Source organism: Xiphophorus couchianus, chromosome 18 (assembly GCF_001444195.1).
Source record: "Xiphophorus couchianus chromosome 18, X_couchianus-1.0, whole genome shotgun sequence".
Taxonomy (NCBI): domain Eukaryota; kingdom Metazoa; phylum Chordata; class Actinopteri; order Cyprinodontiformes; family Poeciliidae; genus Xiphophorus; species Xiphophorus couchianus.
In genome coordinates, this window is record NC_040245.1 from 3,646,504 (window position 1) to 3,789,986 (window position 143,483).

At 38.3% G+C, this 143,483-nt stretch overlaps 6 protein-coding genes across 15 annotated transcripts in view; 3 read left to right on the forward strand and 3 right to left on the reverse strand.

The window, feature by feature from the left end:
* The first annotated feature begins 2,938 nt into the window (after positions 1-2,938).
* On the forward strand, positions 2,939-61,550 carry mark4b (MAP/microtubule affinity-regulating kinase 4b). Of its 4 annotated transcripts, none has more exons than XM_027999449.1 (18): positions 2,939-3,843; positions 23,380-23,577; positions 24,857-24,910; positions 36,606-36,654; positions 36,731-36,796; positions 37,457-37,527; positions 38,254-38,310; positions 38,906-39,142; positions 39,223-39,342; positions 40,371-40,470; positions 40,802-40,911; positions 42,119-42,308; positions 43,144-43,364; positions 44,196-44,299; positions 48,162-48,434; positions 50,753-50,835; positions 55,396-55,432; positions 56,868-61,550. In XM_027999449.1, the coding sequence occupies exons 1-18, from the start codon at positions 3,796-3,798 to the stop codon at positions 57,214-57,216; spliced, it is 2,367 nt and encodes a 788-aa protein (XP_027855250.1). In that variant the 5' UTR covers positions 2,939-3,795; the 3' UTR covers positions 57,217-61,550. The 4 variants fall into 4 exon arrangements, with proteins under 4 accessions (XP_027855250.1, XP_027855253.1, XP_027855251.1 ...); XM_027999452.1 differs by having other exon boundaries at positions 55,388-55,432; positions 56,868-57,057; XM_027999450.1 differs by lacking the exon at positions 50,753-50,835 and having other exon boundaries at positions 2,940-3,843; positions 55,388-55,432.
* Positions 61,181-69,500, reverse strand: ckmb (creatine kinase, muscle b). The gene is made up of 9 exons (XM_027999509.1): positions 69,370-69,500; positions 68,004-68,113; positions 67,807-67,903; positions 67,500-67,654; positions 66,330-66,462; positions 66,084-66,255; positions 64,839-64,962; positions 63,337-63,526; positions 61,181-61,743 (listed from the first exon to the last, which is right to left on the reverse strand). Exons 2-9 carry the CDS (start codon positions 68,100-68,102, stop codon positions 61,565-61,567), a joined length of 1,149 nt encoding a protein of 382 aa, XP_027855310.1. The 5' UTR covers positions 68,103-68,113; positions 69,370-69,500; the 3' UTR covers positions 61,181-61,564.
* An 8,969-nt stretch (positions 69,501-78,469) lies between these two features.
* On the forward strand, positions 78,470-106,079 carry klc3 (kinesin light chain 3). Of its 2 annotated transcripts, XM_027999495.1 has the most exons (14): positions 78,470-78,698; positions 84,159-84,419; positions 92,462-92,527; positions 93,736-93,900; positions 94,153-94,228; positions 95,165-95,310; positions 95,386-95,468; positions 96,262-96,349; positions 96,589-96,690; positions 97,729-97,902; positions 98,009-98,108; positions 98,613-98,784; positions 98,912-98,978; positions 105,719-106,079. In XM_027999495.1, the coding sequence occupies exons 2-14, from the start codon at positions 84,198-84,200 to the stop codon at positions 105,800-105,802; spliced, it is 1,545 nt and encodes a 514-aa protein (XP_027855296.1). In that variant the 5' UTR covers positions 78,470-78,698; positions 84,159-84,197; the 3' UTR covers positions 105,803-106,079. The 2 variants fall into 2 exon arrangements, with proteins under 2 accessions (XP_027855296.1, XP_027855297.1); XM_027999496.1 differs by lacking the exons at positions 98,912-98,978; positions 105,719-106,079 and having other exon boundaries at positions 98,587-98,710.
* Positions 90,224-92,225, reverse strand: LOC114133525 (uncharacterized). Its single transcript, XM_027999514.1, has 2 exons — positions 91,426-92,225; positions 90,224-91,395 (listed from the first exon to the last, which is right to left on the reverse strand). Exons 1-2 carry the CDS (start codon positions 92,191-92,193, stop codon positions 91,171-91,173), a joined length of 993 nt encoding a protein of 330 aa, XP_027855315.1. The 5' UTR covers positions 92,194-92,225; the 3' UTR covers positions 90,224-91,170.
* A 9,955-nt stretch (positions 106,080-116,034) lies between the features above and the next one.
* Positions 116,035-123,692, forward strand: LOC114133492 (scavenger receptor cysteine-rich type 1 protein M160-like). Of its 4 annotated transcripts, none has more exons than XM_027999464.1 (8): positions 116,035-116,495; positions 118,637-118,846; positions 120,129-120,437; positions 120,514-120,813; positions 121,510-121,818; positions 121,895-122,194; positions 122,891-123,199; positions 123,276-123,692. In XM_027999464.1, the coding sequence occupies exons 1-8, from the start codon at positions 116,450-116,452 to the stop codon at positions 123,662-123,664; spliced, it is 2,172 nt and encodes a 723-aa protein (XP_027855265.1). In that variant the 5' UTR covers positions 116,035-116,449; the 3' UTR covers positions 123,665-123,692. The 4 variants fall into 4 exon arrangements, with proteins under 4 accessions (XP_027855265.1, XP_027855266.1, XP_027855268.1 ...); XM_027999465.1 differs by having other exon boundaries at positions 123,282-123,692; XM_027999467.1 differs by having other exon boundaries at positions 121,901-122,194.
* Positions 123,693-128,564: 4,872 nt separating this feature from the next.
* The window catches only part of ercc2 (excision repair cross-complementation group 2), a 15,845-nt gene continuing 926 nt past the window's right edge, over positions 128,565-143,483 (reverse strand). The window contains exons 3-23 of one of the 3 annotated variants that reach the window (XM_027999459.1): positions 143,009-143,086; positions 142,862-142,924; positions 142,622-142,735; positions 141,778-141,894; positions 140,687-140,803; positions 139,414-139,537; positions 139,245-139,341; positions 138,344-138,477; positions 136,390-136,558; positions 134,975-135,093; positions 134,802-134,871; positions 134,612-134,681; positions 133,350-133,451; positions 133,210-133,273; positions 131,968-132,089; positions 131,794-131,886; positions 131,631-131,703; positions 131,477-131,547; positions 130,917-131,060; positions 130,157-130,300; positions 128,565-129,013 (exon numbers count right to left, since the gene is read on the reverse strand). In XM_027999459.1, the coding sequence (XP_027855260.1) occupies positions 128,921-129,013; positions 130,157-130,300; positions 130,917-131,060; positions 131,477-131,547; positions 131,631-131,703; positions 131,794-131,886; positions 131,968-132,089; positions 133,210-133,273; positions 133,350-133,451; positions 134,612-134,681; positions 134,802-134,871; positions 134,975-135,093; positions 136,390-136,558; positions 138,344-138,477; positions 139,245-139,341; positions 139,414-139,537; positions 140,687-140,803; positions 141,778-141,894; positions 142,622-142,735; positions 142,862-142,924; positions 143,009-143,086 (2,178 nt within the window). In that variant the 3' untranslated portion in view covers positions 128,565-128,920. Of the gene's footprint in view, positions 129,014-130,156; positions 130,301-130,916; positions 131,061-131,476; positions 131,548-131,630; positions 131,704-131,793; positions 131,887-131,967; positions 132,090-133,209; positions 133,274-133,349; positions 133,452-134,611; positions 134,682-134,801; positions 134,872-134,974; positions 135,094-136,389; positions 136,559-138,343; positions 138,478-139,244; positions 139,342-139,413; positions 139,538-140,686; positions 140,804-141,777; positions 141,895-142,621; positions 142,736-142,861; positions 142,925-143,008; positions 143,115-143,483 lie in introns of those variants that run through there. The other 2 variants (XM_027999460.1, XR_003593189.1) reach the window with 2 other exon arrangements.

The window sequence follows — 143,483 nt, forward strand, 5'->3', positions numbered from 1 at the left end:
ATGTTAATACTGTTTTGTCATTAGTTTGACATCACTTTTTATTTTCTTGCTACTAAACATGACATATTTTGTTGTTGTTGATGTTTTTGTGTTCGCTCACACATTAACCCTGGATGTAGAGCAACAGAAACGGACCACAGCCTCTCCTCCATCAACACGTATTGACCCGCCGCGCTGTGACGTGTTCAGACTGATCAGCTGATCGATTCTGCAGGGCGCCGCGCCGCCGCGTGTCGCCGCCTCAGTCTGTGGGACTCCCGGGAAGAACCAGGATGAGGCCCTGGATTCGCTCCAGCAGGCTCAGATCAGTCCAGGTAAATGAACTCAAGCTTGACCTTTTCCTGTAATTATTTATTTGATCTCAAAATAAATGATTAAATCAGGCATTAAGTCCTGGTTAGAGGTTAGTAGCATGGATGTTATTTATCTTCTTTATTGTTTTAATAAACTACCCTCTTTCCTACTATATAACATGATTTTGACTATTTTTTAAAAATAGAAAGTAAAGTTTGAATTAATTGTAAATATTGTAAAATCTGGGTAGTAACCAGTTACATTTATTCAATTACATTTACTTTAGTAACTCTTTTGAAAAATACTTTCAGGAGTATTTCTTTTACTTCAGTAATTTTATTATGAAGTATTTCTTCTCTTGAGTAAAGTTTCTGGATTTTGCACCCACTGAATAAAAACAAACATATTTTAGCCAGAAATTCACCATAAACAGACACACACCTGCTGTTTCTGATAAAGTTTGATTTGTTTTTTAATTGAAAGAAACTGATTTGGAAAAAGTAATTTTGCCTGATTTTGTCATTATTTGTTATTTATATGAATAATTGTCATTTTGATCCTTAAAATACCAGAATTTCCATTTGATTTTATATTTTAGTTTTTTTAATGATTTAATTTTTAAACATGAAATGATTGGTAAGTTGAGCTGTTACTCAGTACTTCAGTAGATTTTTTTACCAAATACTTTTTTACTTAATTTTTGGTTATTCTACCCACCTCTGATTTTTTAAACTTTTGGGTTAATTTTCTTGATATTTACTTTTGATCATTGCTGGAATTGGTAGAGTTTATGTTTACGGGTATAAACCTGCTGCTGCTGATTCATGTTCATTATAACTGAGCTCTGATGCTTCATGTTTGCCTGTTTTATTCACTGTTTTAGGATCATTATCCTGTCAAAACTCACAAAATATTCCAACCTTTATAGCTTGAATATTATGTTATCTGAAAGACAAAATAAAACTGATGAAACCATTTCTGCTGTTTAAAGTTGGCAGACATTATAAGATCACTAACTAAATCAACAGTAATGGCAAGAAAATATTTATTTTTGCATAGTTTATTATGCTGTGAGTTTATCTTCTGAGTAAATAATGTGCTCTGAATTAGGCTCCACATTGTGGAAATTGTTTAAAATGTTTAATTTTTACCTCTTTGATCATATTTTTCCCACTTCCCAGTATCAGTTGGCATAAATTACTTCAAAGTGTGTCGGGTGAGCATTTATTATATCGTTTATCATTTATTGGGATACAATTTTTATCATAAGAATGTTTTTTATTATTGTTGTTACAATAAATTCCAATTAATGATGTTCAAACCCCCAAAACATAAATATTAGATGCTGCTGTTGTGTGTAGTTAAATGATTGAAAACACACTTTTTTATCTGACTAAAGGAGTGTATTGCAAATCAAGAGCAGTATTTGTGTTTGTGGTTCTATTATTGCTCTGTCCTGCAGCCATAGTTACCTAAAAAGAAGCAATAAGTAGCTCTCAGGTTCACTTTTATTGTTATTATTACAATACTGCAAAATATGGTGATAAAACTTTAATTCCCGACCTAAAACTTGCTTGTATTTACGATATGCATAATCAGTTAAGGAGGTACCGATGTGAAAAGCTGGGCCAATACCGATATGCGATTTTACAATACCGATATCTGATATTAACATTGCTGTTATAGCTAATAGCCAATATTTACCAATCATCAGCATAGAAATGCAAAATGGCCTCCTACTGCCCCACTACCTTTCCCTCCACTTTTATTCACTGAATTTTATTTTGGAGAGATGTAGCTCCAAATTATTAATAATTTGCTTCTTCTTTTGTAGCACATCCCAAATGTCCTAACGTAAAATTAGCTTAGAGAGCTAAGACGGTTTCCACTGTCTATTAATGCATATTAAGGTATATTTGATGTTTGAATAGCTAAAATAAGTATTTTTAGAGGGAGTCTAAGGCATTCATAAATTTTATCTTTTCACGGTAAGTTATGGCCCCAGTTTAGCTCCATATTTCTATGCTATTTATTTATTTGTACTTTTTTAAAATTAATTTTGGTCTTTAAAATACTAGAATACTAAATATTCAGGTTACCTTAAGTTACTAGTAAAATGGTCACTTTGTTTCTTCTTTCATCGGTAGTTTCCAGATGACTTGTTCCAGAGTCGGAATTAAACAACACGTATGTTTAAAACTAACTAAATAAGATGCTAATACGATCAGGATGGGCATGTGTGTATGTTTGAATAAAACTGTTATTGGTAAATTAAAAAAAAGTTTTTTTTTAAAAATGGCAGATCACTGTTGTCTTGCAAATGTGGTGCTGTAGTTACAGCTGCTAATGTGTTAGCATACACCTCAGAAAGTACATAGCTATAGCCTTGACTCTACATGCTAGTTTTTAAATTTATTTTTTAACATGTTCCGTTAATGTTTGGGTCAATAAGACAAATTATCTTCCCACAATCGAGTTGTGACTTTCAGAATAAATCTAACGCAGCATTGCCGTTGCTATTTTCGTCTTTGAACTCGGAAAATTGGACGTCCGAGCATAAAGGAAACGCAGCATCAGCCTTGAACGTGTTTTTTCTGATTTTCTTGCGCAACACCTGAAGGCAGCAGCCCAGCCTGTTCTTGCTGACGTCCCTCCCTCCCTTATTGTCACCGAGGCTGAACGCAGCGAGGTTCTGTTTTTTCTCCTCCTTTTTTAAAATAAAAAAAATCTTCTAACCTCTGAGAAACACAAATTATTTCGTTTTTGACACGCAGAGAACCGGTTCCGGTGAGTTTCCTTCCCACCGCGACAATGAGAGGAGCTAAAGGGCGGACTGGACCGAGGAGAAGAGCCGGGGGGACGGACTGACTCGGAGGCGGCCGCTTTCCTTTCACACACCCGCAGTTGGTCATTGATTTACATCCCGAGGCCGAGGCTTTCCACAGGCGTCCACAAACGCATCCTCAGCCGGTTCTGGTTCTCTTTAATTGATCGGATTCGTGATTTTTGCCACGTTAGCCGGCTAACAGGAGGCATAAACTCCCGGTTTCCCCCCAGAATCAGCCCCGGGTTCCTCCTGGATGTTGTGCTCGTTTTCGTCACCCCGGGATGATGCAGCTGAATGGAAACCGATGATCTGGGTTTGTTTTAAAGGTCCGGCCCGGTTCTAGGGAGATGATCCGGTAGAGGTTGTGAGGTGGGGGTTTAGGGTGGGGGGTGGGTGGGTGAGCTAATCTAGAGGAGGGGTATTTCTGCTAGAGACATCATGAGGTGAAGGTTACCGGTTTGTTTTTAACGGATCACCTTAATCTGGATCACCGTCTGGGTGACCTGTGCTGCCTTCACGGACTGTAAGAAATGAGGATTGTAAAGACTTTCTCCTCCTTCTCCTAACCCTGGATTTTTTTTTGGTTTCGTTTGGAACAAAGTGTGAATAAAAGGAAAAACTGATTTCTCAGTTATTTTTATTTATTGCCTGGAGGACTCGCTCAGGGAAGAACAATGTCTTTACGGACGGCACTGCCTGGGAACGAGCGGAACCAGGACCATGTAAGTAAATTTGAAAACACAGACATTCTGAGTATGATTACCACTAAGTACGGGCTGGTAGACTTTTACCATGCAACGGTAAAAGTCTAAACAGTTCATGTCCAGCATGTGTGGGATCTGCAGAGAGGCTAAAAGTCTAAATTGTTCATGTCCAGCATGTGTGGGATCTGCATAGATGTTAGCTTCCATTTTTCTGACCACAGCCCTGAATGGCCATTTTGATCATATCTGGAGACCTAATTGTTTGTTACTTAGTTTTATTCATTTAAAATGTTCTGCTAATGAAAAATTCAGCTTCTCTGAAATTATACTTCATGAGACAAATAGAGCAGTTTTTTTTTACAGTCTGTGGGCCAAAATCATCAATTCAAAAATACTCGCAGGCCAAAAAATATTATTTTTAAAACCTAAAGTGACCAAAAATGTATTTTTACTTTTTTCCATTGTAATTTTACCTAATCAACAATAAACAAAGCATTAACTAATTTAACTAAACAAAGTAAACAGATATTTTTGTAGGAATGAGACCGTAGATTCAAAACCTCAAATGGTTTTTGCATGTTTTCCTTGTTAATTGAAAGGCCACCAGTTTGCTTATTATTTAGAAAAAGTATTTAGTTTATTCTCAGCGATAGAAACAGGATCTAGGTCAGTCTTCATTTGGAAACACTTGCTGTGTTTAGCCAAGTTCTAATACTGAAATAAAAGCAGACTTGGATGTAACGTCTTTAGAGAATAAGTCAATAAGTAGATTTGTTCCTATATGATCATTTTGTGTTGCATTTAACATTTTGTTCAGTAGATTTTATTAAAATATTTTACGTTTGTCTTAATTTATTTAATTTATTCTTGAGTTGTGGTCTGGTGTCCACACAAAATCAGTCCAGGGGCCACTAATGGCCCCCGGCCCTTGCTTTGAACACCTTTGGTCTAGGTAAATAAAACTCTTTCAGAGTAGCAAATGTTGCATCTACTGTAGGTCATTTGTTGTCATTTCATTTCTATTTTTAAAAACGTAACACTTTTGCAAGCAATCTAGAGATATTAATGGAAAGTTTAGTGGAAGGATAAAGTGTGGTTAAGAAAAAAAATGGTTGAGAGGATTATGAAGCAAAGTAAATTCAGGTGGCTGGATTGAAGGCAGCTATCAAAGCAATCTCGGCTTCCTGATCCTCATCGTATCCAAAACCCGATCTCCTCCATTTCACGCCGCATTGATGCAGTAATTCATGCAAAAGGAGCCCCAACCAAGTATTGAGCGCATAGAAATGAAAATACTTTACAAAATCCTGGTCAATTGTTTAAAAGTATAAATTTTTTGTTGTACAGAATAAATTTATTACTTGAATTACTGGGATAAAAGTAATTTTTTAAATGTATTGTGAAGCACCTATATATATATAGGTGATATATTATTAAAATAACATTTAAAAGGCGCATAGCTTGTGTGTTGCCATTTAAATAGTTGCTCATTTTCAACTTTATTGAGTTATTTTTTAAAAATAGTCTTCTTTTAATGCTTTGAGTAAATGTCAATGTATTAGCTTGTAATTGTGCTTTTATTCAGCCAAAATTAATGTTATTTATTATAGAACATTTTTCCCCATTGAAAATCATTGCAGACAATATTAAACATTGAAACAAAAATACTTTTTTTATATTGCTTAACTGCTGAAATTACCTTTTTTTATTTTTGATTAAATATGTCTAAGCATAAAATCTGTTGATTTTTGGTTGAAAGCATAAACTAGAAAACTTTCTGGTTGATTAAAAAGAATAAATAAACTTATGTTCAGGTAAAATTAAACACAACGTTTTACTTTATTTTTGGAAATTCTCATCATTGCAACTGGGTAGTTACATACCAACTTATATATGTGTATTTATGTAAAACTAAAATTAATTTTACAATAGAAAGAAACAAATTTGAGTGACCTTTATGGCGCTAATAGTGAGCTAGCATGTACATTTGATGTTTCTAACAACAAAGATTGTCTTTGGATGGTCAGTGGGCCCCTTTAGGAGCCCTCTGGATGCGGCCCTGTCATCCATTGAGCTCAGAAACGGGTCTTTGTGATGCTCCTGAAGAATCCGTCTGCCGTGTGTAAAGAGCAGCTGCTAATCTCCGGCTCATTAAGGACGGTTTGATTTGAGCAGAGGCGAGGCGTGAACTGATCCCTAAACGGGATAACAGGGTGCCCGCCAAAGTAAAACGCATGATTTAATCATCAATTTGTTTAAAAAAAAAAAACAACAACCCAGAAACATTGCAGACTTTTTACCTCCTCTCTCAGCTGATCAATAATTAATCCATTTGATGCGAGCCCACCCAGCTCCTCCCCACCCATCGTGTTGAACCTGCAGCTCTGCTAAATGTGCTTCGTCAGGCTAGCGCGCTGCGTCCTCCTCTGCCTCTGAGCGCGCTACGTTTGGATTTGAACGCGTCTTTACTGGGTCTGCAAGCAAGACGACACCAACTGTGATCAGAAAGTAGAAATTAGCATTACCCTAAAACACCAGAGAGGCTCCGATTAGACAAGCAAGAGGTCACAACAAGCATTGCAGATATTAAAAGAACAGATTAAAAACAACAAATCTGTCTGTTGTCGAGCTCATGTGTCTGTTCATTGAATAATTTAGCAGCAAAAATGTTTATTTCAGTAAAACTGTTGCTCATTTTGAGGAGCTGGAGTCTGTTGAAAGCATCCCCACCTCCAGCTCAGGGACACTCCGACCTAAAATAGTTTGAGTTTGAATTTTTAACAAAAGGCCTTCTTCCTGCTGGATCCCAGGCCTGCAGCCGGCAGAGTACAGGACGCTTCCTCTCCTATCTGTAAAGGATATTCTGGGCGTATGTCATCACCATTTTTAATTACTTTAAATTTTGGTTTATTCCAGTTTGTTTTCCATTTAATAGAAGTTGGGAAACTACAAAAGAAGGAGCTGCATTTCCCAGTCAGTCAAACTCCGTCCGGGTTTTTATTGTCTTCAGCCCACACCAGACTCCATTAACGCTCAGATATGAAGCAGATGAAGAGAGGTATTTTAATACTTACACGGACCTGTTGTATCTGGATTGAACCTTTGCTGTTAAACCACACCCAAGCTGATAGTAACCAGAAGTAACATTACATAATTATTTCTATCTGTAAAGTTGGAAGCGAATCGTTTTTGCTTCCTTTTGTTGAAGGTTTTCACTCAGTTTTTGCTCAAGAATGCAGAAAATGAGGATTTTAACCAGTAAGATAGGCAGTTTTTTTCTGTGTTACGTCACCATGGCAACAAGGGGCTGGTCCTCGTTAATCCATTTGATCGGTACGTTTACTGATGTCTGCCTTTTTTTGAACAGAAGGCCTCAGGGTTGGCCGTTTTTCAGCTGATTCATCAGAATCAGGCCTACAGGGAGACATGGAGGCTGACGGAGAAAAACAGTCCTGCTCAATAAGCATTTAACACGACGCACTGATAAAAATACATTTCTGCCTCGTTAAGCTAACTAAACGTAGCGTTTCGATTAGATTAGGTTCTTAAGAGCTGTAGAGTTAGGAAAGCGGGAAGTACACGCCGTGTCAGTTTTAGACTTTACCAATTACTAAAATTAATTAAATTTAAGTTGTTTGAAAACACACAACAGAAACGCAACAAAGGTGAAGACAAAATGGAAATGAAACTGAGTTAAAACTACGTACACCCTTCCTGCTTCCAAATCCTGATTAGAGCTGGAATGATTAATCATGATTAATCAATTATTGAAACTAATTCAGTAATCAATTAGTCACCAACCTTCGTATATTTCAGTACTTGATTTATCATGATTAATCGTTTCAGTCCTGCTTGGGTACGGTGGAGAATCTGTGATGCTGTGGGCCCATTTCTCTTCTTTAGACCAAGAAAGTGGCCTATTTGGAAAAGGTTGAATGAGAATACTGGATCAGGTGTTAGGCTCAACAAACGTCCTGTTAAACACGGCAGTGGAAGCGTGATGCTTGGGGCCTGTTTTGCAGGTGAGCATCGGTGGGGCCCCATGTGGGAGACACTTCAAGTTATTGCTTCTAAATATTTTTTCCTTCCACACAGTTTTCCCTATCTGGCTTCATGTGTGTTTATGTAAATAATGACTGAATATTTGCGTTTTTGTACCTGGAAGTGAAGGATTTTGCGGTTCCCGTGGCTGAATGAGTTGGAGCTAGCGCTCGTCTTCAGTCAGAGGTATTTTTGCAAACGTTGTTGCCTGCGTTCAGTTATGACTCAGTCACATTTCTCATGAAATAGCAGCTAGCTCTTTCACAACAACCCACACAGTCTGAATGCTTGTTCTGTCTGTAGCTTAATCTTAAAACCCTTCATTGCTTAGTCTGGCCAATCCTGAAGTTAACGGTGTCGTCTCTGGATCGTGAGACTAAATGTTGTACGTTATGATGCACCATATTTACACATTGTTGGATTCTCCACCGCAGTCATTGGATCTGGCTCAGTCTGACTGCTGGAGATTAAGAAGCACTGATGTCAAAATTTACATCGGTTTCCGATATTGATAGTGATATTATGGCTGGTAATTGATATTTACTGATCATCTGCACGTCTCCAAACAAATGACCAATCTCCTCCCAAATCACGAAACCGAGAAAAGAATGAAACAATTATTTTTAATATCGGCCCAGTTTTACTTTTGGAACCGATACAGATGTATTAAAAATGCTTAATTTTGGTATGATTGGTTCAGAATCTATCCATAACTTGATATCAGATTCAGATAATTTCTCTTTTGTTTGTTATGCTTGCTGGTTGTTAGCTGTTGTAGTGACTGATTTAAAAATATCAACCTGAAACATTTACTGCCTCCAAAATAAATTCAGTTTTAATTTAGTCTTTATCATCATTATAATGACTGAAAAAGTTTTTCTAAACCAATCAATATTAGATTGGTTGGAATTAAGATTGGATCGATAAGAAATTTTGGGCCGATATTGATATCTGATATTAATATTGCTGTTAAGGCTGATAACCATTAATTGACCAATGGAAATTGCTTCATTATGACTTGAGAATAAAGCAAAAGATGAGTTTTATTCAAACAAAGTGACTGGATAGCAGAGCTAAAATTCAAACACCGAATTTTAAACCCTAATGTTTTGTTATGGTGGAGAATTTGGGTTGTTTTCTCACTTGTAGCTAAATAAAAGATGATTTCTTTCCTCTAAAACCAGAAACCGGATGCAGGACTAATGGCATGGCTGCATATGGGTTATATTGGAGTTTTAAAGATGGCTTGCTTTGTTTGCTCTGGTTTCGAGCAGGAGTGAAAGTTTGAATATCAACTTTGTAATCAGAAAATTTAAATCGCTAAAATTTAGCGATATTGGCTAAATCATTAGCCAGTATGTTGACAATCTGATATTTGGAAAAATTCTTAACAGATTAAAAGCTTTAATTGCCGTTAATCTGTGCCATTTTAGTTAGATTTTTAAAATAATTTCTTGAGAGAGGAAATAAGATAAATCTAAGACACTTGTAGTTTTATTTGTTGACTTTCTAAATCTTGTTGGCTTTTATTTGTCTTGCTAAATAAATGTCGTATTTTATCTTGTGCGTCACTGAGGGTGGTTTTCTATGAGTTTTCACCATTTTATTTCTAGTTTTGTTGTTTGCAACCTCAGTTAAAAACCTGCATTTGTGTTAAGGCATCAACATCTTTTTCTGTTTATTTTATTTAGCTTTGAAAATATGCGGGGGTTTTTTCTTGCTTTGTGTTTTTACTACTTTCAGGAATCCGGTTTTTGTTCATGCATGACTTTCTTTTGGTGGTTGCACTGATGATGCACCTAAATTTTTAAGTCGTTCTTTAACGACTCTTAAAATAAATCTGTATAAAAATGCTGTTTTCTGACTTCGCCCAAGTCTGAGCTGCTCCTTTCGCCAACAACAAACTGATTTATGGGTTTCATCTCCATCCTGGATCCAGACCGCGACCTTTAGTCATGTTCTGCTGCCGCTTTCAGAGCCAGCAGCTCACACTGCGGCGCTTTCTTCCCTCTCAGGGCCGTGCTGCAATCGATTTCTCTGTGTGTGTTGCTAGATATGATGAAGAGTTGCTGTTACTTCTATAAAAACAGGGATCACAAATGGGGGTCCTGTTGCGTGACTGCGGTCCAGCCAGCTGATGTTGGCTCTCGGCTGAAAACTAACTGGACTGTCACGGCGCTAATGTTTATGGGGGCATCTGAAGGTCTAAAGCTATGGGATTCTCCAGCAGAAAACTTTATTGCACGTTTGGATTTATAAGTTCTTGCTTTCTAACAATAAACACAGCGTGGTGCAACTGTTCTCTACATTTTTAACTAGATAGGTATTTCATGTTTTTATTATTATTCAGCAGAAGTAAAACAAAAAATTTATCAAAAGCCTGCCTATCTTTAGGCATCTGCCATACTCGAATGAAATGTTTTCTCGTCTTTCCGACTTTGAAGAATCTGTCGGACCATATTTATGTCCCAGGAAATTAGATGTTTACAAGAGGCTGGAAAGTAGAAGATGAAATGCTTTGATTGTATTTATTTTAATGCTAAGAGTCTCGGAATAAGTATTTTTTTTAGAGTTAGCACTAGAATGTCAACATGAAAGTTGCAACAAACATGTTTGCTGTTGCATAGCTTTGGGAACAGACGTACTGTTTTGCCCGGGGCTCGTCATGAGTGTGTGTGTGTGTGTGTGTGTGTGTGTGTGTGTGTGTGTGTGTGTGTGTGTGTGTGTGTGTGAGACAGAATAAAAAGGAAGTCATATAGTGGGTGTGGGTGATTGCTTGTGAGCACATGTACAGCTGTGCGCTCTCTGAAAATGACCAACATGTCCGCTTGGAGGCCTTTTGTTGTTCCCTAGACTACCGTAGGATCGGTGAACTCGTTGTCCCGACGCGTCGGCCAGCCGAGCGCGCCGTCCGTTTCACCTAGAAACGCACCAGACAGTCATGAGCAGCTCCGGGCTCTGCTGAGGCCATCTCAGCCGTGCATGATTGGTATAAAATGAGGCAGGCTGCTATTAGGTAACCTATATTTGTCACAACGCCTTGCTGATGTGCTGCACCATATCTGAAATGGTTTGTGTGCAACTGGAGCTCAAAGGTCAGGGAAGTGGGACAGTGGTCTCTGTGTTGGACAGGCCGGCCAGGGTGCCTATGAGCAAGTCACGTACCCTCCAGCTGATATATTTACTCTGATTAGTGGGTTGCAGTTGTAAACTGCGGTAGCTGATTCAGCTGGGAAAGTATGAAACGGTGAGCAAAGAGCTGAGCAGCATTAGAGAAAGGGCTTAAGAGCTTACCGGACCTTTCTGTAGCCGGGCTTTTGAAGAATGTTTCAGAGACACGTTTTACAGGAATATTCACGATTTACTTTCCTCCCTCAGATTTATATTACTGCTAAAAGCTGCGTGTCACATTCAGTCTGTTGTTCTGCATCACATTTTTAGAGATGGTTTCACTTGTTGTGTCACTTTGGTATCGTCTTCCTGAAGGAGAAGACGAACAGAAACTGCTTACAGACTTTTTTTTTTATGTCACCGTGCAGCTAAAAAGCTTTTCTGGGGTTGTGATGCATAAATATATCAGTCAGAAAAGAAAAATGGCCAATTTTCTGATCAATTGCAGGTCTGATCCTGAACATCTGATTTGTTTCCTGTTAATTGAATGCATCGGAACCAAGCAATGACATTTCTCACAGTCTGTGAATGCATCAGTTGAGTTTGGGAAAGATCAGATAGAGGTTAGAGCTGGATCCGGGTTTGTTTCCTTTGAAAAAATAAAAAAATTGGAGATGCACGATATATCAGCATTTACATTGGTATCGGTCAATTTTTAACATATCGGTATTGGTTCAATAAGTAAAGCCGATATTAACAACTAATGTTAATTTCCACCTTGTTGTGGCTTTTATTTATGAGTGGGAAAGGAGCGGAAATGTTTGGTCATGTGATAGTGATGCAGCAAAGGATTGTGGGGAATTTAACTGAATCACGGAGCTGTGTCAGCGGTGTGCTTGTTTTTATTACCTGGTTATTGGCCAAAACAGCAATATCCATCCATTGGTCCATCGTCTCCAGCGGCCATTGGGCGGTTGGTGCAGCGCACTCTGGACAGACCCCCAGTTTATCATAACGAGCAATATTAATATTGGTTATCAATATTGGCCAAATTGTTGCGTCAAATATCTATAGTGGTGAAGCATTTTCTTGACAATTTATTGTTGTTTATGTTTCTTAAGTGTCAAATTTAGAAAATTATATCCTTATATAGGAGCTTTTAATTTTGCCTTCTTATTTAGGTTTTCTGACATGTTGAAATTTTAAACATAAAATGTCACAAGCAGCACAGGCGATCTTTTTATAATTGTGCTTTTGATATTTTATTTCATCGTAAACAGGAGCTAAAATCTGCAGCAACTTTTACTCAAAAGCAGATAAAGTTTCACCCAAATCTGCATTTCACTGATTTATTAAACTTGGCTAAATACAGGAAACTTTTAAAGAATGAATAAACAATATATCCATCTTTGCTGCTCAGAATAGACAAGACAATAAAAATCAGTTGCAAGCACTTTTAACTCAATGCAGCAAGAAGTTTCGACACTGTTGCTTTAACTGGAGGGTGAAACTGGCCGCATCTTTGATATGAAATTTCTGGTGGATGGCACCATGTGGTTCCTGAAACGGTAAACAAAAAAAGGTATTTAAAAGTAAAAAATTTTAGAAATAAAACCTTATTTTGAAGACAAAGTTCAGCTAAGCCAGGAGATATTTTCATCTTCCACTTCATGATGTTACTTAAAAATTTATAAGTTACAAGCTGGAATCCTGTATTAGCATTTTCCACTTACGATATGCTTGCTGAAGACTTTGTAGGTTACAAGATGGAACCCTGTACAATTCAAAAGCAAATTGTTTGAACAAATTCAGGCCAAATTGTGAGTTTTTTCCTACTTTTCTACTCGCCCTGTGGTCATTTTATCTCAGAAATATTTGACGGCTGTTGCGCAGGTGGCGACCAACCTGCTGGATGAAGAACGAACACCATTCACATAACACACGGTGTTACTGCCATGCAGACACACACACAGCTCCCTGCAGACACACCTATTGTCAGAAGCTCCTCGCGACAAAAAGAGCCAGCAGAAAAGACACTGTGATGGTTATAGTTGATGCACACAGTCAGTCTGTTGTGCTCATTGTGCGAAGGGCCTCGGCTCCTCAGGTGTACGGTTTCCCCTCAGGCCCAAGCTGCTGCAGTTTAACCTACTCACATATCCAGTGTCCTAAACGGGCTTAAATCTGTAGAATCTCCTGACTTTTAGAGACTAATGAGATTTTTCTGCTCCAACTGCCGAGAAATTTCAGTTGCCTTATAATTAATGTGAATAATCTTGATAATTTCTGCTTATTGCAATCTTTGGGTTCACATAAAGGCAGTTTTGGGTGATTTTTGAAAGTTTAATCAACTACAGGTTGTGATTTGAGGCTTACACTGCAAAAACACAAAATTTTACCAAGTATTTTTGATCTAGTTTCTAATGCAGGTGTTATAGCGCACTTGAAAAAAGGCAAAATAAACTGACAAGTAACGTTTCAGCAAACTATAGGAACTTGTTTTGAGTTAATGATATTAGTTTGAAAACATTTTTCAAATCGAGTCTATTTTGTTTGTGTCTTAAGGTATTTCATTGTGTCTGTTTTGTAACGACGATTTTGTTGTAATGTTTGTGGTTTGGACCCCAGGAACCAACTACAAACATGTGGTAGAGACTAATTGGGATCCTTAAATAAATAAACAAACTAATTAATTTATGAAAAAGTTAAAACAAGCTCATATATTTCAGCAAAGTTACCTGTAAGTTAGTTTTGTCTTCAAGTGTACTAAGATATTTACACTGGAAACTAAAACACTTGTTAAGGTGTGATAGCTGACTGAAGCATTATTAGGAAGTGACGATGGTTTATCTGCTTGCTCTTCGCATTACTTCCTTATCTTTGAGGTTTCTGTAGCTTCCTTGAGCAAACAGTAAAGAAATGCTTCCTGTCAGAGACCGAACTTTAAGATTATTTAACAAAATTACTTAAATGTGTTTCTTTTCATGCTTCCTCAGCATTTATAACTGCTGTGCAAACATGGAAGTGTTTTTGTTTTGGAGGTTTCAGTGTTTCCTAAAGATAAACGATCTGATTCAGCCTGGCAGAAGTTTTCACACCCCTCCAGCTGTTTCTCGCTCTGTTACTACAATCCTCAATTATTGTATTTGGGATTTTATGTGACAGAACAGATTAAATTGGTGCACAATTGGGAAATGGAAGGAAATATAAAGGATGTTTATCCAAGTTCTGCATGGAGAGAAATCTGGAAAGTGTGGCATGCATTTATATTCACTCAAGTCAAACCTTAATCAGATGTTCTGCCTTTTCTGTTTTGCAACATCTCTATATATTTTTGTAGCAGTTTAGGGCTGCAACTAACAATTCTGACTATTAATCAGATGAAACAATTGGCACATTCTGCAGATTTTTCATTTAACCACCTAAGCCTTTTTAATACAATATTCAAAATACATTAATAAAGACAAGTAAACCAACAATTCAATTCATTTTTTCAAGAAGAAAATAAACATTTTATTAACACTCTTTTAGTGAATTTGAACCAGGTTCAGCTAAAACTATTCCCATTGAGGAGTTCTAGATAAAACGTATTTACAGATAAAATAAATATGTTTTTATTGTAAGTGCAACCTGTATATACTTTTTCTTTCTACAGTTTTGGCCTCATTTCAGTTCTGGATATGTTGTTTTTGTTCAACAAATGTCCTTTTCCAAGTCTGTTTATTCCAGTAACATGTAATCAAAAGTAGATGATGATTATTTCAATAAGTAACTCGTCATGATTAATCTGATTAATCGTTTAACCCTAGTACAGTTTTGGATTAACTACTGTATTGAATATGTTGTTGTTTTCAGCAAACTGCCTTTTCTGATTCACACACTCCAGTTGAAGATTAATCGATTGCTGAATTAGTTGACAGTTATTTTGATAATTAATTCATCATGATTAATCTGATTAATCGTTTCAGCCCTAGTCCAGTTCTTCCAACAAATGGCCTTTTTGAGTCTGTGTACTCCAGTTAATGATTAATAAATTGCTAAATTCAAATTTGTTGAATTAGTAAATGAATTGACAGTTATTTCCATTAATCGTTTCATTCCTAGGTGCATTAGCACACGCCGGCACAGGTAGGAGACGTGTCTGAAACATGTTTGATACTCTTGATCTAGAACATAAATTATTGTCTGCAGGATTCATACGTGAAGCCTGTGGATGCATCCGACTGAAAACTCAGGATTAAACACATTTTTGTCTCTTAAAAACCCTCTGAGGAAAAAAAAACAACAACCCATATTTAGGGAAACAAATCAATTACAGCGAGAGAGGAGAAATCCATCTGTGTTGAAAGGAGCGAACTCCGGCCCAGCCAAGAAATGACTCAGCATTTAATCCGCTGCTGCTGGTCCAAACAGAATAAATGTGACCACTTACTCAGCTAAGGCGGATCATCGCAGTGCGCTGGAGAATGATATGCCGAGTAACGTGGCGCGGCTCCAGGTTGCTGCATGCTTGCAGCTACACGTTATCCAGTTACATTTGCATTAACTGGACCTGTGGCTGGAAGTGATGGGGAAACTGGTGCCATTGGGGCATGTTAGTATTAAGATATGCAACAACAGTATGATGCCATTACCAATTAGCACCAGAATGACGACTTTTGAGAAAAATGATAAATTATGCAAATGGAAATTATTGAGCTCATTTTAATTTATCATGCGATTAACTGATTCTCCGGCTCTCTGCATTCTCCGGTGTTTATGAGAAACTTTTGTTTTTAAGAAAATGAAACGTCTGTGGCGTTCAGTAGTTCTTAAGTAGCTTTGTTTGCTGCTCGGAAGGTGAGTAGCTCCAGCAGAAACAAGCGTCTGCCTGGTTCCCCTGGGGACATAATCTGTGTCAGAGAAAAACCGCTTTGCAGCCAAACGAGTCTGACCCGGATTAAAGCTTTGATTCCCAGGAATTTGAATCGTTGGCAGAAGCCAAACATGTCTGTCAGCTGCTCTGATGCTTCAGCTGCTTTCAGTGAAAACAGAGGGACTCATCATTGTTTCTAATGATGTGTACTTTCTGCGTGGTTGGGAGGATTTCTGTCACTCATTTCCACTGAAAGAGAAATCAATTGAAGCCTTTTACTTTTTTTTTATTATTCAATAACGATGGACAAGTTTGAGAGTTGCAGGGCAAACTTTAATTTACAATCACTTTCCTTTTTAACCCCTTCATGGGAAGGCAACTTTTGGAGAAATCTGCTTGAAAATGCAATGCCTATAATGAATTGTATTGTAGAATACAAGGTTTATATGAAAGACTTTGGTATCAAAAAAAATGTAGGACTCCAGAGAGTACTCTAGAGGTCTAAAAATCTGCACTAATATTACTGAGGGAGAGTAAATGAACATGTTACTCAGCAGAGCTGTGCCAAAAAATCAACTTTAAGAATTGCAATATAAAATGTCTCAAAATTGATATTAAAGAATAAAACAAATTTGCTGCCTGTCAACCTCCATTATTTAAAATTTACAGGAGATTCTGACGTTGCCATGCAGCTGGTTGTGGAACATAAACATGCGCAAGAAGCAAAACAATAAAGAGGAAACTAGAAAAATACATACATAGCTAAATAACTTCTATTTTACTGTCATTCCTGCACTTTATATTTTATATTTATATTTACATTTATATTTTATATTGTATTTTATTTTATTCTGGAGTAACCTCATAACATTGGAACCTCAAACATTGTTCTGAGCCGTATGCAACGAAATTTCGTTCTGTATACACCCTGTGCATGCAAAATGACAATAAAGTCAGTCTAAGTCTAAGTCTAAATGAAAGAGAGACATTCAACCAGCTCCATCTTCATTGCAGAGAAACATTTGGACTCTTTGACTTTTACTGAATTCTTTGGAGACCGAAGGTGTCAGATGAAGATTGAGCACTTCAGGAACACCATGGATACGCCGAACCCAGAAGTTTACATCTGTGTTTCATGCAGAAATGCTGTCAGGCAGCAGTGTTGACATTTCACTTAAGTTAAAGTGGTCTGCTTCCACTGTCTGGTTTTTACAATGTATCATCCAGCAAATGTCGTAATGACAGGCCTAAACATGGGCCCAAAAATCAGATTTTGACCGTGAGCTAGTCAAAGACTCCAACCCCTAGATTGTGATGCTTCTAGCTGTGCCACTTGGCTAGCGTCTTCGTTAGCTTGGAACGAAGCTAACGGCTGATCTAGCTTCATTTCAATGTGTCCAACAGACTGATTATGGGCTAACGTTGCTCCATAATGATTGCACAAGATAGCTGGTTTTCTAAAGAAAACTTCTTGATTGTTATCTTTGGCTTTTTAAAAAAATATGATCTCTGGCTATCTGTACTGGATGCAGCTGCTCTCTCCAAAGCACTCTGATTTATGCTTCAGAGCGCTTTGTGTGTTGATTTTCGCCCTTTTTATGATTATTTTACCCATTTTGCTACAACTGAGTACGGTGGATCTGCAGTTTTTTTCCCTTCCATTAAATCTTGACCAGTGATCAGCCCTCAGCTCACCGCCATCAGACCTGTCTGTCAGAGATACCAGCTGGTTTTTTCTGCAGCCGTCTCTTCCTCGTGTTGTTCTACCAGGAAGGAGCGTCGCAATGCAGCATGTGACACGGCTGCTGTCATCGTTGTGACATCTCCGTTTCCAGGACGAGATCTGACGCTGGGTGACGTTTCTGAAACGTCCCCTCTGCTCTTGTCACACAGAAAGATCCTGAACCCTGCAGGATACATTTCCAGATTCCTGCAGAGAGGCTCAGGAAGCCTCTGTTAGAGGGAAGCTTTTGAGAACTTTAAAAAAACATTTTGCAAACAACAACTTTACTAGAAAGACGACGATACATGGAAACCATTGTGGAAATGCTGATTGCTGTAGAAATACCAGAGATCTGAAAACTATTAATTTTGTTTTTATTTTCTTGCTAAATGTGCAATTTCTCTCTTAAAATCTTTGGAAATCTCTGGTATTTTCTGTTGAAACCCGAAACAATTCAACTATTTATTCATCAGTACTTAATATTAATGCACTGAGTGACATGTTTTGAGTCTGTGAGCCGCTGGACAGGAAGCGGAAGCTGCCACCATGTATATTTTTAAGAGTTTGAGGACGGAGGATTACACCACACCTCTGCAGGCCACTGACATCACACATCCTGTCTTTGCTCAATACTCTCACATCAATTCATGCACTACTTGCGTAGCTGCTGCACATTCAGATCGCCTCCATCAGGGTGTGGGCTAGTGCTTGAAAACTTGTTTGTGCTCGTCACAGGTAGCGTTCTTAAATAGCATTGCAGTTCCTGCACATAAGCGTAGAAAAACAGATTTGCATTTCTTTGGCTGCAGTGACCTGAGTAGTTGTTTATGAGTCGGACTGCAAAAGAGGAAATGATGTAATAATCATCTCACATTCTTAAAGTTATTTGAAGCTGATAGTTCATATCAACAATGGAAAACCTGAGTCGATTCCTGAGTTTCCCTTCATCCTGTTTTATTCAGTTTCACGCTCACACAGACAGCAGAGAGCTTCGCAACACATGCAGGTCTGCATTCCACAACAATGCAGCTGCATATTTGAGTTGATGGCTTTTGTTAGGCAGGATGACTTTGAAAGGAATGTTATGTAATTCGTTGCTAACAAAGACGACTGAAACCTGATTCTGTATTTTAATAAACTGAAATATTTAATCTCCTCTATTAAGGCTGGACAATAAATCAATAACAGTTTATATCGCGATAGAATATTCATTGAACTCCGATCCACAACCGCACAGCATTCTGGGGATTGTAGGCAGAGGACTATTTCACTTAAATAACAAAACATTTTTCCGATACTGTAAGCGAAATGTTGGATTCAAATTCCAAAACATCTTGTCTTTTTTTTTCCTGCTGATTTAAGATCAAGCTTAGAGTTCAAAAGTTCAGAGAAGAAGAAGAGGCGGGGCCGGCCGTCTGTCAACAACTCACTTTTATTGTTGTTGAAATGACGTGTGGATGTTTTTCCACCGTCACACAGGAATTTCACTAAACCCTGATGTGGAGCCGCGGTCACTGTTACCCCTCTAACAAGTTTAACTAAACTTTTAATGGTTTAGATGACAGGTTTTTACAGAAAACTTGACTATTAAAGGCAAACTGTTTTGCTTACTTGAACAGGTTGGGATAGGTCTATGGCACATGTGTCAAATTCGAGGCACGGGGGCCAAATCTGGCCCACCGTAGCGTTTAATGTGGCCCTCAAGACTCCAAGTTACATTAATAATTCCCTCCAATTTTTCCACACAAACAGATTCCCATAATTTTTCAGATTTTTTCTAAAAATTGTCGAAAAACATTGGTTTTAACAAAGACTGCTGCCTCAGGCTTACTTAATGTCACGTTATAGTCCGTAACCAATATAGTGATTAATAAAAAGTCACATATCATCAGACATTAGTGCAAATATAATAAAAATTACTCACAAATATTTCCAAATTAGTCCCACAAAATCTGTGATATTTATTACAAAAAACAAAACAAAAAAAGAGTCACAAAATCCTGGATCATTGTGAAAAGATGTTTCAATATTTAATTAAAAAAAAAAAGAGACGCTTATTGAGTGCTCAAACAAAAAGCTATTTAATGATATTTTAGCAGTTTTATGGGTTTTATCAATAAATTCTGGCACAACCAGAATTTCTTAAAGGGCACAACCCTTTAACAACATTCAGATTTTTGATATGGCCCAAAATGAAAATGAGTTGGACGCCCCTGTTCTATGGGCAAAATAAAACATGCTCATTAAATTTTCTGCACAAAATGATTCTTAAATAACGAGTTTTCAGTCTGCTCAGTTGAACTCCGTCCAGAAGGAGCTGCTTTAGGGCTCTGTCACTTTAAATGAGCTTCTGCTGGCCACGCCCCACAACTCAACGTTCACACTCGCTCTTAAAAATAGATGCAAAAACCTGTACAACCGTACATCTTTGAAAAGGAGAAGTGGAGCCTCCTGCACAACCAGCAAAATTGCAGTGAGTGGTTTCTGAGTGACAAGTCAACAAGAAAACGCCTGCCTCTTCTAGCAGCCATTGTACAGCTGGTTTAACTGCTGTTAAACCAGCTGACCAAACGTGCTGGAGCTCAGCTTGGGTTGCTGGGCAACGGTGTCGTGAATGTTGATTGAGACTTAATATTTGGGAGGCTTTTGAAACGGCTCATTTTCTAAAATAGATCAACTTATTGCTAAAAAGAAAAAAACAGCTTCTTTATAAAAAAAAAATGCTTGGGCTGTTTTTAGAAGCAGTTTAAACCCGAATGGAAGTAGGAAAACATGCAAAATGTGATATTAGCATAATGGAAAATTTAATTAATTAAAAATGTATTTTTAAAATAAAAAATATAATAAATAAAAAAGTAAAATAATAAATAAAACAGCAATAATTTATCTTTAAAATAGTAATCATTACATTATTTGCTGTCTCAACTCTTCCCATCAGCTCCCGCCAACGCCGGCAGGGTGATGTGATCGCTCAGTTTCCAAGGTCAAGGTGTGCAGCAGCAGCAGCAGCAGCTTTGCTGAATGTGCAAATCGCATCCGAACAGCAACCTCCACCTCCACCCCACCCAAACACTTAGCGCCATCCATCTTCTGAACCGAGCGTCCTATCACATTTATAATGATTACTGGGGGGGTTATCCCACAGGCTCACACTCTAATTCGTTTTCTGACTCAGTTCTCCGTCCTCTGAGATGTCGGACCACACCTCCAAGGGAAGAAATTGTATGTTAATCAGAAGGAGTGAATCGATGGAGCCCCGAATTTATGGGAGTTTGCTGAAAATGAAGATAGCAGCTGGAGACAAAAGAAAGGGCGTGTCTGGGCAGAGAAAAGGAGAATGGAGGGAAAGGATGAAAATTGATTTGTCTGGGGGATGGGAAGAGCCAGGGCAGAAAAGGAGAGGGGGGCAGAGGGTAAGGAGGGGTGAAAATGAAGGTGCCTGCTGGATAATATAGACAAAGAACAAAGGCAATCAGTCTCCACATTTCTAATAGTTGTCCTAACAAACACTTTCACTTGCCTAAAGTTTCCCCTGGTCAGTAATTTCCAACATGTTCACTTCAATTTATATAGTTTAACAAGGCTGGTAAATCTGCAGAACAATAAGAATGTTAATATAGAAACAGATTGTCACATTTAACACAGAGTGGATCACAATAACCGGGTAAGACGCAAAAATATTTGGCTCAGAACTGCAAGTATTAAAATGAAGCAATTATTTAGAATATGGAGGACAAATACTGCCAAAATACGGGATAAATGTATAAATAAATGTCTAAATGTGTTATCCAAATAATAGTAAGATATTTCCTAACTCATTTGATTACACAGTGTGACATAATTTAATACTTAAGTGTTAATATACAACTATCAGTATTTAATCTCCTTTTTATTTCTTCATTTAATATTCCGTATTTACTCTTTGCTATTTCTTATCTACTGTCACATTTTATTTCATTATTTATTTTGCATTCCGTACTTATCAAAACAAAAAAAATTTTACGGTAATTTTTTTATTATGCATACATTTTCTGTAATATTTTCTCTTTGCCGTTTTTTTATTTTCCTTATGTTATATTTTAAATCTTTGAAAGAATAAAGAAGAAAAGAAAAATGGGGAGGGAATGGAGAACATTTATTTCTACATTTATTGCCAATTTCGGCAGAATCTGTCCTCCATAGATTTTGGTCTAGAAAAACCTCCAACATTTTTTTATTGTCCTCATGTTTTCCTCTTCTAAATTTTTAGAAGAAATAAAGTTGAAAGGAGGAATGGGGAGGGAATGAATAAATTAAATTAATGTGTTCATATCCAATTTCGGCAGAATGTGTCCTCTGTAGAGTTTAGTCTAGAAAAACCTTCAACATTGAGACGTGAAGGATCTAAAAATAGTGACGCTGCCTGGAAGGAAACTGTAAATCACAATCTGTCAGTGGCCTGAAGTGTTTTATCTGTCAGGAAGTGGCTGAAATGAAATACCATCACTTTGTCATTCCTGTTTGTGAAAGTGAACCGTTCAAACGCCAATAATGGCAGAAGTGTAAAATGTCCTGGTTTACTCAACACATGACCTTTCTGCTTAATTGTTTCAGTAATTATCAGAGACTCTGGTGCTTCCTTTACGTTTTCACTTCCTTGTTAGTCATGTCGTCCCACATCCTACATTTCAGTTCATTTTCTCCTTTCTTGTTTTGTTGCAGATAAAAGCAGGTTTTCTGACCCTTTTAAAAATAATTATTAATGTTACTTCTTGCGATTTAAACTGCATAGGAAGGGGATGTCCCAGATTTCAACAAGAATCAGAGCTTTGTTTGGTGCGTGTGGTTGAGTCAATCGGCATCATCCGGCTGAATGTTGGTGACCTTGCAGCAAGTCATGAATGTGAAGAATGTCAACTATGAACGATCACATGAGATGCACCAAGGTGACCCGGTTATAGTTGGTTCTGGAACCACATGACTGCAGAACCAGAATCTCGAGGTCTTTGACGGTTCTGGTAAAGTGATGCGGTCACATATAATCAGGGAACTTTGGCTGCAACCGAAACAAATCAGAAAATTGGACTCTAAAAATGTCTGCTTGCACGGTTTTAAGGTGAAACTCAGCAAAGTTACATCCATCATATTCATTGCTGTAGATTAATCATTTCAGATTTTGTGTAAATAAATTACTGAGTGGCTCAGCACCACCATACATTAAAGATCTGCTGTTGTCATAGCAACCTTCCAGACCTCTCAGGTCTTCTGGTTCTGGTTCTGTTTCTGCTTTGTGTCCCCAGAACCAGAACCAAACATGGAGACGCAGCGTTCAGCTTCTATGCACCACAAATCTGGAACAAACTTCCAGAAAACTGCAAAACAGTCGAAACACTGAGTTCCTAAAAGTCCAGCTGTTTAGAGTTGATTTTGAAACGTTATAACTGAAATATTGATCAACATTTTGACTTGTAATGATGCCAATTGGTTGAATGTGATGTTTTTTTTATTTTTTATATACACAAATATTTTTTTAATTGATCTACAAAGTAATAACCAGATAATAGAACGAATAGAAGCAATAGAAATTAAATAACCAAACAGAAATAACAAACACAAACCAACGTGTAGCTATACATTAAAAATTGGATGCGTTCAAAACAAAAACAAAACACAGAACATAGTCAATTGGTGTCACAACAAAAATGAAATTGATTAACATGATGTCTGTCACGACTTTGTTTTTCTGTGTTTTGATGATGTAAAGCAACTGCGTTGTTGCTGAAATGTGCTATACAAAACTTGATTGATTGATTGACTGATTGACTGATTCCCCCTCTTGCCGCAGCATGCCTCGCTGTCGGCCAGCCGCTCGGATAAAGGTACCGGCTGGTCGAGCCGCTCGCTCGGCGCCCGCTGTCGAAACTCCATCGCCCTGTGTTCGGACGAGCTGCCGCACATCGGGAACTACCGACTGCTGAAAACCATCGGCAAGGGCAACTTCGCCAAAGTCAAGCTGGCCCGCCACATACTGACCGGCAGAGAGGTGAGCCAAACGAGAACTCGAAAGAAAGCTTTCTTTATTGCTCTGGAGGAAGCTGTGAATTGGTTGGAAGCATTTTAGCCCTGCAGCAGAATTTGCACTCTTTGAACAGGCGAGTCGCCTTTAAACAGACGTCTTTCTTCTCATAAAACCCGCTGACCTACATCGGTTGAACCGACACCTTGAGGCTCAGGAAGCTCCACACGGCTTGATCATGTGAAAAGCTGCAGTTTTCCACCCAAATAAAGCAGAAGTCAGTCATATAGTCACAGTTTACAGCTGAGGGCCTGATGTTGTCGCCACCTCTTATTCAGGGCTACTGGAGTTATTTTTGTTGATTGCAGCTTTTAGCGTCATAAACGTGCTGTAAAACAGTACGTGTTGAACTTTGTCCTCTTTTTATTATTTTGCTTGAGTACTGAATAAGGTAATCTCTTAATGTATAATTCAGGAGCTTAATTTTATATCAGAGTTTAAAAATGTAATCATAAATCCACCAAACTGCAGGAACCACAGTCATTTATAAATTATGTTGAATGTTTTTGTCTGCAGGTGCATGTCAGTAAACCAGAAAATCACAGAAAAGTTAATTTTATTTCAGAAATTAAATTCAGAAGTGAAACTCGCTGTGAATATGTATAAATTACACACAAAGTGACATATTTAGATGTTTATTTTGAATAATATGGCGTACAGCGGATGAAATTTGAGTCTCTCAGAAAACATATATTTAGCTCCAAAATAAACATTTAGTTTGAAGGCTAAATGTTTAGTTTGAGGCTAAATATATAGCTTCAAACTTGATATTTAGCTTGAAGCTAAATACTTAGCTGCTAAATAAATATTTGCTGGCTAAACATTTAGCCTACAAATATTTAGTTTGCAAGCAAAATGTTTAGTTTTAAGCTAAATATATAGCTTCAAAATAAATATTTATTTAGCAAGCTAAATATGTAGGTTGAAATTAAATATGTATTTTGAAGCCACATATTTAATTTGAAGCTAAATATTTAGCTTGGAGTTAAAAATTAAGCTAACTAAAAATTCCGTTCCCGCTTTGGCTTTTCATTGTGTTGATAACCTTTTAGTGTTTGTTGACATTTGGGATTAAAAAATTAAAAATATTTAAAAAGTCACATTATTGACACAATTTAAGAAAAGCAACATTTATGCAAAACTGGGTTAATTAAAAAGATTTAACAAACACGACAATTAAGTACACGTTTTAAGAATGTTACGCATTTTCTGTTCTTGGTTTTTACACTCTGTCACCGTTTTCCAGGTTGCCATAAAGATCATCGATAAAACCCAACTGAACCCAACCAGCCTTCAGAAGGTGAGTGAAACTAACTAACCTTTACTGTGATGCTGTTCGTGAAAAAGATTACCGACGTTTTTTAACATTGCCCGACATTAACCTTGAAATTGTTGCACTTGTCGACTGACCTGCCTTTTTTCGACCGGACATATTTTTCAACGATACATAAGAGAACGTTGTTGCTACGGCAACGCATTCTTTCAGGCATTTTGATTGGTCAAGGCGCAGGAAGCGTTAAGGAAACTGTTGGGCTAATTCAAACGCGAGGAAATATAATTTCTTAACATTTTCAATCAGGTTCAGATGTTTCATTATATTTTCTCTTAATTATTTGATGATTCTTAATCATTTTCAGTCATTTCTGATAATTTTTGTCAGTTCATTATATATTTATAAGCAGAGTTGCAAACATTTTATTTAATTTTTTTTAAAGTATTCCAACAGATCACGTTAGCAATACTTGCAAAAAAGATACTAATTGTACAATTAGTCTAAATCTAATACTTCAATTTTTCCAAAGCATCAAATTGTAAATTATACAACTTAAGTAGATTAAAAAGCTTAAAATCACTGTTTAGTCCACACAGTCAGTGATCCGCTGGCAGAAAGTCCCTGAGCAGAGTGACCTGGATGAAGCTTGATGTGTCCCACGCGTTGATTCCTCATTTAATCCAGAATAATGTGTTCAGCGTGCCATCAGCTCCCCGCTCTGCCGCGTCAGATCCACGCTGTCGGAAAACGAGTCTATTAGTGTGCAGCATTTCAGACAATGATGCAGTTTAAACATTTAACTCAAGTCTGCAGCTGAACTATTTGCACTAAAATCAGTTAAAATACCTTTAAGTGTTGGTTCAAGTTGATTTTCTCTAACACAATAATCAGATATAAAGTTGTTCTCCCTTTCTGTAATCCTGATTTCATCCGTCTCTGTTCACTGGGAAGTTTTTTTTTTATTTGTTATTTGATGTGAAATTACACCAAATCACAAATTAGCTTGCAGTTATTAGCTTGCAGTTTAGCTTAAAAGTGGACATAAAGGCTTAATTTCTCTTACCAATCAGGAATTAAACAGGAAATGCTGCTCCAGCGCAGCCTTGTGTTAAACTCAACAAACTTGTTGGATTCAGACATTTTCAAACTTCTAGTGATTGTTTCTAATCTGTAGTTTTGTACGTAAACTTTGGAAGAAAGATCAAATGTTTTTAAAGAAAGTTAGTAGCTTTGTTTAATTTGAAACAGAATAAACATGACTATTATATAAAAAGTAATTGATAGGATAACAGTGAAGAATAGAAATAAAGTTTATTGCCCCTCAATGGGGAAATTCAGATGAAAAATTTAGGGCTGAAATGATTAATTGTGATTAATCAATTATTAAAATTTAAACTAATTTTGTAAATCGATTAATCACTAACTGGCTGTTTTTCTTTAGTAGACTCAGAAGAAGGCAATTTTGAAAAACAACACTCCTAGAGCAATAATTAAGCCAAATATGTACAAATATACATTTTGCATTTGAGATTAAAAAAAGAAAAAACCTTCCTTGCCTGTAAACCTGTTTTACTTAAAACTCCTCATTTGGCACTTTTAGCTCCACCTGTTTCAAATTATGTAAAAATCCTATTTAGCACCTTTTGCTCTCCAATTATTAACCGATTAATCCAAAAAATAATAAATTAATTAACAAATGATCAAGCGTACTCTAAAGGAATGCTATGTTATTGCATTTTAGGCAATAAATTGTCTATTTTCTCATTTAAAAAAAGGAATTATTTGCATCTTTCAATGAATTTATAATATTTTATTTTAAAAAGGTGTAAGTAGTTAAATGTAAAATCTGCAGAATGTGCCAATTTTTTATCTGATTAATCATCTGAATAATCGATTAGTCGTTCAAACAATCAAATAGTAAAATAGTTGATTGTTGCAGCTATATCGAAACAATAGCTATATCAAAGCAGCTATTTCCAAACAATAAAAACAGAGAGTAGGAATAGTAAACGGTAGAGTAAGGGCAAATTTACAGCAAAATAAAAACATACAACTATTAAAAAGACTGTACTTAAGATCATTTCTCTAGTTAGCCGCTGATCCAGATTAATCTAAACCTGTCTTAAATGTGACACCAAACTCCCATTTGACTTTTCCACACTTTTAATATCCGACTTCTGACTCTTATAAAAATGATTTCTGATGCCGGTTAAGGACTAGAAAACATTTTTTCAGGATTTCAAAGTGAATCTGTTGGGCGTTGAAGCAGCTGTGTTTGTTTGTTGCAATGAAAGCGCCTCTTTTCAGCTGCCCAAGTGTTTAAAGGCTCTTCTTTGAAGTGCTGTAAAGGATTTGTACGTTTTGTGTTCTCAGTGTTGTGTATTCATACATTAAGGCCACGAAGCGGCTCAGTGTGTCTGTGTAACGCCACTATCAGTTGTTCTCTCAGTCCGCTGAAACGAACGGGGCTAAAGGCTCGACGTAATGAGTCTGTGCATGCTTGTCTACTGACATTTAGGCTAATCTTTTAACTACATGTGCTGCATTCATGATTAATGAGCTTAAGTCCTTCGCTGCCTGAACTTGGTCCGTTTGGTTTGCACTTGTTTGAATCTGAGTCTGTTGGCTGAAAATGGTCTTAATAAGACAAAATCAAGATGCACCCTCCCATGTTTGTATATTATTAATTTATAGCTTTTGCGGTTTCCTGCACAGATTTATTTAAAAAGTCAAAGCGTCACGTAGAAGACATGGTTGCTGTTTGTAGTCTTGTTTAATGTCCCCATTGTAAACTTCATGCTTTGAAATCTTGGTAACTTCCAACTAGATCTGTCGCAATAAACAATAAATCAGTTAACTGCATGATAAATTAAAACAAACTCAGTCATTTTAATATCCATTTGAATGATTTATCGTTTTCTCTTTTCTATAGGAAATATACATGTTTTTGAACTTCACTAGCCACCGTAGCTGGGAATTTCGGAGAAATTAGCCATTTGCTGTTGCAAATTCTACTACAAGGGCTGAAACGATTAATCGGATTCATTGTGATTAATCGATTACTAAATTACTTGATGATTATTTAAATAACCAATTAATTGTCAACTATTGTATACAGACTCAAAAAAGGCAGTTTGAACATAGGAACATAATATTCAGAGCAGGAATTAAGACGAAATTGTACAAAAAATATATACATTTTGTATTTAAGATGAAAAGAGGTTTTAGCTTCGCCCGGTTTAAATCATGTAAAACTAAAAAACTCTTATTAATCACCTTTGCTCTCCAATTATTCAGTCAATCAAAAAATAATCACTAGGTCAGTTCTATATTGTACTAATGTTAAGGTCTGAACTTTTCACATGTTGATGTTAGATGGATTATTTTAGTTGCAGATGTATCTTTTGCTACAAATGATCAAGCGTTCACTAAAGGAATGCTGTTATTGCATTTCAGGTGTGATGATGTGTTTTTATTTCAAAAAGTAATTGAATTATGTGTTCATTTGCTATTTTAAATGGATTATTAATATTTTTTAAAGTAAACTTAAGCGGTTAAATGAAAAATCTGTAGAATATTAATCAATTAATCATCAGAATAACTGATCGATTACTAAAATAATTAGTTGCAGCCTTTAGATCATTGCCAGGCAGGGTGTAGCTTTTATGGAGAAAACAAAAACTAAGAGAAAACATAAAGTTACGAGTTGAAATAACAGCAAATAATGCAAATAGGAGAGTAACAGAAGAAGAAATTGAGCTCCAGCGACTGGAGTTCACAGGGAAGCTAGAGCAGGGGAAATATGATCGCTTTTTAATTTTTAGATGTTCTTTTTTTTGGAGTCACTAACCCAGTAAAAATATTAAACCGCAGAAACTCCTGTTGGGACAAAATATCTGTTGCTCCTTATGTGTTTATTTTTCAAGCTCATACATGACTTTCAATTTATTACATCTTTTGGGAGTCTGTGTCAGCGAGTGCCAGGTCTAAAGTAACTTGAATCAATGTCAACATAATCATCCCAATTGGGACATTTTTAGTTTATTTTCAAATGTTTGCCATTTGTTCCTGTTTGAGTTTTAGGAACAGTTCTCACAGTCTAAATAAGCATCTCTTTGTTCTTTAGCAGCCCTGCTGACTAAATGTTAGCCTCGAAGTTTGTTTTACCTTCACCTTTACTGCACAAACACATTAATTTCTGGAAGAATCACAGTCAACCCATTGATAACTTCTTATCTGGTAAATAAAGCGTTCAGAAGAGACTGTGACTCAACTGACGGCACAAAATTGTCTCTGCTTTTAATTACGTTCTGTGTTTCTACCTCACTGTCATCGTTTTACACAAACAGCCATTTATTGACATATACTACCTCTAGCATATGGTGATAATATCACACATAAAGGGAAGAAAAATTATACCAATTTGTGTTTATTTATGAGACGCATCAGCGTCAGTTCCGTTTCTTTTAGAGCAATAAATGTTTTTATTTCTGCCATTTGTGAATGGCTGCATGAGAACATATTTCTATTTTCTATAAAAACTTAGAAAAGCTGTAAAATATTTACTCAAATGTACTTCTAATTGACTTAATGTGGAGACTTAATGAGTTATGTGTGTATTTCCCAACTCTGAGTTTTCTCAGCCACGAGTTTCAGGGCCGTTGAGTTGCAGAGTAAATCCTATTTCCACTAAATAAGATTATAGGATCTTAGTAAATGGGAAAACATTTAAAGAAGTTTAGTTTTCCATCAATAATCTTGGATTTCAGTGCTGCCTAAGTTGCACAGATTTAAATATTACTGGTAATGTTGCTTTCTCCAGGTTGAGAAGAGCTTAACGGTGCTGATTGTTGTTGTTGTTGCCATATTTACAAATAGGCCTGTTGCAATAAGCAATAAATCATTTAATTGCATGATAAATTAAAACAAACTCAATAATTTCCTTTTTCTTGGTTTATCGTTTTTCTCTTTTCTCTCTTTTTGCCAAAAATAATTTTGTTTGTAGAGACTTTATTCTTTACTTGGTTGGTTGTTTCTGTTGTTTTATTTATTTATTTTATATATTTAAAATGTCTTCAAGTTTTAAATGTTCGTTAGAATTTCATGTTTATTGACATCTGAGAATGTGTTTTTGCATTATTATTACTATTACTTGAAAATAGTCTCAAAATAACAATATTATTGTTTATCGCAATAAATTCTGGGACAATTTATCATCCAGCAAAGTTTGTTATTATGACAGGCCTGTTGACCAATATCATTTTTGTGCCGATATTAAAAGCTGGTCCACCACTGATTTTCAAAAATAATATTGTGGTTGTGGTCGATAACTGATATTTAACGTTACATTACATTAAATTATGATGAGTGCCATCATCAGAATCATAAATAGTCATCAGATCTGTTGGTTAATCCATTTACTAAGGTCCAAAAGAAATTCTAAACAGGTGGATTTTTAGCCTTGATTTAAACTAACTTAGTTTTTCAATTGTTTTGCAGTTTTCTGGAAGTTTGTTCCAGATTTGTGGTGCGTAGAAGCTGAATGCTGCAAAATGCAAGATGGGAATTATCATTGGTTGCTAATATTAGCTTAGTTTTACTTATTGGACCAATACTGATACGTTAAAAAAATGACTAAATTTGGCCAATACCGATGTCAGTTTTGTGTCTGTTTTCTTTTTTTTTTCCAGACGTATGAAGTTTCACTCTTGTTTTTATTTTGTCAGTGTCACTCAGCCACTCCTTTCCTTCACCGCTCCACTCTTCCCTTTCTTTTTTTACCTTTTGTTTATGAACTTTGTTTTTACAGTAGTTTTATGTCCTGCTTTCTTCCCAGACATTTTGTTGCCACAGGAGCTCCACTGTAATCACAGCTGTAAGCTTTGTTGTTCAGAGCGCCAAAGTTCACTCCACAAAAATGTGAAGCGGCTTTGGGAGCCGAGGGACTGTCAAGCTGCGGTCTCGGACTGTGTCTGTGCTCCTGACGTTGCACATTGTCAGTGATGTTGAAATGCTGTGTTGGGAAATGTCCCAGAGCGACACATTCGTTGTTATTACAGGCTACATTGAGTAAACAATAATGCAGATTTTTTTCTACCAAATTAACGTCATTCTCGGCTTAAAGGTTCTTTAGAATTGGCGTCGTTTAACATGTGGTCCAAAGGAGAAAATTGAGTTTGAGAAAATTCTATATTTTCATGAATTTCTTCCGCTTCCAATTTCTATAAAAACTTAATGATACAAAATTACTGTTGGGTTTTTCACATTGTTTTATATAAATTTTGACATGACTTTAACAGTCGTAACAATCAAGACAAATCTGGAATTTGATTTGTTTTCTGTCTGTGGTGCTGCAGCATGGTTAGCATTCAGATGCTAATTTAGGCTAACGCCAATTAGCATAATTTGGACACAACAATAGTGAATAATCAAAACGATTTTTGTGGAAATTAACCCAGTGGGCAAAGAGTAGCGGCTTTGATATATCGGTGTTGTTAATGGAGATCGCTTGTGCATCAGCTTTACGGTCGTACCAGAAACAATAATATAAAGGTTCCGACTTGGGACTTTATGTAAAAAAAAAACATAATAATAAATTAATGAGTGTGGTAAAAAGAAAAAATGTATTAATTCCCTTTGTCACTTAATGCTGATTGCAACTTTGCATGTTCTAGAGCCTGTTTACTCCAGTCAATTATTAATTGATTAATAAAATAGTTGTTTAGTTTAATCATTGATTAATCATTGATTAATCATTGATTAATCATTGATTAATCCGATTAATCGGTTCAGCTTTAGTCAGTAATTAGAAACATTAAAAGGAACAACTGTTGGTTTTTTGGGTGCCTGCATGTTTTTGTCTTATATCTTAAATCTTTGTGGCTATAAAGGGATCGTGTTTCCACTCTGTATGTTGCTGGATAATCTGGGAGACCTTGGTGAGAATCCTGGTGTTCCTCTGAGATCAGAAGAGTTTTACAGGCAGCCATTTATCTTTGCATTCGTGCACACAAGTGAAGTGTGTGTGTGTGCAGAGTTTAGGCCGCTATTTAATGCCGTGGAAGTGTGTTTTGTCCCTTGCCCAGGCCCCTTCAGCCAGGAGCTAAATTCCAGACGAGCGAACAAAGGAGGCGGTCGTGTAGGGGATGGGGGGAGGTTTGGGGCACAGCGGCAGGGACCCAAGAAAGACGAGATATAGAGCAGAACCAGAAACCAGGTTTGTCAGTGTTAGGCCTAATAAACACAGAGCAACACACCCTCTCCGGTGTCTTTTTATGTACTTGTAATGCCATTGTGCAGCGTATCTTTCCTTTGTGAGTGTCTAGGCATAACAATATTGTTCTTGCTTGACTCTTTGTTGTTCCTGTTCCAGTTTGAAAAGGAATAATTGGACAATAAAGACACACGACTGCTGACAAAGCACAAGAGGAAGGTTTTCCCACAAGCTCATCTTCAAAGTAGCGCAGACAGCAGGAAAGCAGGAGGAGGCTTCGGTTTTTCTCCTCTGCTTTGTATTTCTCTCTTGTTCAGGTATAAAAGATGCATCAGGATTTTAATTATGCGGGCAGCATAAGACCAGATTAACCTTCGGGACTCCAGTTCCTGCAGAGCTATGAAAGACAAGAAGGACATGTTCATATTCTACATTTATTCTGACAAATGTTAATAACATCTTTTGATTAAATTGATACTAATTTATACAAGCCTACCACGATATAACCATTTCTTATCAGTCAATATCAATGATTATTGATTAGTTAGTTGTTTTAAATATATGAAATACAGCCAAACAACTAGTGTGAGCTTTCCTGTCTTATCGATGATTTTTTAAATTTTTAAGCAGTTACAAGACACAGTGACAAAACCTTAAACTGCTGCTGTGCAAGTTACTCAGCAAGTTGTTGCTAGGTAACCGAATTTGGGGAACTTGAACCTGCTTGTTACTCACTCGCTCTTTGGTTGCTAGGTAACCAAAGAGCGAGTTTGTTGATGACACTTTCATTAATATTCAGTGAATTTTCTATATACTGAACATATAGATGTGTTATCTATTGATATTGATTATGTCTATTGCGATATATATTGTCACTGATTCATTTTCCAGGTCCATTGAAAAAAGCAAAGTGAGGAATTTGAAAACAGAAAAAATTGATTCACCAATTTTAAATTGGTTATCCCAGCATCTTCCTCAGGTCTCTTCCTCTTCTGAAAATATCATCTCATCTTAAAATTCATCCAGCAATTAAATTCAACGAGAAAATTACCCAACACTTAGCTAAGTCGTGTTGTAAACAACTAAAAAATCCATTCAGCTGAACCTTTCTTGGGTTCCTTTCTTTTGCCTTTTCTCTTCCTCTACTTCAAACTGTCGTAGTTTTACTTCACTCCTGAGCGCAGCGCACAGTAGCGAGCTTCACAGCCAGACAGGCAGGAGTCAGAAATGTTTTCTTTTTTTTTTGTAAATAAAGAACATTTTAATGTTTCATGATATTTTTATTAATTTCAAACTGTGATTATGGTTAGTATAAGTGCACAAATGTGGGCTATATATATGTATTTCATATGACTTGCATTGTTTTAGCATTTGTTTGATGTAATTCTGAAGGTGTGGCACTTTTATTTTGTAGTGGCGCTGCTCCACCGTCAAAACATGTAGAGGAAACATTATGATTATAAATGAGGAAGTTTATTTCTAGAGATAAACAGTATCAGGATTTCTAGACCTGTGCCGCTCATGATGGCACAGATCACGAGCGGCATGATTATGATCTTGTTTATTTCTCTTCATTCATATGGAAGAGAAAATAATTTAAAATGTCTGACGCACCGTTCACACATTTTGGAGGTTTTAAAAACTTTTTCTAGACTTTCGGTCATAATTTACGTTGAGTCGTTGCACGTTTGGACAATTATTCCTTTTCTTTCTGGATGCTTGGCAGATTTTTGCTCTTACTTTTATACTTTTGGACTGTTGTGATGGGTAACCATGGCAACAATGTATTATTTTTTACAACTGGCAGCAGCTGATTAGCATCTCAAAAGCTCAAATTAAACCTGAATTGCAATCAGAGAAGTTGAAAAGGAGACTTAATGGACACAGTGAGAGAAGGAGGAAGTCAAAACCATTGCTTTTATTAATTATTTCCGATCATATCCCCTAATCTAGTGTCTCTCAGCCCAAATTTCTAACCATATGGTCAGATATTTAAAAAGAAGCAGCAGAAGCACAGGAGGACTGATTTTAAGGAAAAACAGTAAATGCTCCTAGTCCTGAATGAGGCATTTGAAAGCAGCTTTCCCCCCCCACACATTACTTTCTCGCAGCAGCATGAGCCGAGCATTGATTGGATCAATACCAGTGAGTCAACAGTTTCCTGGCTGCTTGCTAAGCTTCCGAGTTCTGCGTCGGAAACCATTCCCGGTTCCTAATTTCACCCCTAGATCTCCTCCGAGTCTTTAAGCAGCGACCCACAGATTAGATTTCACACTTAATGGACGGAGAATGTGAGAATAAAGAAGTGAAAACGCAGCAGAGGTAAACGAGTGGAGAGGAAGAGGGGTGATAGCGGAGCGATCTCAGTCGATGATTCTTCTTAAAGCTCACGAGCAGCTGATGCACCGTGCACTTAATTCAATTACACTCGTTCCCTGTGGACGTGGGTCTGTGTTTACAGCGGCGACCCATATCAATCTAAAGGCTCTGAGAAGAAAAACGGCCGGAGAATGGAGAGACGACGCAATAAACGTGTGGAGGAGGAGAGTTTCATCTCTCATTCTGGGCTTTTGTTGTAACCAAAATAACACCTGACCTCCTTTAAGTCAGCTATTCATCCATCTATCCATCCATCCATTCATCTGTCCTTCCTTCCTTCCTTCCTGTAAAATCAGCAGAGCTTCATCCAACGTTTAGTGTCACTTGGATAGGAAGCTTAAAGAAAGGTGAGCTCTCTGGACGTGATGTTAGCAAAGCTAGCTGTACAGAGACTCATATGTTGCATCTGCGATGAGAAATAGTTGCCACTCATGATCTGAATTATTGTGTTGAGGTGTTGACTGAGGTGTCGCATATATGGGACAACATTGTGGCCAAAGTCTACAATATAGTGATGTAACATTCACGAACGATCTGGTTCTTCTGGACGGATCTTTACTAAGTCCTATAGGACTGAAGCCTCACTGAGAGCCGTTCTTTGTTCTTGTGATGCTCTGCGTACACTGCAGTCGCTATTATTATTTTATTTAATGAAAATATATATAGATTTATGTAATTTGCAAATAAATAAAACAAGAACGTAAGAATGCAGAGCATGCTCGTTGCTCTTTGATTGTTTTCGTTACCTGTCATGGTGGCAGACAGGGTGAGAACCGTCACGGTCCTTCTGCTTGGCTACTTCTTGCTTTGCGCCTTGGACAGTGTTCATAGTTGAGCGTTGTTTACCGTTACTACATTGTCTTAATTGCTATGTCCAATGGTGCAGACAGTTGTGGTTTCTGACATGGGCGATATGGGCAACCGCCCAGGGCGTTATGTTTCAGGGATGGCAGGAGACCTCTGCGGATTGTGGCACAGAGATGGAAGCAAAGCAGAATGAAGAAGAGTTTGAATTGCTAATAATATTGGATAAATTTATTTCAGCTCTAAGTATTTAATATGTAGGTGGTTTATGGGAATGTGGATCTTTCAGATCAATTTGAGAAGCAATTTTGATAGGTACACTTAATTTTATTGTGTCATGTAGCACGGGGCGCTGGCCTCAGATTAGGTGGTCTGGACTACAACTCTGCTACGTGGCTCCTTGGTTGCATGTCCTCCTCCATCCACCTTCTTTCCATCCCCTTTCTGTTGGATTTCTTTCAAAATAAATGCCTGTAGTGGCAAAAAAAAGAAAAGAAGTGAAGTTCATGCTATGTTAGGACAAGAAATTAGATGTTTCCATCCCTGAAATTATGATGCACAGAATCACATATCTAAGTCTAAACTATGTTACAGAGAGTAAACACAATAAAAACATGCTTTATCTGTGGCGTTGTTCATTAAAATGGTACATTTCTGATGTATTAAAATTAAATACGATAGGTAAACTTAATGATATTGTATTGGTGATTAGGTAATGCATTCAGCAAGCACTTTTACTTTTAATACTTAAGTATTTTTAAAAGCCAGTACTTTTTTTACTTTTACTAGAGTACATTTTTGTCTGTGCATTTGTACTTTTACTAAAGTAAATTTTTTGAGTACTTTTGCCACCACTGCTTCACTGCTTTGTATTCTTGTTTGTTGTGTTTACTATAAATCACAATATTTTTTTACAAGTAAATAAAAAAATAAACTCCTAAATTGTGAAATATGATAGTAGAGGGGGAAACTACAGCCCTAGATTTTGACTGGTTGTCTGCCAGTTCGATTCCCGGTCAAACTGCCCTTGGGCAAGACACGCCCCTGATGATGTCATCAACCTTTGAGTGCATACTATAGAGGAAAACGGCTGCGTATGCAGAGTAAGAGGGGATGAATCAGTGTCAGGGTTGTTTTATTGATCAGGAAGCGGCAAATAAATGCATCCAGTTTGATTAAAGTGAAACAAAACCTGCAGAGAAATTAGTTAGTTTAGACTTTCTGATGTTTTCTTTTACAATTTGATAATAAAATAAGCATTTCACAGTAACCTTTTTGTTATTTAAGGTTTTGTTGTTTATTAATGGTTTCTTGTTTTCCTTTCAGCTGTTTAGAGAGGTACGCATCATGAAAACCCTGAACCATCCCAACATAGGTGGGTTTCTCTTCCAAAACCGATTCCGTTTCCATGGCGACAGTGGTCTTAACCTCTCGTCCTCTTGGTGTTGCAGTCCAGCTTTTCGAGGTGATTGAGACGGAGAAGACTCTTTACCTCGTCATGGAGTACGCCAGCGGAGGTGAACGGACGCTCCACCAACACCGCAATCGCCAGCTATTGAATTCTGCCCGTTAGATTCATCACTTCTCGGCTCTAAAGTCCAATTTGCTAATTAATTGAAGCCGGAAACTCAATTTTCATTAGAGAAAACTCGCCTGTGGGAATAGAATAATGGCCTTGCTGTTATATTTTCTCTGTTATCTTTTGTTTTGCTGATTTGTGAACTGCTAAAGCTGCACCAGCCTGGTTTAGGAGCCTTGTTGTTCTTTGAAAATGCTTTAATTTCATTGGCAAGCTTTGGAAATTGTTTGATTTCTGTACAAAATCCTTGATACTTAAAAGATAGATTGATAGATTAAAAGCCTGAATTTGGAAGACGATATCTACAGTTGAAACTACATATTTAAAGATGATAATATATATATTTCTCAGTGTTTCTGATGTTAAATAAGACCAAACGTTTCTTAGGTTAGTCAGAATTACTACAATTATTTCTGTTTGCTAAATGCAAACAATAATTTATATTTTTAAAAAGTCGCAGATATTTAACAAGAGATTCACCTGGCAAAAACCAGATTACGTTTGTCTTAATTTGCCAAACCCTAGAATTGAATGAGAGTGCACTTTCTTTTTTCTCCACAATGACAGTTTGAATGTTTTGTTTTTAATTTTTCTGCAGGCGAAGTGTTCGACTACCTCGTGGCTCATGGCAGAATGAAAGAGAAAGAGGCCAGAGCCAAATTCAGACAGGTCAGTTAAACAGCAAACCATGGTCTGCATCTTTTTCCTGGCTGGTAACGGAGGAGCTAAACTCTGCATTTCAATGTTCCTGTTGCAGAAAGACAAAAAAAAAAATCAGTTTTCTCCATTTATAAGTCTGGATAACAGAAGATTCAGTGTGGAAAGGTTTTTGATTTTTGCAGACTTTGTTCCTTATTCAGCTCCATGTCTTTGAGGATGGAAGGCCTCCTTACCATCACCCTAATCTTTAGCTCTGATCAGATTTAAGTCGGGCCTTTTGACTTAGTAATACTAACATTACTACTTCCTATCAAAATAATAAACCATTACTATAGTTTTTTTGATTTGGAAATTTTTAAACTCCAAATTTGTTGATGTTTTATATTAAAATTGTGAGAATATTTTAAGTCAGAATCAGTTATATTAGCAAAGTTTCTGCAAACAAGTAAGAAATTTTACTTTGGCTCCACTTTGCTCTCAATGAAGACATTTAAAAGAGAAATATATTTTAAAAATATTTGACTTTTTTTTCTTTCTTGGAAACTTTAATTTTTTTAAAATCAACTGAAGAGTCCAGGAAAATTATATTTTGAACTGGAAAATCTGCAGCAATCCTGTGATATTGAACTAAAATCTAAACTGGAGCTTATTGGTTTTACTTTAATTGTTTTGAAGTTACGTTTTATTGATTTATTAGTGCTAAATGAGCCTCTTGTTTTCTCTGTTTCTCCTCAGATTGTTTCTGCTGTTCACTACTGTCACCAGAAGAATATTGTTCACAGAGACTTGAAGGTCAGTTTAATGTCTTTTGTGATATTTTAGCTTATGTGTGACGGTAATTGGGATTTTTATATATATATATATTTTTTTTTACTTGCTACGTTGGTCATAGTCAATATGACTGCCTCAGCCTTACTTGACACCAGGTAAGGCTGGTGTCTTACTTGGTGCAAAATTAGAGAAATTTTGAAACTTGGTGTCATCAAGTAAGGCTGAGGCAGCAGAAGTAAGAAATAATTCCTGCAGGAAATTGAAAATTTGCATTAAACTCATAACTATACATTAGTTTGAAAAAGGTCAGCAATTTGTTGATTTTGTGTTCATTTCTGAGATTGTGGAATTGTAAAAAACTGGAGAGACTGATTGATGTAATCTGGCATTATACAGATAAAAACTGCTTTAATTTGACTGATAGAATAATAATTAGGCACGCAGCTGTTTCCTTGAAGGCTTTATTTATGTGTCTCTCTAGAGTCTAGAGGACCACGTAAAGCGTTATGATGGGCCAGATTTGGCCCCCTGGCCTTCAGTTTGACACATGTTCTCCAAGTTAGCTGAAGCTGGCAAAGTGACTATTGGGACGTTCCATCTCTGTTGTGTCCTGCAGGCGGAGAACCTGCTGCTCGACGCCGACTCCAACATTAAAATCGCCGACTTCGGCTTCAGCAATGAGTTCACTGAAGGCAACAAGCTGGACACCTTCTGCGGGTCGCCGCCTTACGCCGCGCCGGAGCTTTTCCAGGGGAAGAAGTACGACGGCCCAGAGGTGGACATCTGGAGCCTGGGTGTTATCCTGTACACGCTGGTCAGCGGGTCGCTGCCGTTCGACGGCCAGAACCTAAAGGTACGCCCAAACTTTATCTGAATCTAGAGGATAAACATCTAAATTCATGGAGTCTCATATGTTTGCGTTTTTATGCTCAGGAACTGCGGGAGCGGGTTTTACGAGGGAAGTACCGCGTTCCCTTCTACATGTCCACAGACTGTGAGGGAATCCTGCGCCGCTTCCTGGTCCTGAACCCCGCCAAGCGCTGCTCCCTGGAGGTAAACAGGAAACTTTGATCAACCAATCGAGTTTATTTGAACAGCAACAAGGCAGTTCAAAGTGCTTTACATCATAAAAGCATAAAAATGCAAAGTCATAGAACAAACACACAGTCAACAACTGAAGCATCACAATCAATTTGTAGCAAATTGATCCAGTCAGCAGGAAGAGAGAGGGGTGTACATACTTTAGCTGTCTGTAACTAATTTTTATTATGGGCCATTTCAACATCATTAATGTTCTCAAAGGGCAGCATTATTTATTATTTACGGCTGTCGACATTAACGCGTCAGATCATGCGATTAATACAAAATTTTAACATGTTAAAATTACATAATGCAGATTAATTGAACTACTTATTTTGCCCAAAGAGCCTCTCTCCAGACCAGGGGTAGATAGTTCGCAGCAGATCGTTATGGACAACGAACAGCAGTGGAAGATGAAAGTTTTCCGCAACAAAAGTTGAAAAGTTTTACTATATTTGAGCTTATGTACAACAGTAGTTGTGACTTTCTTTCTTACTCACTATGTTGATCGCCAGTATGACTGCCTCAGCCTTACTTGACGTCAAGTAAGGTTGAGGCAGCAGAAGTAAGAAATACTGCCATCTGCAGGTTGGAGTTAGTCATATGAACCCAGCGTCTCTGCTGTCGTTCAATAGGAAATGAATGAAGAGTTTCTAAATTGAAGTTTAAAACAAAATGGCTTCCTTTAAACCTTCCTGAATATAAAAACCTGGAAAACTGAGAATCTTCAGACATGTTTAGTTTGAGACAATAAAAGATTTTATGAAGGGGCGGGGCAACCAAGAACTATAAAATAAAATGTGTCTGAACAAATTTGCTACTACTTGTACATGTTTAGTGGAGTAAATTTCCCTTAGTTGCTGTTTGGTACTGGGAGGCTACATTACCTGCTTTCTGCTACAAAAACCAGATAATTGGTTGCATTTTAATTGATTGGAGTGGCGTAGAAGGGGGGGCTTAATCTTTTTTAGTAAAACCCTTTTTCTCTGTCTGGCCATCAGCAAATAATGAAAGATAAGTGGATAAATGTTGGTTACGAAGGCGCCGAGCTGAAGCCCCACGTTGAGCCTGAGGAGGACTTCAGCGACAGCGGCCGCATCGGTGAGTTTTACTTCTATTAGCCTTGGTGTCGCAAGGTGATAAAATGGGTTTTTGCACATTTTATCACCTTTCATCACAGCCAGGTTGTTTTTAATGCTTAAACCTTTTAGAAATATATCTCAGTAGATGTTTTTGATTAGAAAACAGCTGAGAAACAAGGAAATTAGAGAAATTTTGAAACAGAAGGTGAGGAATGAACCTGAGACCAAGAAGAAACTTTTGATTTTCATCTTTCGTTCAGTTTTTTTTCGCTGACTGAGAGATTTTGGTTGCAGCTTTAAACGAAGAACTGCATCCTCAGAGATTCATTTCTGTTTCTGATTTCTTGCAGATGTGATTGTGGGGATGGGATTCGACAGAGAGGAGGTTCGAGAGTCTCTGGTTAAATATAAATACAACGAGATCACTGCCATGTACCTGCTGCTGGGACGCAAGACAGAGGTGGAGTGTTTCTCTATTCTTTTTTTTGTCTTCTTTGGCTATTAAAATCAGTAAAATGTATTAATTATGCCATCATGATCACATCTTCTGCAGCATTGTGTTAGTCTAATAGTAGACATGATGGCATTTCTTTAAAAATTTTGTTTGTTTTGGAGGGAAAAGGTATTTAAATCTGCTTGAAACTCGATTGATTTTGTATTTAACTTTTAAAAAAATAGTTTTAAGTTTTATTCTGTGCATTTTATCTACAGTAAATATGTTTGACTACCTACTAGATTCTGTACTGTAAAGTCAATCACAAACATTTATGTTGTTTTTTAACAATTTGAGTAGTTTGTCAAGTGAATTTTTATATTAACAATTATTTTCATCCCTGGTAAAGCAAGAAAAATAAGTAAGCATAATGTAGAAAGCTATAGTGAGATTCAGATTCAGTTTGATTCAGAATTAAATAAACATTGCTATTGTTAATAGTTAATATATACTCCATTAAATAAATAAATGTCCCTATGAAAAAAAAAGAAAAAATACTTTTCTTTTAATGGGGACTTTATTTTTTTAATCAGTTTTATTTATTTCCTAATGGTATTTTATTTTGTGACACTTTTATTTCAAGCATTTTTATTTTATGTTCTTATACTCAAATGAGGGGGAGGAGTTTAACACAAAGTTTGACAAAAGAAATAATGAAATAGATACATAAATACACCATGAAATAATAAATAAATCTTGAAATAAATAAATAAAGCATATTGACAAAAGACATAAAATAATATTATTTATTCATACTTATTTTGTTTTTATTTCATGTAGACATTTATTAGTTTCCATATTTATTACTTATTAATTAATAGCAATTAATAAATTCAACAAAATCAAATTATTTTTTGTGTAAAATTTTTCTGCCAATGTTTTTACACCTCTTCCTCAGGTGGCCAATAAATACAGTGAATAATGTGCATTATAATGCAGTTGATCTCTAATTATTGTGTAGACAATGTTTAGAAATGTCAACATTCTTCATTTTATTATTATTTTGATTGGAGATCATTTGAATTAGAAGAGAGACCCTATCGCTCATCTTCTGTATCTAGAAATGCGACTTTACCGCCTTTAAAGGCAGCGTTTCTATGGTTACATGACCTGGACCTGCTCTAATGTAGTGAAAGAAGATCATCCATGCTCATGTTGTCGTTTTGCCTTTCAGACGGACGGTACCGAGTCTCGGTCGGCCAGCAGCCTGAGTCTCGCTCGCGTCCGGCCCAGCGCCATCACCAACGGGATGAGCAAACACTCCACCTCCTCTTCCTCCTCTGGCGCTCAGTCTTCCTCCTCCAGTCACAAGCCTCAGCGAAGCGCCTCCACGTACCACCGCCAGAGACGACACTCCGACTTCTGTAAGCCTAACAGTTTTTGATTCTTTAAGGCAGGCGTGTCCAACTCATTTTCATTTTGGTGACTTAAAGATCATGAATGTTTTCAAAAACCAATTTGTAAACTGTCTGCATTTGAGGAATATTGAATATCTTGTTACATTGATCAGTCCCCAGATTTTTTGATTGTTTTCGTGATTATTTTTCGCAATCAAAAACAATGTGTGATTGTGGTAATAATTTAAAAATATTCTCAGGAAATGTAGTGATATTTAAACTGTAATTGTGATTCGTTTTTACTTGTCATGTTGGTTGCAGTCAGTATGGCTGCCTCGGTCTTACTTGGTATCAGGAAAGGCGGAGGTACCTGGGTCAAATATAAATATATTTGCAAGAATTATTTTGATATTTGAGCCTCTCTATGATGACAATTGTGTCTTTTTTTTACTCATCATAATGATGAGCAATATGGCAGCAGAAGTAAGAAATACTGCCACCTGCAGGTTGGAGTTGGTCATTTAAACACAATGTCTGAAAATGTTTGCATAAAATTTGCAATAAACTCATAATTATACTTTAGCTTGAAAAAGTGTAGCGATCTGTTGATTTTTGCGTGAATCTCCACGAAAATAAGCAAATGATTGTTACAATTTGGCACCATTTAAATAAAAACTGTTTCTATTTGATTGATAAAATAATATTTAAGGACTCAGCTGTTATCTTGAAGCGTTTATTTACATGTCTCACTGGAGGACAGAGGGACATGTTAAGGCGTCCCGGATTTGGCCCCTGGGCCTTGAGTTTGAATGTGTTTTAAGGTGATATTTGTAGGTAAACTGTTTCGGTTTTCGTCCGTTAGGTGGTCCAGCTGCTCCGGGGTCGGCTCACCCCAAACGAAGCCCCAGCGGCGTGGGCGAGGCCGCGGCCCTCAAAGAAGAGCGGCTCTCTGTACGCAAGCCTAGCGGCTCCACTGTGGGCTCCCGCAGCATCCCAACCCCGTCCAGTCCCATGGTTAGCTCCGCCCACAACCCAAATAAAGCAGAGATCCCCGACAGACGCAAGGAGGTCAATTCGACTGTGGTAAGGCCTCATAATTCAGTTTTCTCAGATTACAGCAGACCAACCGAGGAACAAAACTATTTTAGAGGAGATTTACTCATTTGGAGGTTTATCAATGAATGAATATATATCAGTTTAGCCTGAGATTTACTCCTGGATATTTTGCACAGCAGAGGTTTGCAACCATTACTCTAGAAAGCAGCAGCCTGCAGACTCTCAGATAAACCCTAAGGAGATATTTTCTGGCTTTGCTTAACTGGATTAATCGGATTAATCGATTTGTTATAAAAACCACATGAGCGGATGGGTGAATTTCTTTAGGTATCTGATACTGAAAAGATACATCCTGGTAAGCTCTGCTGATCTCATCAATGTCCATTAGAACTAGAGCTGAAGTGATTAAGCTTGATTAATTGATTATTGAAATAATTGTCAACCAATTTAGTAACTTATTAATTGCTAACTGGAGCATATGGACTCAAAATTAAACCATTTGCTGAGAAAACAACACAATCAGAGCAGTAATTAAATCAAAACTGTACAAAGATATTTTGCACTTAAGATAAAAAAAGCCTTGGGCTTTTTAAAAAAATTTGCTTTACCTTGTTCATATTCTTTTAAAATAAAATCTCCCATTTTGCCTGTTTTGCCACCCAATTATCACAGGTCAACCCTGCACTGTATTGATGTTTGTCCTGCAGAAAGAGCTAAATATTTCTGCCTCAGTGAAAAAATGAAAAAGCTTATTAATTGATTAATCGTCAGAAAAATTGATTACTGAAATAATAGTTAGTTATTGCCGGACCTAACAGGTTCATATTTGTGAAATTTGTTGTTTATACTTTCTTCCAGAATAACATCCCTGCCAGTGCCATGACTCGCAGGAACACGTACGTGTGTACGGACCGATCCAGCGCCGACAGACCATCTCTGCTGCAAAACGGCAAAGAAAACAGGTAAAACCTTCGGCCTCCCGGTGCATTCATTGATTCTCTCTGGGTACTCCAGCTTTTTCCTGCTGTTCAAACATTCAGTGAATTTTGTGAGACTGGATTCGTGGATTCCATTTTGTTTGTTAAACTCTGTTTACGTTTTCTGGCCATTTTGTTCGTCTGTATCCATTCTACAGCCAGCTTGGGATCATTTCTCTTACCGAGACATCCAAGTTCCAACTATTTAGCTCATGGGTGTCCAAAGTACGGCGCAGGGGCTATTTGTGGCCCTTGGACTGATTTTGTGCGGCACCCACCTGCAATTAGTTACAAATTTGACCTGTCCAGTACACATGTTTGATGCCGATGGAGAGTTTGTACTTGTCCTGAGGGTAAAAATCATTAACAACATATTTTTCTTAGAATTAAAACATTTTAAGTACAGCACAAAGTATCTGTATTTTTATAAACAAGCTTTTATAATAAATAGAACCATGTTGATCCAGAGACCTTTACTGAAAAGCCGACTTTGCTGCACCCAAATCAGCTGTTATCCAATTAATTAAACTTGTCTAAATACTGGTAGGAGTTTTGAAAGAAAGTGACCCAGATCCAGTTCTTATTCTGAGAATAAATTTGTTCAATCTAAATACTGTACTGTTTTTTTACTTTTATTCTATCCACTTTCTGTGTTGAGAGCTTAAATATTTGACTTGTTGAACTAATAAAGGATTAACTTATCTTAATTGATTACAAACTCTGCAATTAATTCAGTTAAAAACTTGAATTCAGTCCCTTCGCTATAGTAATGTGACAGAGTTCACCTAATTATATTTATAGCTCATATTTTTAGCTGAATCATTTTCCTCATTGCTGCAATACTGACTGAATTTTGAGTTTAGCTGTAAGATTAGTGTTTATTAGTCATATTTAGAGGAGGATAATCTTCTCTTTCTGATAGCGGTGGGAGGAATGGAAAATCACTTTAAGCCAATAAGAGAGCATGTCTGAGTTTTTCTTTCTGTCTTCCTCCACCACTTGCTGTTGGATTCGGGTATTACACAGAAACCACAGCCTTTTTGTCTTGGTTTTACGATTCATCGGGTGATGTTGGAGGAAGTGTGACAGAAAGAGGAAATGTGAAGGGAAAGGAGTCGAGCAGCAGAGAGCAGCCGGACGTGTCCTAACGTGACCCTGTTGCTGTCCCAGAGACCTCGTCAATGTGACGCCGCGCCACGTGGCGGGTCCATCACGCGCCGCACCGATCGCAAACACATCCTCACTGGCACATTTAGATCGGAGACAGATACTTAGAGACCTAAAAATGTTTGACTATATTTGTGCAGTGGAATAAAACATGTTATTTACAATAAAAACTGCAAATAACAATAGAAATACTGACGATTAATAGATTAATCAGATAAAAACATTCCCATATCCTGCATTCAGTTATCAACTTAAGCATAGTTTATATAACATTAAAAAATAAAAATAATTCAATTCTTTCTTCAAATAAGAAAAATATTTTATTGCCTAAAATTCAACAACAGCATTCTTTAGTGAGCCGTTGGTCATTTTCAGCAAAGGATGCATCAGCTGTTCTTGTCACAATAACAAATTTTGCTGGACAATAAATTGTCCCAGAAGTTTTTACGATAAACGATAATATTGTTTTGAGAGCATTTTGAAGTAATGGCAAAACATTTTCAAAGATGTTGTGCCAATAAACATCTTTAAATTCTAATGAGCATTTAACACTGGAACTTTAAAACATTTTAAATATCCAAAATAAATAAACCAAACAACTAAATGAAGTCTCTGTAAACAAAATTGTCTTTCAGAAAAATGGATAGTTGAGACCAAAACACCAGAGTGAAAACTTCTGTCATCCAGTTTTTGGTAGAAAAATGGAGTGAAATGACTGGATTTGTTTTAATTTATCATGTGATTAATTGATTTAATTTGACAGGCAGATAAAAATAATGTTTCCAATGTCAACATGTGAAAAGCTCCGACCTTTCTGCTTGATTTTACATTAATACAGTGTTGGGCTGATCTGTACGTTATTTTTGGGATTAACAGATTAATAATTGGATAAAAAAGGTGCTTAATAGGAAATTATTTTTAACAGAATTGGGTAAAAGATATTTACAGACAAAGGAGATTTTCCTTCTTATCTGAATATGTTCTTTCAATAAGTGGCCTTTTCTTTGAGTCTGTGGAAGCCAGTTTCTAAATTTGTTGACAATTATTTCAGTAAACAATTAATCACGATTAATCGTTTCATCCCTAACTGAAGCAGAAAAGTTTAGCTCTTTCTGCAGGGCTAAACATGAATTTGGTGTAGGGCTGATCTGTAATAACTGGATGACAAAAAAGGTTCATAATAGGAGATTTTAAACAGAATTTGAACCACGTGAAACCAGGTCACTTGAGGAGTTCTGGGTAGTTACTGGTTAAATGCAAAATATGTATATTTTTATTTGGCATCTGTATACTCCAGTTAACAATTAATCAATTACTAAATTAGTTGATGATTATTTCAATAAATGATTAATCACAATTAATCGTTTCTAGCTCTAATGGTTGCTTATGAAGTCAGCAGGGCTTTCCAGGACATTTCTGTGCAGTGGCAGCTACAAAGAGGAATTTATCCATCAACTCGTGGTTTCCATGACGCCTCAGAGTGATTCCTGTCCGCCTTGGTTCTCTTCATATGCCGGCTCCATGTTGCCTCACATATGTCTCAGACTTTTTGTTGCAGCTGTTCAGATTACGACTAAGCACAACTGAAGGGCAGATTTGGACTCAAAGAAGAGGAAAAGTCAGATTTATGCCTCATGTGATGTCACCAGATGAAGTGAAACTTTTATTTTTTTTTTTTTAGAAAGGATAAACTTCATCACCATTCAGCTTTAATTTCCATTAAAATAGACAAACAAGCTGGAAAACTAGCAGTTGTTATAAGTTAGAAATTATATCAACTTTCAGTTTAGAAGTTGACGCGTCTCCTTTAAATCAGCCGCCCTGCTAGTTTTCTGCAGCTTTATTTTTCTTTTGTGCTTGTTGGTCATCACCAGCCGGCGTTTCATTGACGTTAAACGATTTTGCTCTGCAGCGGCTGCTCTCATTCTTAACTCGTCTAATGGGTCTGCCGCGCTTGCACTGTGTGTGAGGGTGTTATCTAGAGCGTTATGAAAAGCAGCCTGAGGCCACCAATGAGCCACGGAGTGTGTGTTCGTGTGTGTTTGTGTGTGATAAAGTGTTGACTGACAGGAAGGAAATTAGATGTGAATAAACGAGGGGATGCAGGAGCTCTAAAGAAAGAAATTATAAAGGTTACGATTTCTACAAATCTTGTCTTTCATTATTAATAATAGTATTAATGTTTATTTACTTCTCTTTTAACTCAGATACCAGACAGTCAGACTCGATTAGCTCTGCCTTTATGTTCATGCATATCTGAATGTTTTGGGTTTTAATGAGCCTCTTAAAGTGATGACAGCTGCCTTTGTCAATGACTATTGCATATTTCATGACATTTAATTAAATAGTTTGTATTTTTTTAAATTTAAAAATAAAAAACAAAACAGCCCAAAAAATTTTTTATATTAAATCTAGTCTAAAAACTCGCCTCTTTAGAGATGCTTTTGAAACATGATAACTGGAACATTGACCAACATATTTGATGTGTATTTGCTTGATGATTTTGACAAAATGTTATGTTTATTTCTTTTATGTGTAATATTATACAGTCACCAGTTAGTTGTAATGTTAAGTAGAAACTATATGATGCTTTTATGGTGTAAAGCATTTTGAACCGCCTTGTTGCTGAAATGTGCGATACAAACAAACTTGATTCCTCCTGCTCTTGTGTTTCTTGCAGCACCTTATCCCACCGCCTGCCGCCGGCCTCGCCCTCCTCCCACAGCATCGCCGGCGCCTCCGGCGTCTCGTCCGCCACGCTGTCATCCCGTCTCTCCAGAGGATCCACGGTGAGGAGCACTTTCCACGGGGGTCAGATCAGAGACCGCCGGCCTCCGTCTCACGCCCCGCCGGTGTCCCCGACGCTCTCTCACGACGCCAGCCCGCTGCCCCACGTCAGGAGCCGGGCCCCATCCAACCTGCTCAGCAAGATCACCTCCAAGCTGACCCGCAAGTAAGAGGAGATGCTGAGGTTCAAAGTAGAAAACATTAGGTAGAGAGCATCTGATTTTAGAGTCACCCCTTCAGACCTGACGTCCACTGGAATGGACAAGATGTGTGTCAGGGTTTAAATCAATGGAAAAATAGGGATTTCGTCATTTGAATGATTCTAGTTTCTCATTGACCAGTATTGGTCATTGGCATCAGAGAATATATTGCAAAACTATAAAACTGTACCAATTATTTTTGGTCCAGTTTCTAGTGCAAATATTTTAGTTCACTTGAAATAAGACAAAACTAACTTACAAGTAACTTCTCAGCAAGAAATAGGAGTTTGGTTTAAGTCGGGCGTCTTTCATTAGCAGATCATAGCATGAAGTCATGCCACTGACATCCAGCAACATTTTACTCAGAAACCCACTTGGGTTAAAAAATTTTTCTTTTTACTGCTGGAAATGAACCAAAAACAATTTATAGACCAATAAAATAGAAATGAATTGGCTCAAAAAGTTAAATAAATGTAAACATTAAGGCAAATTTCATACAAATGTTGGTTCTGGTAGAAAAGAAAATGTAACTTGTTCACTTGTTCAACGTAGTGTTGTTCAGTTAAAGGAGAAAAAATTCACAGTAATATAATTTGTGTTTATTAATGGAGAGAAAAAAACAAATTTTGGTCCCTGAGAAATTTCATCTTGGGGATTTTGGCTGTCAGTGCAAAAAGTTTGGACACCATTGTGGTAAGTCAGTAATTCATTAATATTGATGAAAAATTACCAGTTCCATTGGAAGATTATTCCACTAAAAACATGGGCAAAATATCTGGTTATAAGTCAAACAATCTGCCAATGGAACTTTTTCATCAATATATAGGAATTATTGACTTAAAGTAATCTGCTATTTCTTACTGAAAAGTTATTTTTGTTAGTTTTGTCTTATTTCAAGTGTACTACAATATTAGCACTAGAAATTAGACTAAAACTACTTGGTAAGATTTTGAGTTTTTGCAGTGTACGAGCATTGATCTGAAACTAGAAAAGAGGAGGAGGAAGTGTCTATTCACCATCAAAAATGTAAGTTTAAGTTCATGGCAGCCTTATGAAATCGCTCTTGTAATTTTAAATACTTAGTGATAGTATTTGAAGTTATTTTGAAAATATTTTTCATCATTACATTTTAGGATTTTTGTCAGTCGAGTGTCCATCTCAGTGGACATCAGGACTGGGGTATATTAGCCAATGTTTAATTATTTAGTGTTATTGTGTAACGAAAAAAGTATCTGCAAGCATTTTACAGTTTGTTTGTGGTTTCAAAATTTATTTATTTTTATTTCACGTTTTATTTTTTATGTTTTTATGAGTAAAAATGCTGACTTTCTTGAACTGCTTGTAATTTTTTACTTTTTTCATGCTCTAGCAGAGTAAAAATTGGTTTTGTTTTTTTGCTCTGTTGATAAAAATGAAGTCTGAAGGGGTTAAAATTAACTTTTTTCAGAATCTTTTATATTTTTAACAGTTGAATTTTGTTCATTATTTCTGCAGTAACAGCACTTTTTATAGGTTGAATTTATTTTTAAACCTCAACACAAAGGTCATACAGCTAACTTGCTGCCTCTTTCAGTCCTTTCCTTAACCAGTACTAACCTACCAGCCTTCCTTTAAACCAGAACAAGTCAAATCCTGCCCACATTAATGCAAGACCTGGGTCTAATAGTAGTATAGCAAATCTTAAATATGTAACCTGCTCAAATTCTCGATTCCATCTTGATCTAAATGCAGAAAAATTTGCTTAGTTGAATTAATTAAATATTAGGATTTAACAGTGTGTAGTAAAATGTGTAAAAACCTTGAATTTAAATAATCTTTACACCTGAAATGGTTTGAAAAATCCTATAAATATTTTTTCCTTGAGAGAAAAACACATTTTTTTCAAACAAGCAAATTTATTTTTGTAATTTCAATTTGCATAATTGTACTGATATCCCATAATTCATGTAAACTGTGACATGGATAGAATTTGATAAAACATTTTTATTTCTATCAGTTGACCCAGGTCTGCAGCTCAGATTGACTTACTGTATGTTTCTTATGGTCTGCTGTTCTTGGCTGCTTATTGTTGCTTTATCTGTTTGATTTCTTTAACAACTTTGGCCTTTTCTTACCAATCACACCTGCCAATCTTCTACCCTTTCTTGGCATTCTGTTTAAATTGTATTCTTCTACCTTTGCTTCCTACTTTGTCATTCTTTTATCCCTTTCACTTTTCTTTTCTTTCTTTCTTTCTGCCTCTAACCTCCCGTTCCTCTCATCTTCTCTTCCTCTTGCCTCGCAGGGTCACTCTTGACCCTTCTAAACGTCCGAGCTCAAACAAGTCCATGTCGGGCTGCACCCTCCCGCAGGGGACAAAAACAGTTAGTAAGTTTTCTTCCTTTCCCATGTTTTCTGGCTGCATCTGTCTGTCTGCCTGCCCCACCCTCCAGTGCCTCCGTCGTCCTCCCCTCTCCCTCCATCAGCTGTCCGTCGCAGCTTGCTGTTCAGCGGTGCAAACCTTGACCTGAGGTAAAGCTGCTTTACATGCAGGAAGTGTAATCCCTGCTTTAGTTCAGCTAAAGCTAGTTCTGGGCGATTGAAATATTTCCAATAATTGAATATTTAATTTTTGGAAAATTAGGGTATTTTTTTCACCATAGTTTCCCAGGGCGGCCATCTTCTTTGACAAGCATAGGGGTGGGCGATATGGACTTATAAATTTACCACAATATTTTGTGTTAATATTGTGATAAGGACAAAAATGATGATGAAAAACAATTGATTACTTCCTTGTTAGGTAACTGTATGGCTGTGACTGCACGGCTCCACAAACATAAATAATGTTTTTGGAAAAACATTCCCATTTGAAATCTGCTTCTTTCGGGCGCCACTTTCTTAAAGAAGTGTGATTTATTTCACTAAACCTCAAAATTTAGCTGCATATTTTCAAGTTTACTGATATTTACTGATGCTCTAGTTTAGCAAACAGTGGAGAAAATAGTAAAAGTAGCATTTACAATGTCAGTTTCTTAAATTTTTTAACATCATGAATTAAATGCTTTTTAAAATACATAATCAGCAGTTATTCTGTGTAGTGTTGTGGTATTTCCAAGCTGTGTTGTCGCTTCTCGATGTCATTTATTCAGTCATGTTTCTTTATGTTGTTAATCTTTGGAAATGTTCATTAATCCCAGTTTATTCACCTTTAATGTGACTCAGTGTTTGAGTTCTTTATTCTGCGTTCAAGGCACGCTCTGACTTTTCATTCCCGTTTTTTTCTGAGAGAACTTGATTTTTAGTTGTTTCTTCTTGTACAACAGCTTCACCTCAGAGGTGTCTGTCTGTCTCTGTGTCTCTCTGTCTGTCTGCGTCTCCGCTGGCTCGGCTTCATGCTGCGCTGAAATGTTGCTTGGGCTGCAGCGCCGCCATCAGCTTACAAGAAAAAAACCTAGGACAGTAATGTTTTCTTTTTTTACATGGGTTAGGCTTTCTTCTGACTAAGTGATGGATCTAAGTGTTGAGTCAGAACAGGCTTAAAGTTGATCAGGAGACAGAAACGACTGAACTGCTCTAGTCTGAGTCAGAAACGGCATAATGTGTTTAGATATTGCCAGGGAAACCAGAGGGACGAGAACCAACTTACCAACTTACTGATGCAGAGAATTTCAAAGTGGAGCTTGATCACAGATAAATTGTGCTGTGATCTTTTTATGTTTTTTCCCCCTATTTTCTCAGTTTTTCCTGTATTTTTCTTATTGTTTTTCATTTCCTTCATTTTTTTTTACCCAATTTTCCTTTTTCCTAATACTCTTTTTCTTTTGTTTCCCTTTTTTCCCCCTTCTCCTCTTTATTTCTTTTGCTCTGTTTTCTTTTATTTTCCCCTTATTTCCCTTTTTCTTTCTTTCTTCTTTTATCCCTTTTTTCTTTATTTTCTCTTTTTTCCATTTTCTTTTACCATTTTTTCTTGTGTTCCCTGATTTTTCTCTTGTTTTCCTTTTTATTCCCCTCTTTTTTCCAAATGTGGCTTCAACTAGATGAATAATCTTTGCAGAGTTTTGGAGTGAACCAGGTCTGTTTGGTTCATATTTCAGGTTTCAGCATATGGTGAATGTTCCAGTGTAGCTTGTAATTTTATGTAGAGATGGTGACTTTTAAAGCACTTTATCCATTCAAGGTGTGATATTTCCTTTATTTATTGGTCCAATATTATGGACTCTCTCTTATTTCCACATGTGTTTAGCATATAGAAAAGCTAATTTCAACTTCATTTAACTTTTTATCTCTTTTATATGTACTTGATTTTTTTGGTTTGATGTTTCTTTGTTAGGCTTCAGATTTTTCTCACTTTAGATTTTATTTTTCAAAAAACCCTAATAACTCCAGAAAGTGACAGTTTTCTGGAGCCTTTAAACATGTGTGCCTCAGTGGGGAAGTTTGGGGAAGTATTTGCATCTGTAGCTCTTCAGCCTTGAACCTGTGACATTTAGAGCGTGCAGCATATGTCTGCGCTCTCTGCAGCAGCAGATGCCTGTAAGAGTCGTCTGAGTCTGTAGCAGTCATCCTGACTTACTGACCCGGCATCACTGCTGCTTTAAATCAGGATTAGTTACATAACCAGGATTTATCCTTCTGTTAAACACGGATCACACACACACACCTCTTCCTTAAGACACATGAGGCTGTCTGGTGACACCATTAGCTTCTCCGTCTCTCTTTTTTTCCTTTTCTACTTTTTTATTTAACTTGTTAGAGGCAACTTTTATTACAACTACTTTGTACTTTCTTTTTAACCACTTAGAAGACTTAGATCTAGCATTTTGTTTTTACTTTTTTAGGATAATAGAGAACATAAATGCATCTTTTCAAATATCAGTTTGAGGAAAAAGCAAGAATCTTCTGATTTCTATCACCTTGATGTTACAAGTTTGTAGAAAATCTTCCCTGTTTATTTGCTGCAGTTATTTAGATTACACAGTTATTGATCATTGATTATTTAGGCAGAGAGTCTTCATGAACACATTGTCTGGGTTTTATTTTGATTTAGTGACACAGTGCAGAGACGAGGCAGTTATTGCTGTTATTAGAAAACAGCAGCTGATTAAAAAGAAAAACCTTTGCGCCAACTAACTTTAAAAAATACAAATTATTTTAAGAAAATTAAGCAAACATTTGCGCCATCTAGTGATCATATATGGAAAATGCAGGCTTGTTTGTAACTTGCTTATTTTCTTCTTTTAATCTGTAAAGTTAACTACACTGGTTACAAAAGAGGATTTTCTAAAGAACTTAAACTTGAAGAAATATTTATATTTACATATTTATATTTTATCATCATAATACAATGGTACATTTTCTTTTATCACACTAACAAACACCAAATTTATTCAGTCTATTTGTCAGATAAAATCTCTTAAGATTTTTACTATTTAGATTCATGGTTGATTAATTTCCAGTCAATATCTTTACTTGCACATTCTCAAGCTTGTATTTCGATCAATATTAGAACTTTGTATTGACCTCAATAGATACTTAATTGTCTGAATTTGGACATTTTGTTCCGGGAGTGACTTATAATATAACAGACAAAACAAAAAATAATCAACATCAAAACACACTTAACCATAGACAAAGTAAAGACAGAAACAACAACTTCCGCTCTAGTTCATTGCTTCTCTGCATGGTATTTAATTATGTGGTAATTTATGAAAATGCAATTGATTAAGATGACTACTATCCATCTTAGTATCTGCATTTATGCCTAACCCTAACCCCACCTGTTACATGTTTATCCCTAACCCAGGGGTCTGCAACCTTCGGCTCTTTGAACTTCCCACAATGACTCTTAATAGCTTTTGTTTAAAAAATGTAACAAAATTAGTCCATATTTTTAAATATACAGAGAACAGCAACTGGAGGTTTTACACAGTTTTTAATTATTTCCACTGGATTTTCACAAAGAATGTTTTCCCACCTGATAGTCCGGTAAGCTTGGTTTGCTTTGGGACCAAAATTGGAACATTTATTACATTTCCAGCTGCTGCTTTTCACACTGTAGTTTGTCAAATGGACTAAACCATTTGAAAAACCTGTTTCCTTCCTCGGCTGTGAGGGCGCTGCACCAAGATCCACTGAAGGAAGTAACACAAAAACCTTTGAAAAAGACACTGAGCGCAACCACCTTCTTGTAAATAAGTGTAAATAAAAATGGAGTAGCATCAGAGCGGTTGTAGGAGTTTTTTTTGTCTTTGGCTAAAGACCCCAAGTAATTTCTCCTGCTAGAACTGGATTAGCTTGTTTGTTTTCGTTGTTTCGTTGTTTACCCAGAATGCCCTGCACTTTAGTCTGCTTTCTGCTTTTGGAGTGGTCTCTGGTCCAATTGGCATCATTTGACATTTGCGGCTCTAAAAGAGATTTATTTGGCTGTTCTCCGAGCAAAATGGCTCTTTTGGTTGCAAAGATTGCAGGCCCCTGGTCTTACCCAACCTTAACCAAAACTTAATTCACATTCTTCCTCTAAACTGAACAAGCGTTCAGTTTAGAACCCTTACAAGCGAAATAGGGGGCTACCACAGTAGCACCAACCTTTGGTCCCCATAGACATAAAGGTCTTCAGGGAGTCGGTGAATGTATTGGGTGGTTGGCCCAATATGTAGCAAAAACAAGTACACACACACACACACACACTAACTTAAAGATGATGTTCCTTTGTTACAGTATAAACTCCATCCCACTCCATCCAAACTTCTCACCTGCTACATGTTGTTGTTTCTCCTTCATCCTGTGTTTCAGAGCAGCGGAGGGCTCTGATAATTCATCTGTGCTTTAAGGGTCCGAGTTGTTCTGTGTTATAAAGGAGGTTTAGAGGACATTGGTATGTGTTGAATTGATAATATTTGGTTGGTTCCTAATGGATCGTTTTGTTCTTCTTCTTCTTGAGGGTCACAGACCAACCTGAGAGAATCAGCAGATCTCCGGTCACAAGGTGAGTGCAGTGAATCTTGTCTGTCTTACAGATAATTGTTAAAATCTTCATGTTTGAAATCGATTTGGGTAAAGTTGGTTTCCAGTTTAAAATCTAACAAGCTGCATTTCCAATGCATATGTACTCAAACCTTTTGTCAGCTTTGCGCTAATTTTGAAAAAACACAATTTCGCAATTGCAGAGTTTCCATTACATGAGAAAAGTAATTAAAATCACATGTGAATAAGTTGCACATGTGAATGATGCATTGAAAAGCATCATCCTCCAACTGCTTCCAGTTTTCTTCTTCGTCTTCTTTGTGTTTTGCACCGGTTGTAACATCCAGTTGTTGATCACGTGACCCGTGATGCACAAAAAGGTGTTGCCACTGCAGTTTTGCAAATTAAACCAATTTCTATATGGCCAAGAAAAACCCACCTCATCCTCATTCCTTTTCCCCTTTTTTACTTTGTTTTTTTACATTTTTTTGCCAGTTTTTGCTTTTTTCCTATTTTTTTCCTTTTTTCTTTTCTTTTGGCAATTTTCTCTTTTCCCACTTTTTTCCATTCTCTACTTTTTTTCTATTCTAGTCTGTTTTCCATTTTTTCCTCTTAATTGTTTTTGTAAGTTTTCACTTTTTTCTCTAATCCCTTTTCTCCTGCTATCCTCCTTTTCTTTTTCCGTTTTCCTTTTTCTGACATTTTCCAGTTTCTTCCTTGTTTCTCCATCTTTGTAATTGAAACATTCATTCCTGTGAGATGCTGCTCACAGGAATCCAGCAGGATTACATCTGTTACATGTTTCCTGTACATCTGTGGCTGGTAGTTTGTAGTTTATCTTACTGAAGCTCTCATTTGCTCCTCTCAGCCTCAGCCTCTCCAGCCCAGTGTCAGGGTAAAAGCAGCAGGTAAAACAGTGGCAGGTCAATGTAATCTATGCAGACTATGAAGTAGAGCGTGTTGTGATAGAACTAAGATAAATGTTTACATCTTATTTGTACCTTAGAAGGGTTTTAAAATGTGTGGGCTTTTTTGTTTTAATATTATTGTAGATGAACTGTTGTAAATTTGCATTTATTTTATCTTGATGTTCTGATGGGTATAAACTGTGATTACATCACATTTAAAGGTCACATTTGTCTATTATAAACTTTTTTTTCAATTTTAAAGTGACAAATATGCAATACAATTTAACTGAGAAGCTATCTGATTTGTCAAAATAGGCAGAACTGAGCAGACTAAAATCTCATTATCTAAGAGTGATTTTGTGCAAAAACATGTTCTGTTTAGAGCTATCTTAACATTTTCAAGGAAGAATAAAAAGCCACCTTTAAATTTAAGATACCCTCCATAGGCAGGTGGACAATCTGATTAAAAATTTTTTTCTCTTCTCTCTTCCCATTTTTTTCAACCACACATTCTTTCCCATCTCTTTAAATTTCATTCCCCTCTACTAGTCGCCATCTATCTGGGCATCAAAAAGCGGCCGAGCCCCGGACCCCCCGATGCGGATGGGATGTGAGGGTCCGGAGCCCCCAGGACCCGGCCGAGGTGGTTCTGGCCCTGCGGGAGGCGGCGCAGGGCTGCGGCTGCCAGGTCCACCTGGCCGGCCCGTTCCTCCTCTCCTGCACCCACGGCGCGGCCGGCGCACGCGTGGCCTTTGAGGCCGAGGTCTGCCAGCTGCCCAACGGGCCAGGTCAGAGCGGCGTGAAGTTCAGGCGCCTGTGGGGGGCGCCGTTGGCCTTCAGAGACATCGCCGCCAAGGTGTCGAAGGAGCTGGAGCTCCGAGGTGAGGCGGGTAGGTGACAGACCGACACTTCCAGAAAAACACCCGCAGCTCCCAGACTCCTCCCACTCACAGCCGGACGGACTAAAGATGGCCCTTTGACCTCCGACCCCCGCTGAGCTCACACATACACAGCTTGAGGCCATAGAGTTGGACTTTCTTTTTTGTTCAGATTTAACTTCAGGTTGCTGAGAAAGACGGAAAACGTCTTGTTGACATTGTTTCTGTCGCTTGTCATCATTCCTTTTTAAAGAGCTGCTATTTAAATGTTTTTTTTAATTATTTTTCTGTGTAATAAGTTCATTTTTTTTGCTTAGTGCTTTTAAAATAGGAGGAAATTGACGACTTTTGTCAATACTGGAAGCAGATGTCACAGAGGAAACCTCCGGCCACTAGGGGGAGACATGCAGAAATGCAGGGACTGCCAACAGACTAAATGGAGCGTAGTTACGTTTCCTCTGTCTGGATACCTGCTGAAAAGTTTGCTCCACCATTTTGTTATGGTAAAAAGTAAGTACACCCTTTTACAGCTATAAAGTTTGCCATATAAGGACATAATGACATTGTTTTGGACTTTAAAATTGTCATTATTTATTCAACAAATATGAAGCCAAGATAAAAAAAAATCTGTGTCATGGAAAAACTAAGTGCACCCTGTGATTTAGTAGCCTGTAGGGCCTCCTTTGGCAACACCTTGTAGTAAACAGTCTGGTAGACTCAGTTCTTTATAGTTGATTAAATGACTAGTCAAACCCACATCATGATCCCTCCACCACCGTGCTTGGCCGTATGTATTAAACCATGTATGCGTGGTTTTCTCTAAAACTTTCTGCTTTGGTGTCATCTGTCCAGAGCTTCTTTCAGATGAAACATTTTTACGTTTTAACAATGAGATCTTTTAATTTTACTACTGCGTTTTGGAGACTTTTTTAGGGCTGCATCGATTGCAGTTTTTTGGCAGATCATCAATTTTTAAAAAGCTTCAATTGACTATTCAGATTTGGCCTCTACCAATTTTGTTTATCTGAAAAGTCACTAAAGATAGCGACAAAGTTGGAGGCAACAGTTGGGGTTTTTCAGACCTCTGCAGAGGTAAAATGTAAGTATTCATAAAAATTGGCAGCCATCTTAAATAATATGAATACTCTTAATGTTTATAGAAAAAAATGTGTGGGTTTGCCAAGGCAGTAAATGTTTTTCACACTGATCTGGATCAGTTAATCAATGAAATTTGATAACTTCCCCTTTAATTGCAAGGGAGCATTTAGTTTTTCCACACACATCTTTCCATTGGGGTTTAATTTAATTCGATATGTGATTACCGTCATTGAATCTTTTGTGTGATTCTCTAAGCTTGAGGTTTTATGCAAATATTTTTTCAATCTAGTAAATATCAAATCACTTTATTTTGTCCTGTTTCTTAAATCTCTAGAATTAAAGGAGGATGTACTTTCTTTTTACCGTAGTTGGGAAGTGAGCAAAACTGCCAAATAATTAAAAAAAAGAATAATAATTAAATATATTGAGCTCCTTCCCAACACTAAGCTTCAGTCAATGATGAACCTGGTTTTTTACATCATTATTATTTACTTTTACGGCACCAATATAATTCAACATGGAAATAATAAACAGGATTTGGTTTACTTTGTGTTATGTTGTAAAAACTAAAGAAAATAAATTCCTTCATTAATCTTTTTAAAAAATCCAACAGCTTTTTCTTCCAACTGCAAAACTAACCTCTCTCCCACATCGACGGTAAACTGGTTCAGAACAAAATGGAGTAGTTGGTGCTTCCCTCACTTTGTTCGGTGCCCAGACTGTCTGACTGTTGATGTTTAGAGAAGAAAAGCGCCACAAAGCCAAGGATCGCATGATTTCGACCCAACTGGACTTCATCTACTTCATCTGGTTACGTTTGATATTTCTGGAATCTTTAAATAGATTTTGCACGTTTTTTCACGTTTTCAGTGGACTGAAACTTAGCCTTTACATGCAACAACTGCAACTCCTGGCAAAAATGTTGAATCATGACACATTGGGAATATTTTGCAATGTAAAGAAAAACATCTGATATGAGGTCGGCAGAGTACACAAAGATTGTACTCGAGTAACAGGAGTTATTAAAAAAAAACACTAAACTGTTTTATTTAGTGTTAGCTTCCACTAAATAAAATGCTCTACCAACATGTTACTTAGTGGAAGCTAACACGAAATACCTATACTAACATACAGTGGAAGCTAATGCTAAATTGTTACACCAGATTTTACCCAAACTAATATCACTCAAGTAAAAAAACTGAAAGTGCAGTACAGTAAAACTACTCTTCAAAGTATTTTTTCCACAAAAAGTTACTCCAATTAAATGTAACAGAGTAAATTTATGGAGTTACTTTCCACCTCTGTGTACGACAGTTGATTATAATTAATGTTTCCTTTTTTTATCTACTCTTTTTTTCTCTCTCTCTGGGGAAATGAAACCATTTTCCATTAATTATAAGGTCATTCATGTTTTTTCAGGTTACAAACATACTTGGGATCTTTTAATAGATTATTAAACATCCACCATGAGCTGTGCTTCCATAATTTTTGCCAAGAGTTGTAAATCTCAGTTGTTTCTTGATTCTTTTCCATACAAGCTGTAGATTTCCCATCACTACTGGTACGACTGTTCCCCCATTGGATTAAAGTTACAGACTGTTAACCAATCAGATTCCTGATTCAAAATGCCAATTTCAAACATCCAAATCCCTGGCATCACTTTGATGCAACAATTAAGATATAACAAATTCTCCATTTTGTTTTATTTTAGGTACTTTTTTGCTCGTCTCTAAGAAAATCTACCAATGTTTGTGGGGTTTTCTGATTACTGGTTTCCGTCTGAAAATGTCAAGCTGTGATTTAGAGGCTAGTTGTTCGACTTTCTGTTTGTTTACTGCTCTGCCTCTTCGCCCCAAAATGTTGTCAGACTAATTCATGCTTCAAGACCACTGATTACTTAAATCCAACTTACCGCCGGCTGAGACACCAGAAACGACCGACTTGCAGTCCTGCATGTCTCCTAGGATATAATGTGTGACACAAAATAAAAACCTTCAACCTCTGATATATTTTTATTCTTTCTTCTTTATGCACATTTGGAGAAGATGCATAAACTTTGTTTTCCTCCCCGTGTAACATTAAATCAGAATAAATAATAATAATTTGGGAATTCATGCAAAGACAGACTAGAGAGTATATTTTAAGGCAGAACCTCATTGTAAAATCTAAATTAACATACCAGGGAGAGAATGGTAGCTCTCCACAAGTCTGGTTCATTCTTGTAACTTACACATAATGTAAGCAGTTTTGCTAATGCTAAAGCTCTTTAACATGGCATTTAGCAGAAGCTAATGCTAACTGATATACCAGCATGGTTTTTAGCGGAAGGTTTTATAAAATTATATACCAAAATGGTATTTAGTGGAAGCTAATGCTAAAATGCTATACTAACAGGGTATTTAGCAGGAGCTAATGCGCTATCCCGACATGGAATTTAGTGGAAACTAATGCTAAAGCACTATACCAACACAGTATTTAATACAAGATAAAGCAAAAGCAGTATATCAGCACAATATTTAGTGGAAGCTAAAGTGCTACACCAATGCACTATTTTGTGGAAGCTAATGCTAAGGCACGAGCTTTCACTAAGTGCCGGTATAGAGCATTTCACAAAATGCTTTATACCGGCACAGTATTTATCAGAAGCTAACGCTAAAGCATTTTACCAACATGGTATTTAATGGAAGGTAATGTTAAGGCATTAAGTGCTATACCAACACAGTATTTAGCTGAAGGTAACGCTAAAGCGCCTTGACTTAAAACAGGAGAATTTGTCTCTTACATCAGGCAATAGGTTGAAAAAAGGTTATGTCTGTTTTTACAGCAGCAGACACAGATTTCAAATGTGTCTTTGGTTTGTATGAAGAAAAACAAAAACAGGATGAGTTGATTGTTACATGGGGCTTTGTTTAATTCTCCAGTTATATTTTACAACCAAAAAAAAAAAATTTGTACACACATAGCCACGACCAGACTATGCATGGGTTGATCCCAGGATGTTACGAAGGAGATGGGAAGATGATTTCAGTTAGAAGAAATTAGATGAATAGGGAGAAAAGGCAGAAAAAGTAAACAGAAGTAAGAAATGAAGGAGCAGAAGGAAAAGTGGAGTGTCTTTGGATGGAAGGAAGTCATCAGCAGGAAGTAGCCGTTTGGCCGAAACCAGTAAAATAACTTTACAACGAGGCTACATGTTCATTGTTTTTTTTTAGAAAATAGAAAAAAAAAACAAACACAGACAGTCATTTCATCATGGGTTGTCTGTCCGCTTTACTTCTGAGCGGGGATCATGCCGTCGATGGACTCGCCCTTCTCCAGCTTCTTCTCCATCTCCACCATGAGCTTCACGCCGTCGACCACCAGCTGCACCTGGTCCACCTCGGAGGAGCCCAGTCGGTCGGCGTTGGAGATGTCGAACACGCCGCCCACTGAGGCTGTGTCCACACCGCCTGGAGGGGAAAACAGAAGAATGAGGCCTAGTCCAAACATCGCCGAGTCTTTTTAAATCCATGCTGGAGAGCAAAAACTGCTCATCGACAATGACTAGCATTGGTTTTAGCTCTCAAGTTCTTAACGCTCTAAATCTTAGAGTTAAATATTATTTCTAAATATATGCATGATACGTTAAAGAAAAACAGACGCAGTGCTTTGCTACTAATTGTCAACACTAGGACAACTAGATAACAAGGTCATGAAAAAGTTTTAATTAAAAACATTTGCCAATAAGAGGGAACTAGCTATGCTAGCTTGACTTTGACAACCTTAACGTGTAGATGTGATGCAGAATTCGGTGCTTAGGTTCACATTTTTAAAAAAAAGGCGACCCATCCACCAACTGATAATCAGGTTTTTACATTAGCTAATCAGCCACTGCTGTGTTAGCTTAGCTAATAGCAGAGACAGCTAATCTACCACAGCAATCACTTATTAATAATCGCAAATTAAACATCAAGCCTAAGAACATAAAACTGTAACGGACTGAATGTTCAGTTCTTGTTGAATCCAGTGGCGTTGTTTTCAGTTGCTGTGGCAACGGGTCTGTGTGTAGCGTAGCCGACACAGAGAGCAAGAAAATGAGAATGGTTTTGAGTTGTTCTTCAATGGTTTTTCTGTGTTATTTTCTCCTTTGCTGTGGCGCACTGCACTGAATTAATAATACCTAAACCTCCAGGTTTGATTATCAGAATTTTCTGGATGAAAACAATAAGGTGTGTACATATAAAATAATCTTTTCCACACCAGATCGGTTTAAGAACAGTATTCATCCACAGCAACCTGCTGAATTACAGCACCCATCGTTGCTTTAAATATGCCGAACACATAGGGGGCAGTGTAGCGCAAAGCAAAAATCTACGTTAGCCAATCAAAATCCTTCATGTTTAATAAGTCGATGTCGACAGGGAATCAGTGGTCAGAAGTAACTTTTTGTTTTGAAGAGGAAGAAGACAATTGGCAGAAGCAGATTAGCTTAAATATTTAGTATTTTACTATATAAGGCTGCAATATCTGAGACCATCTGTTTTTCCACAATAGACCTATTAGTGATCAGAAATCACTTTTTATTATTTGTTCAACTTCAGGTTTAAAAACCCAAAGGACAATTAATTCATTAAGTATATAAAAAAGACAAAAATTAAGAGACAATCAAAGGTTCAAAAGTTTTGGACGATACAATGTAGGACAATGTGGCCATGTATCTTTCTTTATTTTTGTTCTGCATTTGTTTCCCTCCCTACGTTTTTGGCGCAGAATACTCTTTTTCGACGCTCATGTGTGGCAAAGTAGATAGTAAAAACACAACAGCGCCTCCTACGGTCAGAATATACAGCAGTCATAGAATATGATGTAACCAGAGGTGGACAGAGTACCCAAGTAAGAGTAGAAATACTTCATAATAAAATTACTCAAGTAAAAGTAAAAAGCACAGCAAAGTAAAGATGATGCTTTTTCTTTTTTTTTTTAAATAGCTACTCGTTATTAGCTCCCTCTGGGTGTAACACCTGTTCTTCCGCCCAGCAGAATAAAGGAAGCGGTTGCCGCACCTGTGCCGCGTTTCTGCAGACGCAGCCTGGTCAGGATCTCCTCGAACTTGGCGTGCGTGCTGAGCTTGGGCAGCTTGACGTGCACGCCGCCGCGCAGGCCGGTGCCCAGGTTGGAGGGGCAGGTCAGGATGTAGCCCAGATGCTCGTTCCACATGAAGCCGTGGTTGTGCTTCTTGAAGATCTCCTCAATCTGACCAACATGAAGAGAAACTGAAGTAAGGCTTGATTACTGCCTAAACACATACAGCTGGTTTCATTTTTATTAATCCATAAAATAAGTTCACGTTGCTTCCAAGCACAGTGTCCATTTTAAGTGGTGTTGGTTAAGAGTTTTATGAGTTTTCAGTATTTTCCGGATGCTTTCCATCGGTCCAGTCCTTGTACTTGACAACACATTGGGTATCGTTTGTAAAGTTACACAATAAAAACTTAACAGCACTAATTTGGTTTATTAAGCCTGAAAAAAATGTGGCTGTTCATTTCTCAAAGTCATATTTTCACCATTTTATTCATACATTTATAAATGTCAGAATTCTAAACTAAATATTTAGTTTGGTGAATTAAATAGTTATTGACCAAGCTAAATATTTAGTCTGAAAATCACTTGCTTCGTTTGGAAATTAAATGTTTAATTTGGAAAATACATATTTAGTTCTGAACTAATTATATACAGTAGTTTGAAAGCTAAATATTTATTTGTAAATCAAATACTAATTAAATGTTAAATATGTAATGCATATTTAATTTATTAAATATGAAAGATTGATATTGAAACTAAATATTTATGTATTTAGCTTCCTAACTAAATATTTCTTATTAAATATAGTTGTTCTATTGGACTTCTTCCACATATTATTTGTTAATTATTTTACAAACAACAGAAAAAGCAGATTGTTCACATTCAGGATGAATTACTTTAATGTTAAAGTGATGATCTGTGAAATGTTCTGATATTCAGATGTTTATGGTTTGATACTAAATAATAAAGTGATCCTCCATTTGAGAACAGGAGGGACAAATGTTTGTGCCTCTCCACATATATATGCTGTTATTCCTGTAAATGTAACAAGACTTTTTTTTTGTTGCATTTTTTATGCACCCTGATGTGTAATTTCTCCCTCTACAGAAATATTTTGTAAAACAGTCTAGGACTGTAAGGCAGCTAATTTGGGATTAGCAATCTGGTTCGGCTGGCAGTTTCTGGTCTAGGTGTAACTTTTTAATATTTTTTTATATTAAATACATTGCTTACTAGGGGAAATTTTCTTCTGTTGTCAAAAAATGCGTATATCTACATAAATATCAAATATATGTATTAAAAAATGTCCAAAGTGCAATTAAAACTCCAGAAAGCCTCGATCAAGACCACTTTAAGGACTTTCACTTCATCAGTACAGTAGAAGTCTGACTGCTGCAGCAAATCTGATGTATTTTAAGAAGTCAGTTGGATCTGTTATGTGTCTGTTTTTGAGCAGCTCTGAGGTTCATGAGGCGAGTTTCACCTTCTGCAGGCCGACACAGAAGCGTCTGAAAACCTCCTTCATGTTGCCTCCCTTCTGCATGGAGATGACGCGCAGGTGATCCTCCTCGTTCACCCAGACCAGGAAGGTCTTGTTGTCGTTGTGCCTGAAGAATAACAATATTATTCAAATCAAGGTGCAACAGAAAATAGTTGGAGCTTCTACTTTGATAAGGCAATTCAGTCCAAGTGGATCAAGAAGATGCAACAGAAATTTCTTATTTGGTGAACAAAGATGATGTTTGACTACTATAAAGATTTATCAGAGCAGTGGGGCTGAAACGATTAATCGAATCAATCGTGATTAATCGATTATTGAAATAATTGTCAACTAATGTTAGTAATTGATTAATTGTTAACTGGAGTATACAGACTCAACATATATCCATTTGCTGAAAGAACAACACATTTAATGCAATAGTTGAACTGAAACTGTGCAGAAATACACACATTTTGCATTTCAGATACAAAAACAACAATTTGTCTATAAATATGTTCAACCCAGAACTTCTCAAGTGGCAGTTCTGGCTCCTCCTGGTTCAAATTCTGTAATGATTAATCAAATTAATCATGATTAGTCGATTATTGAAATAATTGTCAACTAATTTAGCAACCAATTAATCTTTAACTGGACCATACAGACTCAACAAAAGGTAATTTTCTGAAACAACACATTCACAGCTGTCATTAAGCCGAAACTGTAAAAAATCGTACGTTTTGCATTTAAAATAAAAAATATCTTTGTTTGTAAATATGTTTTACCCAAAACTTCTTAAGTCGTTGTTTTACTTTCTTCTGGTTCAGATTCTGAAGTGATTATTTGGATTAATCGTGATGAATTGATTATTGAAATGATCAACTAATTTAGTAATCGATTGATCGTTAGCTGAAGTATACAGACTCAACAAAAGGTGATTTTCTGGAAGTACAACACAGTCAGAATTGTAATGAAGGCAAAATTGTACAAAGTATCTGCAGAATGTGCCAATACTTCCATCTGATTAATCAATTAATCATTAGAATAATTGATAACTAAAACATACTCATCTTTTGTTGAGCATACAGACTTAACAAAAAGATGATTTGCTGAAATAACATAGTCAAAGCTGTAATGAAACCAAAACTGTACAAAATAGCTGCAGAATGTGCCAATATTTCAATCCGATTAATCACTTAATTGATAGAATAATTGATAACTAAAATAATGGTTATTTGCAGCTCTGCTCACCAGATGCCCCTGCCGTCGGGCCAGTCGCGGGCCATGCCGGCGCAGGTCAGCAGGGGGGACACTGGCTTGTCAAACAGGAAGTGATCAGCGATCAGCTGCTCCTGCTCGGCGTCGGTCATGCCGTTCAGGGGGTAGTACTTTCCTTTGAATTCGCCGTCCAGGGTGGACAGGGCTGGAGGGGGAACGGTGTCAGAATATTCAGAGAGAGAAGGTAAAGGTGGGGATGTGAGTCGGTTTGAAGCTCACCCTCAATGCTCAGCTTCTCGATGCCTCTGCGCTCTCCACGGCTGTTGTGGGGGGGCAGGGTGAACCCCTTGATGCTGCGGCCGGTACGCACACGGCTGGACAGCACGTAGTTGGGGTCCAGGTCGTCACCACCCTGATGGTGCAAAGAGGAGAGGCAATTTTTTTTTTTTTGTAGCTTCAATTGTCATCAAATTTAGGTTTCTGAAAAGTTTTTTATTCAAATTTTACTAAAATAAATGGACAAAATTACGACATTTTGCTGAAGTGACTTCAGCAAAAGAACTACTGAGCGGGTCTCCTAAACATATTTTATAAGTTGTATTGTTTGCCATTTCTGTAATAAAAGGTGCAAAAAGCACCCTAAAAACATAAATAGGTAAGATTAGAGGCCTCATAAGATAATATATTATTATTTTTGCTCTTAAATTTGTGATAAATATGTGATTTTAAAAGAGTTTAGGCAAAGATAACTTAAAAAATACTTAATAAAAACATGCTAACATTTCAAAAGTGAAACTGCATTGAACGTTTTGCAAAACTTTAAAAGCATAACTAGAAAATTTGACATACTAACATTTTGACATTTCATACTTTTCTTACAGTATTTTGTACCTATAACTTTTTTCCTCATCCCTACAATTTAATCACAATATATCAAAATTTATTATAATCATGTTAATGCAGTAATCATGTTCAGGATTTAACATTTTGGTAGCTAAAGAAATAAATTTCTGTAAAAAAAAAAAATTAAAAGGTTGTGCACATTTATTTATAGATTGCAGATAAATATAGAAGCCTATCTAAAGCATAACTAAACATTTTAAATACTTAAGGTAAAATTGTGTTTTTATTCTGAACAATATGCTAAATTGAGCCAGTGTGAAGTAAAATACTGATATTTTGAATTCAGGAATGAAACATCCACAAGGTGGCAGCACCTTTTTGTACCCAAATTGGTAACTTTTATACTTACAGATGATGGAAACATGATCTTATCATAAATTAGACAAATTACTAAAAACAAGATGCATTGTAAACCAATTAAAATCAAAGACTGACTATGGTAAGATAAATAAAGGGTTGAAAAAATGATGTCATATTTGAATGAAGGGCCCCATGACTGTGTCAGTTTGGCCCTTGCCCCCAAAATGGCTAAACCCAAGTTCTTACCTTCAGGTTCTCGAAGTTCAGGTCAGTCTTGTGCTTGTCGGTGGGCTTGTATCCGCCATGACGGTCGGAGATGATGGGGTCAAGCAGCTCCTTGAAGATCTCATAGGACTCCTCGTCTCCGGCGACGCAGCCCACGGTCATGATGAAGGGGTGACCTTACAGAAACGATACTGAAGAATTAGAAAAACCTCCTGGAACCATCTTTGAAGCTAAAGATGATTATTCAGATGTTTGCTTCAGTTAATCTAAGTCTTGAACGTGAAATCTGCTGTTGTGTTTGTTTCTTTACAGACGACTGTGTCCTTACCTGGGTTGTCAACGCCAGTCTGGATGACGTCATCCACGGTGAAGCCACTAGGGGTGGATTTGCCCCTCAGCTTGGAATAGATGTCCTTGGTAAGTACCTGCAATAGATGTCACAAAATATCTCACCTACTCCGTTTCCTTTGTTGGAAGCTAGTTTTGTTTAAAGGCTAATCTTTGAGGCTAAATATGACGATGTACCTTGGCCATGTGGTTGTTGTGCAGAGAGAGATCGGGGTACTCCTCATCCACGGAGAACTTCATCTTGTAGTCGTTGTGGCAGTTCTTCATGGCTGCCATTCTTACTTTGTCTGAGGAAGTGGAGAGGAGGTTTTAATTTCTAAGAATCTCATGTGCAGGGAAGCGCAGGCTTTGGTTACTCTGGTGATTAGAAGGAACGGTTGAAAAGTCTTCAAATATCAACATAAAATGGTCAGATTTTAAATATAGTCTGTTAAGGAAACAATGTGTATGCGTTTCCTTGAGTCCTGGAGTGAGACGGAGACTCTTACTGCCTGCATGTCTCACCACCTGTCTCTTCTAGACAGACTAGATTATAAATAGCACCACGGCGATTAGTTTTGCACTTTAAATAAAACCAACAACCAAACCAATCAGTTTTGAACACCTTTTTTCCATATTTAACCTATTCTCTCTGCAAAAACACAAAATATTACCAAGTAAGTTAGGTTTAGTTTCTAGTACAAATATCCTAGTACACTTGAAATAAGACCAAACTAATTTACAAGTAACTTTTCAGCAAGATATAGGAGCTTGTTTTAAGTAAATAATTATTTAATATTGAACAAATTCCACATCCATTGGCAGATTAATTTAATTATAATATGGGAAAACTGTGTTGTTATAAGTGAAATAATTTGCCAGTGGAACTAGAATTTTTTCATCAATATTAAGAAATAATTATTTACTTAAAACAAACTCCTATCTCTTATTGAAAAGTTTCTTGTAAGTTAGTTTTGTCTTATTTCAAGTGATACAGCTAATTGCTCTAGAGCCTAGACCAAAATTACTTGGTAATATTTTGTGTTTTTGCAGTGCTCTGTTGACCTTCAAGCATTGCACATCGACTTTTTAAATGCAAGGCTGCACCTTGTGAGGTTGCAGCTGCAGAATCAATCAGTTAATAGTCTGAACTACCAGTCTCTGTAAGGTCAGCTTGTGGAAGTGCATCAGACTCATGAGACCCGGTACTCCAAAAGGTCAAAGCATGCATTCCGCACAGATGCCTCCTTACCTTCCAACGGCTAAATCAAGCTCCCTAAACTATTCAGAGATGAACCCTAGTGCTGTTCTGCAGGCGTCAGCAGCAGCTGATGGATAGCCACAACTGTTTGCATGACACTCTCCTATTGCACGGTTGACTTTTTATGCAATAAAGACTCAAGTCTTTCAAAAGAAAAAGTTTTAGAAGTTAAGTAAAAATAGTTTATTTCCATTTGTTTTGTCTAGATTAGGAAGAAGCAAGGAATTTGTTTTGACCAAATGATTGCTGAAATCCTCGACACCTTAATTTTCATCTAAAAATATCAGTTTGCTACTTTATTACCTGCTTAGGAGAAAAGAAAGAAGTAACAAATCCTGGGATCAGATCCTGTTCGCCCAATGTAGGGGTTGCCCAGCTCTGACAGGTGATGGACTAAAGCCTTTATACCCAGATCTCTGTAACTATTGGATGGCTGAATCTGGGGTCCCCTTATTCCATTGGTTGAAGCAGCTTTTCTGGGCATGGATGGGCTCCTAAAAGGCAAGAACAAACGTCACACAGAGCTGGAGAGCAGAGGCGAGGCAACAGCTGCGAGCGCCTGGTCCAACCTTTCACCCTCTGCCTCCTGGTTGCTGCTCAGAAATCAGCAAAGGGAACACAATCACATCAGATTCATGCAAAATGCATTCAGTTTAAGTGTCTTAAGCTGTTATTTTTATTTTATGAACATAAACTAATGCTCTTTACAGTATTTTAAACCAAGAATCTAAATTTTACTTTGATATTAACTCAAGATTGAAAAGTTTGGACATGTGGAGAGTTTACTCTGCTTGGTGTCTTCGTTACTGGAACTCCATCTTCATTTTAAGAAGTTAAAATAACTTTGATTACATAATCCTGATGGCAAGAACAGATTAGATTTCAGTTCATGTATGACTCTGCTACTCGGCATGCTCTGAATTCAGGTTCCTTGACTCTGTTCTTTGAATGAAATGTTGTGACGCATAGTGATAGCAAGTTCAAAATATTTGGTAGATCAGAGAAGGAAAAATTCCTTTTATTCAGTTTACAGCTACTCAACATTGGCAGAAATGTCAAAGATTTAAAACTTTTTTATGAGTTTAAACAATTGCTTTAAGAAAAAAGTTTGAATTTATTGGGAATTCCCGCAGTCATGCTTGACCCTTGGTGTTTTAATGTTTGAAAGTCAGACTTTCAAAATAGACGTTTATTCTAAGTTCTGACCAGAAATGAACACATGAGATACACGGAAAAATATAATACTGACATAAACAAACAATGGCTTTAATTGATCTAAATTGTTTTAGGAGTTGATACTCAATAACCAAACAACTGAAAACATGAGTGAAAGAAGCTCAATCATACAGGGAGGCTTTAGCATTAGCCTATGCTAAATACTATGTCTAGTGTTAGCAGAGCTAATGTTTATGATTAGTGTTTTGGGGTTAGTGTGACTAGGTTTTTAGTTAGCAGTGCCCACCACTGGTTTGAAAATCTTACCTTGACTCCTTCCAACATATTACTGTGGGCAAATAGCTAAATCTTTGTTGTGTCTGACTAATAGACCGTTTTCTAGAACACAATCATCTGAAACCAACTGGTGGCTGTGAATACGTCATCATATAATAGATTAGTCTATAACTAATCATATTATAGACTTTATCAATGTGACTGAAATCCCTACAGGTTGCAATATTTGAATTTTAAGACATCCAAAACTTCTATGTTTTTGTGGAATTTATCACAGCTTTTTGGCTTAATTAAGTAAACATTGTGGAAGCTAATGATTATGCAACTGATCATTAAAAAGTTCAAACTGTTTTTTTTTATACTTCCCACATAATCAAAACTATTTAAACATGTTAAAGTGACATGCTATGCTGATGATATCTAACTTTATGTAGCAAAACTATTTTCTTGCCTTGTTCTAAGCATGGTAAAAACGTTATGATAGAAGATATCTAGTACATGTTTAGATATAATTAATGTGCAGGAAAGGACACACAGCCAAAAACAGAGGTATAATTTATATATTTTTTCATAAGTTTGTTGCATGAAATTAGCATACGTGTGTTGTGTTCAGGAGTGCAGGGATTCACACAGTCACTCCTTCCTTTAGCTTCTTTGCTCTAAATCAACGCTAGTCTCCAGTTTCACAGCTGTATCCTGACCATCCACAGACATGACTTTCCAAATTAGTCTCCTTCTATGTCACTGCACGAGGCTGGGTATGTGAGCTCCAGTCTCCTATGAATGAATGCAGATTACCATAACAACTAACAACGGGGCAGCATTAGAGGGTATGCCCAGTTAGGGGTCAGCTGCACCTCATGTGCTTAGAGCCAGCTGTTAGTTTGAAACTTGAACCAGTCAAGTGTCCAAGAGCACTTTGGTACAATAAAAGAGCTGCGTGGAGTTGGGAGCACCTTGTCGTCCAGCTTTGTCAACATTGTTTGGTGAGTGTGTTAAGAAACTTGCCCAGAAAAGCATCACTGCATTCAAAAAAAGTGAGAAACTTTTTAAAATAAAAAGCATAGTTAAGATCAAATGCAAAATGTTTCTCTAAAACTGTCAAAATAACAAAAACAAGCCATGTATTTAAAACTCCGATTTTCACTCTGCATTGCATGCTTTAACAGCCACGCCTTCTTAATAAAAGCTTAAAGGTCATACTGACAGACATGTGATATGCACTGCCCATTCAGACCAGTTAGCTCTGCAGCTCACTTACCTTTGTGGCACTGGTCCAGTATCCCAGTTTAGACTGTCACTCAATACCCCAGCACCAACCTCCTGTCTCCCCAAACACACACATATGCAACCCCCCAGTGCAGAACCAAAAAGGCCCAAAGCTCTGCAGCTGCCCCACAGAGACAGACTCTCAGGAACAGTTACATAAATCAGGGACTTTATGTTAAGTTACCCAAATCTTTTCAGAATAAAATGCAAAACATTCCTTTATTCAACACAGATGAATAAAGGAAGGCTGAAATTAGTTTATTGGTATAAATTAAACACTTTCTTGTTAGGCGAGTGAATTGAATGCATCGAGAATCTGTAGCATCTGTGGGTTTTACATCAAATTAGTTTGTAAGCATTTCATGTTTTGACTGTAATTTTGTGTTTTAAGAAGAAATTCCTGGATTGCAGTTTGAGTAACTTTGCAGGGATCACCCTGTATTACATAAAACCATTTTTGGTTGGTTGGTATCGAGTCCGATGGCAGGTTCTCATTCACAGCGTGGGCCTCGGGGAGCAGGGAGGAAACATGAATTAACAAGTTCACACTCAAGTACTGCCAGGACCAACTGACTGTTTTGGCTGCCAAGATAATTTACCAACACAGAAGGCCAATTTTCACACAGAACAGCAAGACAATGAATGAAAAACAGAGAATTTAAAGGTCTTTTTTCCTACATTTTACACTCTGAGTGATCAATAGGGAACAGTCTCCTTGGATTCCTAATCTTTGACCCCAGTTGACTCTTTCAGACATGCAAGTCCTGATCCAAAGTAGCAAGAAATTATGCTAGCAGTTGGAGGAGCCTACAAATAGACTTAGGCATTTGTTAGACAACTGTGTGGACATGAGTAGACGCAAACCTTCACGAGTGGAACGGAGAAGACCCGATGTTTCATAGTTCTCAAAATAACATCTGCAATAAAAAACAGCCACCTGCGATGCAAACTATGTGCTAAAAGTAACGGTTTTGTTGAATGAATGAAGACCATTCATTCAACAGCAGCATCTTTCTGGGTTGATATTCTCTTAGCCTCAAACTCAACAATTATGTTGCAGCAGTTTCCTGTTTGCAGCAAGCTTGAGTCTTGACGCATGATGCATCCTAACCAGTCCTTTCATCTGGGGTTCATAGTTTGAATCTTCTTTCATTTGTTGCCAAAATTAAAGCAAATACGAATGACATGTACTCATGTTGACTTGTTTCAACTGATGATAATCTTAGTCCTCGTTTACACTGAGCAGTACATCATGGGTACACTATAGTCCCTTCTTCACAGGTGTTTCTTTAACCAGTTCTTCCCTACTTGACCCCAGCCAGATTTGTCTCTGTTACCAAATGCTGCACGGTCCTTCCGCATTTATTGGCCCGGCTTGTGTGAGCTGGGCCAAACCGGGTAATGCAAGCAAGCAATTTGATTGGCAGCAGACTGCCTTCATTGATTAGCCAATGTTTTATGTCTCTGTATGTGCAAAGGCTGTGTACAGCATGAACCGAAGGGGCAACCTGCTACAAACACTGAGAGATTTTAGAAATACTGGCCGCCCAGGGCACAAAATTACATCAATGGAACGTCGACCACAGTTCCTGCAGATTCCCAGCCTGCACATGGTCCTATGTTTCTGCCCCTGTTCACGCCCACATAGTGAGGAACACACTGCCAATGGATCCACACAACTTGGATAGAGTGAGATTTGATCATGAAGAAGCGGCTTACTCATGGTCTGGTGTATTCAGAATTGCATTTCCACCACCAGTTGGACTCTTGCCGGGCAGGTGATATTAAATCCAAATGCTTAATGTGGCATCATACTAATGCAACGACAAACGGGATGCACTAAAATGTCACGCAAGTAGTGACATTTTTCCGTCATTCAAACAATGGACCTTGTTGTGTGACCCCAACTGCTCCACCCTAAATGTACCATACCATTATGGTACCATTCTGTCAGGTGGCAACAATGGTAGGAGTTTGTCCCACAATTATTGGGTTGCCGATTTGATCCCCACTCCATCCCTCTCTGTTGTTGTGTCCTTGGGTAAGACACCTAACCTTCCTTGCCTGCTGGTGAAGGTCAGAGGGCCTGGTGGCACCAGTGCATGACAACCTCACTTCTGACAGTGTGGACCGGGACAGCTGTGGCTACTATCCAGTCCCTGTCGGCGTGTGAATTTGTACATAAATGGATAAATGACTGAATGTAGTGTGTGAAGCTCTTTGGGGTCCTCTGGACTTGATACATTACTGCACAAATACAGGGCATTTACCATTTCACCATTATCCTAAGGACCTACAACTGAAGGGCACCTGGAATGATGTGTTACAAGTTGGTTGTATAGAGTGCTTTTATGATAAAAACAGACAAAATAACTTACCAAACCATACTGACCCATACTGGTCAGTGGAAACAAGGCATTAGAGTCTGTTCTTCTTGAGACAACGCACCAAACCTTCCCAACATGGGTAAAGCTGTAATCCTTCTTAGATCTTCACTGAATTCCTTTTAATTGCCTATTAGTCAGTCCAGTTAGTGCAGTCAAGCAATAATTTATTCAAAGAGAAACTACCGGTTGTAGTCAGCTATGAACTAGCCAGAAACAAATAGACTTTGGCCTTGTAAGCAGAAGACAATCTACAACCTTTAGCACTGCTTAGCATTGCTTGTTGTGAGTATGAACAGAAACCACAAACATTCAATATTAAAACCCCTGGAAATTTTTCTCATTTGGTCAAATTTCAACTATAGGTTTCAACAGGTTTTAATTGGATTTAATGTGACTGTAATCCAAACTAGCAAATAATTGTGAAGAGGAAAAAAAAACAAAATGTGGAATTTGATTAGGTCTCTCCAGCTTTCTATACTCTGATCTAAGACATCCCATTTTACCTCTGTCTGATTGACATTGTCTTGCTGGAAGGTGAACCTCTGGTCCAACTTTTAACAGGTTTTCTACCTGTGATTGTCCATTCTTTCTCAAACTGTAGACAGTTTGAATAACTTTTCCATAGAGGCCAGATTTGTGGAGTGCATGACTAACAGTCGTTTTATATGGCCAACTGTCACAAGGAGGGACAAGTCCTTTGGGTGAAAATAATAATTATGCTTCATGTCTTCAGCATTTTATGCAGCTGATGACTCCTTTCTAAGCACTTAAGCTCTGGATTAACAAGTTCAGAGTTGTTGCGTGATAATTTAGAGTTCGTGTGACGGTGACAGCGGGATGCTCATGATGAAACCTGAGCTGGTCCTGAGGGGTCACTAAGGGGATCTCGGTGGCAAACTGTGGACTTCTATCTTTAGTGTTGCCTGTCCAGGTCCTCCAAAGGCAGCTATTCCGATTGAACTGCATTGACTCAGCGGTCATTTCATGACCCCCCTCCTTCCTCTAACTCCCCATTTATTCCTAATTTCTAATCAGATTCATATTTTTTGAGTTTTGTTGTGGAAACAAGTGATGCAGCTAAGAAAAGGCAGGAGGTTGGACTCAGATCACTGGGGTGATGGTCACTAAAAGGTCCGAAGAATATATCTTGTATTATATTTGGTGATTTATATTCCTTTCATGTTCGTCTTCGTTAAGAGCTCATGTTACATAACCTTAAGGCTGTCGTGAAGAACATTACTACCAGGAGACTTTCTCAGCCATATTGACAGCATAGCTGAAGAAGTGGCTGAAGTATCTCCCCACAGCTGCTTAATGAATCTGTTCTTGAAGGGTGGCTCTGTGATGAATTAGGGTTTGCCCTGCCTGTTGTCCATTGACAGCTGGAAAGGCCTGTCACCCCCTGTGAAACTAAATAGGACAAATAAGACTGTGATGGAATATAACTTTGGGGGAATGTAGACAGCTGGTCTTGCTTTTTGTTTTCTATTTGCATATCCTTGTAAAACTGATCTAAATGCTGCTAACCACAGCCTCTGAATTTAATAAACAACATTCTGGTAAAAGATATCAGGAAGTTGGTATGTTACTATGTTTGCAGATGATATTAGTCTTTATTTTTAAGCAGTGTTGTGCACAAGTAAATCCTCCTAATGTGGCTTGTATGACCTGATAAATTACCTGGTATATTTATGGGCTTACTCTGATGTTTTACAGGCTCCATATCAAGTTTAAACTGTAGAGCTAAAGATCATTGCACAACCTAAGACTTTTCATTTCAATAATGCATAGTAAAATAATACAAATTACAATATGATGCAAATCAGCAACACTAGGTAAAGTTTTCCATACCACCAAATCTTTATATTGCAAAGTGGAAACCATGATTTGCTTGTTCTTCCCTACAGTTAAAGTTAATTATTACATACTATCAATATTAATTCCCTGGCAGGGGTAAGACGTCAGCGATTCAATTTGTGTGACCCTAAACCAAATTTAAAGAAAGTTTGGTTCAGGAGGCTGATGCTGATACAGTTTGACAAACATACAAACATTTTGGGTAAAGTTTTCAGTGATGCAGGTTGTTTGAAAATATATTCAAATTAAAATCTGCTCAAAGGAAAAACATCAGGTAGAACAAACATCTCATATTTTGTTGAAGACTTTTTAAAAATAGAAAGTTGTTATTGTTTCTGAAAAAATAACCACCAAGCCCAAAATTTAAGAACACTCAACTCTATAATGATTTATACACCATGTTTTTAAATAACAGAAATCAACAGTACTTTGTTTTGTTTAATTAATTATAGTACATTTATTTTATTGATAATTTATATTTTACAATAAAATTGTCTTTATAGAAAGATTTTGCGGCCCCTATGGCAAAACGTTTTCAGATTCTGCTCTAGTGTGACACCTAGTGACCTTCCAAGGAAATACATTGCCTAATTCTTTTTCAATGTAATGTTGTTTATTTACTTTTCTTTTTCTTTCTTTTTTTGCTTATCATATGAACTTCATAGAAGATTTTCAGCCATGTGACACAAGACTGACTGTCAGATATTTCTCTGCCATTGTTTCCATTTCTACCTTACGTCTATTTTTACACCAGTGGGTTCTGGCCAGGGCTGCGGTAACTTCTTTCAGTTGCTAAGCATCATGTTTCTTTACTAATTCGTACTTTTTCACACAATGCCCAATGAAAACCTTCAGTTGAAATGACAAAATCTTTTTTATTCATCTGTTTTAACTCTTTGTGCACCTTAGTTTTTGGTTAATCTGATCGCAGTTATCATTTGTGTATTTTTAAGAAAAAGGAACGCAAAGGTAACTGATTGATTGTTATTTTTGGCTTTGAAGCTGTAATGCTGTGCAATGTTGTCAATGCATCCTCAAAGCGCGACCCTCCAACAAAGGCGGTGAGAGAAAAATGACACTGTGTGAAATAGTTAATCAGCGTAAACAGCTGCTATATGAAATTTGAGTGAGTTCGTAGTCAAATATTGAATACAAAATGCAAAAAAACCCAATAACCAACCTTTAAAAGAAAAAACAAAGCTGGTTTGAATTAAATAAAATTTAAATGATGACACTGTTACAGTAAACAAAGGTGACTAACAGTTATAATGAAGGTCATGGGGAGGTTAAAGGAGGATTTACAGGTCTGAACTGGTTTAGAGGGACTTAACTTTACACAGATGAGGTTTTAAATTAAAGCAGCATTTGTCCTCTCTACTGTCTAGTCAGAACTGATAAATGCACAACTGAATCCACTTTAGAAAAACATTATACCTTATATTTTCTGTGCATTCAGCATTGACTTTCATTGTTATACTAACATCATCCAATTCTACTTTATCTTTAAGATAACCTCTGCCTCCATCTTTGATTTTATAAGAAAAAAATATCTGCATAATTCTCTGCATTTTTTTTGACTGAGCTTTTCCTCATTGTTACAAAAGTCAATATATCAGAACTTAATAACACATAGCAACATATACTAACTAATAACCATGAACATAAAACATACTGTATGTAACATGGTAAGAAACACATCGAGTTAAAATCAAGTTTATAAATGAGCCACAAGGCTGAAAAACAAAAAGATAAAACATTTTAAAGTAAATGTAGCTTTTTTTTTTTACAGATAAAACTAAGAATGTTCCATAAAGCCCAAAAAGTATATAAAACGTAGAGTTTGTTACTGATAATGCGTCATGGCCTGCAGTTCCACTCGCCACCGAAAGAGGGCGCTTACCCAGCCAGGTCAAGAGCCCGGCTCCGCGGTGTATCATGGGATACGGATCAGGTAAGCTCCTCCGATTCATCAGGTTGAACATTACATTACGGAGCGAATACAGGAAGTAAACAGACAGAAATTTCAAAGTAAAAGCATATTGCATTGTTTTAACATTTTACTTTAAACATACTAAAATTATATGTTGTTCTTTTTTAGATAATAATGTTAGCTTGCCTGTAAAGCATTACTGCAGCAAATGGAGCTAATGCAAATGCACACATTTTGTTTTCTGGTAAATAATATAAATGGACACAGAGTATTTTCAATCTGAATTTGGACACCACTGTCCTAAACAATTTCCTGCCATTTGAGGGTGATATTTTGGTTCTTGCTCACTTAAATTTTATATATTTGATCTGGATTACTTTTATTTGTTTGTGGTGAAGCTGCTTTGTTTTGCAAGAATCCAGCTTGTGTAAATTAATTCCATTGAGCCTCCCGCGCTCCTTGGACGTTTATTTTGAAGTGCTGAAGCGGAAGTGTCGTTGTTTCCAGCTCTAGCTTGATGCTGTTTGACAACAGGAGAAGCTGACAGCCGAAGAAGCGACAGGTGAATGATTTACAACATCCAAATTTCACCTGTCCAGCACTTCATCATATTAATGAAACCAAAACCGATCCTGTTCGTCTGTTTGCGGCTTTGGGCCTCCATCTAAAATTAACATATTGTTGCCTAAAGAGTTGCCAAAAGGAGTAACCCGCTACGGAGGAGCCTTGATTAGCAGGTATGCTATAAATAACTGTTATCGCCGAACATTTGTTTATAGCTGTAAATGTGCTTATTTTTATATTTGTGTTAATTATGGAGCAGTTTTATCTGGCAGCAGCCGCTTTGCAGCGTCAAACGGAGGTTCTGTTTTGGCTGAAATCCGACACATTTAATTAATAAAACAACAAACGCGTCTGATGGCGTGACGCAGGTTTAATTATGTTTGGCTTTTTAGCATAAATGCTCATAAATTCACTTTTTCCCCCGATGTATGTGAGCTGAGGCCTGTTGCGCCGCCCACTGTAAACAAACAGTTACTGGGTCCTCCCATCCCTGCAGGTTTCACTGTTTAGCAACCACCATTTATGTTTACTGTGAGTAATCTGCAGTCACGGTCTGCTCACCCCGTCCAGACGATTGGTTCAGGGATAATAAGGACATGTTTATAACCCCTATCTTTATCTGTAGCACTACAGATAAATAGTCCTGCATGTTTTAAATGTTTCACTACAGCTGGTCAAAATACTTAAATTATTTCTACACATTATTGTTGAGTCAGTGTGATTCAGAAATAGAAAAACATCTAAAACAAGCAGGATACTGACTGTTATGGAAGAGAATCGGGGCCCCTCATGACTTTAATGGGAGAACAATGGTTTTAATGGGATAATCTGCAAAAGAAAACTCGTCTTAACTATTCTAAGAATTACCATTTTTAATCTACGATTTATGGAAAAAGGCAGAATTGTGACTTTAATCTATAAATTCTGGCTTCAATCTGAAAATTCTGAAATTTGAAAAAAGAATTCTGACTAAAAAGCTTGACTTGAATCAGAATTTTGGAAAAGACAATTCTCACTTTAATCTAAAAATTCTGCTTTTAATCTGAGAATTTTGCACTAAAAAGACAGAATTCTGACTTGAATCTATTAATTCTGGTGAAAAGTGAGAATTCTGACTTTATTCTGGATTTAATCTGATATTCTGCAAAGAAAACTCACTTGACTAATCTAAGAATTCTGACTTTGTTCTCTAAATTCTGCAAGAATTAAGATTTTAATCCAAGAATTCTGAATTGAACCTGAAAATTAAATCTTTTTCCAAAGATTCTTGATTACCGACTTGGCAGAACGCTGCCGCCGATGTTTGCAGTAATATATACTGATGGTGTGCAGTTTATGGTTTTCTTTGGTTTGACTCCACTTGAATACATCTGAAATCCAACACTTGTGAGAGTCACATTCTGTTGACTTTCTAACATCAAAGACATTAATGTGAACAAATGTGGAATAAAACACAATGAGCGTCTGCAGCGTAACGTTTGGCTGGGGAGTGGAAACAGGAAGAACCGGGTTAATGAAACAAAACATTCTCCAGTTCTGGACAGCAGAACCACAATCAGTGGAAAAACTAAAGAAAAATACAGATTTCAACTTAAGACAAGGGAAAAAAGATTGCTGGTACCTTTTGATTAATTTTTGTGGAAATTCAGTGTAAATGTTGCAGCAAAAAGATTGAAAATTTGTTCTTAATAATGCATTTTCTGTTAAAAGTGTATTTAAAAATACTAACTGGTTCCTGTTACTTTCTAAAGTAAAGTTAAAGTCAATAAGAGCCCTTATGGAAGTCCAGTGCTGAGTTGTGTCAACCAACCAGTAAAAGTCAAATGAAGATTTCAGGTCTTCTGTCTTCTTTTCATCAGTTGTTGGTTTTTAATATTTTCATTTGACTGTTATTGAGTTGTTCCCTCTTTCTTTCCTCCAGTTTGTTTCCATCAATTCTACAATTTCCTTTATTCTCCACCTGTGAATGAGTCAAAGTCTCCTGAGGTAAAACCTCAGATAATCTAGTAATCTTTTAACAATTGTGTCATGAAGTGCGGGTGGTGAAGGTGGTGAGGCAGACCCAGCGGACCCAGGTATGATGAATATGGTGATTTTAATGATAAAGCACAGTCCAGACAACGAACAGCAGGCACAAGGAAACACTGACGACAGCTAGACTCGACATTGACGAGGACCCGACGAGGAACAAGGAACACAGGTGGAGTTAAATACACGGGAGGGTAATCGCAGAACGAGACACACCTGGGAACAATCAAGGGGAGGACAGGACAACGAAGAAACTTAAGGACACAGAAAACTCTAAATAAACACAGAAAAACACAGATCCTGACAGTACCCCCCCCTCAAGGGCGGCTACCAGACGCCCACAAAACAAAAACACAAGGGTGGGCGGAGGGGCGCTGGACAGGGGGCCAGAGTCCAGAAAAAACAAAAAACAACCCACCATCGTGGGCGGAAAAACAAGGGCCAAGAGTCCATAAACAACAAAAAACAACCCACAGGGTGGGCGGAGGCAAAGGAGGCGGGAACCACGGAGGTGGTCTGGCGGTCGCCCGCGGCGCTGGAGGCGGGAACCCCGGAGGCGGGAACCCCGGAGGCGGTCCGGCGGCCGTCCGCGGCGCTGGAGGCGGGAACCCCGGAGGCGGTCTGGCGGCCGTCCGCGGCGCTGGAGGCGGGAACCCCGGAGGCGGGAACCACGGAGGCGGTCCGGCGGCCGTCCGCGGCGCTGGAGGCGGGAACCCCGGAGGCGGGACCCCAGGAGGCGGTCCAGCGGCCGTCCGCGGCGCTGGAGGCGGGAACCCCGGAGGCGGGACCCCAGGAGGCGGTCCCGCGGCCGTCCGCGGCCCTGGAGGTGGCGATGATGAGTCCCGGGGGCCGCCCACAGACGGCGACGACGAGCCCCCCGAGGCAGGGTCTCTGGTGGAGAACATGGGGTCTCAGTTGGAACACAGGGGGTCTGGGTCTCGGGAGGAACAGATAGGGACTGGGTCTCGGTCGGAGCACAGGGGGTCTCGGTCGGAGCACAGGGGGTCTCGGTCGGAGCACTGGGGGTCTCGGTCGGAGCACTGGGGGTCTCGGTCGGAGCACTGGGGGTCTCGGTCTCGGGTGGAACGCAGAGGGTCAGGGTCGGAACGCAGAGGGTCAGGGTCGGAACGCAGGGAGTCTCTGGAGGAATGCAGAAGGTCAGCGTCTCAGGGGGAACGCAGAAGGTCAGGGTCTCAGGAGGAACGCAGAAGGTCGGGGTCTCAGGAGGAACGCAGAAGGTCGGGGTCTCGGTAGGAAAGCAGGGGGTCTGGGTCTCTGGAGGAACACAGGGGCGGAGCCTGGGAACCGGCTGCGGAGGCGAGCCGGGACGAAGCCTGGGAACCGGCTGCGGCGGCGAGCCGGGACGAAGCCTGGGAACCGGCTGCGGCGGCGAGCCGGGACGAAGCCTGGGAACCGGCTGCGGAGGCGAGCCGGGACGAAGCCTGGGAACCGGCTGCGGAGGCGAGCCGGAGCGAAGCCTCGGGACCGGCTGCGGAGGCGAGCCGGAGCGAAACCTTGGGGCTGGCTGCGGCTCCGGAAAGCGACGAGGGGCCGGGTCCATCGGCGGCTCCCATCGCTGTCTCCGAGCTCGCAGCGGAGGAGGTGCTTCCGGAAAGCGACGAGGGGCCGGGTCCACCGGCGGCTCACGTCGCTGTCTCCAGGTAGACGGCGGAGGAGGTGTTCCCGGAAAGCAACGAGGGGCCGGGTCCACCGGCGGCTCACGTCGCTGTCTCCGGGTAGACGGCGGAGGAGGTGTTTCCGGAAAGCGACGAGGGGCCGGTTCCACCGGCGGCTCAGGTCGCTGGCTTCCCGGACGAAGGAATCGACGGGGGCCGTACCCGGGGGGTGCTAACACCAGCCTTGTTCCCCGGAAAAGCTCCCGCTGCAGGTCGGCGAGAGCTTCAGCTAGCTCCCTGTCCTCCCTGCTGGATCTCCGCCTCGGTCCGCTCTGCTTTTTCGGAGGGAACCTCACTCCAGCTGGGTCCATAATAGCGAGCCTCACCGTTCGGTCTGGTCGGGTCCTTCTGTCATGACGTGCGGGTGGTGAAGGTGGTGAGGCAGATGCAGCGGACCCAGGTATGATGAATATGAAAATTTTAATAATAAATAAGTCCAACAACGAACAGCAGGCACAAGGAAACACTGACGACAGCTAGACTCGACATTGACGAGGACCTGACGAGGAACAAGGAACACAGGTGGAGTTAAATACACGGGAGGGTAATCACAGAACGAGACACACCTGGGAACAATCAAGGGGAGGACAGGACAACGAAGAAACTTAAGGACACAGAAAACTCTAAATAAACACAGAAAAACACAGATCCTGACAAATTGCCATGTTTTTGCTCCAATTAGCAACCGCAGTTTAAGAATTGTGCAAATTTATTCCAAGAATAACGGTGGTGATGGATTTATTATTAAATCCAATATTACTGGGAAATTAAAATCTTTTAACAATGAAAAGATACACAAAGTATTTGTCTTTTGTGTTCGTTTTACTTTAATAATAAACAGGAACTCATATTTCTTGAGACTGCAAATCTGCTTTTAATATTTTTATTGCTAAATGAAACAAGTATCTTTTTGTTGCTGAGAATAAATGGTATTATTTATATATTTTATCCAATAAGGGAAAACCGAGGCTCTAGTGTCCAAGAGAAGCAGATTTGTCATCTATTGCTGTTGTTTGTTGATGTTTGTGCGTCAGATTTACCGTTGTACCAGAAACATGCAAATATAAAGGTTCTGTCTCTGGACTTTTGCATGTAAAAGAGGAAAACGTGATTACTTGATTTAAAATCCATGTAATTAAATAATTGAAAATAACTAATTGAAGTACCAACGCTGACGAGAATACAATTAAAGACTGGGTTATATGGTTTTTGGTCATTTTAAGCCAGTTTTTACTATTAACAGCTTTTTCTGAGAATTTGCATTAATTGCCTTTTATATCAAGTGGGGGTTTTTTTTGCATCTTTTTAAGTTATTTTTTTCCCCCCCAATACAGAATTTTTCAGATTTCTGTTTGTCCAAAATGGTGATATATCCACCTGCAATTTGTTAATTTTTAGTCTGATTCATAGTTTTTTCTCAGGTTTGTCATGTAGATTTGCTTCAATAAATAGACCTCATAGAGAAATTAACAGGTTATTAATAATAGATGATTAATAATTCATCCTACAGCTTAAAATATGCTTTTATTTAGGTCTGTTTTTATAAGAATATAATGGAAATTCATTGAGATTTAAGGATTTTATTTAGTATTTAAGAGAATACATTTGAAATCAGTTAAATGAAATCTTAATTTTTGGAATGATATTTTTTTTCCTCTTCACTAAAAGCTTTTAAAAGAATTTGTCCAAACTCATTCAGAGAAACATTCATATTTTTTTATTAATCAAGGTAGAAGAGGAAGTTGTTTGTGTTATTTTTGTGCAGCATAAAACAGAAGTTGTGTTTAGTTTCTGTCAACTGTGAACCATGTTATTGTTGTTATTGTCAGCAGCTCAATGTAATTCAATATTTCCTCTTATTTTTTTGATAGCAGCAATTCCACTTCGTTCTCCTTTTTGCTGTTTTAACCCTCTTTCTGCTGCTCTCAGGTCAGTCGCAGGTAGAGCAGCATCATCGAAGCAGGAAGCATGTTGTCGGGGGAGGAGATCCTGTGCAGCACGCAGCAGGTGATCGCAGGGCTGGAAGCTCTGAAAGGGGAGAACCACAGTTTGCTGGACGACCTGCAGGAGGCGATGGAGAGCCACCCGGCGTCTCACGGCGGCGGCGGCGGCGGTGGCGTGGAGCAGGAGAAGAGCAGCATCATCCGACAGTCGCTGGAGAGGATCGAGCTGGGGCTGAGCGAGGCACAAGTACGTCAAACCTGCGACGCACGCTGCTGCTTCAGAAGTTACTTTAAAATGACTAAATTAGCCCCGCCCCCAACTTTTGATAAATTCCCCTAAAGTGGGCGGGGCCAAGATACTCTGAACTTTTTAGACTCCTCTAGCGACTTTTTCTAAAAAGTGACTAGCGACTAATCTCGCAACTTTTTTCAGGTGTAATAGCCATGTTCAACCTAAAGAGGGCACACAGTGACTTTAGAAGTTATTTTAACCAGTAACTAGGAAAACCCCGCCCCCAAAGTTAGAAACATTTCCTCTGAAGTTGGCGGGGCCTCAAGTGAATTAAATGGGGGGAAGGCACTGTTGGCAGCATAATGAATTTGTTGCTCTTTTTAGTGACCTTTCCGACCCCTCTAGCGACTTTTTTTTTCTTTTACCAAAATATGACTATCTAGAAAAAGATCCAGAGAGTTTTTTCTGAGATTTCAAAGACTTTTATGGCAACATGTGAAAGTTACCCATCACTCTGCAGCTCTGCTATGTCCAGAGCGAGCAGCCAGTGCTTTGATACCCAACATAGTGTGTAACGCTAAGTAAGCGGTACTGGTGTAACCAATGGGAAAATTCAACTGCAGTAGCCTGTCCAACCCAAAGAGGGCAGCACTGAGACAGTTTTTTTGGCAAAATGTTGCTGAATTAAACAAAAGAACACACAAATGGTAACATTTGCACAGAAACATAAAGATAGTCCCTTAAGCATCCATTTATAGAGTTTATCAGCAAAAAATGTTCATTTTGGCCTTAGTTACCTTTTAAAAAGACTTAAAAGTGCAAATGAAACTGATATTTCTAAAAGTTCAGAAGCTTTCATTTCATTATTCTTAATCTTTTGATATTTATTATAAATATCTTGGCTACTTTGTCGCTAGATATAGTGACCTTTTAGATCTTCAATCTAGAGACTGCACGCTGCTGCTCTAGAAGTTATTTTAAACTGTAAATAGAATAGTTTCGCCCCCAAATTTGAAAAAATTCCCCTACGGTGGGCGGGGCCACGATACACTGAGGGGCGTGGCCAAGTGGGTTAAGCGGGAGGAAATCACTGTTGGCAGGTTAAGAAATTTGCTGTTCTATTTAGCAACTTTTAGACTCCTCTACAACTTTTTTTTTTCTCCAATATGTGACCAGTGACAAATAAACTTTTGCAATGTTTTTCTGTTTGATTGCTGTTATTGTTGATTCTGTTTCAAATTGGTTTTGATGAACCATGTGAAGTCCTTTCTCGGTTCCATATCTGTGAAATGTGCTACAAAAATAACACTTACTTATTCATGTTGTAATTTAAACTCGACGGACCCAAAACGTGTGAGCACACGAACAGGAAATCAGCCAACACAGAACAATCAGAGTTTACTTATTTTATTCTTTTTAGCGCTAAAAGAAAGAGACGCTTACAGGCTTATGTGGATGTCAAGTGTAAAGGCCCGAATCTATACAGCATCTGCTCGAACACGGAAGACACCTTGCTTATATCCTAAAGTCCGCCTCCTGGTCTGCTGGTGTGTTACGTCACTGCCTAGTGGTCAGACAATGAGCTAAAGTTAAGTTTCGTTTCTACAGAAAGTGTCCGTATGAAACAAAAGGCTTTTGTGCAGAATCTTTGTGTCCGTTGTTGAGTGTGCGTGCATGTATGGTGCGTGTCTGGAGTAAACGTCTCAACAACTCCCCCTTTTGGTCTCTAAGAGACCACACATCTTTGAAAGAACATCATACATTCGGGGAGCAACACATCCTGAGGAAGACATTGCCCACTGTTTGGAAAACATCCCCGGGGCCCATTACGGTGCTTGTTGGTTTCATTTCATTTCATTCATCGGAGGTAAAAACGAACAGGGCGCCCCATTTGGCCCCAAAATGGCGGCGGGTTGACACCACAATGTTCCTCTTACAGGCTGAAAAGGAACAGAAAAATATAAGGTAAAAATAAAGTAAAACAAAATGAAACTTTAAACAAAATTGTTAATGTTAATTAATATTAGTAAAATGTGTGATTCGAAAATAATATGTGAATGTTAAGAATCCTTTAATGAATAAAGTTAAATGAGTAAAAATAAGTGTTAGGGGTTTACGCCGGCATTATTATTTTCTAATAATTAGTAAACTGTGAACAAACAATAAAATGTAACTTTAATACGGTGCCAGGTTAATACTATGAATGGCGGTAAAATATAAATTGAATATTACAAAATGGAAGAAAAGTTAGTTAATATGCAAGTGTCAGTAATCCAAAACTCAGTGAGAATAAAACACTTTTAATGTTAGGTATAATGCTAGCAAATAAAATGTTAAACAAAGTAGTGTGAAGATCCCTTTTTTTACTTGGGAGGTGAAATCCCTAAGGTCAAAATGTGAAAGTAGTTAATGGTCAAAAAGGGATGCGAACTTACCAACTGAAAAGAAATGTTTAGTGCACATAATATGAAAGAAACACACTTAAAATATGCAAATCAATGTGTTAGGCAAAAAGTCATTCAAAACCCAGTGTAATGATAGTGGCAAAATCTTAAAAAGTCAGCAGGTTACATTTTTTAATGAGAGCTACAAAGTTATTCAAAACAGTGTCTCCTGGCATCATGTGACGGCAAATCGGTTTCTACGTGTGTCGAGATGGCTCAATTTCATCCGGACACACCCAGAAAGGATTACACTCTGGAAAGTTGCAGGTTCACGGTTGTTTTACGTTTCTGAGAAACCATCTGATAGGCAGGGGGCTTTCCATCACTGTCGCTCCCTTTCTCTATAGATGAAGTTATGCACCTTACAGCTAAAGACCTCAGACAGGGAACACAGCAGCAACCACAGGTGATCAGAAGTGCCAGGAAGGTTGTCACAGAAAGGAGCAAAGAGATGATGATTTCTTTATATTTTCCAAACAGATCAGTGAACCACTTATCCAAAGGGTTTGAAACTCCAGAGTGCTCATGCATCATTTTACTAAGGGCCTTAAGTCCTTCTAGCGCCTTGGTCACTGTTAATTTAGTTTGTGCACAAACTTTAGCCAATTTTGTTTTTAAATTTTGATTCATTCGTTCTGCTTTGCCTTAGGATTCCGGGTGATAAACCGTACCGAACTTGTGTTTCAAACCAAGATGAGCTTCCACTGTTCGCAGGTCCTTGTTTCTGAAATGTGTTCCATTGTCTGATCTGATTTTTTCTGGAAAACCGTGCCTGGGGATGTAATGGTTGATCAGACATTTTATGACAGTTTTACTGTCTTCTCTCGCTGCTGGCCACGCTTCAGGCCATCCTGTGAAAGCATCAACACAAACCAGCAAATATCTTGTGCCTTGCACCGTGTTTATCATGTCAGTGAAATCCAACACAACCTCTTTCCCTGGACATGTGAGTGGAGGAAACTGTCCCTGATGTGGCTTCAAAGTTTTCTTAGGGTTAAACTGTCCACACATTTCACAATTATTTACAAACTGTTTCACCATGTTAATCATTTGGGGATGCCACCAGTCTTTAAGATTATGCATCATCTGTTTAGTCCCAACATGTCCCACCCCGTGAGCTTCAAGAAGCAGCTCTTGTTTTTTCCCAGGTGGCAGAATTAACCTGCCGTCTGGACCCCTCCAGCATCCATTTGTTTCAGTGGCACCTCGTTGTTTCCACATGTTTTTCTCTTCAAGTGGCACCCCCTTTTGGCATCTTACCACCTCCTCCAGTGTGAGTTTGTCATGTAATTCCTCCTCCGAGGAACACACCATGGCCAAATTGGTGTACCCCGCAGCTACTTTAGCTGCTCTGTCCGCTGCTTGATTACCTTTTGCAATCATTGTGTCTGATAAGTCATGACCTTTGCATTTGATTACAGCTACTGTTTTTGGCAATAGCAATGCTTCCGCAAGTTTTTTTACCTCCGCCTCATGTTTTATGGTTCGGCCGCTGGTGGTCAGAAATCCGCCCCTCATCCACTGGCAAAGTTCCAAATGCACTGTTCCTGCAACATAAGCTGAATCTGTGTACACATTTACCTGTGATCCTTGGGCAAGCTTTAACGCTTCGATCACTGCTTTTATTTCTGCCCTCTGCGCAGATGCTGCCCCTTGTAGTCTCTCTGCTTTCCTTGTGAAAAATCCTACGTGAGTATGTTCAACAACTGCATAACCAGCTGTTAATCCTTGTGTGGTATGTCTGAAATAACCATCTGTGAAAAACTGTTTCACCTCTGGTCCCATCAGAGGAGCTGCTTGAAGGTCTGGTCTTACCTTCTCTTCTGTTGCCACAAGTTCTGCACACACGTGTGGTTCTCCTTCTGAAAAACAGTCTGCCATGTTCACGCCTTCGTGTGTGAATGAAATGTTAGGAGCTTCCAGGACTTTAGAAAGTCTTTGTTGTCGCAACGCTGTCATGGTGAAACTTTGTGAGTTTACATATGCCACTACACTGTGTGACGTTAACACCAACAGTGAATGTCCCATGACTATGTGTGCAGTTTTTTGTATCAATTTGGCTACACCAGCAGCATGCTGTGTGCAGGGATGATGTCTCTGTTCCATTTTGTCCAAAATTGCAGATAAATACATCATGATTCGTCTCTCACCCCCTTTTTTCTGATACAAAACTCTGTTAACGGCCAGTTTTGTAACAGAAACATCCAGAAAGAACGGCAAAGTGTAGTCTGGCATGGAGAGCTCTGCAGCGGACGACATGTGTTGTTTTACAGCTATAAAAGCTTGTTCTGCCTCAGTTGTCCAAAAGAGGAGATTATTCAGATTTCTCATGCCTTGTTCACTAACCAAGGCTCGAAGTGGCTGGGTCAGATCCGTGTAAGACGGAATGTAGCTTCTGCTGTAGCCAGTTAAACCCAGAAAGGAGAGCATGTCTTTGACTCTGGTGGGTTTCGGATGTTGCAAAATGGACTGCTTGTGTGAGGGAGAGATCCCCGTTGTTCCTGCTGAAATTATTCTGCCCAGAAATGAAACCTGTTTTCGTGCAATCTGTAATTGGTTTTTACTGACCTTAAAACCTTTTTGATGGAGGTGAGCCAGAACCAGGGAGGTGGCTTTAACGCAAAGTTCCGCGGTTGGTGCGGCCAGCAAAAGGTCATCTACATACTGAATTAGGGTCGTGTCTCGTGGAAGGGGGCAATCCTGCAAAACATCTTTCAAAACCTGGTTAAACAGCCCTGGAGACAGGGCAAAACCTTGTGGCAGCCTGGTGTAACGCCACTGTTCTCCCCTGAAAGTGAATGAAAAGTAGTCCCTGCAGCTTTCAGCTAGTGGGACACAGAAAAATGCATTTGCCAAATCAATACAGCTATACCACTGCTGGCTAGGAGTCAAAGCAGCAATGGAGACATATGGATTAGGAACTGGCACAGTTTTTGTTTTCAGAACTGCATTTACTGCTCTGAGATCATGAGCCATTCTGTATTTGCCAGTACCTTTTTTCTCCACTGGCAAAATGGGTGTGTTCCAGTCAGACTTTGAGGGTTCCAACACTCCAGCCTCAATTAACCCTGTTATTGTTTCTGCGATCCCTTGTTCAGCTGCGGATTTGTGAGGATACTGAGGAATCCAGAGAGGTCTCTCAGAGTCCACCTGAACCGAAATCGGAGCACAGGAGACCAGCCCCACATCCGTAGGCGTTTCCGCCCAGAGAGATGCAGGCATAGATGTTATCATATGTTCTGCTGAAGGGTGGTCTGATTTTTCCCTACCGTGATGCCTGGACATGTTCATGATGAAGTTCTACTGTTTCAGACCCTGAAAAGCTGATCTTATATGTGTCAAGAGAAGGGGATAAAAACAAACCTGGCACTGCTGTCGCACTCCAATCTGTGGCTGCCAGGGAGCGTTTCATCATTGGGCCCAATTCTTTTGCTTGGTGCTCAGGGTGCAAACAGAGAGAGACGTGAGGCACAGCTTCATCAGACATTTGATACCATTCTGACTGCGTTTCTGTGAAAGAAACAGCAGGAGCTACACCAACTGGAGCTACATAAATATCTGAGATTTTACCTCCCAGGTTGTTTCCTCCAAAGTGGAAAGGAAAGGTTCCTGGTACCATTCAGAGACGTCTCTGTCGTAGAACAGGGTCACGTGGGGGGGATCCGGAGAAGAGACGCAAGAGCGCAGACACAGGAGCCAAGGTTTCCAGTCCACAAACGTTGACATTAGACGGCTGGAGGGTAAGTTCGTTAAAAGGCCCCAATATATGTTGCATACTCAGAAACAACTGGCTGCATGAGAAATTGTCCATCCGTGTGAAAGTTTGCACAAGGGAGGGACGTGCCATCGGGAAATGAAACAATTAATCCATTCACAGAGCACATAATTGTTGCTCCCAGTTTTATCAGTAAGTCTCTTCCTAGCAAATTGACGGGAGTTGTGGGAGAGCTGACAAAAGAATGTTGCAGGTGCTGATTGCCCAGTGTGAAGGTCAGAGACTTAGTGAAAGGCAGACTTTGTTCTGTCCCTGAGAACCCAGTTAAAGATACAGTTTGTGACGTCAAACTGAGGGGAGAAACAAAGTTCAATGTGCTGTGTGTAGCACCTGTGTCCTCCAGGAAGTGTGTTTCTCTCCTCTCCAGTGTTGCTGACAGCATGGGGTCTGCAGTTCCCATGCTGGGCTGTGGGTCTCCAGGGGCGTGTCACTAGATGTTCTGTGTGGGCTCGTTATTCCCCTGAAAAGACTGTCCAGGTATAGTATTGGGATTGTGGGGGATCATACCTGGTTCCCCGTGATTTGGTATGGCCCAGCAATGTTTTGCCTAGTGTCCAACACATCCACATCGGTAGCATATGTCCTCCTCCTGTGGTCCCCTGATCCGCGCCCCACGACCCCTCCACGGAGCACCGCCCTCGTGACCGGCCAAACGCCTTCCCCGCCCACGAGGAAACGCTCTGTACCTGTTTTGAGGATATGAAACAGAAAAAACAGGAAGAGGAACCAGTCCTCCCCCAATCTGATTAGTGTTTTGCCAGGAAGTTGCATTTTGTGTGTGGGTTGCAGCACCTGCAGCCACAACCATCACATGTTCTTTTTTATCTGTCTTCTTATTCAATTTTTGTTTTGCTTCCTGCAATTGGAGCTTCAACAGCTGAATTTCTAAATCCTTTGTGTCAGACTGCTTTTTCTTCAACTCATCTTGTGCCTTTAATAAGTGATGAAGCAGATGCCTCTCCCATCTAACGTACTCGCACCTTGTTAAATCTGGATTATTTCTCATAGATTGTACAACCTGTTCAGGAACACCTTTCAAGATTGCCTCTCTAAACATTTCAGTTAAGTTTGAATGTGGGCCTTTTGGATTAATTGTAGTTTGTCCGAGCCAGGTTTCTGCAGCTTTATTTATGTATTCTTTAGGATCCATGCTGTAATCCCATTCAAACCTGGTGATGGGAGTGATTGTGGCCAGTGGAAACTGCCTTTTTATTTCCCGCGCCAAAGGTGTGATGAATTGATGTGCTGGAGTAGAATTACTTACATTTTGGGTCCCTGCTGCGTGTTCTATGTCTCTCATAACCATGCCAGACATAGCTCTGCTCATTATTGCTCTGAAATCTCCCAGCGCTAGAGTCATTCCAGAGGTCAGCAGGTCTAACTCTGCCAACCAAAGACTCCCACCAGCTGTAATACTGGGCAGTTTATCTACTATGGCATCTCTGTCACCTAGAGGAAAAGGAACGTATTTCTGACCCCCAGTACTGGTTTTCAAAAGAGGATAAGCCCCTGTGTTGCTCCCAACCAGGGCGTGCTGTCCTTCTGCTGTGTGAAGGCCTAAGCCACGCATGCTCTCTAGAGGGCAAGAGACGTGATAGACCTCTCTCAGTTCATCAGTTTTATCTGTAAGGTTCTCCTCTGAAACCCACGTTCCATTTGCATACAGAAAGTGTCCGTATGAAACAAAAGTGTGTCCGTTGTTGAGTGTGCGTGCATGTATGGTGCGTGTCTGGAGTAAACGTCTCAACATTCATTAGCTTTTTCAGATTAAGATCATAAATCTTTATTCATCTTGAGTTCCTAGTTAATAAATAGTTTTTTTTAAATACTCTGTGCAGGTGATGATGGCTCTGTCGTCTCATCTTGGCTCACTGGAAGCAGAGAAGCAAAAGTTACGAGCTCAGGTAAGACATGTAGTTGTCTGTGAGTGAAATAATACATTTTTTTAAGTTCTGTAACTAAAGTTACCAAATCTTTTGGTTGGATTTTGACTAATCAAATGTTAGGCTATGATCACACAACAGGCAGATGCTGTGTGATCCAACTATGACTTTTTCACAGCAGTCTGAGCGGCCTGATTCCAAACTTTTCACCCAGAAAAAAAAGATTTGTTCCACTTCTGTATGGAAATAAATTAACATGTGATAATTGTCAAAACCTTAGCAGTACAGATGCAAACTTTTCAATGTCTAGCGATTCGATTCTAATTTTTAGGGTTCAATTTGACTTATTATTTTTAATTCAAAGACCAATTTTTCTATTCAAATGGTCTGGAAATTTTGCCTAAATCATGTGACTGACAAGATGAAAAGACAGTGTAAACAAATAAAACATTTAATTAAAATAATTCTATAAGATTCCATAGTTTATCCATTTACATCAGTTGATGTCTAAACAAAAATATTTAAACTACCAGTATTAGCTTAGCTACCTAGCTTTTTCTTAAATAAAAATATATCAATTAATCATAATACATGCAGCAGCCAAGTGAATGCGTGATGTGCAGATATTAACAGCAACGACATACGACGCATTTTAAAATCGATTTTGAGCATTTTGAATTAATTCGGAATTCCCTGGATTAGGAATCGCGATTCTTTACAGAGTCAAATTGTTTTTCTGCACCTCTTCAGTCAGAATGCTCATGTCACATTTTGTCCAACTTTTACGTCATTGACGAGATACGACTCATAATTCTGCACCAGAAGACGACGCATTCGGTAAATCTGGACGTCAAGAATGGCAGAAATGAGTCAGTGAACGCATCACAATCCCACCACTCTAAGCCCTGACTCCACATCCAAACAGATTTCTCTGCAGAAGTTGCAGGCAAATTTTCTTTTGCCTGATTTTGCTATTTTTTGTATCTTGTATGAATTATTGTCATTTTTGTAGTTAAAATAGCAAAATTTTCACTTAACTTTATATTTTGGTCCGTCTGATGTTGTAATTTTTAACTATTAAATGATTGATAATTTGATTAGTTACTCAGTACTTGAGTAGACTTTTTACCAAACACTTTTTAACTTTTACTTGAGTAGAAATATGTTGAAGTAGTGTTACTCTTGAGCAAAATATTTGTGTACTTTACCCACCTCTGGTCCGCCCTCAGGTGCGCCGTCTCGTTCAGGAGAACCAGTGGCTGAGGGACGAACTCGCCGGCGCTCAGCAGCGGCTGCAGGACAAGGAGCAGGAGGTCGTGACCCTGGAGGAGCAGAACAAACACCTGCAGTTCATGTCCTCCATACGCAAATACGACCAGGATGAGCCGCCTCTGGTGAGAACCAGCAACCTGCAGACTCCTCACCGATCCGACTGTCCAGGGAACGAAACATTTAAATTTAAACCCCTGAAATAAGAGAAACAGTTTCGCTAACTAAGCAGCTGCAATCACATTTTAGACAAACGTCCCTGATACTGATGTCAGTGCCGATAGATTGATTAAACCCAACAAGAGAAAGAGGGTGTACTTTCTTTTTTCAGTGTCTGTTGGAGCTGTTTTAAATGTTTGTGCTGCTTTTTATGTCAGGATGAGAAAGAAACTTCCTCCAACAAGGAGTCTCTGGATGATTTGTTTCCTGCTGAAGATGAGGAACCGTCCCAGAGTAAGACGTTACGTTTTCAGATTACGCTTACCGTCACGCTCTCATGCTACAGAAATGGTTGGACTACAGAAAGAATGTTTTCCAAAATTTAGAAAGCAACCAAAATAAATTTGTGTTGATCAGTAAAGAAGAAAACTTCTTATTTTAGTCTTGGTGCAATAAAATGTTAAAAGCCTAAAGAAAAAAAGATGAATGGGAGAATATTGTTTGAAAGAAAAAAGAATAAAGTTGGTGAGTCGCATTATTGATACATCAGATTTATCAGTAAATATCAGATTTGTTTCTAAGTTGTAGCTTTGAAGCTGATTTCTTAATAATTTAACTTAAGACAAGACATTTTTTTTACGTTGTAAGTTAAATAATCTGCCAGTGGAACTAGAACTTTTTCAGCAATGAGAAGGGATTATTAATTTAAAACAAGCTCCTATATCTTGCTGAAAACTTACTTGTATGTTAATTTTGTATTATTTCAAGTTTATTAAGACATTTGGACTAGAAACTATACAAAAATACTTGGTAATATTTTGTTTTTGCAGTGTATGCGCTGTACAATGGCTGCTGGAAAAGACCCGTGTTTTGTTGTTGACTTACCATCCAGAAACCACTTGCTTGCTGCGTTCTTCTTGGTTGTGCAGGAGGCTCCACTTCTGCTTTTCAAAGATGTACAGTTGTATAATTGAGCATCTGTTTGCAGCCATTTTCATGTGTAAATGTTGATTTGGTGGGCGTGACAGGCAGCAGCTTGTTTGGACTTAAAGTGACAGAGGCCCTAAAATGGATCATTCTGAATCGATCAGACTAAAATCTTATAATCCAAGAATGATTTTATGCAAAACATTTAGTGAACAGGTTTTGTATAAATTATGGATTTATCCTAAACTGTTTAAGAAATCATTTATACTTTTATTATATAAACGTTTTGGGTTTTTTTTCCAGTTTCCCAGCCTCATCACAGCAGCGCGGCGGTGGCGGCCCAGCAGGGCGGCTACGAGATCCCCGCCCGCCTCCGAACGCTCCACAACCTGGTCATCCAGTACGCGTCTCAAGGTCGCTACGAGGTCGCCGTGCCGCTCTGCAAACAGGTGAGACCGGCGGCTCGCCGTCTGCTCCTTTTTCTGACCAAAGCGGCCGCAGAGCTGATGATGTCGCCCCAACAGGCTCTGGAAGACCTGGAGAAGTCCTCCGGCCACACACACCCAGACGTAGCAACCATGCTCAACATCCTGGCTCTGGTGTACAGGTGAGGCGGCAGAGACCAGGGTCAACCTCACAGCTGGGGAGTAACTGCTTACATTTACTCAATTACATTTCCTTCAGGAACGTTTTTAGGAGTATTTTTACTACACTGTACTTTCAGTAATTTTATCATGAAGTATTTCTATTTTTACTTGAGTGAAATTTATGGATTTTTTTCTATCCACTGATTGAAAAACAAACATGTTTTAACCAGAAATTCACCAGACTCAGACACACACCTGCAGTTTCTGTTAAAGTTTCATCAGTTTTTTTTTTTATGAAAGAAACTGATTTGGAAAAATTTTCTTTGACTTGATTTTGTTATTTTGTAATTATTTATGAGAATCATTTTTGTTATTAGAATGCCAAAATTTCCACTTAACTTTATATTTTAGTCAGTTTAATGATGTAATTTTTAAATATTAAATGATTGATAATTTGATCAGTTACTCAATAGTTGAGTAAACTTTTTACCAAATACTTTTTTACTCTTGAGTAATTTCTTGAACGGCTACTTTTTACTTTTACTTGAGTAAAAATATGTTGAAGTAATGCTGCTCTTATATGAGTAAATTTTTGTGTACTCTACAAACCTCTCGTCAACATTTCTTTAAAAAAATAAGTGATAATTAGCTAATTTAATTAGAAATGTCACAAAATCCAATTAAAAAAACAACAAAAAGTAAAGATATTATGGTTCTGTTTTTATTAAATGAGGTAAAGAAAAAATACATTTTGGTGATTATATAATAATTGAAGTTCACACTTTTGTTGACTGATTTTTGTTTTAATTGCAGAGATCAGAACAAGTATAAAGAGGCAGCGAACCTGCTGAACGATGCGTTGGCGATCAGAGAGAAAACTCTTGGCATGGATCATCCGGCTGTAAGAAATCATCTTTAATTAATCAACACAACAGCAGAGTTACAACTTTATTCCCATAATTATACACATGCTATTACAACTATGCCCCTGTTATTCTGACTTTATCCCCGTTTTATTACATATATGTTTTTCTGTTTTTAATAAATCAGTAAAACAGATTTAACTCTCCTGATCTTCACTTTTTACTCTGTTTTTGTCTCAAACGCAGTAATTATGATGCGTTTTGTGTGTTTTTGCAGGTGGCAGCTACACTGAACAACCTGGCTGTGCTTTATGGTAAAAGAGGAAAATACAAAGAAGCGGAGCCGCTTTGTAAACGAGCGCTGGAGATCCGAGAGAAAGTAAGACGAGAAGACTTCCTAATTATCATTATTTATTATAAACCAAAACTGCTTGCCTACACTTTTACTAAATACATTTTGTCTAGGGACACAAGACATACATAATAAACACTGAAAAAAAAGCAGTATAATAAACATATACCAAATAAAATATGTTTTTATAAATTAGCCGCATTTTTATTTTAATCTCATCAACCAAAATCAGAATCAGCAGGTCAGGCTTTTTAAAGATCAGTGAAAACTGCAATCACTCTTATTAAGTTAAACATCTGCATTATTTCATCCACTTTATGCAAAACGGCCGTCCTGCTGTGACTGAAACAATCCCTCGTCATGATGACACCACCGCCATGCTTTAACAGACTCAAACGTGTCGGTCCGTCATTTCTAAACATCCGCAGTTGTTGACAAATGGCTCCAGATTACTTTCCAAACTTGCGTAGAGCCAAAATGTTAACATCTTCATCAGCTTGGCATTTTCAGCTCCACTTATTAAAGGGGCGGTGTCACACAAAATCAACTTGTTTTAGCTTTACATCACAATGTTATTCCTGGGGTGTTGATTTGATTCTTTCATGCATGTTTAAGAAATCCTTGAATCTCCATGGCAACCATTCAGCTGTTAAATGCCTAGGTGGACCTAGCTCCGCCTTAGAGACAATTAGCAAACAGCTGGTGGAACTGTGGAGTGTGTTATATGAGCTGCTGCTCAGTTCAATGCTGGTAAAAACACAGTTAAAGAGTTAATAGAGGAGCCGTGTTGGGATGACTTCCTGAAGGCGGAGTTTAACAGAGCAGGAGTTTTAAAGAGACAGACTCACGTATAATTTAAGTCATATTTAACATTTATAGCATTTTTATAACAACTGATGGTAACATAGTTGCTTGATTATGCTACAAAATGACACTATGTGGCTGGAAAATACATAAATAATTTTCCAGCTGCTTAAATAATTCAGTGGAATAAAGTAAAGCTGGTCCTGACATTCCGGTTCAGATTAAAGTCACGGGTCTGCTCTCTGTGCCTGCGTGGTTCAGGTTCTGGGTACGGACCATCCCGACGTGGCCAAGCAACTCAACAACCTGGCGCTGCTGTGCCAGAACCAGGGGAAGTACCAGGAAGTGGAGCAGTACTACGAACGTGCTCTGCACATCTACCAGAGCAAACTGGGACCGGACGACGCCAACGTAGCGAAAACCAAGAACAACCTGGTGAGACGAGACAGAAACCCATTTCTAATCCCGTTTGTAATCCCTGCTAATCTGGTGAAAAAAAACCTCAAAAGCAGACATGTTTGTTTTTGTTTTTTCTTTTCAGGCGTCATGTTATCTGAAACAGGGAAAATACAGACAAGCGGAAGCGCTTTACAAAGAGATTCTGACCAGAGCTCATGAAAAAGAATTTGGATCTGTGGAAGGTAAATTAATCTTTAAAAATTAGTTTTTTTCTTATTTCTCCTTTCTTTCTCAATTTCTTTATTTCTTGGCTTTTTTTCTTTCTTTGTTTCTCTTTTCCTTGTTTCTTTCGCTAAGTTGTGCCTCAACAATCTCATTTATCAACTTAAAAGTGAAGCTTCTAGTAGAAAGTTCTTATTGTTGCAGCTGAAATTAGACAAAGTATTTTCTAGACCCATAAAACAGAAAATATTTGACAGTTTTTGAAACTAAACACCTTTTCTTTTAAGTTTGAGAACATTTTTCTGTCCTACAATAATTTTTTTTTCTTTGGTTTTATTAAAATTGCGCATGTTTAATTTATTAGTGTGCAGTTAAAAAGAAAAAAATCTATTAATTCAATCAAGAAATTATTTTTGACTTAGTGATTTTGTCCCAAAGATCAAAACGTTGGATGTGCCGGCCGAACATCTGGAAAGTGAATCTTTAACGTTTTTTCAGTCGTTTTTGCCGTGTCTGTCGTCTAGGAGACGGCCGTCCCCGCTGGTCCAACATGGAGGACGGTGGCGCCGCGCAGGATGGACTGAAGCGCAGCAGCTCCTTCACCAAACTCCGGGAGTCGATACGCCGGAGCAGCGAGAAGCTGGTCCGCAAGCTAAAAGGAGTCGGGATGGAGGAGGTGACCCCGAGGAATGCTGGGTAATTTTCCAGAACACGGCAGCAGAAATCCCACTTTAACTTGATCTGGAACCACAATGAGTAAAAAAAAATACTAAAATGGCTTCTACTGTTTTGCTTGGTGGCTAATCTTTTGTTTCCTTTGCAGGATGAAGAGGGCAAACTCTCTGAACGTGTTGAACGTTGGAGCCAGAGAAAATCTCATTGGCACCCAGGTGATTTTCAGAGACAAAACATCCAGGGGTTTTTTACGGAAGAGGATTAGGGCCACCGAAAAAAAAAAAAAAAAACAGAATTCTGACTTTAATCTCAGAATTTTTTTATTTTTTTTTCAGTGGCCCTAATCCTCTTCCGTAGTTTTTAAAGCTGTGATTTGTAGAGAAAAAGCTTAACATACCTAAACAGCGCTATGCACCGCTAACCCTGACATGCTAACGCTACACTGACATGGTATTTAGCGGAAGCTAACGCTAAAGCTCTAATTTAATGAGCTTTTTATCATTAAACACAAGTTTAAAGTTTTCTTGTTTTGAGTTTTGCATCTCATTATGAAAATTTTCTAATTTGAACATTTTTTTATTTCTTATATGTTTTTTTTTTTCATTTTAATGAGTTTCTCCTCTCTTTATTGGGACATTTTTCTCTTGGCGAGTTTTTAATCTCATATGAGTTTTCTTGTTTTACATATTGTTGCAATGAGATCCTGAATCTATTTCCAAACTCTGGCTGTTTAGTTCTTTCTTAGATCAGGGATTATCTGATAAGGTCTTTTGCTGCCAATTTTCATTCCAATCACCCTTGAGGGCCGATCATTGCCAATCACCTGGAATGACTGTTAATTTTTTGCGTTAGGTATAAATGCTGGTCTGGCAAAATGGAAAAATGACCTGGCAAAAAATTCACCTAAAATGCTAAATACTTGCAGGCACAATACAGCAGCTATTCAGTAAAAAGGACGACTGAAAAACCTGCAATCAGTAAAACAATATTTAACAGTAAGACTCTCTGTACCATAAATTATGCATGAGTCAAATAAATCTGCCTATATCAAATAATGTCAAGAAAACATTCATTCAAAGTCAAATGCAGGTTGCATCAAAATAAACAACCCTGAGTTACTAAATCCTAACTTCTTGATAGCTTGGCTAGCTGATTAATGCTGGTTCTGATTGGCTAGCTGATTAATGCTGGTTCTGATTGGTTGGTTCTGACCAAGTGGAGTAATTCTGCAGGGAGGAGGCAGAGGAGATTGATTATTTTCAGAGATTATCTGTCTTATGTTAGGGCATAGCGAAAGTTTTAATAAATATGTAAAATATTTTTTTGTTGTTTTAGTTACGTGCTGCAGCTTTAAGCAGACGTTTGGTGTGAGATTCACTGCCAGGTGGAGGTTGAGCGGCGCTCCGTCTGTAAAATATTTCTACCAGTAGCGCGTAGCGGCGGTCCAATAGCGAGAGCAGAACCAGCGTCTTACAGCTCGAAGACTTAAATTATTTTTCAGACTATTTGCCTAGCTATCTGACCATCATGCTCTTCCGGGTGAGTGTTGGAAGAAAAAAAGGCCCTTTGGATGTCATTTTTTTCCTGCATTGAGCCTCCATGTAGCCAAACTCCGTCAAGTGTTTGTTTTTTAAATGCCATATTAGATTCGTTGTGTTGATGCATTTTGACGCGCTTCACCCCCGAGGTAATTTTCCGCCGCAACATGTAAACGTCCACATTCACTCAGAGCGTTGTAGTTCCACACGACATCGCTTAGGACTTGCTGCTGCGCGCTTGAGCCGTGTGAAGGAAATCAATCAATCAATCAAATTTTATTTGTATAGCACATTTCAGCAGCAAGGCATTTCAAAGTGCTTTACATCATTACAAACACAGAATCACAATGCAACATAGAATCAATCATTAAGTCAAGTTCCATCAATAAATTTGTAATTGATTACATTTCAAATACAATCCTAAACAGGTGGGTTTTTAGTTGAGATTTAAAAGACGTCAGTGTTTCAGCTGTTTTACAGTTTTCTGGAAGTTTGTTCCAAATTTGTGGTGCATAGATGCTGAAAGCTGCTTCTCCTCGTTTGGTTCTGGTTCTGGGGATGCAGAGCAGAACCAGAACCGGAGGACCTGAGAGGTCTGGAAGGTTGATACAATAACAGCAGATCTTTAATGTATTGTGGTGCTAAGCCGTTCAGTGATTTATAAACTAACAACAGTATTTTAAAGTCTATTCTTTGAGCTACAGGGAGCCAGTGGAGGGACTTTAAAACTGGTGTTATGTGCTCTATCTTCCTGGTTTTAGTCAGAACGCCAGCAGCAGCATTCTGGATCAGCTGCAGCTGTTTGATTGATTTGTTGGACAGACCTGTGAAGACGCTGTTGCAATAATCAATACGACTGAAGATGAAGGCATGGATGAGTTTCTCTAGATCTGGCTGAGACATTAGTCCTTTAATCCTGGAAATGTTCTTCAGGTGATAGAAGGCCGACTTTGTGACTGTCTTTATGTGGCTCTGAAGGTTCAGGTCAGAGTCCATCACTACTCCCAGGTTTCGGCCTGATCGCTGGTTTTCAGTTGTAATAACTGAAGCTGTGCATTGACTCTAGATCTATAACTCTAGATCTATAACTCTAGATCTATAACTCTAGATCGTTCCTCTTTAGGTCCAAAAATAATAACTTCAGTTTTGTTTCTGTTCAGCTGGAGAAAGTTTTGGCACATCCACACATTTATCTGTTCTAAGCATCTGTTCAGTGATTGGATGGGGTCAAAGGTCACCTGGTGACATCGTAATATAGAGCTGTGTGTCATCTGCATAGTTATGGTAGCTAATATTATTTCCTGTTATAACCTGAGCTAGTGGGAGCATATAAATATTGAATAAAAGGGGCCCTGGGATTGAACCTTGGGGTACCCCACATGTGACCTTTGACCTCTTTGATGAAAAGTTTTCAATTGAAACAAAGAAATCCCTGTTCTTTATGTAGGATTCAAACCAGTTAAGCACTGGACCGGAGAGTCCGACCCAACTCTCCAGTCGATTCAGTAATATGTCATGGTCAACGGTGTCAAAAGCTGCACTGAGGTCCAACAGAACCAGCACTGTGGTTCTGCCACAGTCCGTATTTATATGGATGTCATTGAACACTTTTACGAGGGCGGTCTCTGTGCTGTGGTAACCATGGAAACCAGACTGGAAGGAGTCAAAGAGGTTGGTTATAGTTAATTGTTTACACACAGCTTTTTCAATAACTTTGCTGATGAATGGGAGGTTGGAGATCGGCCTGTAATTCTGCATTAGTGATTTGTCCAGATTGTTCTATTTTATCAGTGGTTTGATTACTGCTGTTTTCAAAGCCTGGGGGAAAACGCCTGATGAGAGCGATGAGTTTACTATTTGGATCAGATCAGCAGCAATAACAGGCAGGACTTTCTTAATGAAATGTGTGGGTAAAACATCCAGGCAGCAGAAACTGGAGCTTAGTTGACTTATAATTTCCTGTAGGGTTTTATAATTAAGTAGTTGAAATTGGGTCATTTTTCCTGTATTTGTTTTGTTTGGGCACAGCATTGATACTGACTTTATAGTGGATGTACAGATTAATCCTCTGATTTTTTTGAATTTTCTCTGAAAAGAAGCTGGAAAACTGGTTGCAGGCGGCAATACATTGGAATTCAGGTGGCAACGTCACAGGAGGGTTTGTGATTCTGTCAACTGTTGCAAATAAAGCTCGAGCATTGTTAATGTTTTTGTTTATGACATCTGCAAAGAAAGCCTCTCTTGCATGTTTTAGTGTTAAATGATAGTTACGTAGTCTTTCCTTATATATGTCACAATGAACGTGGAGTTGAGTTTTACGCCATTTTCTTTCTGCCCTACGGCAGAGTTGTCTTGCAGATCTAACTGTTTGTGCATTTCTCCATGGAGATTTCTTTTTACCAGACACAACCTTCATTTTAATTGGGGCAATGGAATCAATAATATCTGAGACTTTAGACTGAAAATCATTTACCAACTTATCTACGTCATTACAGCTTAAGGGTGAGGAAAAAGAGTAGATCTGATTAAAAGTTTCTGCTGTGTTTTCAGTGAGAGAACGTTTTGTGATGGTTGCTGTTTGTCCAAGTGGGTTAAAAGATAAAGAACTTTCAAAAATAACAGCGAAGTGATCCGACAGGGCGACATCAGTTACAGAGACATTGGAAATATTCACACCCTTACTGATAACCAGGTCCAGTGTGTGTCCTTGAGTGTGTGTTGCTTGTTTGACATGTTGTGTTAGACCAAAAGTCTCTAAAATATTAGAGCATTTTTGCCCCTCTTTCTTGGGGGTTGTCAACATGAATGTTGAAATCACCGACAATTATTAAACAATCATAATCAATACATATAAGAGGTAGAAGTTCATTCAAGTCAGTAAAGAAATTTTCCACAAAAGTTGGAGTTTTGTATAGAGTTACAGTCAAAGTTTGTTTGTGGCCTTTAATCTCAATTCCAAGATACTCAAAAGAGGTGAAGTGACCCAAAGAGATTTTACTACAATTTATGGTATTCTTAAATATTGAAGCCACGCCTCCTCCTTTTTTGTGTTTTCTATTCTCACTGAAGAAATTGTAGTTAGGAGGCGCAGATTCAATTAGTACGATCGATTCATTATTATCATTCAACCATGTTTCTGTCAGAAACATAACATCGATATTATGCTCAGTGACGAAATCATTAATTAATAGAGCTTTAGCACAGAGAGATCTGGGATTTAAAAAAGCTAGTTTAAGTGACTTGGAGGCCAAGAAATCTTCAGTCTGAGGTTCCTTTAGGCAAGGGAGCAGTCTGATGTTTGAATTAGGTCCCCTGTATTTTATGTTTCTGTTTCTTGTAAATTTTCTTGTAGTGATCCGGACAGGTAATGTCCTGTTCTGCAGTGCCGAGGGGCCAGACACATTCTGGAGCAAGAAGGGTGTAAAGATAAAGTCTGGACCCCGGCCTCAGACCTCAGAAACGCAGAGTGATGGATCCTCTGGGAAGTTAGAGTCAGGTGGCTTAAATGAAGTGAAGTCTGCTACGTGAGCGCTAAGGAGAGACGTCCCAAGTACAACCTGTTGATTCATTCCATCTGTAAATTTAATAAACTCCGGTCCAGAAGACATTTCTCCATGTGTATCTTGTGAATCCTGTGAATGAGTGGGTGAGAAGAGAGGGAGGGGAGAAGGAGGAAGGGAACCAGTCGCTCCGTCTCCAGTCGATGTTATATCAGCTGTTTTTACCGGATAAGCCGACGGTTCCTTCCTAGTCAGAAATCCTTGAGCCTGTTCTTCTGAAGCGATGATCACGTTGCTGTCCTTGTTGATAAAGTGAAAAAGATTTGCAGTGAGCAGCTTTATCCCATGTTTATTAAGATTGCGTCCGCTTCTTCCAAAAAGGTGAAAGCGCTGCCAATAGATCCAGAGGTTATCAATGAAGGTCACTGAGCTGGCAGAGCAGCTTTTAATCAGCCATTTGTTTATCATGTCCAGCCTGGAGTGTTTTCCGTCTCCCCACTGAGGTGATGGAATTGGACCACTGAGAAATAACTTCATTTTCAGCATTCGCAGAGTTTTCAGAAGAATATTAAAGTCCTTTTTCAGAATCTCAGATTTCTGCTTTGCCACATCGTTGGCTCCAACATGCACAACTAAGGACTCAATATATGGCTGATCAGCGGTTAGCGAAAGAACTTTACGAGTTAAATCAGATACAGTGTCACCAGGAAAGGAAATCACTCTCGTTTTCTTGGGATTGCAAATGTGACTGATTCCATTTACTGCCTCATCTCCAACAATAAGCACTTTTGGCATACCTTTCGTTTTCCTGGTAGCCGCTTTGTCCTTTGGAGCTTTGGGGGGTGGATGTGTTGGTCTTGCCTCATTGTTGATATTTGAAGGTGAGGTTTCACTCAGAGGTTCAGGCTGGAGTACAGAAAATCTGTTTTTCAGTGGGATTCCCACAGAGTCAGAATGTTTTGAGGCCCGGGCTGGTCGCTCTGTCCTTGGGAGCGGGGTCGGTGGAACCGTTTTGGTTGCAGCTGCTTGTTTGTTTTTCTTTGGTGGAGCAGGTGTTGAGGTTGAAGGTGGGTTTCGGGTCAGAGCCGGCCACGTTGATTCGTCCAGGTGAGGGGTTCTCCCTGTCAGTCGCCTCATCGGATCTTCAGTGTGAGACTTTTGCTTCGGCTTGGCACCCAGAGCGTTCCAGGGTGAGCTGCTTGATGCGAGGCGTACAACCTCTCTGTTGATTTGAGGAAGAGTTGTCTGATTTCCACAGTTAGCGTTGATTTCAAAGTTCACCTCCAGCTGTTTGATCTTCATTTCTATAGACTGAAGTCGTTGTATAGTACTGCTAATGTCCTTGGGGTCGGCCGGAGGCATTTTGTCCTGGTTCAACTTGGAGATGAAGAAAAGTAAGGTAAAAATAAAAGTAAGAAAATCCCCCAGTCCTTAGGTTTGTAGTAATCCAGTTATGATGTTGAAAATGTGAATATAACTATAAAAACTGTCACTTTAAAAGTAGCTCAGGCAAAGGTGTCAGTAAAGACGGGAGAGAGCAGGACAAGCTGTTCCTCCTTCAGCTGCCAGCTTCCAAGAGGAGATCAGCTGCACACGCAGGCTGTGAAGTGAGATAAATGTGATCGGTTTTGCTGATTGGCCACAAGAGACTGTGATGGGCGATCACCGATTATACACCTTTTCACGGAAATTGGCCGATTATGATCGGTGGCCGATCGATTGACACACCTCTACTTTAGACTCTTATGTGAGCATTTCTCTCTGATTATCCAAACTGAGATCAATATGGCCGCTGTCCTCTACAAGTAAGATACTGACTGCTCATTGGTACTTAACAGAAACTCAGTTTACATCAGCAGTGTGTGTTTGCATTGTTCTGAATGTTGTGATGATTATTCTGTGTTTTCTGCTCCTCAGTCCAGCCACCTGGTGGACAGTCGAGGCCTGAGCTGCAGCACGCAGAGCCTGAACAGACGGGGATCGCTCGGTGGGACCAGCTAACACGCAAATAACACAAATCATTTAAATACAAGAAAAACTGATGGATTGTTTAAAAACTGGACTCAAAAATGCTGCTGTGAATCAGCATCAAGAGGATTCCCCATCGTGAGTCTCCAAAAGATGGTTGCTGCAAAGTGGGGGTCAAAGGTCAAATTTGACTGTAGGAGAGTTATCTTGACCAGCAACAAGGTTTAAGACTGTCTGCAACATTTCCTTTTCTTGCTCCTGTTTTCTGAATTGTGAGAATCAAGTTTAACAATTTTTAACGCTAAATCTTTAAAACAGAACAAAATAATCTATTTATTAATTTTACTAATTTTACAATTTTTAAATACCTATTAAAACAATTTAAACAAACATAGGAAAGACAAGAGAGTTAAATTCTTTGTTCTCGCGAGGAGAGCAGACAGAGATGTGCTTTCAGTTACAAATCTCCAACCGCTCTGAAAAACACATCTCCTGCTCCTCTGTTTTATTGATTTTAGGAACCCTGCCACACGGGGCGCTGCAACTCTAAAAGGGTGGAGGGGATAATTAAACACATCGTTCCAGCGCTAAATGATAATCACTAACTAAACACATGTTATCTACAATCTAAATCCTTCTTGCTCCAGGCACGGCGTCGAATGGGACACGTTGTATAGCTTCAAAGCAACGAAGAACAAAGCAGAGTTCTTCGCAGGACTGTAAAACTCAGCTGGGAACTACTAACACCTCCATCTCTCAGGGAGTCCTGCTGAGAATATCTGTCACCTCTCTCTTCCAAGGAGGGATTAGGAAGGAATCAGAATTAATTAACACACAGAAACATTATCTAAATGTAACTACAAGGCTACATAATACAACAAATATTTGATAATACTAATAATACAATTTACCCAACAACAACCAAGAAAAAAATCTAAAAATCTCAAATAGTTTCATTATAAATGTTCATCAAAAAGAAAAAATGTAAAAATTGTCTTTATAAAGTAGGTTTTTATTAACTTTAACATAACTATCAATTATCAAGTTATTTTTCATCTTCAATTTGGGATCAAAATTGCAACATTTGTTCCATTCCCAGTTGCTGCGTTACTTTTTCAAACTGCACTGAATCAAACCCTTTCAATCAATCAATCAAATTTTATTTGTATAGCACATTTCAGCAGCAAGGCATTTCTAGGTGCTTTACATCATTACAAACACAGAATCACAATGCAATATAGAATCAATCATTAAGTCAAGTTCCATCAATAAATTTGTAATTGATTACATTTCAAATACAATTCTAAACAGGTGGGTTTTTAGTTGAGATTTAAAAGAAGTCAGTGTTTCAGCTGTTTTACAGTTTTCTGGAAGTTTGTTCCAAATTTGTGGTGCATAGATGCTGAAAGCTGCTTCTCCTCGTTTGGTTCTGGTTCTGGGGATGCAGAGCAGAACCAGAACCGGAAGACCTGAGAGGTCTGGAAGGTTGATACAACAACAGCAGATCTTTAATGTATTGTGGTGCTAAGCCGTTCAGTGATTTATAAACTAACAACAGTATTTTAAAGTCTATTCTTTGAGCTACAGGGAGCCAGTGGAGGGACTTTAAAACTGGTGTTATGTGCTCTATCTTCCTGGTTTTAGTCAGAACGCCAGCAGCAGCATTCTGGATCAGCTGCAGCTGTTTGATTGATTTGTTGGACAGACCTGTGAAGACGCTGTTGCAATAATCAATACGACTGAAGATGAATGCATGGATGAGTTTCTCTAGATCTGGCTGAGACATTAGTCCTTTAATCCTGGAAATGTTCTTCAGGTGATAGAAGGCCGACTTTGTAACTGTCTTTATGTGGCTCTGAAGGTTCAGGTCAGAGTCCATCACTACTCCCAGGTTTCGGCCTGATCGCTGGTTTTCAGTTGTAATAACTGAAGCTGTGCATTGACTCTAGATCTATAACTCTAGATCTATAACTCTAGATCTATAACTCTAGATCGTTCCTCTTTAGGTCCAAAAATAATAACTTCAGTTTTGTTTCTGTTCAGCTGGAGAAAGTTTTGGCACATCCACACATTTATCTGTTCTAAGCATCTGTTCAGTGATTGGATGGGGTCAAAGGTCACCTGGTGACATCGTAATATAGAGCTGTGTGTCATCTGCATAGTTATGGTAGCTAATATTATTTCCTGTTATAACCTGAGCTAGTGGGAGCATATAAATATTGAATAAAAGGGGCCCTGGGATTGAACCTTGGGGTACCCCACATGTGACCTTTGACCTCTTTGATGAAAAGTTTTCAATTGAAACAAAGAAATCCCTGTTCTTTATGTAGGATTCAAACCAGTTAAGCACTGGACCGGAGAGTCCGACCCAACTCTCCAGTCGATTCAGTAATATGTCATGGTCAACGGTGTCAAAAGCTGCACTGAGGTCCAACAGAACCAGCACTGTGGTTCTGCCACAGTCCGTATTTATATGGATGTCATTGAACACTTTTACGAGGGCGGTCTCTGTGCTGTGGTAACCATGGAAACCAGACTGGAAGGAGTCAAAGAGGTTGGTTATAGTTAATTGTTTACACACAGCTTTTTCAATAACTTTGCTGATGAATGGGAGGTCAAAGGTCGGCCTGTAATTCTGCATTAGTGATTTGTCCAGATTGTTCTTCTTTATAAGTGGTTTGATTACTGATGTTTTCAAAGCCTGGAGGAAAACGCCTGATGAGAGCGATGAGTTTACTATTTGGATCAGATCAGCAGCAATAACAGGCAGGACTTTCTTAATGAAATGTGTGGGTAAAACATCCAGGCAGCAGAAACTGGAGCTTAGTTGACTTATAATTTCCTGTAGGGTTTTATAATTAAGTAGTTGGAATTTGAAAAACCTGTTCCCCTCCTGGCCTGTGGGGGCGCTGCACCAACAACCACTGAAGGAAACAACATAAAAACCTCTGCAGAAGTCACTGAGCACAACTTCCTTCTTCATGAAATGTAAGCAGAGATGGAGTAGCGTCAGATTTTAGAGGTTGGAGGATTTTTCTTGTTTTTGGCTAAAGACCACGAGCCGTTTCTCCTGGTAGCGCTAGGCTAGCATGTTTGTTTTGCTTGTATTTACCCAGAATGCCCTGCACTGTAGTCCACTTACTAGGAAAACAAACTAGAGTTCAATTAAAGTGGACCAAACAGGACTGCTGTGAATGTATGACATTGTATTTTGGCCGTTGATTAAAAAAAAGAAAAATAAATTTCTGCCAAAAACCTGAAAAACGTTCTAGGAGAAAAAGCCAATATGTGAGTTTGAAAAGTCAAAAATTTCCAAAGGAAAAATTGAAATTCTGAAATTAATCTCAGAAATTTTGTAGAAAACAACTTGGAAAGTAAAAAATGTTCAAAGTTTGAAGCCAAAATTTCCACGATTATTTAAAAGTTCTGGATTTTTTTGGTCTAAATTTAATTATTTTTTGTCTTTCTGTCTACAACAGCCTTAGTATGCTGCCACATAAATGGACCTTAGTTTGAAACTACATAATAGATTCAACTGGCAACAGAAATCTGACAGATTAGGAGGATTTTTAACAGAAGGATAATTTTTTTAATTAGGTTAAACACTAAGATGGTTTCTCTCTTGTTGAGTCAATTTCTGCTTTAATAGATTAAATTAGATTAAATTTGATGAGCCCTGACTCAGGTCCTGCCCTTTTTACCAAATAGAAAAAGTGATTTACAGATTCTTTCTCTACACAAATAAAACAACTTTACTGCATTTCTATTAACATTTTGCATGTTTTATTTGTAAAACACTAAAAAGTTTGGACACAGCTGGTTAATCGTTTCTAGCAGGAATGAACATTTGAAAAAGTTTATAAAATTGTAGCTTTATTGTCTGTTTTAGTGAAGTATTTAAAGTTTAAAGGTCAAACATGTTTTTGTTAAAGATGGAAGTTTCTGCACTCCATGTTCTGATTGTCAGATTTCTTTTTATATGAATGATTGTATATTTGCTGTGTTAAATTACCGCTGTTTGTTTGGGGAGTTGAAGTTATACTGTTAGTTACCATAGAAACCGTATTTAAGAAAAATAAAACACATTTAGAGTTAAAACTGAAGAAGTTTACTCTGGTTTAGAGGAATGTTTGTGTTTTATATCTGCAGATTTGTAAAAAGTTTAATAGGATTAAAGACAATTTAAACCATGACATGAAGTTTTTTGGTGTTTTTTCTGTTTACTGATGATGTTATTTTTAAAAATCAGCTTCAAAAGCAAATATTTTGCTTTGTGCTGTTGCTTTTCTTCTGCAGAGCATCAATGCCCCTCCCCCACCTAATGCTGCAAGTCAGCTGACTGCAATGAAGTTTTTCAGGTTGACTGATTGGAAAAACTTCCTCCAAAATGAGAAAATTTTCATTTTTGTGTTTAACTTAGCTTTAGTGCTAAGCTAAAAATTACCTCAACTAATAGATTAGTGGAATTTGCTGCTAATTATGACAGAAAAGAATGAAAATTTAACTCAGAAGTTCTAGTTTAATCTGTTGGGGGATTTTGAAGTCAGTGACTTTTTGCTTAGTGACGGATATTTCATCATTCAGTACATTGAGTCAGCCAACGCAGATGGAAACTGTGATACTATCCCAAGATGATAATCAGGCAAAAACATGTTTTAACTAACGTTATGGAGGTAAAAATGAAATTAGTCCAACTGAGCAATTAGTAATGTCAGAAAACCTTCTGGCTTATTAAAAATGCACCACAGAAGCCCGACCCGACTATCAAACAGGTAACTTTGGTCCAACCGGGCTCAGATTTTGGGTCAGAACCTCAGAGGTTCAGCTAATATTTTAGATTTTCATGTCTCTTCATTCATTGTTTTATGATATAAATGCATGTTGCAGCAGCAACATAAAGGGGCTGGTAGTGTTTAATATTCTAAATAATAAATGTTTTGAGTTCAATGGGCCTAAAATATTTCAGTTCTTTGAAATAAACAACTTTTTCCAGTTGAAGATCTAAAGTTTAGATTTACCCTGAAAAACCTGGTTATGTTGCAACAAAGCTGATAATGTTGCTGAAGCTTCAATCCAGATTAGCATCACTCAGCATGCTCACGCCAGCACACAGAGGCTGAACATCCAGATTAATGTTTAGATTTCTCTCTCTGCCTCTATGAAGCCTTTCTGCTCTGATGGTCAAAGACTAAAACTGAAATGAAATGACAGAAAAATGTCTCATGAAAAAAAATCTATTTAAATGTGTCAGATTTTAGAGGTTGGAGGATTTTTCTTGGTTTTGGCTAAAGACCACGAGCCGTTTCTCCTGGTAGCGCTAGGCTAGCATGTTTGTTTTGCTTGTATTTACCCAGAATGCCCTGCACTGTAGACTACTTACCAGGCAAACAAACTAGAGTTCAATTAAAGTGGACCAAACAGGACTGGTGTGAATGTATGACATTGTATTTTGGTCGTTGATTAAAAAAAAGAAAAATAAATTTCTGCCAAAAACCTGAAAAACGTTCTAGGAGAAAAAGCCAATTTGTGAGTTTGAAAAGTCAAAAATTTGCAAAGGAAAAATTGAAATTCTGAAATTAATCTCAGAAATTTTGTAGAAAACAACTTGGAAAGTAAAAAATGTTCAAAGTTTGAAGCCAAAATTTCCACGATTATTTAAAAGTTCTGGATTTTTTTGGTCTAAATTTAATTATTTTTTGTCTTTCTGTCTACAACAGCCTTAGTATGCTGCCACATAAATGGACCTTAGTTTGAAACTACATAATAGATTCAACTGGCAACAGAAATCTGACAGATTAGGAGGATTTTTAACAGAAGGATAATTTTTTTAATTAGGTTAAACACTAAGATGGTTTCTCTCTTGTTGAGTCAATTTCTGCTTTAATAGATTAAATTAGATTAAATTTGATGAGCCCTGACTCAGGTCCTGCCCTTTTTACCAAATAGAAAAAGTGATTTACAGATTCTTTCTCTACACAAATAAAACAACTTTACTGCATTTCTATTAACATTTTGCATGTTTTATTTGTAAAACACTAAAACGTTTGGACACAGCTGGTTAATCGTTTCTAGCAGGAATGAACATTTGAAAAAGTTTATAAAATTGTAGCTTTATTGTCTGTTTTAGTGAAGTATTTAAAGTTTAAAGGTCAAACATGTTTTTGTTAAAGATGGAAGTTTCTGCACTCCATGTTCTGATTGTCAGATTTCTTTTTATATGAATGATTGTAGACTTAGACTTAGACTTAGACTTTATTGATCCCTTGGGAAGACTCCCTCAGGAAATTGAAGTTACCAGCAGCTCCCAGGCAAAAAACAAAGATAACACACAGTAAGCAAAAGTGCAAAAGAATACAAAATACAAATTAAATACTAAGGTACACACCAAATGTGAGTAACCAAAACCTTAAATTATGCAAGAAAAACCTTAAATTATGCAAGAAACAAGGAATAAGAATATAGAATATAAGTAAATATAAATACAACACAAAAAAAAATATAAGAATTTGGCGGATAGATTGACCAGTGATATCGTATTGCACTATGTGGTTTGACCTGATAAGTATGGAGAAAATTACAAGGGGTCACTACTCCTTCCACCCTCTGTCCTGTGTCACCTCCCCCCCCCCAATGAGGAATTGTACAGTCTGACGGCATGGGGGACAAAAGAGTTCTTAAATCTATTGGTCCGGCACTTGGGAAGCAGCAGTCTGTCACTGAACAGGCTCCTCTGGCTGCTGATGACGGCGTGTAGAGGGTGGCTGCTATCGTTCATGATGTCCAGCAGTTTGTTCAGTGTCCTCGCCTCTGCCACCGTCACCAGAGAGTCCAGCTTCATGCCGACCACAGAGCCGGCACGCCTGGTCAGTTTGTCCAGTCTGGACGTGTCCTTCTTGGATATGCTGCCTCCCCAGCACACCACGGTGTAGAAGAGGACACTGGCAATCACAGACTGGAAGAACATCCAGAGCAGTTTGCTGCAGATGTTAAAGGACCGCAGTCTCCTCAGGAAGTACATCCTGCTCTGCACTTTCCCATACAGGTGGCTAGTGTGTTTTGACCAATCCAGTTTACTGTCCAGCCACAGCCCGAGGTATTTGTAGGAGTCCACGACCTCAACCTCAGTTCCCTCTAATGCGACTGGTCTCGGCTTTGGTCTGGACCTCCCAAAGTCTATGACAAGCTCCTTCGTCTTAGCGGTGTTGAGTTCCAGGTGGTTTGTGTGGCACCAGAGAGCAAAGTCCCTCACCAGACAGCGATACTCCTCCTCTCTGTCGTCCCTGATACATCCAACTATGGCTGTGTCACAGTATATTTGCTGTGTTAAATCACCGCTGTTTGTTTGGGGAGTTGAAGTTATACTGTTAGTTACCATAGAAACCGTATTTAAAAATAAAACTCATTTAGGTTAAAACTGAAGAAGTTTACTCTGGTTTAGAGGAATGTTTGTGTTTTATATCTGCAGATTTGTACAAAGTTTAATAGGATTAAAGACAATTTAAACCATGACATGAAGTTTTTTGGTGTTTTTTGTGTTTACTGATGATGTTATTTTTAAAAATCAGCTTCAATAGCAAATATTTTTCTTTGTGCTGTTGCTTTTCTTCTGCAGAGCATCAATGCCCCTCCCCCACCTAATGCTGCAAGTCAGCTGACTGCAATGAAGTTTTCCTGGTTGACTGATTGGAAAAACTTCCACCAAAATGAGAAAAATGTCTTTTCTTTTGTGTTTAACGTAGCTTTAGTGCTATGCTAAAAATTACCTCAACTAATAGATTAGTGGAATTTGCTGCTAATTATGACAGAAAAGAATGAAAATTTAACTCAGAAGTTCTAGTTTAATCTGTTGGGGGATTTTGAAGTCAGTGACTTTTTGCTTAGTGACGGATATTTCATCATTCAGTACATTGAGTCAGCCAACGCAGACGGAAACTGTGATACTATCCCAAGATGATAATCAGGCAAAAACATGTTTTAACTAAAGTTATGGAGGTAAAAAATGAAATTAGTCCAACAGAGCAATTAGTAATGTCAGAAAACCTGCTGGCTTATTAAAAATGCACCACAGAAGCCCGACCCGACTATCAAACAGGTAACTTTGGCCCAACCGGGCTCAGATTTTGGGTCAGAACCTCAGAGGTTCAGCTAATATTTTAGATTTTCATGTCTCTTCATTCATTGTTTTATGATATAAATGCATGTTGCTGCAGCAACATAAAGGGGCTGGTAGTGTTTAATATTCTAAATAATAAATGTTTTGAGTTCAATGGGCCTAAAATATTTCAGCTCTTTGAAGTAAACAACTTTTTCCAGTTGAAGATCTAAAGTTTAGATTTACCCTGAAAAACCTGGTTATGTTGCAACAAAGCTGATAATGTTGCTGAAGCTTCAATCCAGATTAGCATCACTCAGCATGCTCACGCCAGCACACAGAGGCTGAACATCCAGATTAATGTTTAGATTTCTCTCTCTGCCTCTATGAAGCCTTTCTGCTCTGATGGTCAAAGACTAAAACTGAAATGAAATGACAGAAAAATGTCTGATGAAAAAAATCTATTTAAATGTTCCAGATTTATAATCTGAAGATGTTCCATCAATCCTCCTGGAGGACAAACTGAAAACTTCTCCTTCCTCTCAGGGCCGTGCAGAGACGTATGGAGGGTCAGGGGCTCAAATTTAAAAAAGGGGCACATTGAACAAAAACTCCGTACAACAACATAGCAACAACCCATATTAATCAGGAATCTAATTGGATCCTATTATATCATTGCCTTCATGCGGGGAAATGCAAAGCAAATCTAGTCTATATTTTCCCCAACAGGTAAAAAGTTTCTGTTTCTGCTGCTGACAGTCCTGGAGGGCTGAGCTGATCTGAGACTGTAGCTGTTAAACAGACCAGAGGAGAGAAGGTCAAAGGTTATAAAGTTATGAAATAAGCTAATTTGCTGCCATTTTACTAATTAAGCCCTAATAACATCTATTTAACCTCTAGAACAACCTGGCTGCAGACTGATTTATAGATCAAAAACTCAAAGGGGTTTTAATCTATATAATAGTTTGATGTTAAACCTCTAGATCTAGAATTATAAGACTGAGATATCAAGGCAAAGAAAACTCAGTAGCTGCTGGTAGGGGCCATTCAGGGGCCTCCAGACACTCAGGGGCCTCCAGACACTCAGGGGCCTCCAGACACTCAGGGGCCTCCAGACATTCAGGGGCCTCCAGACACTCAGGGGCCTCCAGACACTCAGGGGCCTCCAGACACTCAGGGGCCTCCAGATACTCAGGGGCCTCCAGACACTCAGGGGCCTCCAAACACTCAGGGGCCCCTAGAAATGGTTTAATTGTAACACAGACCGTAGATCTAAACCTGTAGCATCATTTATAGAGAATAACAATGTTATTACATTTAATTTAATGCATTCAGCTGAGAAAAATAAATTGTACATTTAGGATTTAATTAGAAAGTTTACTTTGTAAAAGTTTAAAGAATCATCTTGATAGTTTGATTGTTGTGTTACCATGGCTACAATATGGTGTAATCTTTGTGTTTGAATTGGGTTTGTTCACAAATACATCACAGCAAATAACCAATAATCAGTGATTGATTTTAAACTGGGCCAATAAACCTGGTCTCCTTCTCGCAGATTCACCTGATCGATATTTAAACATGTTAGTGATGCTGAGGTTCTTAGTAGGACGGGTTCTGGAGGGAGCGGGGTTCTGTCTAAGGCCCCATATTACCTTGGGCCGGCCCTGGAAGAACAGCTGCTGTGATGCGCATCTCTGGAATCTACCTGGAATCTACCTGGAATCCCCCAGTGGCCCCTATCAGTCCCCTGATGCCTTGGAGACATTTTGATTCATTTCATTGTGGCATGTTTGGCTTTTTGCTGCGGTTCTGATTATTGCTACAATATTTTCTCTGATGTTTATTTTGTGACTCTAAATGGGCCGAATCTTCCTTTAACACTTGAGGTTCTGCAATAACTTCTATTTACAGCCCAGAACCTCCAGCCCAGATCCTGTCAGCAGCGGCTTTAACCCGCCTGGTAGAAACGTTAAGGAGAAGCAGAGCGAACAGAGAGCAGGTGGTACCAGGTGGTACCAGGTGGTACCGGGTGGTACCAGGTGGTACCAGGTGGTACCGGGGCTTTGAGCTGCGTTGCGACTCGCGGTGACAGTCGGTACCGTGTCTTATATCAGGATGTCTGATGTCTGTACTGCTCTCCATCCTTGAATGTCTGCAGTTTTGGCTGACATTAAGTTTATGTTCTCTCTCTGTTTCTTCTCTTCATAGCAGCTACACCTGGGCTCATTTCTGTTTAGCTGTGACCCCTTCCTGGAGGGAAGCTGAGCTACTGCTGCCAACAACATCAGGTTCCCCTTCAGTGGATCACACACCTGGATCCACTCCGGCCACATGCAGAACAAAGACTGAACTAAACACAGGAACAACAGAGACTGGTGAAACCCCTGAATCCCAGTAGGCCCAGTATGAACCCATCTTCATGATCAGCTCCTAGGAAGGAGGCGTTGTCTCTGAAAGCAGCCAAAGACCTGAACTGTGACGTTCAGGAAGTAGCAGATAAAAAAGCTTAAAGTAGGAAGTGTTCAGAGTTTGGAGCCACATCCTGATCACATCAAGAGACGAAGCTTCACTCCACATCCAGAGGAAACATGGACCAAACAGCTCTGATGCTGCTTCTGTGTCTCTGCAGCTCAGGTAGGACTCCACTTTCAAACAAAAACACTAATATTCACTAGAGTTCAAATTAAAGATGATCGACTGATAAACATGTTAAATTTTACAAACCAAAAACTGTAAACTGTTTCTAGTCTCAGATCATAGAGCTGCTGCTACACAGTTAGTGATGTTTATATTGTCTACTTGCTGCTAAGGAGCCAATAAAATCAAGAATTGTTGGTTTTTGTGTTTTTATGATGTAAAGCACTTTGAACTGCCTTGTTGCTGAAATGTGCTATAAAATAAATCTGATTGATTGATTGATAAGGAGAAGCTGCAGAAACTCTGCACCAGCGCTGAATCTGCGCAGTAAACAGGTGGAGCCACATAAAATGGCTCCTTCTGCATGAATTCTCTCATCTTCCTCTTGGCTCCACAGGTTCTCTATGAGGTTCTGGTCAGGCCCGTTTGCTGGCCAACCGAGCCCAGTAGCACCACGGTCATTGGACCAGCTTCTGGTACCGCTGGTTGTGTTGGTGAAAACGTTTGAGCTCCGTCTGACGTGGGAGTGTCTCAGGCAGGATGTGGAACTCGCCTGCTGCAGATTAGAATCAATCAACCAATCGATCAGTTTATTTGTAAAGCACATTTCAGCACCAAGGCGGTTCAAAGTGCTTTACGTCATAAAAACACAAATGTCTAAATGTTTACACACATTTTGTTCCTTCCAGTCACAACCTTCACTTTAGTGGGAGCAACTAAATCAATGATCTCTGAGATCTTAGGATGGAAGTTATCTACCAGCTCATCTACAGGTTGCACCATGAAGGCAAAGTGGGGAAATTTAATTGATTAAAAGTTTTTCCTCTGTTGTCAGTAAAACAACATTTTATGACAGTAGCTGTTTTCCTTAATGAGTTGATGGTTGTTGTGGTTTCAAAGATAACAGTGAATTAATCAGACAGGACGACATCAGTTTCAGAGACGTTGGAAATATTCACACCCTGACTGATAACCAGGTCCATAATGTGTCCTTGATTATGTGTTGCTGGGTTAACAAGCTGAATTAAACCAAAATGATCAAGAATATCACAGCTTTTAATCCCCTCTGTCTTCAGGCTCGTCAACATGGATGTTGAAATGTCCTACAATTATATAACAGTCATAATCAAAGCATATAACAGATAAAAACCCATTAAAGTCAATAAAGATGTTTTCCACATATGATGGGATTTTGTATAGAGTTAGCATCAGAGCTCATTTATGGCCTTTTTACCTCAATTCCCAGATATTTAAGAGCTAAAATGACCAAAATCAACCTTCTTACAGTTTTTATGAATCCTGATGTATTGTAGCAACCCCTCCTCAGATTTTATGTTTCCTATTCTCACTTAAAAATTGTAATTATTAGGCGCTGATTCAATTAGTACAGATGAGTCATTATTATATCCAACCATGTTTCTGTCAGGAACAAAACATCAATATTCTGCTCAGTGATCAAGTCAGTAACTAATAGTCCTCTTGCTGACAGTCATCTTAAGTTCAGCTGAACCAGTTTAGTGACTTGGTGGCAGAGAGTTTATGAATTTAATTATTGATTTTAGACCGCTGCATTCACTATTTCTGTGTTTTGTAGATTTTTTTGTGATCCGCCCAGATGTGGTTCTGTTCATACTGCTGAGGGGTCAGACACATTCTGGAGGAAGACAGTTGTTAAGCTAAAGTCTGGAACCTGATTTAAGGCAGCTGAGGCACAAAATGATGATCGCTCTGCATTCAGAATCAGAATAAGAATAAGAACCAGATTCTGAATCTGATTCTGATTCAGATTCAGATTCAGAATCAGAATCTGTTGGATTTGACAACTTTTTAAAGAAAAACAATGAATTTAACTTTGGTTGGTTTCAGTAAAGACATAAAATATAAATGGGTAGAAAAGGTGAATAATAAGAAACATTTCAGGTTTTACTACAGAGCGTAAATAACATTTAGGTCTGGGCTTTAACTAGGCCATTCCAACATAAAGATGCTTTGATCAGACCCATCCATGATAGCTCTGCCTCTAACAGGAGGAAGAAACAAGAGACGATCAAATCAACACGATCAACAGGATCCTGTCAACACATCCTAAATCTGTCTTTGCTTTTTGTAACCCAACATGTAAATGTTGTTTCTTCCAGCGCTGTCTGATGAACTCAGACTGGTAGCAGGAAGGAGTCGCTGTGTTGGCAGACTGGAGAAGAAGGATCTGGGAGACTGGAAACCAGTGACTGATTGGAACTGGAACTGGAACTTTACATCAGCAGCTGGAGCTTGCAGACAGCTCCACTGTGGATCTGTGGTGTCGTTACAAAGAGATGAGGACGACAATGTAGAGATCATCTGTTCAGGTGATTTCATATCCTGGCCATTGCCTTCCTGTTCTGCTTCCAACTCCACTGTAAAAAAATTCTCACTTCCAGCTCAGTCTGGGCTTCTTCCACTTCACCTGGATTCACTCTGGTAGATTTTCTACCGGACCAATCAGCGAACAGAAGGAGAAGTTTGAACAATGATTTATTTTTTGTTATTTTAGAAACATAATCTCTGTAGTTTTAGCAATGCAGTGGAGGAAGTTCAGTCCATGGTGGCCACACTTCCAAATATTGAATTAACTTTAACGGCTCTTCTCTGTTTTGTGGTGGACAAATTATTGTAAGGTAATATCTGCTGGTTGTATTGTCTTCATTCTAAATGCTAGTGATTCTCACCAAATGAAGCTGTTTGGGTTGCAAGCACAAGGTTGGGAGATGTTTTCCTGCAGCTGCATGAGAACCAGAGCGTCTCTCCCTCAGCCTTGGTATAAAACTCCTGCTGTCTCTGCCTGAAAGAGTTTTCAATCGGAAATGTTTCACTATTGATCCTCTTATATGTTCTCTGTATTGTGCACAATATGCTACTAAACCTGATTGAGTGATTCCATCTAACAGTGCTTGGTAATGGATTTTTTCTACATGTTTACAGCCCAGGAAACTTCCAGTAAACTTCTTAGTGTGGATCTGGTGCTTTGCATGTCATGGACAAACGTTAGCAACTGGGTGAAATTTAAAAGCTCAACACAGTCCAGAGTCTCTGGATGAATCAAAGTGTAGTTACAGAGTGGCTGGTTTTTAGCAGGTTAGTGATTTAATGAAGTTTGATTAGATTAAAGGGGAACCAGTGGAGCAGATTCTGGGTTATAAAAACCTCAATGTCATTGAGAAGAAGCTGATCAAATATTGAACTTCCTCCACAAATTAAGTTTAAAGTGTAAAAAGATGATAGTTTTCTATTATTCTGTGATTAAATCTGTCCTCACATTTGCTTTGTAGAAGACAAGGATGAAATATTAATAATTGATAATTGATAGGTTCTTTGTGATGTTGTAATGTAATTTTCTCTGTTTGTCTTAAGTTTTTTTCCCACCCATCTCCAGGGCCGGCCTGCAGTATAAGCAGATGCTAAAAGTGCAAAGAATATTAAACAGTAGATTTAAAAATAACAAAACTCTGCCCAGCTCCCCTCTCCACCCGTTCTCCACTAGTTGGTTGGTTCCTCCACACAGAGTCTGCTCTGTATTGGAGCTTTGCTGAACAAACTGGAACCAAATTCAGTGAAAATGTTGAAGAAACTTTTTTCTTTCTGCATCCACAGACTCAGTCAGGCTGGTTCAAGGGACCAACCGGTGCTCAGGCAGGCTGGAGGTGAAGACCAACCAGTCGTGGTCCTCAGTGTGTGAAAAAGACTTTGACCTGCAGGATGCAGAGGTGGTCTGCAGGGAGATTGGCTGTGGGCCTCCTTCAGTCCACCAGGGGGCGCTCTATGGAGAAGCAGAGGCTCCAGTGGGGAGCAGAGAGTTCCTGTGTGAAGGCAGTGAGTCTGCTCTGCTGAACTGCAGCAGCAGGAAGAGTTCAGGTAGAAACAGCTGCTCACCTGGTCAAGCTGTTGGACTCACCTGTTCAGGTAGAGGAGGATCTGCAGACCTGCTGCTGTTCACTGCTTCACTTCCTTCATTAATGAACTCTCTGTCTCTGCTCAGATCAAGACAACATCAGGTTGGTGGGAGAGGCCAGCCGATGTGCCGGGAGACTGGAGATGATACATCAAGAAGAGTGGAGACCAGTGGATGTTATGGATAGTTACTGGGACATGAACTCAGTTGCTACAGTTTGTGCTGACCTGGACTGTGGTTCTGCTGTTTCAGCAAGAAATTCAAAGGAAGCTTCAGAGAGACCAGTTTGGTGGATCAGGTCTGACTGTTTCCAGTCAGGATCTGAATTAAAGAACTGTTTACCTTCTGATGAAATCAGTGATCAGAGCCATGAGATCATCTGCTCAGGTAACTCTGAACTCTCATATTTATTTCTTTTAAAATGTTTCTTCCATCAGGTTCCAGATGTCTGCAGAGAAACCGTCACCTTTAACTAAGAACCTGAAACCTTGAGGAGAGGGAAACTAAAATAATTTAAATATCCAGATAAAGTTTTCAGTTTAGCCACATAGATGAACAAAAACTCATCATTTTAATAACTTTTAATCTCTGCTGCTTTGAAGTCGATGCATCAAAATCCCAGGAGGAGTTCAAGGAAATCAGACATTTTCAAAACCTGAAAATTAACAGAAAATGGCTTTTGATCCAAAATGGTGGACTTCCTGTTTTTAGTGAAAATAGCAGGAAAACCTTTTGTTTGTTATGGTTGTTGGCCTGGCTGAACTAGGGGGCGCTGTTCAGCTATTTTTCACATTTATTTTTAAATCCAATTTAATATTAACAATTTCACAGATTAAAGTTTGTTTGACATTTAGTGAGTTTATTAACATGTTTATGTCCCAAAAATATGATAAATTCAGCAGAAATAAAACTGAATGATAAAATTCCAGGTACAGTCGGTTTCACTTCACCTTTGATGCTCTGAGTTTTTCTAGTTTGGTTTTCTTGGCCTTTATTTTTATCAAACTCAGAGATGTTTCCATGTGTATCTATAAAAATAAAGTTCTGAAATATTTTAAACCTTTTTTCTTTCTGCATCCACAGACTCAGTCAGGCTGGTTCAAGGGACCAACCGGTGCTCAGGCAGGCTGGAGGTGAAGACCAACCAGTCGTGGTCCTCAGTGTGTGAAAAAGACTTTGACCTGCAGGATGCAGAGGTGGTCTGCAGGGAGATTAGCTGTGGGCCTCCTTCAGTCCACCAGGGGGCGCTCTATGGAGAAGCAGAGGCTCCAGTGGGGAGCAGAGAGTTCCTGTGTGAAGGCAGTGAGTCTGCTCTGCTGAACTGCAGCAGCAGGAAGAGTTCAGGTAGAAACAGCTGCTCACCTGGTCAAGCTGTTGGACTCACCTGTTCAGGTAGAGGAGGATCTGCAGACCTGCTGCTGTTCACTGCTTCACTTCCTTCATTAATGAACTCTCTGTCTCTGCTCAGATCAAGACAACATCAGGTTGGTGGGAGAGGCCAGCCGATGTGCCGGGAGACTGGAGATGATACATCAAGAAGAGTGGAGACCAGTGGATGTTATGGATAGTTACTGGAACATGAACTCAGTTGCTACAGTTTGTGCTGAACTGGACTGTGGTTCTGCTGTTTCAGCAAGAAAGTCAAAGGAAGCTTCAAGGAGACCAGTTTGGTGGATCAGGTCTGACTGTTTCCAGTCAGGATCTGAATTAAAGAACTGTTTACCTTATGATGAAAACAGTGATCAGAGCCATGAGATCATCTGCTCAGGTAACTCTGAACTGTCATATTTATTTCTTTTAAAATGTTTCTTCCATCAGGTTCCAGATGTCTGCAGAGAAACCGTCACCTTTAACTAAGAACCTGAAACCTTGAGGAGAGGGAAACTAAAATAATTTAAATATCCAGATAAAGTTTTCAGTTTAGCCACATAGATGAACAAAAACTCATCATTTTAATAACTTTTAATCTCTGCTGCTTTGAAGTCGATGCATCAAAATCCCAGGAGGAGTTCAAGGAAATCAGACATTTTCAAAACCTGAAAATTAACAGAAAATGGCTTTTGATCCAAAATGGTGGACTTCCTGTTTTTAGAGAAAATAGCAGGAAAACCTTTTGTTTGTTATGGTTGTTGGCCTGGCTGATCTAGGGGGCGCTGTTCAGCTATTTTTCACATTTATTTTTAAATCCAATTTAATATTAACAATTTCACAGATTAAAGTTTGTTTGACATTTATTGAGTTTATTAAGATGTTTATGTCCCAAAAATATGATAAATTCAGCAGAAATAAAAATGAATGATAAAATTCCAGGTACAGTCGGTTTCACTTCACCTTTGATGCTCTGAGTTTTTCTAGTTTGGTTTTCTTGGCCTTTATTTTTATCAAACTCAGAGATGTTTCCATGTGTATCTATAAAAATAAAGTTCTGAAATATTTTAAACCTTTTTTCTTTCTGCATCCACAGACTCAGTCAGGCTGGTTCAAGGGACCAACCGGTGCTCAGGCAGACTGGAGGTGAAGACCAACCAGTCGTGGTCCTCAGTGTGTGAAAAAGACTTTGACCTGCAGGATGCAGAGGTGGTCTGCAGGGAGATTAGCTGTGGGCCTCCTTCAGTCCACCAGGGGGCGCTCTATGGAGAAGCAGAGGCTCCAGTGGGGAGCAGAGAGTTCCTGTGTGAAGGCAGTGAGTCTGCTCTGCTGAACTGCAGCAGCAGGAAGAGTTCAGGTAGAAACAGCTGCTCACCTGGTCAAGCTGTTGGACTCACCTGTTCAGGTAGAGGAGGATCTGCAGACCTGCTGCTGTTCACTGCTTCACTTCCTTCATTAATGAACTCTCTGTCTCTGCTCAGATCAAGACAACATCAGGTTGGTGGGAGAGGCCAACCGATGTGCCGGGAGACTGGAGATGTTACATCAAAAAGAGTGGAGACCAGTGGATGTTATGGATAGTTACTGGAACATGAACTCAGTTGCTGCAGTTTGTGCTGAACTGGACTGTGGTTCTGCTGTTTCAGCAAGAAATTCAAAGGAAGCTTCATGGAGACCAGTTTGGAGGATCAGGTCTGACTGTTTCCAGTCAGGATCTGAATTAAAGAACTGTTTACCTTATGATGGAAACAGTGATCAGAGCCTTGAGATCATCTGCTCAGGTAACTCTGAACTCTCATATTTATTTCTTTTAAAATGTTTCTTCCATCAGGTTCCAGATGTCTGCAGAGAAACCGTCACCTTTAACTAAGAACCTGAAACCTTGAGGAGAGGGAAACTAAAACTGGTTTAAATATTACTGACAGACTGTAGATCTATCATAAAGGTGCTTGTAATCATGTTTAAACATGCTAGTAACCATGGCATGAGGTCATCAGCAGGATTCTGGAGAACTTGACTGCACTTAGGAGGTTCACCTATTGGATTCAAGTGTGTTGGACCAGGGTTGCAGGACACCGGCCCTCGAGGACCAGGATTGCTCATCCCTGTCCTAGTTGAATGAGGGGAGTCTGAAGTCTCGTTCCCAGTACTTCTGACCAACAGGATCCATAAAAACCTTAATAACTTTCATCATTGGGCAAAAAAATTGTTTCAAACTTTTACTGGGATGAGCTAAATTTAAAAATGTTTTACAAGCTCAGGCTGTGGTTGAACCAAGATTAATGTAAAAACTCTAGTAGGGGAGTGTTACGGCCCTGGGCCTTAAGGGCTGGGCTGCAGGTGTTGTTTTTGTCTGTCTTTGTGCTCCTCCCCTTTGCAGGTGTTTCTGATCCATTGATTTGGAGTATTTGAACCTGGCTGTCTCCACCTTCTGGGTCGCCTTCGGCGTCCAATCTGCCGCTTGACGCTTGTGGTGTTTTGTTGCCAGGCCTCAGCTCCCCTCGTTTGTCTTTGTTTTTGCACTTCAACACTTCCATATGCACTCGTACAACACATCCAAGCATTTGCATTTAACCACTGATACTGACATCCACAATCCATTGTTGTTTGTGTTAATAAATATTCCTTTTTATGCACTTTAACCACTTTATCCACTGCATGGTCTCCCACCATTAGGACGTTGACCAAGAGTGAGCCGACATCTAAACAACACCAGAAGGTCACATCACTGCTTTACAAAGTTTCTCTAGGATTCTCCTCATCACATAATGACCAACAAAACATGGAGAGTCACACCCACAACAACCCCAGCATGGTCCAGCACCATACTCTTAAGGGATTCAAACAAAACGTGGGCTAACTCCTCCACCAGAACAGTCATTTCACAACCAGGCTCAAATCACACTTTTTCCTTACACTGAACTTAAAGCTCAAACAAATCCGTTTGCTGCCCACCAGACAAACTAGTGACACTCATCATTAAAGACGGAGACGAGGTTAGACAAGGCTTAGACACACCCCAACATCAAACAAATTTAAAATTTCTAAAAGTGCCGATCACATTTCGACGTGACACTCAAGGTAAGTTCATAACTGCTCCTAGCACATATCTCCAAGATGGTTTGAAGCATTAAAAGCTTCAACCTGATCCATGGTTTATAACAACAGACAAGTGACAACTTAATGCACAATAGAAACTCCAAAAGCGACCACCCGCAGTGTGTCCCCGCTAACTGCCTAGCGAAGAAGCTTACAAACTCAACCCTAGTCTTCGGGAGGCATAGCGATGGGTTTTTATGCTATTTAAAAACCAGTGGCACAATAAAGGCGACCAGCAGGCTGTCACCCCCTCGAAACCATGGAATGGTGCCGAGCCGATGAAGGGAAAGGGGAAGAAGGAAGCTCTACTCACCGTTCCAGTGAACCCCCTGTTGGGAAACGCCGCTAAAACCTGCAAGGGGACACCTGCCCAGAATTTCTCACAAGTGCAGATTAAATACTTGACAATTACCTATATTGCTAAAATCAAATCCATGGAAAAGCATCCCCCTCCAATATCACAAACAATGCACCACATGTTATCCAAAGCACCTGCTTATCCCCACAAGAGAGCACATGTCCAAATAAGGACAATTAAGTCACGTTACGTTTATTTTTAGAGAAATAAAAACATGGAAGTCACTTCCTCAATCTGTTATAAATATTAGAACGTTTAAGAGTTTAATTATTTTATTACATAGTGTTATATTGTGCACTTATGAAAACATGCTGTTTCTAAAATAGCTTTGTTATTTTATTATATATAGTCTTCTAATTGTGCATTTATGAATTAGCATGCTATGTTTCTAATATTATGTTAAATGTGTGTAACCATTTTTGTTACAAAAGTTTTTTCTTTATGATGTGGACCCCAGGAAGAGTAGCCATTGTTATGGCAACGACTAATGGACCTTGTCACAGGGGCTGCTTTTCATTGGCTGATGCCCATGTAACAGTTGTGGAAAGGATCACACAGGAATCAAGCTCTGCGTTGATTTATTCCTATAAAACAGTGTGGGACACACTCAGCACCGGGTATGATACATAAAACCACCGTCACAGTCCAGCAGCTCGGTTAGGCAGCTTCTGCTTTTTTTATATATTTATTAACAACAAATGGAATAAAGAGAAGTAAAATCATGTACAAATCAACATCAAACTACAACAAAAATCTGTGTATCCATTACATACCTATAAAACAGTGGGACACACTCAGCACCGGGTATGATACACACAATCACCGTCACAGTCCTGCGGCCCAACAAACACATTTTGCAGGGAAACTTTATACAAACTTAATAAACGTAACAAATTAACTTTAACCAACACCAACGTTTTTAAAAAAACACTTACACAGTTAACATTGTATTTTTATGCAAAACAAAAGCTGTGAGAACTATTTTTAACAATATAAACATTATTAAAAGTGAGAGGTAGCTTTAGCGCGCATCTTACCAGCAGCTCAGTTAGGCAGCTTCTGCCTGTCTGGCTGCAGCAGCTACGTCACTGAACGTTGCTTTGTGCAACACTAATAACGTCCCCCCAAAAACAATATTTATATTAGGAACCAAAAATAAAAGCAGTATAAAACAGAAATAGCCATGTCAGCAGACATGTTAATTTGACAAAATAGAAATAAAAATGTTTTGAGAAGGTTCATAAAATAAAAATAAATAAATAAATATATAAAATTAACTCAGCTACACCCATTCTACGTGGTCACAAACACACTTAGCTTCCCGTTAGCTAAGTACAGCATAATGGCAGAACTGATACAACTTCTACACCTTGAAGCCTGTCTGCTACACAGTCTTACGTTAGCTAAACAGATCAATATGCAATGTGTCTGTATCTGACATACACTAAAGATTTTATTTTAGCAGAAAAGGCTTTGGACTAAACTGTTACTCCTGTTAGCCACGTTAGCACCAAGTACAGCTAGTCAATCAACCATCGCTGTGTTCAGGGAAGCGCTGATTAATAATCGAGAAATAAATATCAAGCCTGGAAATTTGATATCGTAACGGACTGAATGTTATGTTTTTACCGTAATCTTTGCTCGTCTTGCAGGGCGCAGGCGGTTGCCACGGTAACAGGTGTGCTTAAACTACAGAGAGAGAGAGAGAGTAAAAAGGTAGGAGTGGTTTTGAGTTGATCACCTGTTCGGGTTATTTTACCTTTGTTTACCTTTGCTGTGGCGCATTACAGCCGCTGTAGTTTCTAAACGTTGGACTAATTACCTCGTTCGTTTGTGAGTTTACGTCATTCACAACAAACATCAAATAGAACAAATATATTTCATAAAATTTTAACAAACAAATGGCTTCTACAGCGATAATTATGTGAAATTAAATTAATTATATCCCAACTTCAGAAGACTTGCCTTTACCTTTCCAGAGCTCTTTGGTTCCTCCTATCAGCCTGTAGCTTCTCATATTGAGGTCAAAGTTCAGATCTACCATAACTGACTGACACCTGCTGGCCTCAGGTTTGCAACCAGCTTGTGACTGAGAAACCAGTAACCTCCTCCCAGATGGTGACATGAACTTGTTAGTTCCTCTGTCCATTGTAGTAGCTGATATATTGTGAAAATCCGGTAGAAATGAACTAATCGAGTCGTTTACATAGAAACAACGCGCCGCGAGACTTTGTTTGCGAGACTTGCGGTCACGTGGGTCGGTTGTGGGCGGAGCTTGGTAAGGTCCATGGTGATCCAAATAAACAAACAAACGCCACAGAGCGTTCCACTCCACCCCGTTCGGCCATTTTGGAATTTAATAGCAGCGATAGCCTCAAGGAGGCGGCTAACAGCTAGCACACATCGCTAAGTAGAAGTCTAAATGTTACTATCCAACCAATGGCCAGGACGTCATTGTTAACACACAAAATTCATGTCCAAAAAAAACTTTTCTCTCATTTTAGCAGTATTAATATCTTACCACTTTGCTGTGAACCTCATTTTAGTAGAGAGAAGGAACTGACGCCTCAATCAAACGAAGTCTTTCAGAAAATCCCACTTGCTGAAGTACGGAGCCCCCTAGGGGACATGGAGAAAACAATTCTTTTGCGTTACCTCGAAATAAGCAAATACACTCTGGTCCATTTTGTATACAGTCACAAGTGTCAATTTAAAATGTCATATATGTTTAAAGAGCGTCGGTGAAAACGTGCTTTTAACTCTTTGGTGCAGAAAACAGATTGAAAATGTATTTATTCACTGCATTTTAATGTCTGTCTGTGTAAGGTTGAGATGGAACTGCACATGAAAACGGCCCTTTACTCGACTAACAAACAAAAAAAAATACAATCAAGACTTTGTTACTTTGAATCCTCTACTTTAATACACGCTAACCGTTTACTTGCAACTTCAGCATAACTGAACTTGGACTACAAAATCACTGCAAGAAAAAAAAATGGCAGACTCAATAAACATTGAGATTGTACGATTTAAACATGTTTATATGGAAAATATTTCATTCAAACCAAATTCATTTATGTTCAATATGTGATTTCAAACATGCCTGTCATTATTTGCTGTGTTTTAGTCTTAAATGTCTTATTTTCTGTTTTTATTGCTCTGGGATAATTTCCATTAGGTTCATAATGTTGACTAAAATTAAAATGACCAAGTCCACTCTGACCAACTGGGTCCAGATCCACCGCAAACATTTTATGTTTTTGTTTAGTTTTATTTAGTTACTTGAATAGTAAAGTCAAGATAAAAACAGAAACAGCTGGGTAGAAATATTTTTTATAGACAGAGATATTAAAAAGTCTACAGTCAGAACATTAAATCTGCAGTAGTTTGAGTCTGTATGACAGACACTTTATATACAAACTCACTTTTCATCAGAATCTCTTTTTTTTTTTTTTTACAGAACTTCAAGTTTTTAAAAAAATTTCTTTGTAACAGATACGTATAAAAAAATCCATGTTGAAAAAATGAATCAATTTACATAATCTACACGTTGATAAACTGTTTTTAAGTGATTGTGGGAAGGCTGGTGCAGGAATAAGGTTTCCTTCTTTTGTTTGACTGAAATCTGGCGTTGCCATGGTGATGACATAATCCGCTGGATTATGGGTTTCAGGTCTGATGAGCCATCTGAGAGATTTTCTGCAGCATTTCCTCCGACTGCAGCTGCTCCAGAGTCAGCAGAGACAGACCCAGCTGGTCCTCCTGCAGACGTTTTAAAACCATTCAGATTCAATTGGTCAGAAATTTAAAATACTTATTAAACTAATCAAATGATTTCTAATACTTTCATGCATTTGAAACTTTAAAAAAAAAATTGCTTATTATTCATTCCAGTGTCAAAAAAAAGAAAAACTACTGTTGTAGTCAACTACTAAGTTTAAAAGATGTTTAGGCAGAAACATCAACGCAACTAGTTGGTAAGTTATCATGCTGCTGCTACATCTCAAATAATTAGAACATGGACATTTATTTATTTTCTAATTTATTTCAAAGAGTTAAACATTGTAAGCATCTATTTGTTGTAAGTTTGATCATTTTGGATTACAGAAAATAAAAACAACATTTAGAGAATTTGGGGAACTTAAATTATTACATAACACCAATAATCAAAGAATATTTTAAAAGTAAACATTTCTCAAACTCAGAAATGTCCTCAGTTTTTTAAAAAGAAAATTTCTGAGATTAATGTAAAAAAATTCAGATTTGGTTTTAGCAAATTTTAAACTTTTCAAACTCATTAATTTGGAGATTAATCTGAGAAAGTTTGTAGAAAAAAAAACATTTCTGAGTGTTTTCCAGCAAATTTTTAACTTTTCAAACTGAAATTTCCTTGTTTTTCTAAAAAAAAACAATTCTCAGATTAATCTGAAAATTTCCAAATATTTTCTAGCAAATTTTCAACTTCTCAGACTCAAAAATGTTTTTGATTTTTTTCTAGAAAATTTTTGAGATTAATCTCAAAATTTTAAAGAGAAATACCACTTCTGATAAATATGTTTCCTTTCCACTCATGAAGCTTGACAATCCTCTTCAGGCCACATTTATCCCTTTTCCTACCACACTTTTTCCTTCCATTTAACTTTCTGATAACATACTTGGATACAGTACTCTTAATATATTTGTAGTTATATTTTCAAATTTACTGATATTTACGTGAAACAAACTGTAGAGAAATGAAAAAAAACATTTCGGATGTCAATTTTTTTTTAGCATTTAAGATTTTCACAATAAATAATAAACAATAAACAGTACAATCCATGTTAAGGTGTGACAGCATGGTTTTGTGAAAACTTTTTCACACTATTCTAATTTTCTGAAAGCAATATTCCTGTGGGTCGTGGTTACCTGTCTGAACGGCTGAGCCATCTGACGCAGGAAGTGCTTGGACAGCTGGACGGCTTCGTCCACGGTGAGGTTCAGGCTGCCGTCGTTGATGTGCTCCTGAATCCAGCGAGGAAGTTTCCCACGTTTGTCTGATCGAGCGTATCTCTGCAAACAAAAAGCTCAAATCACTCCCAAAAACTACAGATACAAGTTATTACTAATGAGTTTATCTAAAACGGCCATTTTCTTAAAAACCTGAGATTTCTCTTGAATCAAGATGGCTGACCATCGTTCTATAACATGAACGGAGAGATGTTCATACGAGGTACTTTCTGTATTTGTTCTTGATGGAAAATTAAAATGTTATTAGCTCACAAAAATCTCAAAATCAGCTGTTTATTGGAGTTATCTCCTCTGCTTCTCTGTCCTCCCTTTGAATCAGATCGGTAATCATTAAATCAGAAATTGGTGCTGCTGCGTCATGCAGCTTGGCTGAAATAACAGCATTAACTATGATAACTTTAATAAGCTTGTCAAGTGTTTATATTTCTAAGCAGAACCACATAAAGAGCATTTTTTAATTCCTTTGTCAACGGTTCAATTGTGAGCAGTGGCGCCCTCTGCTGGACAATGATAAAACTACAACACTAAAAGATTGAAAGGACTCCATAAATTAATCTATTGGAACTAATTTTAATCTAATAAACCATTAATCGTAAGTCGATTAATTCTTTGCGTACCGCAAACATTTTCTTTGTATATTTACAGTTTGGCCGCTCACCTTGTCAGCAAAGATCATGAGGCCGTAGTCCGTCTTGCCTCTGATGGCTCTGCCGACGCACTGAGCGGCGTGACGCATGGCGTCGAACGTCAGGAAGTCGTTCTCTCTGATCTGAAACTGATCCCGCAGATACTCCAGCCGAGCCTGACGGACAAAAACACGCAGCAGGAAACATCAGCAGGAGGAAACAGTTGATGCCTGTCAGTCTGGGAAGGAAGATTTCCTCTATATCAATAAAGACACAGGATAAATATAGATACATGTATGAAATAAATCATTTTGGAAAACTAATGCATAAAAAAAGATTGTTAATGTTCGAGTCCTAAAAAATATGAGTGAGAAACACTTTTTAACATCTTGCATTTTCCTGGTTATAATCTTGACCTTAATGTACAGTATGTTATTCTGAATTTGTTTTGTTTTAAACTGTTTTGATTCAGCGAGACAATAAATTATGTTCATGTTCTATTCTGAATCTGAATCTACTCAGTTTATATGTCAAAAATAAAAATTTGCTGATTTGACGTTTAGCTTCTCTTTTAAGATTGAACGATTCTCACCTTCAGGATGCGGCTCTGAGTGTAAACATACGGGACTCCAAACATGATAACCGCTCTGCCAAAATGGTGAACTGAATAAACAAGAAAAACAAAAATAAAAGCACAATTATTTGTCCGTTGAATCAGTTTCATCGGACGGATCTGAATTATTTACCGAAGTCTATTCCTTCAGAAACCTTCCCTCGGGCCACAGAGAGGAGGATGGCTCCTCGGCCGTTCTCACACGCCTAACGAGAAACAAAATAAGAAAAATAAATCACACCTGAGCTGTTTTAAACACAAAAACTGATTAAATAAATTCCCAGAATTCCTCTGACCTCCTGGTACTTTTCCAGAGCCATGCTGGTTTCCGCCGCGTCCTGCGTTTCGATGAAGATCAGCTTGTTTTTCTGGATGTTCTCCAGGATCCCCTGCAAACAGAAACCCGGAGTCGATTCCTTTAGCGGAGTCGTCTGGCTGCCTGGAAGCAGCAACGCGTTGCTGACACCGACCTGTTCGTACCAAGACGCCACGATGTTCTCCATGTAGACGTAGCTGGTGAAAAAAGCAACGATCCCGTCTGGAACAACCGCCGACATCTCCAGGAGGAGGTTGCCATAGTTACGGATCACGGCTGGAAAACGACAACGGATCAGGTCAGCTACATCAGGGCTGCTCAAAGTGCGGCCCGGGGGCCGTTTGCAGCCCTCGGAACGGTTCTGTGTGGCCTTTGTTCACAATTCAAGAACAGCACAGATTTATTGCTCCAGACTGTTGATGGTGAAACACTTACAATAAGTTGAAGTGAAATTTTTACTGATCAAAGAAAAAAGAGAAAGAAAATGACTCTAAATTGGGAACAAGATGTTCGTAAAAAAAACAAAAAACATTTTAGACTGAAAAAAAGGTTTTTCAGGTTATAAAAGTGAAGCAGATAATTTTCAAAACAAATCACACACACAGAATATTTCCAGTTCCCATGGTCCCTGAGTTGAAACAGAAAGAGAAATCTGAAATTCAAAAAACAAACATCGACTCTGATCTTGTTTTGAATTTCTTTTCAGTTTCACATCCTTTTTTTTGAGTTTCAAATATATATATATATATATATATATATATATATTTTAAATTTCATAGACTTTTACTCAGTTTCAAATTATTTCTGTTCCAATTCTTTTTTTCTTTTTTTTCCCAATTTCAAATAATTTTTAGTCTAGTTTTATTTTCAGTTTAAAATTCTGTTTTCAGTTTTAAATCTTGAGTTTCAGTTTTAAAGAATTTTTTTCAGTTTCAAATCTTTTTTTCTTTTCAGCAAACTTTATGACTACATTTAACTCCATATATGTAGACAATTCAGAATAAACCCAGGCAACGCACAAACTAGTCATCTTGCAGTAAACACATTTTCTGCTTTCATATTAATTTGATAACACCCATCTATTAAATTAGGCTAAATAAGAAGGTTTTTAAAAATACAACCAATAAAAAGGAACACATCATGTTCTCGTAGCCTAGAATACATTTAAAATGATTTACAGAAACTTTCTCTATATAAATCAGGCAAATACATTTCATTAATATATTGTCTATTTAGTTTGTTTTTACAACAGAATTGTTTTTGCATTTGTCAAAGGAAAAGAGAAGTAAGTTTTGTTGCCCACGACTACTTCTACTTCACAGTTTTGGCCCCAGTTCCAAAAATTTGGACAGCTACATGCTAAAAATAAAATAAAATAGAATATATAGAAGCTCACCGAAATCCTCTCTCGTCTCGAACTTTGAGCTCAGAGCCACCTGGTCATTCCCTCGGCCGACAATCTGTGCAAAAAAAAAACAACAACATCAGGAGATTAAAGACAAAATGGCCACCGAGCGTGAATGAAGTGTTGCGCACCAGAGGACAGAGGCAGGTTCGTGCAAGCGTCATAGTGAAGGACGCCATGGTAACGGGTCGAAAGTCGAGGATGCGGGGGTAGATGTCCAACGGAGAGAGAGTCTGACGGAGAGAACGGAGGAAGAAATACAGTTTAATTACTCAGAAGTCTTTAAATACAGCTTTAATTTTTTTTAAAAACAACTCTGCATGTTTAGATTTAAAATCAACTTGAAAAAGATTCATACAGCAAAATTCAAGCACTTTAAGTATTTTCAACATAAACTTTGAGATAAAAACAATACAAATGAACTAAAAAAATTACCGTTTCAATTCACTAATATGTGATATAATTTAATACAGTTATTAATAATAATGTCCTGTGATGGTATTCTACCACAACTAAAATATAACAAACCTTTATGTTTTGAAATGTCACATCTTCCCAGAACAAAGCATTAATTTAACAAAAAATTGTTCAACATATAAAACATAAGACGATCAATAATTCACCGAGTCATTAGTGTCATATTGATCCATTTCATTGAAACAATCCAAACAAATCATGTTCAGGTAAATGAGCTTCCTGCTCAAATTAAATGTTAAAACAAAAAGTTACAAAAAGTCTAAAAACAATCTCACTAAGTTTTCTGGCATTTAGCAAATAGAAATAATTTTGGTAATACATTTGGTAATTTTGGGAAAGTTTAGTCTGTTTATTATGCAAAACTCATACGTTGCACATTTTTGTATTTCTATTTGGTTCTTTACTGCTTTGAAAAACAAACACAAAAAAACTAAAACAAACACTCAGCTGTTTTTTATCAATAAGTTAAAGAATACAGTTTTTTGGTTTCTGGAAAACATTCGAAGGGCACTGCGCCGTTACCTAGCAACCCCAGCTAAACCCAACACTGTCACCAGGCAACGTTAACCCCGTTACCTAGCAACCCCTGGCCAGCTAAGCAACTTTGACCAAAACCACGAAAACTTTAGTCTGATTTAACTTCAGATAATGAGAAACTAAAGGTGTCTGTCTTTTTATTAGGTGTATGAAAATATCCGGTTTCTGCCGTAAATAACGTATTACAAAGTTAGGTTTTCATCAAGAATTAGATTGAACTTTATTACAAAATTTTTGCAGTTTAAATATCAACCTATTTCAGGGATTTATACAAAAATCAAGCACTTTCCAAACCTTGAAATCACCTGATTCAAATTCAAGCACCCATAGGAACCCGGAATGGTATAAACAAGTTTGGGGAGGAAAGAGAGAGACGCACCCCTGAGGTGATGATGACCGACTGGAACCTCTGAAAAACAGGTTTGATGGCTATAGACGGGTCCATGCAGCTGGAAAACAGGGAGAAAAGCAGGGATGCAAACAATTAATTAACTTATGACAATTGATTAATGGTTTATTAAATTAAAAGTAGCACCACCCAGTGATGTTTCCTGTTAATTCTTACCCACCTAAAATGCAGCACAGGGTTGGCGATGGTTGGAGTTCTGTCCTCAAAAGGTTCGATGATGATGGTAAAACCTTAACAAGGAGAAATTTCTTAAAACTAAACATTTGTGCAGCGGGTCTTATTAAAACAAGTTTACTGAAGGAATAAGAGGTTTGGTCAGGAGCGTTTCAGTACCTTGGCTGTAGGTGCTGACAAGAGTTGCAAAGTTGGAGATGAGCGTAACGGCCGAAAAATCTGCGATGTCTGCGATCTCCAGAGTTCGCAGCAACGACTGCAGCCTCTCCGCACAGAACCTGCAGCCACACAGTGGAGCAGCAGGAGAAAATGACGTTAGATATACAAATATATGTCAGTTATCATGAATTATTTACAATCTGACGCGTCCTCAGCTAAGCTAGTTGGTAAATATTAGATCCAACAACAGGTGAATGTTTTGTACTGAAGTAAACAAATCACTACTTTGATATATTTACAAGTTATTTCCAAAAATATACTCGAGTAAAAGGGTTTTTACTGCTTAATCCAATTTAATTTGTAAAAATTATGTCATCATATGGACAAAATATAAAATTATTTGCAGTTTCGGCTACTCAGAGGAATAAAATATTTTAAAATGATTAAAAATAAATATTATGAAATATCACCTTTCCAAATTTCAATATTCTAGAAAACCTCAGAAATTTTTAGATTATCACAAATTTTTCCAAAAATAAAAAATTTTAGACTTTTGGATCTCAAAAATTTCAGAGTTTTTCTAGAAAATTCCTGAGATTAATTGAAAAATTTTTGCGTTTTTTCTAGACAATATTTGACATTATAAACTTGAACGTTTCCACTTTTTTTCTAGAAACTTTCTGAATAATCTCAAAAAGAAAATTTGGAGTTTTTTTCTAGCAAATTGTCACCATTTCAAACTCAAATTTTTGTTTTTTCTAGCAAATTTCTCAGTTTAATCTCAAAATTGACAATTTTTTTACTTTTCAAATTCAGACAATTCCTGAGATTAATCGCAACATTTCTGATAATTTTGAGAGAAATGTACTTTTAGTTAATCTATGATGGCCCTAATACATCGTTGTAATTGCTGACATTTATTGATCCTTTTGTGGAAAAAAATAGAATAAATAGTAAAAGTAACATTTCTGATGTTTTTTTTCTTAAAAAACATCATTACTTTAAATTTACCAAGATGAAAAATCACCAATATCATACAATGTTGATCCTGTATCATTCCTAGAAGTACAACTGGAAAGATATTACAACAGATGTTTATTTCTATCTTGTTGCTGTCTGTGTTTGTGTCAGTGTTAATGATGCCACGCAGGATTGTCTGGAGTTTAAATGTAAATGTCATCAGTTGGTATCAAAATATCCCAATATTGGTAAATATTGCCCATAACAACATCAGCCATCAAAATCAGCCCTAATTTTTATTTCTATTAAACTCTAGAGGAGTGACAAGATGAAGCAATGTTTACATTTATTCTTAGCTGTTTAATATTCCTGCAGATCGCTCTGAGTTATTAAGTTTATTTTTTCAGGGTTTATTATTAACACTAAACTCTCCTGTGTAGAGAAACAAGGCTGACCTGAGAGGTTTTCTGTCAATGCAGACTTTGTCGAAGATGTCTTTTAAGAACTGCGGGGCGCTCTCCTGGACGACGTGCTGCACCCGCAGGCGGGCCTTCAGGTACTCCAGGAAACGCCGCAGGAAGCCGACAAAGTGTTCGGCCGTACGGATCGAACCGGGAACGGCCTCTGAAGGAGAGGAAGAGAGGAAAACAAGGAGTTAGCTTTAAATAAAACAATCTGATCGCCGCAAAGCAGAAAACTGGAAACATAAAAGTAACAGGAGTTCCTCTGAGTTTGTTGCAAAGACTTTCAGGAAGATAAAAACCAGAATTTTAAATTAAACTTGTCTAATAAATAGGACATCAAGTTTTAATTAATATTTTTAATGCATTGCAATGTTATTGTTTCTATATGCAAACAGATTTATCAGTTCTTTTATTAGTTTATTATTTAACTATGTATTTGTTTGTCAGTGGGTTTTCATGGTATTTGAAAGTTAGATGTACAACAGACCACAGTAGAAATGTCCACTGTAAGTTTATAATGACCTTTGTATTTACAAAACACATAAAAAAACAGATGACGATTAAGAACACAAGCATAAAAAATGCGTAAAGTCTGGAAAAATATGATAAAAAACTTGTATGAGAATAAAGTTGTACGGTATGACTTTATTCTTGTTTTATTACAACTTATTGCGACTATTCCCGCATTGTTATGGCTTTATTTTTGTATTATAGTCACTATTCTCATAATATTTGACTTTATTTTCGCAATTTTGCAACTTTGTTCTCACATTATTATGACTTTAATCTTGCAACTTTTTTCTAGTAATATTACGACTTTATTCTTAGAATATTATGACTTTACTCTCGCGTTATTCCAACTTTATTTCGGCAATATTACGACTTTATTCTCATCTTACTTCAACTCCATTATCGGTAACAGAAATGTTCAGCTTGAGAGGCGTCCTTCTTTCCCCATGCGAGGAGGAAGTAAAAGGAGGATTTCCACATTTTTAGTTTTAGTATGAAAACTTTTTTGTGTTTGCATTTTTTTTTCTTTTTTCAAGATGGCGCCGGCACAGCTGGCTGCTTGCAGACGCAGCTCCCGTCGTGTGTGTTAATCTGTGTATATTTGCTGTAACCGATTAAGGATCCGTGCTTAAAGAACCCATGGATCGTCGGTTGGGCTTTCCGCGGTGGCTGGATGTGGTTCTGTCGATGTTCTCCACGTTCTTCTGCTGCTTTTTATGCTCTTTGTTGCGGAGAACCTCGCCGAACGGAGTGGCGGCATTGTTTGCTCGCGTGAACGGCTGATTGCGCTGTGTGGGCCTCTGCTGCTGCCCGGAAACGGGCCTGTGGTCCCGGAGGAGTTACGGAGGGGACGACGGGGCTGCGGGTCTGGAGTTAAACGGAGGGAGAAGAGGAGACGGCACAAACCAGCGTGTAGGACCCAGAAGGAGTACATGGAGTGCAGTATCTTCTGCTTCACGGAAACCTGGCTGCACTCGCTTATTCCAGACTGCAGCGTGGAGGTTCCTGGATTTTCCTTTCCAAGAGTCGGAAGAAGAGGGGCGGTTGGATTGCACTTTATGTGAGTGAGAGGTGGTGTAATCCCGGTCATGTTAACGTGAAGGAACAGATTGTAGCCCGGACATTGAACTTCTGGCTGTGGGAATGCGGCCGTATAATTTACCGAGGGAGTTTACGTCCGCCATTTTGATCGCTGTTTACATTCCCCCATCGGCTGATGCAGCGGTGGCCTGTGACGTCATCAGCTCTAACGCAGCCAAACTCCAGACTCAACACCCGGACTTTGTTATTGTGTCTTGTCTCTATGCTGTAACTGCGAAGTAATTTCCCTGCTGGGATGAATAAAGTACTTCTATTCTATTCTATTAAAACAAGCACTGCTGCAAATGTCAAAAGAGCAGCGAGAGAAAAGATAAAGAGCGGTGGATTGACGGACCTTGCAGGACCTCGTCAGGTAGCACTGGGTTTGCCAGGTAGATGTCCGTTTCCCTGGCAACGTTGGCTTCCTTCAGCCCCTCCACCAATCGTCTGTACTCCTCCCTCAGCTTGGCAGCATCCGTCTCCTTTATCCTGCAAAGAAAACCAAAAAAGCATTCAGCTTCTATGTACCACAAATCTGGAACAAACTTCCAGAAAACTTCCTTTAAATCTAGACCATGATGGTTGCTTTTGAACCATAATAAATGGAATATTGATCAATATATTTGTTGATTATTGATGATTTTGACGATGGCACTTGACAAAATGTAATGTTTGTTACTGGTTTCTCAAATTTGTAAAAAGTTATAAGTTTTTGTTCTTGTGTTTTTATGATGTAAATAAATTTTAACTGCCTTGTTGCTGAAATGTGCTATACAAAACCTGACTGAACAATAACTACAAAGTCAAATATTTTCAGGAGCAAAGAGTAAATACAAAATATATCCAATAAGTAAATCGATAAAGTCAAATGAAATCTCAGAAATAAATAAACATATACATAAACAAATAAAGTAATATAAATATGTCTATATACATACTAAATGAATAAAAATAAAAGTACACAGTTAAATACACATACTAAAATCAGGATTTAAAAAATTAAATGCATACCAATATCATAAATAAATTAATTGAAATATAGTAAAAATTAAACTAACTTTTAAAAAAGTGGGTTTAGGGGAAATTTGAGGAATCACTCTTGTCAAAAAGCGGAATTTACTTTAATATTTTCTATTTATTCCTTTTATTTTGCTTAAAGATGCACCAATCCATCTCCCAGAGACTAGAATCTGCCATATTTCTCTCCATCGGCAGGTCAGTTTTTTTCTAAACTTCGAAAACATGAAGCTACTTACTTGTGTATCGTGTTTTGCAGCGTGTCTACGTTGTTCTGGCAGCGGTCCAGCATTCGTCGAGTTATATTCACACTCATGGAGTCGATGCACACGTTGTCTGAGGAACAAGAAGAAATTCAGACGACTTCATCGTAAACATTTTAATCGCTTAACGTCATCATCTCCCTACCGATGTTATGGGCCTCATCAAAAACCACCACCGACTTCTTGGCCAGCTCCTTGGACACCAGGTCAGCTATCTTTGGGTCCAGCAGGTAGTGGTAGCTGTACACAACGATGTTGGCATGAAGAATCTGAAAACACACACAACCAGCACAGTTGAAGCCTCTCATGCTAACGGTCCAATCAGAAGCGTTTCTGGCACCAACTGGTGGTCAGAAGATGCACTACATCTGGAAGCTGAGACGCAAACTGAGACGACAGAATCAAGAAATCCAAAATATGTATAATCTGTGGTAATCTGGGCGATGAAATAAAAATATTTACCAGCGCACTTGATGTCTTTTACAACAGATATTCCAGAATAGATGACATCTGAGTAAAATTCAAAAGGTTACATGTAATTTTGGGTTTGAAGCTTTTTTGCGACACCCAGCAACTAAGGAGTGGAATAATATTCACATTAATTAGTGACATGCATCCTTTGGGTACAACTGTAGAAACTATTATTAGGTGGATGTATTTTTTACACAACAAAGAATAAAATTATTACTTTGGATTCTTAATTAAAAATCTGATAAATATTTAAATGTATAAAGAAATGCCATGTTTTCTTATAGTGAAACGGGGAATTCAGGCATTAACGAGGATCTTTTGATCAGTTGTTACCGAGGTCTTGGTCTCATGAAGTCAGAAGGTGAACAGCATGACGAGGAGTACAGTTTAAATACCAATTCTGATTGAAGGAGGACATTTATTGGTTTATTCATGAATCACACACCTGTTTAAAATTCCATGTCAGAAAACAGCAAAAAGTACTGGAGCATTGAACGTTTAAAGTTTTATTACAGAAATAACAGCATAAAAAAACTGTCTACATATTAAGATTTAAACACTTGTGCTAGGAGTGGCTAATTTGCATCAAAGCTAAACTTGTGGGTTTAATGCTCAAATTGACAGCAAATACAAAATGTAACCTTTTTTGTATAATTCTATAAGAAATCAACCATTAGGGGGTTAAAAAGTCATTGGAGTTGTAAGTCTTGACTTGTTAAAATCATTAAAATTCCAAATTTGCACAATGCATTGTGCACGAGTCAATGTCTCCTGATGCTAAGAAGGGGAGTTTGAAGATAAAAGTCACAGAAGAACTCAATTTAAATTTGACTTCTGTGCAAAATTTGCAGCAAGACTTAAAAAACATTAAACAAATGGAGGAACTAATGACAGTTAATAGATTTTGTGGCCATGTTTGAGCCATTCAAGAGCGTTTGTTAGCATACCGCGTAGCGAGCCAGATAGTACGGACACCAGCCTTTCCTCCTGCCAAAGTCCTTCAGGTCGTCCAGGTTGTAGATGCCGGCAGGAAGAGGAACCTGTCGTCCAACCGCGTCAAATTCCTGCAACGACGAGTAAAGAGGTCAAAGAAACGGAGAGTGAGGAGGTTACAGCTCTGAGGAATGACGGGGGAAAAATTCATCCACACTGCAAAACACAAAACCCTACTGAGTATTTTTGGTCTAGTTTCTTGTGCAAATATCTCAGCACAATTGAATTAAGTGGGTTGTTAAGTGTGAATTAATTTTCTTGCTGAAATGAAACTTTTCAGCAAGAAATAGGAGCTTGTTTTGAGTCAATAATTTCTTAATATTGATGGAAAAATTGCTTTTTATACTGGTACTTATAACCAGTACAACATAGAAAACTGTCTTGTTATAAACTAAACAATCTGCCAGTTGAACTAGAACCTTTTCATCAAAGTTTTAATAATATATTGAATTAATATTCAATATATTTCAGGGAATTATTAACCTAAAACAAACGGCAATATCTTGGTGAAATGTTAAGTTAGTTTTGTCTTATTTCAAGTGTATAAACATATTTGCCTCAGAAACTAGACAACATTACTTGGTGAGATTTGGTATTTTTGCAGTGTAGGATTTATTTTTTGTTTTTTGGTGGAAATGTACTCCTCCCCATTACATATTTTCATTTCAACTACAGTGACTCTAATGTTTTCTTTCTGTTCATTAATTGCATCCAAACTGAGAACTCCTACATTTTCCGTCTATAAAGGTATCAGAGGTGGACTTAGTGAAATTTATGTTTTTCATCAATATTATGTTTGATGATAATCTTCCAATTCATTCATTTGGTTCAAAATTATTAAATGAATTAAAGAACCTGCAGCTCATTTTTATTTTCTGTGTTTAATTCTTTAGACTAAAAGAAGGAACAGGTCAACAACCAATAAAACCTGATACAAAAACTGATGATACAGTAAAAATCTAAGTTGTTTCGTTACTTTTTTCTAGCTTAATGTAAAAATTTGAGTTGAAATCATCTGCTGCTCTGAGTTCAGGCGTTTTCTTACCTCATAGAAGCGACAGACAGGCTGGTTGGGATTGCTGTGGCGTTGAGCGCGGATGTAGGACGCCGTCAGACTGTGGCACTTCCCGTCCACCTCCTTCCCAAAACGCAGAGAGCTGACCTACACCGAAAAAATAAAACTCTTTCATCATCATTATTATTATTAAGGCTCAAACGATTAATCAGATGAATCAGTTATTAGAAATAATTGGCAACTAATGTATTAAATGATTAGTCAACTAGAGTATGCAGACTCTTAAAATAGGCCATTTGCTGACAGAACAACACACGTAATTTTATTGTAGAAAAATATAAACATTTTGCATTTAATATTAAAAAACGACATGTCTGTAAACGTGTTCTATCCAGAACTCATCAAGTGACAGTTTTAACTTCATCTGGTTCAAATTATGTAAAAAAATAAATAAATCAATCTCCTTTTAAGTACCTTTTTCATCCAGTTATTATTAATCGTTTAATCAAAGACCAGATCAGCCCTACACTGTGTTGATGTTCAGCCCAGCAGAAAACTTTCCACATGTTGATTTAGAAGGATTTTTTAGCTACAGATGTATCTTTCGCTACAAATGAACTGACATTTACTAAATGAATTATATGTTATTGCATTTTAGGCAATAAAATTTTCATTTTTCATATTTAAAAATTTTATTGAATTGTTAGTTTATTTACATCTTTTATTTTGAGTAGCGTATAAAAAACAGGCTTAAGTGGGTAAATGAAGATCTGCAGAATGTGCCAATTAATTCAATCTGCTAGAATAATCATTAGTTGCATCCCTAATCATTATTTATATAATTATTATTTCTTAGAGGTCCAGCAGTTTGTACCTCTGGGTGGATGCAGAGGTTCTTCCTGGAGGACAGAGACAGAGCCAGGAAGTTGTTCACTTCTCCCGTTTCTTTGGCATAAAACTCCATCAGCTTCCTGAGTTCCTCCACAACCTCAACACACAGAAGCAGAAAGTTTTAAATCATCTTCCTATAAATCTACCACGTGTTGCTTCTCTGTATAAGTGTTTATTACAAAGTAAAATATGCTTATTGTAATTTAATCCGATCCTGACTTACTTTCTCAATTTCAGGAACTGTTCTGGAGCAATAAATCAACTTGGTCACGTCCAGCGGAAACGCCTGAGGAACACAACAGGCTGCGATGAAGCGATCAGAACCGAGTCGTGACGTTCAGAAGCTCCAAACGTTGGAGATGAAACTCACCCTCTGGTAGGCGACGATGAGAGACAGCAGAGAGATGGTCTTCCCTGTTCCTGACGGCATCTCCAGGACTCCATGACCCTGAACACACACAGGATCAGTTCATACACTGCAAAAACACAAAATCTTACCAAGTAATTCTAATTTCTAGTTCAAATATCTTAGTACACTTGAAATAAGACAAAACTAACTTGCAAGTTACTTTTCAGCTAGAAATATCAGCTTGTTTTCAGTCAATAATTCCTTAAAATGAATTAAAAAGTTCTAGTTCCTCAGGCTGATTATTACTTTTACCAAGATATTTTTCTCCATGTTATAAGTGAAAGGATTTACCAATGGAACTAGAAATTTTTTCATCAGTATTAAGAAATTACTGACTTTAATCAAGTGTACTACCATACTTCCACTGGAACTAGATTAAAAAATGCCCGTTTTTCCTGCAAAAATACAAAATCTTGCCAAGTGTGTTGTCTAGTTC

Bases quoted from the DNA above. Each gene is read 5' to 3' on its own strand.
- klc3 (XM_027999495.1), top strand. From the start codon at position 84,198: ATGTTGTCGGGGGAGGAGATCCTGTGCAGCACGCAGCAGGTGATCGCA. The intron at 96,691-97,728 runs GTAAGACGAGAA...TGCGTGGTTCAG, and splicing joins CGCTGGAGATCCGAGAGAAA to GTTCTGGGTACGGACCATCC. The intron at 98,109-98,612 runs GTAAATTAATCT...TCTGTCGTCTAG, and splicing joins AGAATTTGGATCTGTGGAAG to GAGACGGCCGTCCCCGCTGG.
- LOC114133492 (XM_027999464.1), top strand. From the start codon at position 116,450: ATGGACCAAACAGCTCTGATGCTGCTTCTGTGTCTCTGCAGCTCAG. The intron at 120,814-121,509 runs GTAACTCTGAAC...CTGCATCCACAG, and splicing joins CCATGAGATCATCTGCTCAG to ACTCAGTCAGGCTGGTTCAA. The intron at 122,195-122,890 runs GTAACTCTGAAC...CTGCATCCACAG, and splicing joins CCATGAGATCATCTGCTCAG to ACTCAGTCAGGCTGGTTCAA.
- mark4b (XM_027999449.1), top strand. From the start codon at position 3,796: ATGTCTTTACGGACGGCACTGCCTGGGAACGAGCGGAACCAGGACCAT. The intron at 36,655-36,730 runs GTGGGTTTCTCT...TTGGTGTTGCAG, and splicing joins CCTGAACCATCCCAACATAG to TCCAGCTTTTCGAGGTGATT. The intron at 48,435-50,752 runs GTAAGAGGAGAT...CTTGCCTCGCAG, and splicing joins ACCTCCAAGCTGACCCGCAA to GGTCACTCTTGACCCTTCTA.
- ckmb (XM_027999509.1), bottom strand. From the start codon at position 68,102: ATGGCAGCCATGAAGAACTGCCACAACGACTACAAGATGAAGTTCTCC. The intron at 67,655-67,806 runs GTAAGGACACAG...CGTTTCTGTAAG, and splicing joins GACTGGCGTTGACAACCCAG to GTCACCCCTTCATCATGACC. The intron at 66,463-67,499 runs GTAAGAACTTGG...TTGCACCATCAG, and splicing joins TGAACTTCGAGAACCTGAAG to GGTGGTGACGACCTGGACCC.
- LOC114133525 (XM_027999514.1), bottom strand. From the start codon at position 92,193: ATGCGTGGCTTAGGCCTTCACACAGCAGAAGGACAGCACGCCCTGGTT. The intron at 91,396-91,425 runs GTGGCTGCAGGT...ACCCACACACAA, and splicing joins AAAAAGAACATGTGATGGTT to AATGCAACTTCCTGGCAAAA.